Consider the following 121896-nt stretch of genomic DNA (forward strand, 5'->3'; position numbering starts at 1 on the left):
AACATTGTGATAATAACCTCTGTATAGTTGCACTTTCCTGTTCCCTATTGCTACTGCCTGCAAAGTTAAAGCACAGGTGAAACTTAGTTTCCTAACCAACATGGGTACGTAGAGAGATCTTTGTTCATCACTTGCTGTTTTTCCAGCTTGGGCTTCAAACATCTCTCCTATGGGTATTGCAGTGCTTGGTCTGGTGAAACACTAGTTCCTCACTAATTTATTTTGCTTCCACCACATTCTCCAGCTTTACCTTTTTATAACGGCTGCAGCTTGAACTCTCTCGTGGTTGCTGAGAAAAGGGCATGCCAAAAAGTTCTCCATTACAGAGCTGTGATTATGGAGTTTGTCCATATTCTCTTCCAGTGTTCAGGTATTCTTTTGAATAAATTCTGTACCCAGTTTCACAACTACTGTCGTACACTTTGGATGTAACATTCAGAAAGTATCTTCCCTGTTTGTAACAAGAACTGGGCAAAGTGAATGTGTTTGGCAAGAAGTAGTAAACTAATTAGAAATCACTAGTTAATTAACAAGCAACATTAATTATAACATATGTTTATTAACTTAGTGAAGGATGATTTCCTTTGTTGCTAGTGCTGCAAAACTAGCCTGGTACGCCATGTACTGATTTCACCTTTCTCAGAACAGCAAGAGCTGCAAAGTTATATTTGTCTTTTTGAAGATATTTTTATGAAAAACAAAAAAGAGCACACAGCCGAATGCATTGAGGTGTTTCTTCTGGACCCAGGGCAGGCTTCAGGGTGCAAGGAAGAAGCAAGAATGAAGAAAGCCTATATCAAAGCAGATGTGGCAGATGAGATGGAATAATAGCTAGAACAGATACTAGCTGTGAGCTTTGAAAATGTAGGCAAGCAGAAGGGCAGAGGAGAGGTACTGTGCATGAAAATGAGTGCTATTGCTATAAGAAATGCAGGTTTCAACTAGGACACTGGTTGACGTAATATGCACAGATTTAGCTTTGTATGGAACAGTGAACCAGAAAAATGTGTTTACAGAGATTCTTATTTGGCTCTTAGATTTCTGTGCTGTTCTGTGATCTTTCTGCTCATTTAAGGAAACACATTTTTAGTAACTGATAAGTCCTCTCATTAAGCTTTCTCTGATAATTACAGAATGACTGAAGATTTAACAGACAATGGACCGAATGTATCCTGATGGCATTTTGTGCATGGAGACATGTTGCTTGCTATGGCATCTGAGACTGAAAAGGCCCATGCTCTTCTCCAGTCATTCAGCACAGCTTCTGTAATTTCAAGCCTAGGTTTGGGGTTTTTCTGCTTTGTAGCAGATAGACTTCTGCAGTTTTCTGTCATTCAGCAGAATGACTGGCTGCGAGCACTCTCTGATAACACTGTGCATGGTGTTGTGGGATTTTGGTCTTGGGCAATAGTGATAGGACTCAAGAAGAAAAGTGACTTTACAGAAGTCATATTAGCTGGCTTTCTTTCATCTGTCATTGATGTGGATCACTTTGTTCTAGCTGGATCTCTTTCATTACAGGTAAGCAAAACCACAGTTTAATTACCTGGATTTTTTAAAAAAACCATATATGCATGATTTGAACCAAAACCATTGGAAGTACCGGTATTTTTAATGTTAATTTCATGTTAAAATTTTCCATTTGATTACTTGGTTGTGCTCAGGTTTGAAGGGCAGACTTTAGTGCAAGCCATCCTGATGTGCCATCCCTCTTCTCTTATATGTTTGGGATTTGATGGGGGTGGGAGTTGGATAGCTTTTTATGCTGATTAGTGCCCAGAGCTAGGAGATACTTTGCATTTAATTTTAGGGCGAAACTGTTGGCGGTAAGGAAAAATAGTATAAAGGGAGAATTCCTTGGATGCCAAGGTCCAGGTTTGGTTAAAATACTCTTTGGTGAGATAACCCTATCAGAGATTTAAAATATGCATTAAAGTAAAGCATGGAAATAATAGGCTGTTAGACCTTTAAGATTTGACCTTCTAAACTCCTTCCCCCAGCATAGAGAAAGACCACACATTTAGTAAGTTAAAAATTGTTTACTTAAAAACTCTCCAAATGTCAGGTTCAGGGGCTTTTCTGTACAGCATTCAGAAAAAGTTGCACAGGCTGTAAAACTTGGGCTTAGTGGTGAAAGTTCCTAAACTGCTTTGCCACAGTGACATGGATTCACTATGCAGGTGTAAATTATCCACCAGGATAAAGAGGTTTGGTTGTGATTCTAGCTTTGTCCAACTAGTGTAACTGTAATTTGGAACTGCTTCAGATCAGAAATATTAAGCATAACATTTTAGTGTGCCAGTTTAATATTTATAGAATACATTGGAGGACCACATTGAAATTGCTTTTCTATACCTTTTCCCAGTAGGTGGCACACTTCACAAGAAGTTCATGTGCCATGTGCATGTAGGATTCTTATTTTCAAACTTTTTATTTTGCTTCCCTCCCCAACTGGCATTTGTCTTAACTAATATGGTAGAATTGTTCTATTTTTAATTGGTTTTCACTCTTATTGTTTATTTAAAGCATTTTTCTCCTGCTCTTCAGCAGAAAAACACTCCCAGTATGGCTTACAAATGTCTGATAACATTTACTTTTACTGTATTATGACATTTACCTTTACTATAATATGCCATGTATATTAGTTCCATGCACTAAGTGCTTGAGCATCCTCAAGACCGTATCTGAATGTTTTTGTTTGGTTTGGATGAATTAATCAAATGACTGAAAAGTAAAATGTAGCATAAAAAGTAAACTATTCTCATACATTTTCAAACAGTTTTATCATTTATATTCCATTTTTCCGACTCTCATATGAGTTGCCCAAGGCAGCTTACAACTGCCATCAATTAAGAACGCAATAGTTTTTAAAAGATAATAAGCAACATAGCGTCATTAGTTCCTTTAACCTTAAGAACTGCTTTGCTGAACAGAGGCAGATATCCACATAGTTTAGACTCCAGTCTCTATTGGTGGTCGGAAAACATTCCATGGCTTACAGTGAGAAGGCAACAAACGGAATGGAATATATTACACCAACACATAGAATAACAGGACACACAAAGCATGAAATATACATTATCTGATCATGGAGTCCTTTCTGGGCTATGTGTTGATTTCTCTCAAAATGGAGATAAATTAAGAAGATTCTAGCTGTCAAGAGTCACATACTGTTCCTTGTAATTCTGGCTGCCACTGTACACTGTGCTTTTCTTTCCCATAGGCTGCCCTGACTCTCCCACGAAGACCATTCCTCCACTGTTCTACTGTGATCCCTCTTGTGTGTTTGACATTAAAGTTTATTATGCACCTTTTCAAGCTGAAGGATTCCTGGTGCTTTCTTCCCTGGATGCTGTTTATCTCTTGGACTTCGCATCATGTTCGAGATGGAATTCGTCATGGCCTGTGGATCTGCCCATTTGGAAAGACTGCGCCCTTGCCTTACTGGCTTTATGTGGCAATCACGGCATCGTTACCTCATCTCTGTTCTTTTATTATGTATTTAACAGGAACAAGAGAACTGATGGCAACCAAACATGGGATGCGCATTGATGTCTAATGATAGTCTAGAATGGTAGTGTTTGCATCACTGAAGTAATTGCCTCATGTTTTCTGAGTTAGGTCTAATGTTGATTCTCTGAAACCGCTGCTGCACAAGGTAATGAACATGCCCAAGCAATCTCATTAGCATCTCCTGCACATTTTTTTATTCCAAAATCAATTAAGTATTTTGTAAAGTATCAGTAATAGCAGCTATTCACTTCCATGTCCCTCTCTTTGCCAGTCTCACATTTTGGGGGGATATATTGCTTAAAGAAATCTTATCTGTGTACATTTTTTAGGTGTTCACTTAAAAATGGTAATGTGTGAGTTGGCCAGCAAAAGTGTAAGCAGGGCAATTGTGTTGAACAGACAGGTTTGTGGGGAATGTTGTGTTTTCCTGAGTCTGCCAGCAAATTCCTTTATGCCTTAATGTGAACAGCATGCCATAATATATATTTTTTGTGGGGGGAGTATGGTTTTGCATGCAGCTTTTTTGGTTAGTGCTCCCCTGAAAGAAACAAAATGCTGCTAAGGCACAGTTTGTATATATTTTATATCACCACAATCCATTTGGGTGAGTTAAATCATAGCCTCTTCAAGTCTAATTTTATATGTGTTTTATAAACATAGGACACCAAATGTTATCAGTTGAAATCCTCTACCTTAAAATGGTCTGGGCTCTTGTCCTTCCTAGCTAGGTTCCAGGATAAGTTCAACTTTAGCTAGATTCCCGAAGGTCAGTGTTTCTGAAATGCTTTAATTTGTTGTCTTATTTTATTATATTTATTTTAGTGAATGACAGCAGCTCTTTGCTTTGTTAATTTGTACTGTAATAGCATTGTGTTTTGTTTACTACATACCCGTTCATTGTAAGTTAAGAGACTTTAAGCAGCTGGCTTAGGTTGCAATCCTAGGCCTGGAGAGAGACTAAGTGGGACTCACTACTAAGCAGAAATTCATAGGATTGCACTGAAGTAGCCCTTGTGGGGGCCTTTTTCTTAATGAGTTTAGGGACTACTGTACTGGTAAATGTGTAGTGTAGAACACTCTTGCAAACTTTGCATGTATGAAAATGCAGGTTTGATTTCAAAGAAGTTCTCCATATTAATAGCACCACAAATAAAACTGAGCAGTGTACAAAACAAAATAAACATTGAATTGAGAGTCCAGGAAAACTTGGGTAAACATACAAATTTGCAAGAGACGTTTTTAAGTGGGTGGATGTTATCACCAAGTAACAATCAGTGCAACCAGCAGGTTTTGCTCGGAAGATCATAAATCATGACTTGGTCTGTACTGGGGCAGGGAGTACTTTTTGTTTTAGATCTTTAAACGTCAACAACAGAAACTTGGAACTCGTTAACACACTTTTGGTTCATTGCAAAACATCTTACACCTGGTGTGAACAAATGTATTTAGCAGTAGGACAAATAAACACAGATAAGAATTGTTAAGATTTTCTTATCCTTTGGGAATCTCTTCTATAGATTTTTAAAAACTCCATATACAAACTTATACCGGGGACCAGACTTGCCAATTAACCATCATTCTAAAATTTCATGGTTTCTTACAAGTTCTTGAAGAAAGGTCCAGGTTATTGAAATTTAACAAATACTCAGCAATTAGCTCCTCTTATGACTGATATATCAGCCATGGTTTCAGGGGTACTCCCTGCAAATGTTTTCCTGGCGGTCATTTTCTTACCACTGTTCCACTTCCCAGTTATTTGGAGCAAGCTCTGTACTGGTGCACTGTGACTTAAACGGACTGCTATATCACTTGCCTCTGTGATCTCTACAATCATCTACGCAGACAATCAAGCCTGGGTTAGTACTTTGATTCCCTGCATTGGTCAGAGAATCATATTATAGGGTAAAATTTAACACAGTTTTAATCAGAGTAGACCCATTGAAATTACTAAACATGACTAAGGTTCTTTAATTTCATTAGGTCTGCTGTGAGTATAATTTAGTTGGAATACTGCACACAGATAATAGTGCAGACAATGCAAGGGAACTTACTCTAATGCTTTAAGCCATTTTTTTTCTGTGTTGAGCAAGAGCCTTATTTGAAGTTGTTTAGCACAGTGCCAAAAATCCTAGTTCAATATTTTTGTTTTAATAAAGAGGTATATATATATATTTCCTAAATGAAGTATTTTGGGAATGTGCTGCTTTTCCCAGTAAGGTTAATTGTCGCTGTGTCAAATAGAACAGTGTTCAATTTAGTGACTGAGGTTTTAGAAAGCAATTAGCCACAAAACACTAATTACATGAAAATTATTATATTTCTCTGATGGCCTTAATAAGAAAATAATCAGCAACCCCACACAAAAATCATACTGTTTTTGTGAGTGTCTTTTTTTAAAAAAAAATGCAGTTGTTCTAAAGATGGATACAATTTTCACATATAAATAAATTACTATCTACTCATGTTTGGGTGCCTTAAGGGTTTTTAGTGCACGTCACACAACTTACTGGCAAGCATTTTGTTCAAGCTTTAGAGCTAAATTGCTATAGGGTTCGGTCCTGCAAACAGTGGCACACAATTCTAGGAAGATTTATCTGTTGATAAATTGTGTGATTGCAAGCTTATGGGGAACTTGTGTGTGTGTGTGTGTGTGTGTGTGTGTGTGTGTGTGTGTGTGTGTTTACGTCTGTGGTTGGCTTCCTGCCTTTGGGATACATCTTTGGTTTTTACAGTTTTTGGCATGTTTTTCTGGATGGGAGCACATGGGTTCAATTGCATCAGCCCATGTTTTGTTTTTGCTGTGCATCATTTTTAGACATTGTGTATTGCTATGCAGTGGTTGTGTTATGGAAGCACAGGCATTCATCTTCATAGAAGAAATATATCTGTTTTATAGAATTGAGGAGTTGGAAGGGGCCACCAGGGTCATCTAGTCCAATCCCCAGCAATATGGGAATCTTTTTGCCCAATGTGGAGCTCAGACCCACAGCCCTGAGATTATGAGTCTCATGTTCTACTGGCTGAGCTCTCTGGGACACCACCTCCTCATCCCCCCACTATCTATAGTGGGGTTAGGCAAGCCATTTCAATTTTATGGAAGGGGAAGGAAGATGCTGTACACAACTATGGGGAGAAAATTAACAAAAGCAAAACTATATGGAAAGACTTTCCCAGATATAATCGTTGTGATAAGGGAAATTCTCACCTATGTGACTTCTGTTTCAAATTATGCAGTAACCATGTAAGTTGCAGATAAAAGAATAAAATCCATGCGGATTTGTAGAGAAAATTAGCCTTGTAGAACTCAGCTTGCTATGAATGATTCTTCTCTCCCCTGAAGAGGCATGTCTTAAGGGAGCTGGTGAGTAAAGCAGTGTAAAAATGTACAATGTAACATTTTAATTGCTTTTGTTTTGAAGTAAGAGTGAGACTGCAAAAAAGTGGCCAATTTTAGGCCAATACAGTAGTTACGTGATTAATGGAAAAAAGTCGACCGGTATGGTTATCCCACAGCACAGTTTATCTACATTCCTTGCTTGCATTAGCATTTTTACAAAACTGTAATAGTACTATCTGCATTTTATGTTAAAATAACCTGCTTTTCAACCAAACTTAACTTCCAAAAGCAGCTTACAACAATTAAAACCAGTCACAAAGTATGACCTGAAGCATAAGGATCCATTGGGTGTGTATCGCAGTCTCTGTGGGGCCAAGTAGAAGAACTAAGTTGGCTAGTTATGCAAGAAGCACTATAAGGATATCACTTTCTGGTCGCTTAGGGACCAGGCTTATCATTTGCAAGACAGATAGAAAATATTCACTTGAAAATTGCCACTTAACTTGCTTTTATGACCCGTGCAATATATCAACGGCTCGTATCATATTAATGAAGGACCATTCCATGGAATGAGTCTAGCAAGCATGTCACACAATAACCCTGTGAAGCAGTTACTTGAATTTCCCCTAAGTATCTAAAAGTTCAGCTGCTTAAATGGAATACTACTATGAACTTGGTATGTTCTAAAGGCCAAATTTGGAACTCTAAATCCAGTGATTGTGTTCAAAACTTGTATTAAGAACAACAGGTGTCCTAAAAAGCTTTACCTGACTGGGTATGTGTTTGTTTTTTAACGTGGTACACAATCCTTTTCACTCCAACTTCTTGTCACCCATAGAATTATTACCTAGCTGATTTTCATTCCTTAAAGCTGAAGGGGGGAGGGGGCTAGAGTGATGTGTTTCCTTTTAATACACTGGTATTGTGTTATCTTCAAAGTATTTTGTGTTGTTTCTGGACCACAACTGTGACTACTACTGTCTGACTGTATCGTTTTCCTAGTTAACACTACTGTGGCATTAAAAACATTTGACAAAAGGATTCCCATTGCAATTTTTTATCATAACTTATTTTTATTTGTTAAATGCTTGCATAAGTAAACACCGGGAAGTGATACTTCCCTCCACAACGGGCATTGGCATGTTCATACAATTTAGCTTGCCAGATGCTTTACTAGATTTGCATAATTTAAAGTCATGTTTTATCAAAATACCGGTGGCTGTGAAGCATGTGTTAAGAATATATGACTCACTTTGATGGGTTACACCAAACTTCCATCTGTTCCCAAAATTAACAAGCCCGTTGCCATAAGTAACGCTCGCTTAAGTGAGACATGGTGGAGATAGTGGCGCTGTGGTCTAAACCACTGAGCCTAGGGCTTGCCGATCAGAAGGTCAGTGGTTGAATCCCCGCAACAGGGTGAGCTCCTGTTGCTCAATCCCAGCTCCTGCCAACCTAGCAGTTTGAAAGTGCGTCAAAGTGCAAGTAGATAAATAGGTAAACGGGAAGGTAAACGTTTCCGTGCGCTGCTCTGGTTTCACCAGAAGCGGCTTAATCATGCTGGCCACATGACCCAGAAAAACTGTCTGCGGACAAACATCTGCTCCCTTGGCCAGTAAAGCGAGATGAGCGCCGCAACCCCAGAGTCGTTCACGACTGGACTTAACTGTCAGGGGTCCTTTAACTTTTTTACTATTTTTTTACAAGAGAATGTTTAAAATGGGTGGGCAACTGCAGGCCAAATCTGGCATGCTGCGAGACTCAATTTGGTCCAGAAGGCCATTTCCCCCCCCAAACCACACCTCATCAAGCCACTGGGTGTAGGGGTAGGTAGAGATATTGCTGAATTTGCTTTGGGGCAGTTGCCTATGGGTAACTTGATCACACAGCCAATCCCTGCAGGAAGGCTGGCTGTTGGCTGCTGTCTGCCAGCCTGCTGATCAGATGCGCTTTGAAGCACCATTCAGGACTCTCTGCAAGCCCTGTGTGGTGCTTTGAAGTCCTGACAATCCTCACTGTGATGCCCTACAAGGGTCAAGGAGACAAGAAACTGACCCATCCACTGCGCACGCGCACACACATCATTTTAAATAGCAGCACATCTTGTAAATTGCACGTTTGGAGATTGAGAGTGCACTCCTATATTCACCTGGATCCTTATCAGTAGAACTGTGCAGGGTTGCACATGTCACCTGCAAAAGCAAAAATGAGTACATAGAAGGTAGACTGCTTTGTTAATGCCTCTTTTTGTTATAATCCAAAAGTTAGCAAAAATACTTACTAGTCCTCAAGGTTGCAGAGATGTTTGCAAGTGTGTTTGGGAAGAGCTTGCTAAAGCACTTGGGAAAGAAAAAGTGGTGGGGGAGCCCTCTTTTCACAGACGGGATAACAGTAGCAAACTTGTGTTTAAGTTGTGTGCTTAATTGAAACAACTGTTCAATGGCCACAGGGCTAGATAAACTTTTTCAGGCTTGAGGGGCACATTCCCTTCTGAGGGTCTTGAGCCAGTTTTGGGCAGGGATGGAGGCAAAAGTAGGAGGAGCAACAAATATGAATTTGTACATACAGGAAAGAGAGAAGCATTGTCAGACTTCAAGGAGGGTGCTGAGCAGGGCCAGTAAGTAGCGAGTGGGTGGGAAATAAGGGATGGCTGAGGTTCCCTATCCCTGACTTGCCTGTTTTGACACCAACTCCCTTGCCTGAAAAAAAATAAGCTAATTGCATGGACTGTTAATATGCCCACTTGGCACAACTTTCTTGCACACAGTGAATTTCTCAAATGGCCTTTGGCACCTGACACAATCTAATTGATGTTTGCCTCTGTTCTAAGTGTTTAATCACCCTCAACCTTAGAACACTTGGAAGCTTAAAAGAATTTAGTGCTACCTGCACTGCAGCGCATACACCATATCACCTATTTGTGTTTTGCTTTGTGAACTTTGGCTTCACTTTCCTGTCAGATGTCAAATGACTTGAGCAATGATAAAATCCAAGAACCTGCTACTTGTCATTCGTTTATGGCAGGTGCAGGTGTATCAGTCAGTGAAATGCTGCATAAATTTGCATACGAAAGCAATATCCCTTACATGACTTAATATCTTTTTAATTGAGAGGAGAGAGCCTGGCCTAGGTTTGGGAGAATCTTGTGGGCTGCATGGAGAGGCCAAAGAGGCCACATTTGGCCCATAGCAACTGGTTCTCAGAGGCAAACTGCCTCTAACAGCAAACATAGAGCATAGCCATTGCAATGAGTAGCTAAGCCCTCCCATTTTTGTTTCCATGAAGCTATCTGCCCTTAACCTTTCTTATTTTGTAGATTGGGGTGGGGAGTTATTGGCCCTCCAGATGTTGCTGAACTGCAACTCCCATCATCTCTGGCCATTGCTCATGCTAATGGGAGTTGTCAGCAACTTTTGGTGAGCCAAAGGTTCTTCCTCACACCTGCTGTTTAGAATTTTAAAATATATTCATATGAGCTAATTATTTTTTTCATATAGGTGTAAAGGTTTAAATTGTTTTATATGTGCATACATTTTATAAATGGTTTTATTGCATATTGAATTTAGGAAGTGATTCATAAATAACTTTGATGATGATAATTACTAATGATAATGGCTGATGATGGGCTCCCACTTCTTCATCCTAACTGCCTGTAACAGTGCATCCTCCCATAGTACCATTGCCAGCAATGATGGTAAACAGGATAAGGAACAGCCCTGATTGGTTCACCTGTGCAGTTCTGTTGGTTCTAAATGCATTTCAGTGGTGCAAATTAGTGCTTGTGATGGTGAGTATAATTGACAGCTGCTCTGTGCTCCCAATGGGAAGAAGTGCAAGATAATAAAAGAAGGAGATAAATAAGCTGCAGGTAAGGAGGGCACCTCCAGAGCATCAGTATTTGGGGGGAAGGGTTCAAGTGCACAGCAGGAAAATTCAGGTTTGCACTTCGTCACCCTAATACAGTACTACAAATGCACGTAAAAAAAGAAACAGGCTTCTTGCAGTTAGGAAAGTGATGGGGAAATGCATGGAAAACTTTGGGAGGAATAAATAACAGGAAGACAAAGAAATGCTCTGCAAGCAAAGCAGGACAATAAATAAGTCATTTGGGCAGCCTGTGATTTTTTTATCGGGTCCTTCTTTCTTTTTTTTACTTTCTCCCAAGCCATTTTCTTTCTTCCTCTTTCAGTTTAAGCCTGAGGAAGAATTCTGGAGAACTCAACATTTTGCTCTCTAACTTTGTGGCACTTCAGTTGGTCCTAATACAAATATTGCTTGACTGTAGGTTTTGGATCTCCCCCCCCCCCAAATGGATGAACATGAGCTTACAGTTTTTGTTGCATCACTGTTTATGCTTCAGGACCATTCAAGCACAACCCAAGAGCTCTACTGTGTAAATACTGTGTTGAAAGGTTGGTTTAAGACAATTTCTTCCTGATAATTTCTCTAGGGCCAAAATGGCTGATGGACCCAGAGAGGACCTAGTCTGGATTATCTGGCAGATCCAGTTCTACTAGTTTAGCAGCTACCCTGCTTGTCAAATACTTCACACTTCATTGATGATCATTTATTTAGGCTGCCAGCTGCTTTATAACCATCAACGCTGCCTCCTGTTGACATTTTGTTCCCTCTGAGGATGAACACCAAGTCAAAGGGTTTGTTTGTTTTTTAAAGTAGCATTTCTTTTTTTGCAGGCTGAAATGTACAGAGGCTGTTTTCTGGGAAGTGTGGTCTTGAAATAAAACAGGCTAATCTGGAGGACACTAGTTCATGCCCAAATCCCATTGAACTGAATAGGAATTGAATGCCCAAGTTATCAAGGGACTATCAAATAAACTTCACAGTAGATGGCTGGAGCTCCCACCCAAAACTGCAGCCGAGTCCAACAAACTCTAGAAGGGACCAGATTGTCTCCATCATACAAAAGGTGTGATGTCATCACACACTGAGATTTCTGCACCCCACAAGTGCTAGCCAATGGGTGGGGAAACTAATTGATCTAATTTTGCCAACGAAATGGCAAAGAATGTAGCATTTTCTAAACAATGAAATAAGCATGTATATTGCCATTGAATTTATAGTTAATAATGTTTATGCTTATCTACTATAAATTTTGGAAACATGTTCGCTATGCAATTGGACACCTGGTAACCAAATTTTGCACAAGGGCTCCGGAGTTAAAGGAAGCAAGTTTTTGCACTCCAGATATAATTGGGTTTCTTAGAATTCTTGAGGAATGCTGAGTATAAGGCTGTTAGTTGATTACATTTGTAAAACAAAATAGAAAAAAAAGAAATGGCAAAGTGATCCAAGTCACTGCTTCAATATTATTTTGTGCAATTTCAGTTAGTGAGAATATGGCTTGTTTTTTTACATGCCAGCCGTGGGGCAAATAAGTTGAACAAGAAAGGGGGAGAGTTAGTTATTTCCCCTGCTGTGGTCCTGTTTCCTCATTCTGGATGCTGCTGGCATTTGTTTGCCTGTACTAAGTACAGTATTTTGAAATAGCTGGTTGCTGGGATCTTTAGGTGGCTTCCTCCTGCCGTTTTGGAGGACAGGTTACAACAAATGGCTGGAATGACTTTAGTTCCTGCATTTCAATCTCAATAAGTGAGCCAGTCCACTGAAAGCTTTGTTTTATGTATGACCCTTTAGGGATCCCCCCCCCCCCCAAATGAAGCCAGAAACACATTCACATATCCATCTTGAAGGCTAAGAAGCCAGTTAGAGCAAAGGGACCAACTCAGAGACTGCAGATCTCCCTTCTCTGGTTCATTGATTCTTCCGTTGATCTTGAACCAGGCAGTCCCTCTTGCAAAGGACTGTTTCCCCCATTCCAGAGCTGATTGCATAGGACCTGCACGCCAAGAGTCTGGGCCAGATCCAAATCCTTCAGATTTCCCTGTTTCCTCAGAAAACCAATAATAATTACAGGTAGGAAGAGCCAGAGGTCTGGTAAAAAGGCACCAGGTTTAAGGTAAAAAAGGTAAAGGACCCCGGATGGTTAAGTCCAGTGAAAGGCGACTATGGGGTTGTGGTGCTCATCTCACTTTCAGGCCAAGGGAGCCGGCATTTGTCCACAGACTTTCTGGGTCATGTGGCCAGCAGGACTAAGCCGTTTCTGGCGCAATGGAACACCGTGACGGAAACCAAAGAACACAGAAACACCGTTTACCTTCCCGCCACAGTGGTACCTATTTATCTACTTGCACTGGTGTGCTTTCGAACTGCTAGGTTGGCAGGAGCTGGGACAGCAACGGGAGATCACCCTGTTGCAGGGATTCGAACCGCTGACCTTCTGATCGGCAAGCCCAAGAGGCTCAGTGGTTTAGACCACAGCGGCACCCGCGTCCCTACCATGCCAAGCTTAAAGAAATCGTCTGCCTAGTATGTTAATGCAATCATCACTGTGTCAACAACGGGGACCTGTGACATACCTCCACATCCTCCCACAACGAAGCTCTTTGTGAGGTACAAACATTGATTTTGATCTTTGGATTTCAGCATAGCAAAGGTTGCCATAGTTGTCATCTACCAAATGTTGGCTCATCTCTGAGTGTGTGTGTGTCCCTGTCCCCAAGTTTCTTCCCTATGTTGCAACCATACGTATCATAATACAGGCTTTTGTAAGAGGGGGGAGGCGTTGGTCAAAAGTGCACACCACTTGCAACATTTTCATCTTTAGGCAAATAGAAGGTTCCTCCCGCTGCTGGAAATGTCATGCATTATGTCACCGAGTGCTACTGCTTTAAACGAGGCTGTCAGGAAAGCCCTTTGTCACAAACACTATGCAATACAGTGGTACCTCAGGTTAAGTACTTAATTCGTTCCGGAGGTCCGTACTTAACCTGAAACTGCTCTTCACCTGAAGCACCACTTTAGCTAATGGGGCCTCCTGCTGCTGCCGCACCGCCAGAGCACGATTTCTGTTCTCGTCTTGAAGCAAAGTTCTTAACCTGAAGCACTATTTCTGGGTTAGCGGAGTCTGTAACCTGAAGCGTATGTAACCTGAAGCGTATGTAACCCGAGGTACCACTGTAGAAGGCAAGATAATTATTCCTCCCCATTGCTCTCTCTGCCTCCCCTCCCCCCTCTTCTCCCCACTCCAACTGCACAATGTGTATGGCAATAGGGTCTCATTCTGAATGTAAACAAACTGTGAAAAAGAAAGTGGAGGTGCTATATGTACTTTCCCTTCTTTATTTGCAACACAGGAAAATCTTCAATAAAAACTAATTTTTTAAAAAATGCATAGCGCAGCTAGGGAGGTGTTAAACGAGACTTGTCGACCTTTTTGGTCCTGTGGGTACATTGTGTATTTGCAAGCTGAAGAAACTGCTGTGGGCAACACACACACACACACACACACACACTGCTTCTTTTAAGCCTAGTAGGAAAATGGTTTTTCCGTGCATGCTGGCTCCCTTGGCCAGTAAAGCAAGATGAGTGCCGCAACCCCAGAGTTGTCCGCGACTGGATTTAACGGTCAGGGGTCCCTTTACCTTTACCCTTTACCTAGGGAGATGAGAACTTGTGGGTGCTGTGATGGCAGCCCCTGGATTCAGAATATGAGCTGGTAATCCCCCATTTCATTTAAAATATTACTATTTTATTTATTAAATTTGTATACCACCCTTCATCCGTAGATCTCACGGCTGTTCACAGTATAAAAATACAAGCTCAAAATACATAATAAAAAGTATAACAAAAACAAAGAACAATCACTCTCCTCTGCCACAAACACATTTACAAGGATATAGGATGTTAGCAGGGGCGCATATATATATATATATCTGTATTGGATGTGAAATTGTTTTTATATGTGGCATTGCTTTGTTTCATATATGTCTTTATTGTCTGGTGTTTTTATTTTTATTGTTAAGTAGCTTTGAGAGGTTTCTGAGGAACCCATTCAGAAAGGCAAATAAATTTATTTATCACAGGGCTCCGTGGGGGTCCCTGGAAGGGTAATTTAATGTGGAAAGGAGGAATCTTTCTCTGACAACCCATCCACTGCCTGCTGATTTCTTTCTAGTTGGGATTTGAAACCAGAAGCTGGGGGAAAGCTATTTCCATGGGAAAGGAGAGGCAGAGAAAGGAGTCCACACCTTTTCCCCATCCGTCATGCAGTCCCGCCCACATTCTAACACACAGGTGTGCCTCCATCACATCTGGTTAGTACCTTTGGCAACTCGCTATTCCCCATCTTCTCATCTGCACACAGGAATAATAATAATAGCGACAATAATAATAGATGGGTGTATCAAAGAAAGTTATTGTAAAAATGACTGAGATAATATATGGCAAGCAATTTCAACCCTTGAAACCTTGCGTGCATGCATTTGTGGGTGTTTGTGTGTATGGATTATATTAGATCCTTAAGATGATATATGTGTATGTGCATATGTGTGTGTGTGTATACACACCCCCTAAAATATCCTTATAAACCTGCAGATTCCATCTCATCAGATGTGGTTTGTGCAATGTAAAAATTGGGCCTTAAGTGTGGAGATGCCTACTCTTTTTTACAATTTTTTTTTTACAATTTTCATTTATGTACATTACAACAATTATTCAACCATAATTTTAACATTTCCAACTTTGACTCCCTTCCCCCTCTTTCTGTGGTTCTTTACATTTATTTTCATCCTTTCATGCATACTCCAAATTAACTTACTCTTATATTCATCTATTCTCATATATATATTTCATATATTTTTGAAACTGCAGGTTTTTACAACAATCCTGCCAATGTCTTGATCCATTTACAGTTTATTTGTAAATACTCAATGAACCATTTCTATTCCTTTCTTAAAAGTTTGATATCTTGATTTCTTATTCTTCCGGTAAGTTTCGCCATTTCTGCATACTCCATTAGTTTCTGTAACCATTCTTCTCTCGTCAGGACCAATTCATCCTTCCACTTTGGGGCAAATAACATTCTTGATGCTGTGGTCGCATACATAAATAAATTTCTATACTGTTTAGGTAGTTCTGATCCCATAATTCCCAAGTGAAATGCTGCTTCTTCTTCTTTACGAATGTTATCTTAAACATCTTTTTCAAGTAATTATATATCTTTTCCAGTAGGCTTTAACCTTATTGCAAGACCAATACATATGGGAAAAGGTACCTTAGATTCCCAACACTTATTCAATTTTGATTTACAGTGGTACCTCAGGTTACATACGCTTCAGGTTACACAATCCGCTAACCCAGAAATAGTGCTTCAGGTTAAGAACTTTGCTTCAGGATAAGAACAGAAATCGGGCTCCGGCGGCGCGGCGGCAGCAGGAGGCCCCATTAGCTAAAGTGGTGCTTCAGGTTAAGAACAGTTTCAGGTTAAGAACGGACCTCCGGAACGAATTAAGTACTTAACCCGAGGTACCACTGTATACATTTTTGCCAATCTACTAGGTGTTAGGTACCGTCTATATAACATTTTCATATAATTTTCTCTTAAACCATAACATGCTGTAAATTTTAAATCTGTGTTCCATAATCGTTCCCATGCTTCCATTTCTATGTTATGACTAATATCTGTTTCCCAATGTGGTACCTACACTTTGGAACTGCTTCCTGTTAAGAATCAGCTAAGCACTGTCTACTCCCTTTTCAGTGCCTCTTGAAAATCTTCCCTTTTTAACAAGTCACTAAGTGGAGGGTTGCTTTTTAAATAATAATAATCTCAATCAGTATTTGTACTGGGTGTAAATCGCTTTAATTATTTTTCTCTATGTAATTGCTTTATACATGCTTTATTGTTCTTGCTCATTTGACCCTATTCTTTATTGTGAAATCACTTCAAGATGTTTCATAGGGAGGAATTCATAATGAGCAAATATCCTTGAGGTGCTGTAAAACGCCTTGCAGTTTCAGCTGGGTTTGACATGGGCAGGTGTAACTCCTGAGATAGGTGAGTCAGATTTCCCTCCAGCTTTGTTACAATGGTGAAGCTTAAAATGGTTCCTGAGTTCTTTCTTTCTTATATATTTTATCTCACTTCCAGGCAGTTATTGAGTTGTGTCCGATGTTGGTTCTGCTCAGAGAAGACCCACTGAAATTAATGGACATTATTTATTTATTACATTCATATACCATCTTTCTCCATGGCTACTGTAGGTCCATTAATTCCAGCTGGCTTACTCTGAGTAGAAGTTTGTTGATTGTAACTCAGTGCCTCCCAAAATGGCTCACATCAATTAACGAGAGAGAGAGAGAGAGAGAGAGAGAGAGAGAGAGAGAGAGAGAGAGAGAGAGAGAGATGGGCCTTGCCGTCAGCCTTACAAAGACAACATACACAAGGGAAGAGAAAGGGAGAAGACAGAGGCCAGAATGAAGCGGCAAACTTTACACTTGTTTACATTTTCCATTCACTTTCCATTCTCCCAATTTGGAGAGGTCTTGTTGGAGCTCTTTACAATCCTTTTTAACAACCCTGAGCAATTTAGTATCATCAGGAGCAGCATACATTCATATCCTACATTTGTCCTTTTATATTGGTCTTCTTTTTTCTCTCAGTACACCTATTGGCGATTTTATCTTAGCTAGGCAATTGAATTAAAATAATAATAACGGGCACGTGTGCTTCCTCCAAAAGAGGCCCAGAGGGTGACAACATGAGAACAGGCCTTTTCCGCGGTGGCTCCTCGTTTGCGAAATGGTCTCCCCTCCGAGGCTCGCCTGGTACCTTCATTACAGATCTTTAGGCATCAGACGAAAACCTTTCTCAATAACCAGGCTTTAGGCAAATTAAGCATTACCGTATTTTTTGCACCATAACACTCACTTTTTTCTTCCTAGAAAGTAAGGGGAAATGTCTGTGCGTGTTATGGAGCGAATGCCTGCGCGTGGGGGGGGGATCTGCTGCAGTCGTGAGCAGAGGATCCATGGTTCCCCTTCCTTCCCTCCTCCGTGGTTGCAAAGCATGGATCCACATGGATCCTCAGGATTTTTGCATTGGGCTACTCCAAACTCACTGTCAGATCACATGTCTGTGGCCACAGCATGAACCACAAAAATCATATCTCCACTATTTCGTTTAGAATATTTTTTTCTTGTTTTCCTCCTCTAAAAACTATGTGCGTGTTATGGTCTGGTGCGTGTTATAGAGCGAAAAATACGGTATATGGCCCTTTAAATGTGTTTGTGGGAGAGGGTGAATTACTGGTTTGTTTCGCTTTTCATTTTATTGTGTATTCTGTGTTCTTCTTTTGTATGTTTGTGTTTTGAACCACCCTGTGACCTTTGGATGAAGGGTGGTATGCAATTATTATTTTTTAATCACCTAACTTCTCACCCCTAACTCTAGAATGTTAAAAAATGCAGGTCCCTGAGGGGCTCCACTTTTGGCATTTCTCCATTCAGAGATCTGTCCATTGATTCCTACTCTCTGCTTCCTGCTCCTTAACCAATTCCTGAACCACAAGAAGACCTGTCCACTTATTCCATGACTCCTAAGGTTACTTTGGGGGGTCTTTGGTGAGGGATGTTGTTGAAAGCAGCAAAATATAAAGACAGGCTAAGCTGATCATCCATTGCTGGTGCTTCTGTTTGAACGACAGTTGTTCACTCGTGTTTCTTTGGCCTACAGTTGGCGACAAAGTGTCCTTTCCCTTTGGTTCTGCTGCGCCAGGGCAACTTGCAGGGAGACTAGGAAGTTCTTTCTAGCAGGCAAGGACATAGGAAACTCCCTGCACCGGCTCATTGGCAGCTGGTGGGGAGAAATTTGATTCGATTCACATTTAAAGGTGAACTTACATGATTCATACTTTCCAAAACAATATGAGAATACAAGACGCGGCCAGCCTTTGAAATTGGCAGTTCTCTGAATTTTGCAATGCCAGGATAAAATGTGCACATAAATATTTTCATGAGCGTTTTTAAAAGTAACAATACAGTAACTGCAAACTGATGTGGAAAGTGTCAGAAACTGTGCTTAAGATTATTTGATTATTTATTTATGTAATAAAATTGCTGTACCAGCTGATTGTGAGAAAACCATTAACATTATTGATAAAAAGTAATGGACGGGTATTTAAAAATATCCCAAAAGTGATTAAAATCGACAGTGGCTAAAGAAGAAGAAGAAGAGGAGTTTGGATTTGATATCCCGCCTTTCACTCCCCTTCAGGAGTCTCAAAGCGGCTAATAATCTCCTTTCCCTTCCTCCCCCACAACAAACACTCTGTGAGGTGAGTGGGGCTGAGAGACTTCACAGAAGTGTGACTGGCCCAAGGTCACCCAGCAGCTGCATGTGGAGGAGCGGAGACGCGAACCCGGTTACCCAGATTACGTGACTAGCGCTCTTAACCACTACACCACACGTGTAGCTTCTTCATGTCTGGGTAGGCTTTCCTAAGCAAAAATGTGTGTGTTACCTCTTGTCTGTCCCTTCTCCTCTGTGGCTGCTTAATGCATTTTGTGGAGCTGGTTTTATCGTAGGACTATTTTGTTATTTTATCCAGCTTTGCGTTTCTGTCTGAGGAGGAAAATGGCACATCAGTTTTTAAATAAATGAATTAATAATTCCTTCCCCCTCCTGCCACCACCATTTCAGATTCTTCTCTCTTCTCTTCGAGGTTTGTTTCCTCCCTAAAGAGCTAAACCTTAACCCATATTGCCTTTAGGTCCAGGTCCCTGGCTTGCCATCTCGAAGGAATTCACTTATCTCAAATCTTTTGTCAAACCTTTAATCATCTGAAAACTGTCTGCATTCCAGCAAGAACTGGAAAATGATCTTCCACAGCCATCCATTCTAGACAGTCGTTAGAAGTGGGTACCCACAATGCAACAGTACAACACGTTAAGGTTGTACACTTGGGAGCAAACAAGCATTTTGACATTGACTTGGGCCTCCAGAGCAGAAAAACAGAAGACGAAGAAAGCTATTCCAAGATGTTGGTTGGCACCCAAGATGATTGTGACTACTTCTAGATAGGAATGGGGCAGGGGTGATAATAGGATGGGGCAGGGATGGCCCAATACATTTTCGCACCTGAGGTGAACCACAAAATAGCATTCCCCACCACCACCACCACCAGGGAAGAAGGTGTGAGCAGAGATCTACATCACAGACAAGGTTGGACTAAAGAGCTACATTGGGATCTGCTGCCCCTATGAATCCTGCTGCCTGAGGCGGTTGCCACTCATTGCCTCATGGGTGGGCTGGCCCCAGGATGGGTCATAGAAGTACCACTAGCTGAGATGTGTGATTGTGCCATTAGATGTGACTCGCGGAATTCACTGCTCAAGTCTTTTTGATGGACACTGGCTTTAATGGCTTTAAAAGAAGCGTAAGTAGATTCACGGAGCACAGGTTTACCAATGGTTGTTAATCACGACAGCTAAACTCTGATGGGAGCTCCTGTCAATGTTCCTTGAGCATTCATCTTGATTTATTGTTGTTTATATAACTTCCCATTTGTTCACCCCACACTTTTTAGTGCGTCTCCCCTTCACTTTCCCAACTGCCAAAAAAAGCCTATTAAAAGAGTGGGTATGTTGCACAATGGCGGCACGGCACTTTAATCCACTCTGATTGTGCAAACCTACATTTCCAGTACGCATTTGAATCCCTCCCACAAAATGGTGAAAGTCTAGAGGCAACCTGAGTTCAGAGGCAGTACGCCACTGAATGTTAACAAGGAAGAAGCTAATCATTACCTGCTTGCGGACGTGCAGAGGGATGCTGTTATCTACTGAGCTGAATCCTAGAACAATAGGATCAAGAATACAGCAGTCTGATTGGTCCACAGGAGCCACCCAATCCAGCTCCAGGTGGAAGTGAATCAGCAACCTGATTGGCCTGCAGGAGCAGCCAATCAGGCTTCTGGAGGAAGTGAATCCACAACCTGATTGGCCTATAGGAGTAGCCCAGAATTAGCCAATCACATGGGGCCCATTGTGTAAACAATGTATATATAGCTAGACGTTTTGGGGAAAGTTTCATTCATTGCTACTACGAGCTGAATAAAGAGCATGAAATTCACACTCAACCCCGAGTATATTTCAGATGTCATTGGCTGTGGGGCAAAATAGGATGGATGCCGCTCTAGGCTGACCTCAGTTCTGGTCCACGGGACTCTTCTTATATTCGCAAGGAAATAAGAACAAAGGCTCATTGTCACATAATCTCCCTGCAAACAAATCGGAACAAATGCTCAGCAAAGACTGGACAGAGTCTAACCTCCACATAAACTTTGTGCAAGGCAATAAAGGTGAATACTCAAGAAGCCTTTGGTGTGTATACTCTTGTGTGCTAAAATAAATTGCTCATCCAATTCCAAATGCTGTGTCAAAATCAGCTGAATTCTGCAGCATCCAAATCTTACATGTTCACAAATGTGCATGATTCCTATTATACTGAGGCATTTATTCGGCATTTTTATTTTTTGCTAGTTTGCACAGTCTCTTCTGGCTTTGTTGCAAACAACAAGGACAATCTTTGTTTCAACCACTGGATATTTTGTTCAGCGTCTCTAGCGTCTGAGATTTCAGCAGGCCTTCTTCACACACATTCATAAGCTTCACTTCATAGCCATGAAGCTAGAAATTTGAGGTGGCTTGTTTTTTATTTAAATGAAAGCTGGGATTCTCTGGAAGTTTAATCCCATTTCATTGTACATCACAATGTACAATCAGCTCTCTCTGTAGCACTTGCTTGCATAAGAAGCCACAGTGGTAGTCTATCGTGTGAACAGGCAAAACTAGAAAATCTGAATTTGGTACAAAATCCTACACCTAATGTAGTTTGCAAACTCAGCTCATGAAGGACTCCAGACTTTAGCAGATCTTGGTGCTAGGAAACAAACGTCCTTTGTAATAGTTTGCTGGCTAGCACACATAAGTGTCTACCAATATGTTAAAAACCTTCATTGAAGCTCAAGTTAAAGAGGGATTGTTCTTTGATCCTTCCTCCTCTTTAGAAACACGCACTGACTTCAATGTCCTTCAGTTTGCTTTTAGAGCTTTGGCGATACGTGGACAAGAGTAGACCAGGCATGAGATGTATTATATATAAAAAAACAAGGCTTGTGACTGTGGTTGTCTTTATAACATTGTTAAGCTGTTTTGTGGGTGCTCTTGGATGGAACGACAGGGTAAAAACACAAGAGCTCTCCTGGATCAGGCCAAAGGCCCATCTAGTCCAAGGGTATAACTATATTAAATACAAGGAATAAACCAGACTTGAATCGGGTTGTGTTTTAGCAAGATTACAGCAGATGCGGAAAACCTTTGATCCTCCAGAGGTTGGTGAACTACAAGTCCCATTAACCCTTGCCATTGGATGCCAAGTTGATGAGCCACAAAACAGAGAAGATCCAGAACTGCGAAGATCCATTTGGGGACACCAAACTTTGGCCTCACACAGGGCACCATATTACGCCAAAGACCGCCCCTGGCTGAGGCAGAGGAACTTCAGCTGGGCTCCCCTGCCATCAGAATGTGGCAGTCAGCCACAAAGACCTGAAAATAGGTTACCAGTGCTTAACTTAATTTAAGAGACCCTCCCCAAGCCAGAATCCCTTATGCTCCACTTTCACAGTGACTGTGTTTGTTGTCCACAACTTTGGGCTGCAGGTTGCTTATTGCCATCAAGTGATCAAAGCCATCTATCTGGCAGTTCCCTCACTGCGAGAGGCCAAGTTACAGGGAACCAGGCAGAGGTCCTTCTCGGTAGTGGCACCTGCCCTGTGGAATGCCCTCCCACCAGATGTCAAAGAGAAAAATAACTACCAGACTTTTAGAAGACATCTGAAGGCAGCCCTGTTTAGGGAAGCTTTTAATGTTTAATAGACTATAGTATTTTAATATTCAGTTGGAAGCCGCCCAAAGTGGCTGGGGAAACCCAGCCAGATGGGCGGGGTATAAATAAATTATTATTATTATTATTATTATTATTATTATTATTATTATTATTATTATTATTATTTCCAGGATTTGAAGATGTGGACTTGTAATTCTTGGGTGGGTTTGAGACCAGCTGCCTTTGCTTTTACAACATAAGCACAGGGCCCTTCCAGGTATGGTATTTTTTATGAATTGTGCTCACGATGGCAGTTATTCGAAATGTGTCTTTCAATACTCTTCGAACCTGCAAAAGTTTCATGGCAGATATACTGCTTCATATTCGATCTGCATATGCCTCAATCTCCTGCAGAAAACCTGTAACTTTTTATACCACAAATGTTCCAGTTTATATTATTATTATTCCTGCTTCTGTTGCTCTACAGTGCAAGAGTGCTTCTCCAGACAGTAAACATGAGAATATTGGGGAACAACTAATAAAGCAGAATGTTGTGTGGACGGCCCAGTATAAATCCATCACCAATGTATTATCATTTTGTCAATGTTGCAGAATACACAGGGTAAGAAAAGGCCACTCAGGAGGGCCTCCGAGTATAAAGCAAAGGTCTGTACTCCTGTTCTAGAGTAAGAGAGAGATTCTTATCCTACAGGAGAGGTGAGTACTGAGAGTCCACAAATCCTTAATGGGTCTTGTGTTTGCACTTTGCTAGGGGTGGGGCTCTGAACTTCTTTTGTCCCTCTACAGCCAAGAGGTGGCAATAGCCTTGTCAGCCAGATCCCTATCACTTTCAGTCTGTGCTCAAGCCTCCAGCACAGAGGAAGCATGAATCTGGAAGCATGAACCTGCCCATCGTCCTTGCCACATTTGGAATTGTGATAGTTCACCCTATATCAGAGGGTAAGTCATGTCTAACCTTAATGCGTACTTCTTGCACGTGAGGAAGGGAGCTAATTCAGAGCAGCCTGCTCTGCTCTTGTTGCACAGTGTGAAAACCAAGGAATCTTGGTTTTGCTTTGCTTTGGTGGAGAGATCCTTTTGCACAAACAGGCTGCGAGACAGCCACACTGAGAAAACCTCCGCATTTTAGAGGTGGAGGGCAAAGTGGAAAATGGACTGTTTCAACAAGGAAATATGATCTGGGCAAAGGTCATTTCTGTAAGTGATCTGTATCATTTTTTTTAAAAATCCGGTAAATATGCCTTTTCCGATTATCCTTTGGCATGCAAGCCTTGGGTGAGCTGGCCTTGTGAAGGAGAGCTTGGGGTCACAGTGTGCAACTTTAGGAAAAAAGAAAGCAACCGTCAACAGTTGCAAAATGGGGGAGGACATCTGCTTTGCATGTAGAAAGTTCAATCCCAGGCACAACCCAGATAGGGCAGGAAGAGAGGAAGAGAGTTCTACCTGAAACCCTGGAGAGCAGCTGCCTATCAGTTCAGTGTAGAGAATACTGAGCTAGAGGGACCATTGGTCTGACTCAATATAAGGCTGTTTCCTATGTTTCCGAGTTGTCTCAGAGGAGGTGCAGAAGGCAAGGATGGAGGAGTTTCCATTTAAAGAACAACCTTCCTAATTCACACTTTCAGAAACACTACACTAACCGAGGCACAGCTATCCTGCAAAATCTGTGCTTCTCTGAATTCACAATGCAGTTCTCCCGTCAAGAAAACTGTACAAGAGTGCGGCTACTTGGGGAAAGTGTGCATAAAAATGCATATATCAGCAAAAAGTAACATACAAAATTTGCAGGGAGGGGATCGCTTTGCAAAAAATGTGTATATGTGGCAAGGCTGCATTAAAGCGTCCATATGATGAGAAATTTGCACTAAAATGCTAATGGATCTTCATGATTTACCAAAAAAACCCACAACCCACCTCAAAGTGATGGTGGAAGACTGAACGTGACCTGGGGAAAATGAGAATTAGAGAGAAAATGAAATTGACAGGTTTGTCCATCTCCATCAAAGGGGTGGGTGGGTTGACCTTTCTCCTATGGAGCAGTTTTCCCAGCCCAGCCCACCTAACCAGGATCTTCAGTCTCTTCCTTCCACCTGTTCTTCGTTTCCATCATCATCATCATCACCACCACCACCAAGTTATTTTAAACCTTGGATCTTGTAAGCAGAGTGTGTTTGCAGGGGTGGGATGGAAGCAGCATTGCCTGAATTATGTATTTTGTTTTTGATACTTTAACCACAGATCTAAGTCTGGCAGTGCTGCTGTGTCAAACAAAACTAGTTTTACTTCTCATCGTCAAAAGTAGGCACGGCTCAGGGTACATCCCAAATGCTTGGATTACAGTGTTTCCTTCTGCAAACGCCAGTCCATTAGTACTCCTTATGTACCCCTTTAGTAGCCAGGCCATATTGAAGCTTTCAATATGTGCGGCCATACGGGTCAAGACGGCTTACAGGAACAGCTTTTAGGTCTTAGCTCATTCGTAAACATTAGACCCCCCCCCAGACTCCCTTTTATTGCCTTTATTCATTATGTTTTGCGCTCAAGTTGCAATGTGGGTGGTCATTTGGGACCCCACTTTCAATGCTATTTGTTCCTGTGTAAGTGTTGGGGTTGCGGGGTCGCGGGTGGCGCTGTGGTGTAAACCACTGAGCCTTGGGCTTGCCGATCAGAAGGTCGGCGGTTCAAACGGGGTGAGCTCCCGTTGTTCGGTCCCAGCTCCTGCCAACCTAGCAGTTCGAAAGCACACCACTGCAAGTAGATAAATAGGTACCGCTCCGGCGGGAAAGTAAATGGCGTTTCCGTGCGCTGCTCTGGTTTTGCCAGAAGCAGCTTAGTCATGCTGTCCACATGATGCAGAAAAACTAACTGCAGACAAATGTCAGCTCCCTCAGCCAGTAAAGCGAGATGAGCACCGCAACCCCATAGTCGTTTGCGACTGGACTGAACTGCCAGGGGTCCTTTATCTCTACCTTTTAAAAGTTTTGGGGTGGTCATAGTGTTCTACAGTGGTACCTTGGGTTACATACACTTCAGGTTACATACGCTTCAGGTTACAGACTCCGCTAACCCAGAAATAGTACCTCGGGTTAAGAACTTTGCTTCAGGATGAGAACAGAAATCGTGCGGCCGCAGCGGGAGGCCCCATTAGCTAAAGTGGTGCTTCAGGTTAAGAACAGTTTCAGGTTAAGCACGGACCTCCAGAACGAATTAAGTACTTAACCCGAGGTACCACTGTATATCCAATCAGCGCATAGCTTCCTGCTGAAACCCCCTAACTTTTCATACTGCATATATTTTGGGGTTAGGGTTAGGGGGGGGGGTTGTCTTGCTTTTGTTGCACTGTAGTCCATCCGGAAGGGGTAGCACTGGGGATGCATAGCAGAACATGGCTACTGGCCATGATGGCTATCCACGGTCAAAGGCACAATGGGGCTTCCTCTCCTCTAGCATTTTCCTCCAACTCTCTGGAGCAGATTTTGAGGGCGCCTTCAAGAAGGTGGCTGAGGATGTCAGCCCTTGAAATGCACCAGCAGAGCTGCACACATTTCTGGATGTAAATATGAACAGGATTGCTGATCAACAATATACAGAGTTTAAAGAACACAGAGGGTAAAGTAATTCTGGGCTGCATCAATAGGAGTATAGCATCTAGATCAAGGGAAGTAATAGTGCCACTGTATTCTGCTCTGGTCAGACCTCACCTGGAGTACTGTGTCCAGTTCTGGGCACCACAGTTCAAGAAGGACACTGACAAACTGGAATGTGTCCAGAGGAGGGCAACCAAAATGGTCAAAGGCCTGGAAACGATGCCTTATGAGGAACAGCTAAGGGAGCTGGGCATGTTTAGCCTGGAGAAGAGGAGGTTAAGGGGTGATATGATAGCCATGTTCAAATATATAAAAGGATGCCACATAGAGGAGGGAGAAAGGTTGTTTTCTGCTGCTCCAGAGAAGCGGACACGGAGCAATGGTTCCAAACTACAAGAAAGAAGATTCCACCTAAACATTAGGAAGAACTTCCTGACAGTAAGAGCTGTTCGACAGTGGAATTTGCTGCCAAGGAGTGTGGTGGAGTCTCCTACTTTGGAGGTCTTTAAGCAGAGGCTTGACAACCATATGTCAGGAGTGCTCTGATGGTGTTTCCTGCTTGGCAGGGGGTTGGACTCAATGGTCTTTGTGGTCTATTCCAACTCTATGATTCTATGAAAAAGTCTTTGAGCACTGTAGAGTATTACCTTCAAGTGAGCTTCTATAATAGTAGGATAAGGATATAGAGCACTTAGTATGCAAATCTTGTGGTTTCTCTTCCAGGAAATCTTTTGTTCCTTCCCACAAGGAAGCTCAGTGAAGCATGCAAGACCTCCTGGGTGCATAAACATACTTCCCTGAGGTTTGCAGTTCTGAATGTTCAAACTTGGGAGCAAGCCTCCTTGAACACAGTGTGGCTTATTTTCTGAATAAACATGCATAGGTTCTGCTTGAAATTTGTCATTAATAGGAAGAGTTCTAACAAAGCTCAACAAGGAAATTCAGATCTAATCTGCTGAACGGATTGTCAAGGTGGATTCACATTTCATCCCGATTCAGAATAAAGGAACACAGAAAACTATTATGAACAACCCAATTCTATGTATGTTTTAAACTGAATGCAAGTTTCAGTGCAACATATACCTCAGCCCCTCAGCCATGATGCTCAAATCCACACTCAGCCTTTATGCTCACTGGGTGACCTTGGGCCAGGCATTATCTCTCAGCCTAACCTGCCTCACAGGGTTGTTGTGAGCATAAAATGGGCAAGGGAGAACAACGCACACCACCTTGAGATCCTTGGAGGAAAAAGGAGGTATAAATATAAATGTAATATATAAATAACTAAATCCGAGAAAGGCCAGAGCTGCCTCTGCAGTTGGCCTTCAGTCGACTTCTGAAGGGAGCTCTTTCAACAGTCCGCCACATTGATTAGCTGTAAGGCACTGCTGCAGGGTTTGTAAAGATCAACTAATCCTTTGTGGGAAGTGTTCACTTCCCTGTTTTCATAGACATGGGTGCAGGAAGGATGAAACATTTCTTTCCGAAACACAGATATGTGTTCATAGAGCAATACTCTGCAGAGATGTGTGCATGGGCTTGGTGGCTTGAACAATGCTGGAAGTGGCTATTATTTAGCATATTCAAAGTGTGTCCAACAATCCTGCAAAGTAGGTCAGTGTCATTATCTTCATATTGCATGGGGAGGATGATGAGGCAGTGACAGATGAGTTGCATAACGCCACCTGGTGAATTCAAGGTGGAACCAGGAACGTCTTGATTTGCGGCTCAGCCTCTTCTTAGCCGTTACGTGTTGTTCTGATTTCACTCTCTCAGAAACCCAAATGTGTCCTTGGTATGGTTTTATTGAGCGCCCCATAGCAGTGGTGGGGAGAAGAGGACAATGTAGGAAGCAGCCTTCTACCAGAAGAGGCTGGGCAGGGTGGTCCTGCCAGAGAAGGAGAGACACTTGACCACTTGGATGACAAAGGCATGGTGGGTGGCACATTTAGAGGGGGTTCAAAGCAAGGATGGAGGAGCAGCAGTGTTATGTACTAACCTTGGATCCTAGAACAATAGGCAAGTAGGATCCTAGAATGCAACAACTGATTGGCTTGCAGGAGAAGACCAATCAGTCTCCAGGAAGAAGTTAATCAGCCTATTAGGTTGGTAGGATTGTAGAATGCAACAACTGATTGGCCTGCAGGAAAAGACCAATCAGGCTCCAGGAGGAAAGCAGAATCAGCCAATCAGATGGGACTCATTGTATAAATAATGTATATAAAAACCTGAGGTTTGGGGGCAATCCAATCACTGTTTTACAAGCTGCAATAAAGAGCATGAAATCACTACAGGACTCTGAGTAAATTTCAAGCAGAAAAAGAGGAAAGTGTTGGGTGATGCTCAAGCCTTGCCACAGCCATTTAGAGCGCAGCGTGGGAGGAAGGAAAAGGCAGCAACACTGGGGCTAGCCACCCCAGTGGCAAGTCAAGGAGGGAGAGGCTTAACTGACAGGAGCAGCTCCTTATGCACCTGAGGACAGAGAGATGGACAGGGAAGTGAGGCTGCATCAATAACAGAAGAAGAGGAGCCCTGTAGATGAGAAGGGTTCTAAATGCAGCTGCATGAAGAATTCACCAGGAGCTTTCTGGGGCTCTGATCCATAGTTGGGACAATGAAAGTTCCCACATGGGGCTACGTGGAGGTGCTGGGGTTTGAATTTGGGACCTTCTGCATGGAAAACAGGTGCTCTCCTTCTGAGCTTTGGCCCTTTCCTGAAAATATAATGTGTAGTTTTCCATAATACCTGCACTTTCAGGTAGGTAGGCCAAAAGTAGGTCAGCGATATGAAGAGGCAAGATCTGAAGGGAAAGAAACGCTCCTTATGAAGAACTTGCTTCTCAGTGCAGAGGTCAACGGTCACAGATAAAAATGAATTTTAGTTCCTGTTTCTCTTCTTTTCTTTCCTAGAGGCTGTAACCGATACAGGGGCCAAAAGCTCAAAGAAGGACATGTTTCACCCTTACCATTTAAGCCTACCCCTTGACCCTTCTTTCTAAATGTCTCCTGCCTTAAACCAGTCCCTCACCTTGAAACAGTGGCCCAGATGGAGGGCTTTGGTAGTAAAGGACAAGTGAGGCTGACAAGTGAGTCAGTCCCCTGTTCCACAAAAAACCCGCTTGAATTTTTATTTATTGGTAAAAAGGAAATGGCACTCACTTCTGAACACTGGAAATAGAAGGAATGGAGTGCGGCTTCTACCTCCTATGCAAAGCCAGCGCAACAGCACAAGCAAGCCTAGTGGTCATCAAAGTGAGAGGTGCACCCTGGGAACGCCTACAAGGTAGCAGAGGGTGTTAGGGCACAACTGTTTGCGCTGGGGTGTGCTAACCCAAGAACTGAACTCTGGCACCGTCTTTGCTGTTGCAAGAGATTCTGGGTGATCTCTCAGTGCTACAATACAGCCATCTTGATGGGATCACCAAAATGGTTTAGCCCAGCCTTGTTCATTTCATCGAATCACAAACTTATAGAGTGGGAAAGTACTCAGAAGGGTCATTTAGTCCGGCCCCCTGCAGTGCATCACACCTAGGGATTGTCCTGCATGTTATTTTATAACCCGATCAGAAAATTAGAGTAAACTCTTAGGCATCAGCAACCGAAGTTAGCCCTCAATGCTGTATTCTAGCATACATAACAGCAAGGGAGAGAAAGTTGTTTAATAAGGACTTCAGATTGTAATAACTCTGGGAACTTTCTATTAAGCAGTGAATGGGGAGAGGACAATGAGGGGCAATTTCTTTTTAGTGTTAGGACACTGGGTGGAGGAGCTAAGGCAGAGGCAGGCAACCTAAGGCCCGTGGGCCGGATGCGGCCCAATCGCCTTCTCAATCCAGTCCAGGAATTGGTGTGTTTTTACATGAATAGAATGTGTGCTTTTATTTAAAATGCTTTTCTGGGTTATTTGTGGTGCATAGGAATTCGTTCATTCTCCCCCCCCCAAAAAAAAATATAGTCCGGCCCACCACATGGTCTGAGGGATGGTGGATTGGCCCACGGCTGAAAAAGGTTGCTGACCCATGAGCTAAGGCATGCATAACTTGGTGCAAAAGTGGAAGGATTCTTACTATTTCTCTGTTCCTACAGAATTCTGCTTAGGTGCAAAAATGTGTCAGATTCCCCCTCATTATATGGTAGGGCATAAGTAGCTTCCTTATACTGATTCAGACCTTCTAGCTCAGGGATAGCTAATTCAATGACCTCCAGATGTTGCTGAACTACAACTCCCATCATCCCTGACCTTTGGGCATGCTGGCTGAGGATGATGGGAGCTGCAGTCCATAAAATCTAGAGGGCACTGTGTTGACTACCCCTGCTCCGTGCAGTGGTCTAGTTTCCAAATCAACTGCAAATCTATATAGTTCTAGGCATCCTGGAAGTTTGAGTACAGTGCTACGTGCCAGTTCAGAAGTAAGTCTCATTAAATTCCATGTGGTTTATTTACTCCTATCTAAGTGGATACACACTAGGACTGCTGCCTAAAAGCTATTTTCTTTCTGTTTCTTTCAGCTGTGTTTCCTGTATTTTTTGACTGCTGCACAGAAGTAGCCCATCATATTCCCAGAAGATGGCTAAGAACAGTGGCAACGTTTGACATTCAGAATGGTGGCGATTTATGCAAAATATCCGCTGTGATGTAAGCGGTGGGAAAGAAAAAAGTGTGTGTGTGTGTGTGTGTGTGTGTGTGTTGTCTGTGTGCAACTTTGGAATGGTGAGAATGATCTGTAGATGATAAAGACAGTTTTATTTTAATTGGAATTCAAGGAGGAAGGTTAAGCTAGCAAGGAGCTGGAGTTCAAGGCTGAATGCCTGTTCCAAGAAACTTGGCATAAGCTCTTCTGAACTGAGTGGGAGTCACTTTTGAGTAAACACAATCAGGATTGTGCTATGAGGCTGCGATCCAGCAATGTTATGTGTGTACGCTAGCACACACAACTGATGATATCGTATTTGCTTGATTAATCACCTGTTTTAAATCAGATTAATTGAAATCCATTTGCACATTGCAAATCCTTCCATTTAGAAGCTTTTTATTTTGATGTTGTAGGCAGTGTGTGGCTGTAATCATAAGCATACTTTCCTGTGAGCAAGCACCACTGGACATTGCATGATTTAATTCTGAGTAAACATGGATAGGATTTCCTGGGTGTTAGCTGTGTTAAATCTCTTGCAGCAGAAGCAACGAAGAGTCTTGCAGCCTCTCAGAAACCAAAAATAATAATAATCATGCCATAAGCTTTCATGGGACATGGAAAATTGGAGGGGGGCTGCAATATCACTTTTTTCTGAGTAGGAAAGGAAACACATTTATTTCCAGGGAGTTAAAGGTAAAGGGACCCCTGACCATTAGGTCCAGTCACGGATAACTCTGGGGTTGTGGCGCTCATCTCGCTTTACTGGCCAAGGGAGCCGGCGTACAGCTTCCGGGTCATGTGGCCAGCATGACTTCTGGCGAAACCAGAGCAGTGCACAGAAACACTGTTTACCTTCCTGCCGGAGCAGTACCTATTTATCTACTTGTACTTTGACATGCTTTCGAACTGCTAGGTTGGCAGGAGCAGGGACCGAGCAACAGGCGCTCACCCCGTTGCGGGGATTCAAACTGCTGACCTTCTGATCGGCAAGCCCTAGGCTCTGTTACTTCTCAAGAAACCATATTAAACCTAAGATTGAAGAACACCCTATCACAACACTCAGAAGCCTCTATCTGAGGCCCCTGTGTCCCTCTCCGGTATGGTAGGGATGAACTCAAAAATGCTTAAATTTGGCTGGATTAAGTCTTCTGTTCATACATACTGGTTGCTTCAAAGTATAAGCTTTTAAGGTTACTTTTTCTAACAACAACAACAATAAAACTGGTCTTTATTTTCTTATCCCAATAGCATTCACGCAAAGCACAAAAAGCTGTGTGTGAGCCCAGAGAACAGACATGTGAAGAGGTGGATGAAGCAGGCGGCCAAGGGTCGCTGGAGAACTGGCCATCACCCCAGGAAGAGAAAGAAAGCCAAAAGGAGAAGGAAAAGTGGGAGCAAAGAGCCCTGTCTCAGCTGCTGAAGCAACCATAGGGATGCAACCATCTTTACTGCAGACTTTGTCACCTTGCTGCCCTCCAGATGTTTTGGACTACAGTTCCCATCAACCAAAGGCCACATGGAGAAACATCTGGAGGGCATCAGGTTGACGAAGGCTGTTGCCCTGTGGAATAAATTCAGGAAGCATCTTGTGACGATCTGTGCTGATGTTCAGAAAACACCCAACCACAATTTGGGTTTTCCAAACCTTTCGAATTTCCCCTTCCTTCTAAAGCCAGAGATGGGGAAACCTGTGGCCTCTCCAGTTGCTATTGGACTACAACTCTCATCATGCTGGCAGGGCCTGATGGGAACTGTAGTGCCAGCAAGCGCTGAAAATCACAAACAGAGGTAAGCTTTGAGCTGGTACTGGATTGGAAATTGCAAAATAAAAATCATGAAAGCCCTAAAACTTGGTTGAAGATATTTCTCAAGGTCCTCTAGTCTCATTATTTTGTTGTTTTACATGTTTTGGTTCTGCTTTTATTTTGCAACCTGCTATTCTTTGGTCTTCTGTGGTAAGCACCTGCCCAGTTGCCATGAAATATCCCTGCTTCCAGAAGGAATTCTGCTACTTGTTGTGGCCTCCGTTACTCCACCTCTTGGTTCTCTTTGGCTTAGTCTGGAGATGACACACACCATCACTAAGCACGAACAAGCAAACATGAGGAATCGAGGGGACTGAGCCCAGTTTGGCTTAGTGTGTCATCTGAACCCGGTCTCGTGGTTTAGCTTCTTGTGAGCAAACTGCAAGCCATAAACTGCAGGATGAAGATTGGTTACATGTCATGGTAAGTCTAGAGCCAAACCATGAACCCATGACAAACCATGGTTTAGTTTATCACAGAACATCATCAAAATGACCAGCAAGGAAGTGGATGTACCGTACTCGCTCCTCCAGGAGGTTGCATGTTTGTGCTAAATCATGGATTGACTTAGCATGACATTGTGCAAAAGATTTATTTCTCCCTCCTGTTGCTTCATTGCTTAATTCAGTTTCTCCTAGCATTACTTCATATCTTAATCCATGTTGCTGCAAATCATATTTGTAATCAATATCTATGAGTGTTCTTTGATGTTTACACCCACTTGCTCACCCTTCTCTATCCTTCATCCGGGCAACCAAGAGACGCTAGCAGAGTTCAAGGACAAATTCCAGCCAGGGAAAACACATTCAGGGTGAGAAGTAGAGGCAATGAGGAATGTAGCCTAGGGAGCATTTTGAAGGCTGCATTTGATCCTCAAACCTGAAGACCCCACTTGGTCACTTAGAAAGGAAGCACCACAGAGATTTTGTACCATGTTCTAGTAAGTTTGAGTTGGACTGTAGTGGGATGGCCATCTGTCATGGATGCTCTAGCTGGGATTCCTGCACCACAAGGGGTTGGGCCTTGCGGTTCCTTCCAACTCTACAATTCTATGATTCCACAAGGAGAAGACATTCAAATTAATGAACAAGAAAAGAAGGACAATGAAGATGGATTATGAGTGCAGTCCCCAGGAAAATGGATTAAGATGTGAGACAAATCTGAGGAAAATAAAAACTATAAATATAAATAAATAAAAACCCGACGTAATACAAATGTAATAAATCTAAACAACAAATCTTAATTTCACATATACAGTGGTACCTCGGGTTAAGAACTTAATTCGTTCTGGAGGTCCGTTCTTAACCTGAAACCGTTTTTTTTTTTATAAGATATTTATTAAAGGTTTTAAACAATTCAAAGAATGCAACAAACTTAAATCAAAAAGGAAAAACAAGAAGAAAGCATAAAAAACATACAAAAAGACAAGTAAAAAGTACATAAAAAAGTACAAAAAAGAAAATAATTCATTTTCATAAGTATCATTTCCATAACCCTCTTTCATGACTCCCTCACGCCTCCCTTTTCTGTGTTCCTGATTAGAAAATCATATTCCGCAATACTTCACCTTCTTTCAAAAGTTGTTTTAAGTTATATATTTCACCAATTATGTCTCCAATTTTGCCTCTTGTTATTAAATATTTAAATATTTAAGCTTGACATAATATTATTCAAATTTCATCTTTGTTCTTATAATTCAATTATTTTCATATTCCTTTCCACTAGTTTACTAATGCCGTATTATTTTTATATCCTGCATCATTTTAACATTCATACAGTTTACAATGCTTCTGCAAATAGTCCTTGAATTTTTTCCAGTCCTCTTCCACTGTCTCTTCTCCCAGGTCTCGGATTCTGCCAGTCATTTCTGCCAATTCCATATAGTCTATCAGTTGCATCTGCCATTCTTCCAGAGTGGGCAAATCTTGAGTCTTCCAATACTTTGCGATAAGTATTCTTGCTGCTGTTGTCGCATCTTAACCTGAAACCGTTCTTAACCTGAAGCACCACTTTAGCTAATAGGGCCTCCCGCTGCGGCCGCACGATTTCTGTTCCCATCCTGAAGCAAAGTTCTTAACCCGAGGTACTATTTCTGGGTTAGCGGAGTCTGTAACCTGAAGCATCTGTAACCTGAAGCGTCTGTAACCCGAGGTACCACTGTACAGATGTGGAGTCTGAACTGGCAATGACTGACCAGGAATGAGGCTGTTGTGGATCTGTAGCACTTCAGCAAGATATCTGCTCATCCCTGATGAGCAGCAATGTAAATATAGGTAGCCTGGCCTTGCCTGAATTCTTAGAATGGAGTCTGATGGATTGGGGTGGGGTCAGGAGAGCCTTCTTATGACTTGTGTGTGTGGAGGAGGAGGGGTGGCTTTGCCTGCCATTGGCTCTGGCGCTACCTACTGTTGATCGCCCGGCCTTCCACCCTACCAGTCCTCAAGTGGAAACCGTCACCACTGAGACCCCACTGAGGTGATGAGCAGGAGCATTCCTGCTGCACCCTATCCTGGTGGTCAGAATTCTGCACCTTGGTTGTGAAAATGTCATGTGGCTGTAAGGCAGGCTTCCTCAAACTCGGCCCTCCAGATGTTTTTGGCCTACAGCTCCCATGATCCCTAGCGAGCAGGACCAGTGGTCAGGTGTAGTGAAGTTAGGAAATTTCAATAGACAAAACTTTGGTCAAGTAAGAAGCAATGCATTGTGGGAAGACCAAAAGGGCCAAAGGATTTATGAGGAATGCGTTCTTGTTGCTTTAAGTGGAGACTTGCTGTCTATGGCAGTGTTTCCCAACCGGTGTTCCGCGGCACACTAGTGTGCCGCGAGACGTTGCCTGGTGTGCCGTGGGAGGGAGGCGGGCGAGTCGGGCGGCGAGAGGCGGGGCGGCGGCGGCGAGGAGAGGCCGCCCAGCACGGGGCTCTCGCCGTCTGCCTGCCTGGCTGCCTGCGTGGCGCTGACGTCACGGGGCTGTAACATGCCCCACATAGGCACACGCGGGGCGGCGAGCGAGCTCCCTCCCACATCCCATCGCCGCTCGCTTCGGCCGGCCTACTGGGCTGTCACAGGCGGAAGGCCTGCGCATGCGCGAGGTTTTTGCGCCTTCGGGATTCCCTTCACGCCTTCCTCCTCCCGGGTCCTTGAGAGCGCAGGAAGCGGCAGCGCGAGACCGGCGTTGAGCCTGGTAGGTATTGCGCTTGCCAAGGCAGTCATTTGGGAAATGAAAACTTGCAAAGCAAGCAACCAGTTCAATCTGAAGTACGTGTATGCTTAATATCCTGTATCTGAAACCTGTTCTGCCCCCTCCCCCACACTTGGTGCCATTTTCATCTACACATGCAGCAGAGTAAGTTGACCCAGAATAGTACCAATTCAGATGGCAGATGGGAGAATGACAGTGCTGAATGCTTTCCCATGTAGAACAGTCCCTGCAAATAAAAACCTAGCATATTTGGAAGAGGGATGCTAGCCTAACCATTACCTTCTATGCTGTTACTATTTTTTTTTTTTTTTTTTACATAAGTAAAAAGTGACCTTTCCCCATCTGGCATGGTGGTGTGCCTCGAGATTTTTTTCATGAAACAAGTGTGCCTTTGCCCAAAAAAGGTTGGGAAACACTGGTCTATGGGAGTGATAATCCTTATCGCAGGCATCTGAAAAAAGAAACTCTCCAAGTGATTAGTGGGATTCTAGCACCTGGTACTTAACAAAGCTATCTGGGTGTGAATGAGTTATCTACCCTAATCACTCTTGAGGATGTGGATCTGGTGAGTCTCTGAAACTAAGGAGGAACTCTTTGATCCAAGTTCCTGAAAATTAACAAGCTCAGCTGTCCCAAGTTAAATTATTAGTCAACTAACTGATCATTGGTGAATTTAAACATAATCAAGAATTTTGATTGGATCTGAGTTCCGTTTCCACGTGAGTTTTAGAAATAAAGATCCTGAGAAAGTAGCCATGGGCGCACTCTGCAATCCGCCCATCTGTCAGCTTACCACCTTGCTGATAGTCGTCCTGTTTGTGGGTCTTTGTAATGAAGATCTTTTCTGTCTTTGAGATGCAGATTTCATTGAGGACTTTGAAACCATACTAACTTTGCCTTTGTTCTCATTTGTAAGTATGTTAGCTAGCTATACTATACCATGTTCTTGTTTTCTGTGTGAAATGTGTTAAGTTGTGGGCGAACATATCAGACGACACAGCGATTCTTCCAAAGCAGCTCTTTATTTGTAAGCTGGAACAGAACTGAACTGAGGAGCTCAGTCAGCCTGCTTATATAGAGCTCCAGTAGAATGCAACAGTAACCATTTTCTGTAACTAGCCAATCACTGAACGTCACTTTTGATCCTTCATTTGCATACAAACTATCCAATCACTGAACGTCACATTCGATCCTTCATTTGCATAACTATCTACAGTATCCCCCTGCTGGCCCAGGGTGAGAACTTCAGTACATAACAAAATGTATAAGAGAGGTGCCTACTTTTTAAAGTTTGTTTAACCCTGTTTTTTAAATAAATTTTAAAAACAGAACTTTTCTTGTCCTGTGTGCCATTCTGGGGGGGGGGGGAGTCTGAGTCCAGAAGCCTGACCAATCAGTTACGCACTACCTGTTGAATTTCTGCCTGCACTTTTGTGAAAGTAACTTGCAGGACAGGGCAGCTGGTAATTAGGAAGCATAACTTTCTCCCTTGAGTTACGTTTCCTGGTGCCCTGGTACAGGGGAGTGGTGGCAGTAACTACCCTTTTGATGCATTTTGTCCTGTCAAAAGTATATGCCTCCTGCCGCTGTTCCTTGAAACCTGATCCAGCTGGATGGTAGGACAGGTGAGGGGGGGGCGAGTGATCGGAGCATTATTACATCAGGGATGATGGGAATTGTAGTCTCAAAACATCTGGAGGGCCGAGTTTGAGGAAGCCTGCTCTAAAGAGAGGGGAAAGGAACAACATAGATGTAAGCAATGTGCAGAAACACAGGATGAGGAGAGCCCATCAAACACAGCACTATGGGATTGCCTAGCTACTTTACCTCCAGTTACAGAATTGGAAGTGCTTGTCCCCTCTCAAGTTTGGCCACCTTATAGCAGGGTAGGTGTATCTGTGGATTCAGCTACATGAGTAAAGAAACAGCATTTTGAATGTGCTCTAAAAATGCAGCGCCAGACAGCACAATTTTTTTATACACATTTTTCCATAGGGTTTTTAAATTATTTTGTTAAAATGATCTAATTTCTGACTTATTTATAGCGTTTCCCCCCCTGTGTGTAGATCCACCATGTGTCTACCAAAAATGTCCCAAGGCATGATCAATCCTCTGTTGCCTAATTAAAACTTGTATACTGAATATGTGTGTATATATATATATATATGCTTTCGTAGATTTTCACGGGTACAGGAATGCAGGTTTTGGTGTCTTCGGGTGTCTTCCCGTGTAAGAGTTGGGGTGTCTAGGCGACGTTTCGACGAGGTCTCACTCGTCATCTTCAGGCTGGTGCTTTCGGCTTCTTGTTACTAGAACAGGGCAGGATCTCAGTGTTTGAGTTCCTATAAATACTGTTGAGGGGGTGTGGTGTATAGCCTCCAACGTTCTGGGCAGAGAGGAAGTTCCCAGGTTAGTGTGCCTTTTCTTCTTTTGTTCATTAATTACTTGAGGGATATCTTGAGTGATTTCTTGAGTGATATTCTGAGTACCACTTAGGAGGGTCATTAGGTGTGGATTAGTTGCTAAAGCTTTCGTGTCTTGACCTCTTGAGCTTGTGAAGAGTTTTTCTGAGAAGATGGCTGTACTGCACTTAGTTGTGCTCTGGCTTGGCTTCGTGTATAGGGGCGAGCTGTGGTTTTGTGCCCTGTGCCAGCCAGATCTGTGTAGGGATTGCAGGGGGGTGCAGCATCCGGAGGTGCCACTATGGTTTGGCTACTGGATGGTGTCTGTAATTTATCTGTGGAGAGGGTCTGGGTTTGGGTCTGGTGTGGTTGATTGGAGATGGCGTTCTGTGTGCCTCTGGTTCTGGTGTCGGTTTTTGTGGGGAGGGCTAATTTCCAGATGTCTGGCAGGCGGGACGTGTCGTCACGCTTGTTCATGTTGTGAGGGTGTTTCTCTATCTCGATGGCTTCCATGATTATTCTCTTGTGGTGATGTTCCATGTTAAAGAGCAATTTGGAATCTGCAAAATTAATTTCGTGTCCTGTTTCTTTCATGTGTTGGTAAAGAGAGGAAGTTTTTTCTTCTTTTTTGACGGCATTCTTGTGTTCTGCGATACGTGCATTTATTCGTCTGTTTGTTTGTCCAATGTACGTGGCTGGGCAGACTTTGCAGGGTATTTCATAGACCCCTTGGTTTTCTAACTGGATTTTATCTTTTGGGTTTCTGAGGATATTGGCTATTTTTTGGTTGGTGCAAAAGGCTGTTTTGATATTGTGTTTATGGAGGATTTTGCTAATTTTATCTGTAGTGCCCTTGATATAAGGAAGGAGGGCCATGCCATTGTTTTCTTCTGTGTCTTGGTTTTTGGGGGGTGTTTCTTTTTGGATTAGCTTCGTAACCCTGTTTTGTTGGTATCCGTTGGCGATTAACACATTTGAGAGATTCTGTAACTCAGTTGTCAAGTGGTCTTTGTCAGCCAGGCGTTTGGTTCTGGAGATGAGAGTCTTGGCTACGGAGTTTATTTGTGCAGGGTGGTGGTGTGATTGTGCATGTAAGTAGCGGTTGGTGTGTGTTTTTTTCCGGTAGATAGTGTGTCCTAGGGAGCCATCAGGTTTTTTGTAGATTAGGACGTCAAGGAAGGGAAGTTGGTTGTTGGCTTCTATTTCCATAGTGAATTGTATTTTGGGGTGTAGGCTGTTGAGATGTGTGAGGAAGCTATCTAGTTTTTCCTTCCCGTGTGGCCAAATTACAAAGGTGTCGTCAACATATCTGAGCCAAAGTTTGGGTTTGTGTTCTGACTTGTCTAAAGCATTGGTTTCAAAGTGTTCCATGTACAGATTTGCGATGACCGGTGAGAGGGGTGATCCCATAGGTGCTCCTTCTATCTGTTTGTATCTTTGTCCATTGTGGATGAAGTACGTGTTGGTTAGGCAGTGGTTGGTCAGGTCCAGGATGTATTCGGGGGGATTGTATTTGTTTTGAATGGCTGTCAAGGCTTCATTAATGGGCACTTGTGTGAAGAGAGATACAACATCGAAGCTCACAAGTAGGTCATCGGGATGTAGGTTTTGCTTCTTTATTGTTTCTATGAACTGGAAGGAGTTTGTAACGTGTGAAGCGATAGATTCTGCATAGGGCTGAAGTTGCTTAGCGAGAAATTTAGCGAGATTTTGTAGAGGTGAGCCTATGGAGCTGACTATTGGTCTGAGTGGTGTTCCTTCTTTGTGTATCTTGGGGAGACCGTAGAGTTTGGGGCATCTGGATGATTTTTCTCTGGGGATGATTCTTAGCTGGATTTCTTCACTGATAGGAGAGGCTTTTATTTTGGATTTGGTGGTTTTTTCCAGATAGGTGGTGGGATCTGTTTTTATAGGTTGGTAGGTAGGGTCTTGGAGTAGATTTGATAGTTTTGCTTGGTAGTCCGATGTGTTCATCACAACAGTGGCATTACCTTTGTCTGCTGGGAGAATGATTATGTTGTTGTCTTTCTTCAGGTTGGTGAGTGCTTTCTGTTCTTCTTTGTGTAAATTGCTTCTGGGTGGTTTGCTGGAGCAGAGGATGTTGGTGACTTCAAGTCTGATTTTATTGGCTTCATCTGGGTTGATTTTGGTTAGGCTAGCTTCGACTCCGCATATGATGTTTTCCGTGGGGATGCGTCTCGGGGCGACTGCAAAGTTGAAACCTTTGGAGAGTACTTTGGTTTCAGTTGAGGTGAGGATCCTGTCTGATATGTTATGTACTGTTTGTTTCATGGGTTGTTGTGGAGGGTGGCTAGGCTTCTGGCGTTTCTCTAGTTTGTGGAGTTTGTTGGTGTGTGTGTCTGTCTTATGTGAGGAATCTGTTTCAGCTCTCCAAACGGCTAGTTGTTTGCATTTGTCCCAGAGTGCAGGGTGGATTTTGTTACAGAGTTTGAGGTGAAGAGTGAGCAGATCTTTGTTGGTTTGGTTTAGTAGGTATCTTTTCTTATGTAGTTCGTTTCTGATTAGGGATAGTTCAGTTCGTTTCAGGATCCTTTCGGTAGCTGGGGTTTTAGAGTGGAATTTAAGTTGGAAGCATGTGGGGATTAAGTTGTTGTCTCGGCAGTTGCGTAGGAACAAGAGATCACATAAGATGGTGGCTCTTCGGATTTCTAGTTTCTCGTAGGTTCTTGTCAGCTGGAAGGTTTCCTCCCCGTAGAGGTGAGATATTTGCTTTCGTAGATTTTCACGGGTACAGGAATGCAGGTTTTGGTGTCTTCGGGTGTCTTCCCGTGTAAGAGTTGGGGTGTCTAGGCGACGTTTCGACGAGGTCTCACTCGTCATCTTCAGGCTGGTGCTTTCGGCTTCTTGTTACTAGAACAGGGCAGGATCTCAGTGTTTGAGTTCCTATAAATACTGTTGAGGGGGTGTGGTGTATAGCCTCCAACGTTCTGGGCAGAGAGGAAGTTCCCAGGTTAGTGTGCCTTTTCTTCTTTTGTTCATTAATTACTTGAGGGATATCTTGAGTGATTTCTTGAGTGATATTCTGAGTACCACTTAGGAGGGTCATTAGGTGTGGATTAGTTGCTAAAGCTTTCGTGTCTTGACCTCTTGAGCTTGTGAAGAGTTTTTCTGAGAAGATGGCTGTACTGCACTTAGTTGTGCTCTGGCTTGGCTTCGTGTATAGGGGCGAGCTGTGGTTTTGTGCCCTGTGCCAGCCAGATCTGTGTAGGGATTGCAGGGGGGTGCAGCATCCGGAGGTGCCACTATGGTTTGGCTACTGGATGGTGTCTGTAATTTATCTGTGGAGAGGGTCTGGGTTTGGGTCTGGTGTGGTTGATTGGAGATGGCGTTCTGTGTGCCTCTGGTTCTGGTGTCGGTTTTTGTGGGGAGGGCTAATTTCCAGATGTCTGGCAGGCGGGACGTGTCGTCACGCTTGTTCATGTTGTGAGGGTGTTTCTCTATCTCGATGGCTTCCATGATTATTCTCTTGTGGTGATGTTCCATGTTAAAGAGCAATTTGGAATCTGCAAAATTAATTTCGTGTCCTGTTTCTTTCATGTGTTGGTAAAGAGAGGAAGTTTTTTCTTCTTTTTTGACGGCATTCTTGTGTTCTGCGATACGTGCATTTATTCGTCTGTTTGTTTGTCCAATGTACGTGGCTGGGCAGACTTTGCAGGGTATTTCATAGACCCCTTGGTTTTCTAACTGGATTTTATCTTTTGGGTTTCTGAGGATATTGGCTATTTTTTGGTTGGTGCAAAAGGCTGTTTTGATATTGTGTTTATGGAGGATTTTGCTAATTTTATCTGTAGTGCCCTTGATATAAGGAAGGAGGGCCATGCCATTGTTTTCTTCTGTGTCTTGGTTTTTGGGGGGTGTTTCTTTTTGGATTAGCTTCGTAACCCTGTTTTGTTGGTATCCGTTGGCGATTAACACATTTGAGAGATTCTGTAACTCAGTTGTCAAGTGGTCTTTGTCAGCCAGGCGTTTGGTTCTGGAGATGAGAGTCTTGGCTACGGAGTTTATTTGTGCAGGGTGGTGGTGTGATTGTGCATGTAAGTAGCGGTTGGTGTGTGTTTTTTTCCGGTAGATAGTGTGTCCTAGTGTATCTCCCCAAGATACACAAAGAAGGAACACCACTCAGACCAATAGTCAGCTCCATAGGCTCACCTCTACAAAATCTCGCTAAATTTCTCGCTAAGCAACTTCAGCCCTATGCAGAATCTATCGCTTCACACGTTACAAACTCCTTCCAGTTCATAGAAACAATAAAGAAGCAAACCTACATCCCGATGACCTACTTGTGAGCTTCGATGTTGTATCTCTCTTCACACAAGTGCCCATTAATGAAGCCTTGACAGCCATTCAAAACAAATACAATCCCCCCGAATACATCCTGGACCTGACCAACCACTGCCTAACCAACACGTACTTCATCCACAATGGACAAAGATACAAACAGATAGAAGGAGCACCTATGGATCACCCCTCTCACCGGTCATCGCAAATCTGTACATGGAACACTTTGAAACCAATGCTTTAGACAAGTCAGAACACAAACCCAAACTTTGGCTCAGATATGTTGACGACACCTTTGTAATTTGGCCACACGGGAAGGAAAAACTAGATAGCTTCCTCACACATCTCAACAGCCTACACCCCAAAATACAATTCACTATGGAAATAGAAGCCAACAACCAACTTCCCTTCCTTGACGTCCTAATCTACAAAAAACCTGATGGCTCCCTAGGACACACTATCTACCGGAAAAAAACACACACCAACCGCTACTTACATGCACAATCACACCACCACCCTGCACAAATAAACTCCGTAGCCAAGACTCTCATCTCCAGAACCAAACGCCTGGCTGACAAAGACCACTTGACAACTGAGTTACAGAATCTCTCAAATGTGTTAATCGCCAACGGATACCAACAAAACAGGGTTACGAAGCTAATCCAAAAAGAAACACCCCCCAAAAACCAAGACACAGAAGAAAACAATGGCATGGCCCTCCTTCCTTATATCAAGGGCACTACAGATAAAATTAGCAAAATCCTCCATAAACACAATATCAAAACAGCCTTTTGCACCAACCAAAAAATAGCCAATATCCTCAGAAACCCAAAAGATAAAATCCAGTTAGAAAACCAAGGGGTCTATGAAATACCCTGCAAAGTCTGCCCAGCCACGTACATTGGACAAACAAACAGACGAATAAATGCACGTATCGCAGAACACAAGAATGCCGTCAAAAAAGAAGAAAAAACTTCCTCTCTTTACCAACACATGAAAGAAACAGGACACGAAATTAATTTTGCAGATTCCAAATTGCTCTTTAACATGGAACATCACCACAAGAGAATAATCATGGAAGCCATCGAGATAGAGAAACACCCTCACAACATGAACAAGCGTGACGACACGTCCCGCCTGCCAGACATCTGGAAATTAGCCCTCCCCACAAAAACCGACACCAGAACCAGAGGCACACAGAACGCCATCTCCAATCAACCACACCAGACCCAAACCCAGACCCTCTCCACAGATAAATTACAGACACCATCCAGTAGCCAAACCATAGTGGCACCTCCGGATGCTGCACCCCCCTGCAATCCCTACACAGATCTGGCTGGCACAGGGCACAAAACCACAGCTCGCCCCTATACACGAAGCCAAGCCAGAGCACAACTAAGTGCAGTACAGCCATCTTCTCAGAAAAACTCTTCACAAGCTCAAGAGGTCAAGACACGAAAGCTTTAGCAACTAATCCACACCTAATGACCCTCCTAAGTGGTACTCAGAATATCACTCAAGAAATCACTCAAGATATCCCTCAAGTAATTAATGAACAAAAGAAGAAAAGGCACACTAACCTGGGAACTTCCTCTCTGCCCAGAACGTTGGAGGCTATACACCACACCCCCTCAACAGTATTTATAGGAACTCAAACACTGAGATCCTGCCCTGTTCTAGTAACAAGAAGCCGAAAGCACCAGCCTGAAGATGACGAGTGAGACCTCGTCGAAACGTCGCCTAGACACCCCAACTCTTACACGGGAAGACACCCGAAGACACCAAAACCTGCATTCCTGTACCCGTGAAAATCTACGAAAGCAAATATCTCACCTCTACGGGGAGGAAACCTTCCAGCTGACAAGAACCTACGAGAAACTAGAAATCCGAAGAGCCACCATCTTATGTGATCTCTTGTTCCTACGCAACTGCCGAGACAACAACTTAATCCCCACATGCTTCCAACTTAAATTCCACTCTAAAACCCCAGCTACCGAAAGGATCCTGAAACGAACTGAACTATCCCTAATCAGAAACGAACTACATAAGAAAAGATACCTACTAAACCAAACCAACAAAGATCTGCTCACTCTTCACCTCAAACTCTGTAACAAAATCCACCCTGCACTCTGGGACAAATGCAAACAACTAGCCGTTTGGAGAGCTGAAACAGATTCCTCACATAAGACAGACACACACACCAACAAACTCCACAAACTAGAGAAACGCCAGAAGCCTAGCCACCCTCCACAACAACCCATGAAACAAACAGTACATAACATATCAGACAGGATCCTCACCTCAACTGAAACCAAAGTACTCTCCAAAGGTTTCAACTTTGCAGTCGCCCCGAGACGCATCCCCACGGAAAACATCATATGCGGAGTCGAAGCTAGCCTAACCAAAATCAACCCAGATGAAGCCAATAAAATCAGACTTGAAGTCACCAACATCCTCTGCTCCAGCAAACCACCCAGAAGCAATTTACACAAAGAAGAACAGAAAGCACTCACCAACCTGAAGAAAGACAACAACATAATCATTCTCCCAGCAGACAAAGGTAATGCCACTGTTGTGATGAACACATCGGACTACCAAGCAAAACTATCAAATCTACTCCAAGACCCTACCTACCAACCTATAAAAACAGATCCCACCACCTATCTGGAAAAAACCACCAAATCCAAAATAAAAGCCTCTCCTATCAGTGAAGAAATCCAGCTAAGAATCATCCCCAGAGAAAAATCATCCAGATGCCCCAAACTCTACGGTCTCCCCAAGATACACAAAGAAGGAACACCACTCAGACCAATAGTCAGCTCCATAGGCTCACCTCTACAAAATCTCGCTAAATTTCTCGCTAAGCAACTTCAGCCCTATGCAGAATCTATCGCTTCACACGTTACAAACTCCTTCCAGTTCATAGAAACAATAAAGAAGCAAAACCTACATCCCGATGACCTACTTGTGAGCTTCGATGTTGTATCTCTCTTCACACAAGTGCCCATTAATGAAGCCTTGACAGCCATTCAAAACAAATACAATCCCCCCGAATACATCCTGGACCTGACCAACCACTGCCTAACCAACACGTACTTCATCCACAATGGACAAAGATACAAACAGATAGAAGGAGCACCTATGGGATCACCCCTCTCACCGGTCATCGCAAATCTGTACATGGAACACTTTGAAACCAATGCTTTAGACAAGTCAGAACACAAACCCAAACTTTGGCTCAGATATGTTGACGACACCTTTGTAATTTGGCCACACGGGAAGGAAAAACTAGATAGCTTCCTCACACATCTCAACAGCCTACACCCCAAAATACAATTCACTATGGAAATAGAAGCCAACAACCAACTTCCCTTCCTTGACGTCCTAATCTACAAAAAACCTGATGGCTCCCTAGGACACACTATCTACCGGAAAAAAACACACACCAACCGCTACTTACATGCACAATCACACCACCACCCTGCACAAATAAACTCCGTAGCCAAGACTCTCATCTCCAGAACCAAACGCCTGGCTGACAAAGACCACTTGACAACTGAGTTACAGAATCTCTCAAATGTGTTAATCGCCAACGGATACCAACAAAACAGGGTTACGAAGCTAATCCAAAAAGAAACACCCCCCAAAAACCAAGACACAGAAGAAAACAATGGCATGGCCCTCCTTCCTTATATCAAGGGCACTACAGATAAAATTAGCAAAATCCTCCATAAACACAATATCAAAACAGCCTTTTGCACCAACCAAAAAATAGCCAATATCCTCAGAAACCCAAAAGATAAAATCCAGTTAGAAAACCAAGGGGTCTATGAAATACCCTGCAAAGTCTGCCCAGCCACGTACATTGGACAAACAAACAGACGAATAAATGCACGTATCGCAGAACACAAGAATGCCGTCAAAAAAGAAGAAAAAACTTCCTCTCTTTACCAACACATGAAAGAAACAGGACACGAAATTAATTTTGCAGATTCCAAATTGCTCTTTAACATGGAACATCACCACAAGAGAATAATCATGGAAGCCATCGAGATAGAGAAACACCCTCACAACATGAACAAGCGTGACGACACGTCCCGCCTGCCAGACATCTGGAAATTAGCCCTCCCCACAAAAACCGACACCAGAACCAGAGGCACACAGAACGCCATCTCCAATCAACCACACCAGACCCAAACCCAGACCCTCTCCACAGATAAATTACAGACACCATCCAGTAGCCAAACCATAGTGGCACCTCCGGATGCTGCACCCCCCTGCAATCCCTACACAGATCTGGCTGGCACAGGGCACAAAACCACAGCTCGCCCCTATACACGAAGCCAAGCCAGAGCACAACTAAGTGCAGTACAGCCATCTTCTCAGAAAAACTCTTCACAAGCTCAAGAGGTCAAGACACGAAAGCTTTAGCAACTAATCCACACCTAATGACCCTCCTAAGTGTACTCAGAATATCACTCAAGAAATCACTCAAGATATCCCTCAAGTAATTAATGAACAAAAGAAGAAAAGGCACACTAACCTGGGAACTTCCTCTCTGCCCAGAACGTTGGAGGCTATACACCACACCCCCTCAACAGTATTTATAGGAACTCAAACACTGAGATCCTGCCCTGTTCTAGTAACAAGAAGCCGAAAGCACCAGCCTGAAGATGACGAGTGAGACCTCGTCGAAACGTCGCCTAGACACCCCAACTCTTACACGGGAAGACACCCGAAGACACCAAAACCTGCATATATATATATATATATATATATATATATATATATATATATATATTCTTAAACTACCAGGGTAGAACAAAAGAAATAAGCAACTAGACTAAAGGAGCTCTATGAAAAGTGTTTGCAATCCATTAGTTACAAGTTTAAAGCCACAGGAACATGTAACGATCCATTTATTGAGAATAATTGCTTCATTATAAAAGCATTTATAACTTGGCAAATTTCCAGCAGGAGTAGTTAAGAAAAGACAACAACAATGTGAAGCTTCTTAAGAGTTTAATTTTATTCGAAGCCTGGGGGAAAGCATGGTGTCTCTTAAAGCAGAATGTGACAGGAAATAGCCAGAAATGAGGCCTTTTTATGTATCACTTTGCATTATAGAATCATAACAATGGTTGATTTCCTCACCTCTGGATTTTGGATTTTTTATTTTTAAGCTTACACAGGTCTGTCTCCTCCTTTAGGTGAAAAACACTGGTTCCTTGATGGGTATAAAATGGGGGGGGGGGAGAGAAATTATATAGCCTCCCCAAAGCAGAAGTTTTCTGGTTGACTCACAGATATATAGATATGTGTATATATTTTTAAATACAGCAAAAAAAAAAAGCAACAAGCAATTAATTTGTTAAAAGCTGAAACACAGTGCAAAATCCAATCTCGGACAAACACCTCAATACATGAGAATACAGGAACAAATTCACATTTGTACAAATATGTTACAGTGCATTAGAAGAGCTCTGCTGGATCAAATCAATAACTTTATCAATTATTTTAGTATTTATTATAATATAATAATGTTACCAAATACACTATTAAAATATTGTAATAAATATTACAATAACTATTACTGGGTTTTTAAAAATATTTCTCCCCTGACCTTCACCATGAGGTGAGTTAGAACAATTTACCCATAAAATATTCAAATTGGTTAAAACAAGCCATAGTGAAGAGGTGGGTCCTAAAATACAATATATCTCTCAGTTGTCAGAGGCCATGATAAAGAGGTACAGTATGTCTTCATAAAACTGCATAATGGAGGGACCAGTTGCACCTCTGTGGAGATAGAATTCTACAACTTGCAGACTACTACAGAGAATGACTTCTACTAAGCCACCACACCCTGAACCTCTGAGGATGGAGGAACTACCAAAGTTCTAACACCCAAGAGGGAAGGAGGCAAGTCTTCTGAATATTTGAGGCCTTAGACTATTAAATAGTAGTCTAAAAACATTTGGAGGGACACAGGTTTCCCATCTCAGATCTAGAGCTTTCCACAAAGAATCACTTCTGATGAACTGATGGGTGTTTTGTGTGCTTTGAGGTCTCTTGAAGTCAATTAAGTTTGCTTTTCTATCAGTGTATTTAGGACACCGGCCAAAGTCTGTCCAAATCCCAGCTGTTCCCTCTCCACCCTCAATATCTAATGACTTTTCCCTTTGAAATCACTGGCTCGGAATCGGATTTTGATGTAATACGTACAGAAACAACAGCATGCAACTTCTTGACGTAAATTCCTAGAAGAAGCAAGCACAGGGGGAACGCTCTGTGATGAACTAAGTTAACCTTGGGCAATCCAACCTGGCTAAACCATCAGTTAATCAGTTTTCCAGAGCAAAGAGCAGGTTTCCCTTTTCTCCCCAAATGCATTGCACAAAGTGACTAAGTATTAGAGCGGTTATATTCATCCCTTTTTCACCCACTGTCTTTGGGTTGTATCAATGCTCCATGAATGGAACTATGCTCACACAACAGAACTTCCTCTTCCTCTCCTCCCCCGTTCCTGTGCACCCCATAATCTGATCTGGAAGATCCCCACAAAGAGAACAGGGGAATATATATATAATTTTCCATTTAGTAATATGCAATCATTTATTAACCACTTTACTTCTCTGGCTCTTTAGAGCCCATTGACTTCCTTCCCTCCCACCTCATGGCTTTCAAAATTAAACTTTATATCATTGCATTTTTTGCATTTTCCAATTCTAATTACATTCCTTACAAAACGCCTTAAAATTTAAATAAATATAGAAAGGGAGAAAATTTATCATTACAAGTCTTCAGACAACCCTGCTAGTGATGTTAATTGCTTATAGTAATCTTTCAAATATCGTATAAATTTACTCCAGCCCTTTTTCAATACTTGATCACTCTGGCTTCAGATTTTTCCTGTCAGTTTCACCAATTCCGCAAAGTCCATCATTTTCATCTGTCACTCTTCTTTCGTTGGCACTTCTTGTTGTTTCCATTTTTGGGGAAGTTCCAGTTTAGCAAGGAGATGTTTCTTCAGCTAGTGGAACGAGAATGTTGGCTACTGCTCCCTTGAGTCAACTAAATTGGTCATTCAGAAGGAAATACAATTATCTCTCTGCTGTATAAAATAAAAACGCATGACTGTAGTCACACATCCCTCTTTCGAGGATCTGGAGTGGCACTTCTCAGTCCTGGATTTGCATGAAGCCAGGGTGGGGTAGGGAAGCAAAAGAGATGGCAGCTTGCACAACACTGAGAAGGGGAAAGTGGTAGTTCAAAACAATGGCAGAAGTTTGAGTAAAGAAAGGATGGAGGAAACTGAGAGGGAAATGGCTGCTTCCAAGAGCAGCAATGGAAGGACACAGAAAGGTTGTTTTTAAAACAAACAAACCTAGATACCTCACATTGCTGGTGGGGCTGTGCATCTCCTCTCCTACCCCCTATCCCACTGTAATTAAATTCAAGAATCAATCTGCTAAGTGGCAAAGTTATAAATCATTTAAAAATGTAAAGCTTAGAAAAAAACAGGGGGAGAGTGCTATGCCAGTGTTATCATAAAGAAATTGGAGTTCTTGTTGAAACTGCACTGAAAAGGATATATCAATAACTCTGGCCAAAAGTTTCAATATAAGGAATAATTCCTACTCAAGAGTTGAAGTGAAAAACGTGTGTATTCTGCTAAGAATAACAGTTTGAAGCTAGTAGTAAATTTAAACACAACGTGTAAGTACGATAGTTTTAAAGTAATGGTAAGTTTGGATACAACGTTTAAGTACAGAAATAATGTAGTTTCAAATATACAGTGATATAGTACAAAGGTACATGAAATACCAGTGCACAACAATAGTTTTATACAAGTCTCAATAGCATTCAAAAAGAGTCCATATTATATAAAATCAGAATAAAGAATAAAGGATCAAATAGGGCCAAAAAGGAGTATCCGGAGTGTGAATCAGATGTACGACTCAGTAGTGGTGACCAGGACAGGGCCCTGTTTCGCAGTACATGCCTTCTTCAGCTGGTAATATCAAAAAATATGTCAAGATAGATCAAGGTGCCTCAATCCATAGATCATAAATATAATAAATTATATACATTCTAAAGTATGTTAACACATATCATGATATTTGGTTCCATACCTTGGTTTTTTGACGACTATAAATCTGTTGGAAGTCTGTATCATTTAATTCTTTTATGTTTCTTTTTCGACATACGTCTAGAAATAAGGATTTCCAAGAGTTATTATTTCCAGTCAAATTATTTGTGAAAAACGAACATCAGTTCAGTGTTTTCTCACCTTAGATAATTGCATCCAAGTTTTCTTGCGTTTCTCTGTGCGTTTTCTATTAGGGAGTGAAATCATTGTCTTATATGTGTGTCTGTGGGGGAGGAGGATAGGCTCTCCCTTCTTAAAGGTGTAAGCAGAGAAGGGATTTAAAGTCCAAGGTCATCTATGGTGGTTTATTAGAGAAAAGAACTGTAGTCTTGATGTTCATTCAAGCCCTTGGGAGACATAGTTTCAAACAAATGAATATATTGTGCTTCCTGTTGTAATAATAGTCTATCAATATTTCTCCTGGTATATAAATCTACTTTTGGTTTCCAAATAATAAAGAAGACAAAATCCTCTTCCGTGTGTTTTTGTTGTATATAATGTTCCACCATTGGGGCTTCTCGTATTCTGTTACGGATCCGTGATCGATGTTCATTTATGCGTAGTTTAATTGGTCTGGTGCTTTTGCCTATATATATCTTTTGGCATGGGCACATCCATGCATACATGCTATTCTTCGTGTTACAGTTACTAAAATGTTCAATCTGAAACTTGAAGCCAGTCCGTATGTTGGTGAACTCCTTTACTTTTCAGTGTTATCATAAAGCCTGCAATTTTCTTCCCCCTTGCTGGGAAGTAAGGCCCCACTGAACTCCTTGGAAGTTAAGTAAAGGTAAAGGGACCCCTGACCATTAGGTCCAGTCATGGATGACTCTGGGGTTGCGGCGCTCATCTTGCTTTATTAGCCGAGGGAGCCGGCGTACAGCTTCCGGGTCATGTGGCCAGCATGACTAAGCCGCTTCTGGCGAACCAGAGAAGCGCACGGAAACGCCGTTTACCTTCCCACTGGAGCGGTACCTATTTATCTACTTGCACTTTGACATGATTTCGAACTGCTAGACTGGCAGCAGCAGGGACCGAGCAACGGGAGCTCACCCCGTTGTGGGGATTCGAACCGCCTACCTTCTGATCGGCAAGCCCTAGGCTTAGTGGTTTAGACCACAGTGCCACCCGCATCCCTAAGTATCCCTAAGCATCCCTAAGGATATTTAAGTATCCTTGTCCTAATCCATAGGAACAAAGGAAGCTGCCTTATACTGGGTCAGACTACTGGCCCATCTGACTCAATGTTGTCTATGGTGACTGGCATTGACACTCGAGGATTTCAGACAGTGGTCTCCCTCAGTCCTACCAGGAGATGCCCTGGCCTTCTGCACGCAGGGCAGATTCGTGGTCCTCCTCCAAAGTAAGAGCCAATGTTGCTGAATGGGTTTTCAGAGCCAAGGCCAATTCCAGGTTTGAGGGACACAGCGTACTCTGGCAGTGCCCCCCTTCTGTCAATGGGCCCTTGTGGGCTTAGTTGGTGGCAGTGCACTGCACTGTGGGCAGCAGCATCCAATATTCTAAGCATTGTCAGATGACCAGATCTAGTTATAATTTCCCACAATGCCCTGGGAAATAATGCTATGCTGAGGGCATTTCATGGAAAAATTTAAATGCCTAAACCATGGGTAGGCAAACTAAGGCCCGGGGGCTGGATCCGGCCCAATCGCCTTCTAAATCTGGCCCACGGACAGTCCGGGAATCAGCGTGTTTTTACATGAGTAGAATGTGTGATTTTATTTTAAATGCATCTCTGGGTTATTTGTGGGGCATAGTTCGGCCCCCCACAAGGTCTGAGGGACAGTGGACTGGCCCCCTGCTGAAAAAGTTTGCTGACCCCTGGGCTAAACCCATCTTAAAGCACGGGGGCAGGGGTTTATTTTAATTTGTTAAGGGAGTGCCTGTCTAGCCCCCCACATTCAAGACACAGAACTTTGACTTGGCTTGAGTATTCCCAAAGGCTTCCTTCCAAAAGTCAGCAGATGGTTTAAACATAGATCGAGATACAGGTTACAAAGTCAACATTTCAGAAGCAGGACTGACATGCCCCTTTGGATCTCCTGTTGAAGAGCAGGTTGAGCACAATCGTTTGCACAGTTCTCATCACACACAATGGGATGGAGTAAGCAAATGGCAGAGGAGGATTTAGGTAGGACAGCACAATTGGTTCCACTGGGCACAGATTTACACATTTATCCCACCCTTTCCCAAAGTGCTCAGGACAGCAGTGGGGGCTGGAGAACCTCTCAGTGGATCAGAATGCAAACTGCAGGAGGAGGCAGAAAGCAAATTGTTATGTACTGAGTTGAATAGGATCCAAACTGCAGCAGTCTGATTGGTCCTAGAACAATAGGATCCAAAATCCAGCAGTCTGATTGGTCCTAGAACAATAGGATTCAGAATGCAGCAGTCTGATTGGTCCTAGAACAATGCAGCAGTATGATTGGTTGGCAGGAACCACCCAATCCTGCTCCAGATAGAAGTGAATCCACAACCTGCTTGGCTTACAGTAGAATTCCAGAATTAGCCAATCATGTGCAGCCCATTGTGTAAATAATGTCTATAAAGCAGATACTGTGAGGGGACTTTCATTCATTCCTCCTTACCACTATGAGCTGAATAAAGAGCATGAAATCGCTTTGCGACTCTGAGTATATTTCACAAATGGAGAGGGAATGGAGGATGCAATGGCCCATCCTGAAAGAGGAATGTTGCTGGTTGGCTGGAATCCTGAAGAGGAGAACTCCATGCTGCAGCGCTGTCCTTTCCATAAGTTTTTGTTATTACGTTCAATTTGTGACTGGCACCTGCAGCACTTTCTCCATTTTCGAAATGTGCCTCCTTATCCAACCATTTACGTTCTAACCAACATCTAGCAGCAAATCATATAAATAAGCACGCCAGCCAAGGAAACCAACACAGTGATGCAACAATCAGACTAATAACACAGAGCGTACCCTGTCATTAGACAAATTGGCCTTCCATCTTTCATTAGATTTGTGCCCACAGATACATTGCACCACCAGTATTGAATGAGGACTTTTATAACCCCTTTGTGGGAGGCAAATTCATAGCGTCTGAACTGCGGAGCACATTTCTAATGGGAAGAAGAGAACACCCAGGGAGGTTTTATGGATGATTTATCACTATCAAATCTACGAAATAAAGCAGAGACTGCACAGAAAGGCGGAATCCAGCTCTGCAGCCATCTAGGATTCGGAGATCCTTTATTTCTGAAGCTGGCCACTTGGTACTAGGAATTCTTTGGTGTTTATGGAGAATGCCAGAGCAGCTATTTTGTTTACCCTTAAAAGTCCAGCTGTGGAATATGATGTGAGGAGCGGAGAAGTAACAGCCACAGCTCCAGTGACTTGCCAGTTAGAGACAACTACATATTGTGGAGAAGCATTTATATTGGGACCAATGCTATTGAACTTGTTCATAACTTATCAGTATTTGAGGAGAGCAGCGAAAGAGTTAAGTTTGAAGATGATCAGGATGGTAAACTCCCAAACAGACTGCAAAGAGCTCCAAAGGAGATCTCTTCAAATTGGGTGAATGGGCAACAAAATGGAAAAATTAGATTCATTGTTCTCAATTTTTTTTATTATTTATTAAATTTATATACCGCCCTTGATATATCTGAATATCTTAGGGCGGTTCACAGTATAAAAATACAGGATGAAAGCGCAAAATAAAAAAACAATTAAACAAAAACCAAACAAACACATATAAAATGCCATAGATATTATTATTATTATTTATTAAATTTATTGTAACTAAGCGAAAAATTGATGCACAGTGGGGTAAAAAATGTAAATAAATAAATATGCTCTTGCATATGCACTGATATGGTTTAAGTTTACGGAAACTTATCCAGAAAGCGATCGTGGGGTGGGGTGGATAGCTCAAAGCAAATGCTAAAACAAGAATGAGCCAGCTATGAAAAGGAGCCGCTTGTTCTCTATAAACCATTAGCTGAAGCAATTAACTCCAACTGTAACTTTGCCAAATGGCACAGTGGTAATAAATATAAATTAGACACCTACTCCACAAATGCTTTCATCCTGCAGCTTGTAAAGTTACCAGGCTTACTGGTCTTTTATCATACTGGAAAGGGCCTAGCCCATTAATGTTCAGTGTTGATCACAGGCAAGTATGAAGCAAACTTGGAGAAAACCTGAAGTTTCCAGTGTGCTCCCACCACTGGTTTGAGAAGTGGTGTACACACACAACGTAGGCCGCGATCCAAATTTATCTTGTATTTTCTTATGAAATACTGCATTTTGATGCATTTTCTTCTAAACTGGCTTCAACTTGAATTGAGAAAAAAGGATGGCCTAGTGGGATTTCAAGGTGGTAAGGTGAATACTAACTAAAAGAGGCATAAATGAAGACTTAGAGAAATGTCCAAGAGAAGGTGGCCAATGGCCCTGTCTCAACAAAACCTCTATCAAGTTCAATATGAGATGGACTTATCTCTACGGAACATGGGCCATGGGCAAATCTCTTGCCTGTGCAGGAGTTTTATACATGTCCACGATATTTAAATGCACTTACAACATGAGCAGGCCTATTTGGGTGCAATGTTTGCATGTCAATGGTATATCCCATCCTATTCCAGTACTAGAGGTAAGTGTGTTTAAACACTTACACTAGTAAGGGCTTCACTAAGGACCAGTCCTGTATAAATTAGTCATAATGGTAACAGAAATTCCTACCCCAGGTCTGCGAAGACTATGGGCCCTTACACACTTCTGTTTTCTCCATTGCTTTCCCCCTGGGGAAGCCTGCTCTTTGCTTCTGAATTGGAAAAAAGAGCAACTGGGTTTTCCACATATTGCTGTTGGTTCCGATTCAATGGTAAAGAGCAGGTTTTCCAGGGGGCAAACGAGAAACTGCTCAGACCCGTGCTTCCTAGGCACAGCACAAGTGGAATTGTGGATTAGCCCTATTTGTGTGTGTGTGTGTGTGTGTGTGTGTGTGTGTGTGAAAGGACCTTAAAATGGGCTCCTTTTTTTGTCTGCTTCAAAGCGGGAATTTTTAGATGAGCCTTGGGTATGTTATTAGGCTGCTGCAGTTCATATGGTTTTTTTATGATACCGCTTTACAGGTGAGCCAATCATGTCAACTTTAAATACATGCATATGTAATCTCCTTCTTTCCAGGTGAATGATCAGCCTGCACCCCACGACTGGCCACACACAGAGGGCACAGAAGAGGGAGGATGACAGCAAAGGCAGGGGAGATGGAGGACGTTGGCAGTGAGGGCAAGGATCGCCCAGAAGTGGCTCACTCAGGGGAACATGACAGCGAGGGTGAAGAGCATCCTATGCTGAGTTGTCAGGATGACCCGGAAGAGAAGAAGAAGAAGAGTTTGGATTTGATATCCCGCTTTATCACTACCCGAAGGAGTCTCAAAGCGGCTAACAATCTCCTTTTCCCTTCCTCCCCCACAACAAACACTCTGTGAGGCTGAGAGACTTCAGAGAAGTGTGACTAGCCCAAGGTCACCCAGCAGCTGCATGTGGAGGAGCAGGGAATCAAACCCGGTTCACCAGATTACGAGTCCACTGCTCTTAACCACTACACCACGCTGGCTCTCAGGGGAGTGAGCATGGAATAAGTGGAAGAATTGCCAGTGGGGCCTGATCAAAGCAAGAAGGGAGCCCAAGCACCCCGCTTCCCACTGCCACTGTCACCTTGAAGCCCGTAGGCGGGCAAGGAGAGAAGAACAACATTGTTTGCCCAGGAGTGCACATTGTCATGGACCTGGAGGGAATGACAGCTACGCTCACAGCTGTGCCTCACCAGGCTAAGATGGGGCTGGGACCACAGAGCATATGATCCCTGCACCTGTAGCTGACTCAGATTGGAACCAGTCCTAATTAAGGAGAGAAGAGTCAAGCTGCAAGCGTTGGCACAACTACCCAAGGCAGGGGTGAGGAGGAGGAGGAGGAATATTGTGAAGACCAAGAGGGTGATGTTGGAGCGCAGAGGGTAGAATGATATTTTCTGGGCAAAGGTACAGCAGAGACAGCAGGAGCAAGGTGTGCTGAGGGACCATCGCACACTGAGAGGAAGCAACGGCAAAGAGGAAGAAAGTACCACTAAGAGCAGCCAGATCCAGGACAGGTTGGAACTTTATTGGACTTGGTGCTAGACCACTGCCATCTCAACCCTGCACCAAACACAACAGGGAAGGTATTGATGAATGGTTTTTTGATGTGCCCCACTCCAGTGATATGACTCATAGAAAGGCAAGGTATGAACGCCATAAAATAAAGAAGTTAATGAATACAGCATGCTACAACATAAAAAGAGAAAGGAAACAAACAGAGGACAGAGGTAAATAATTAGTGTATGGCAAAAAATCCACCATTTCTAAAATATCTTACATATCCATAAAAAGGCACTAACTGAGAAAAAACAGAGGTAAGCAAAGGTCTCAATGTATGTATTTACTTGACTTCGTCTTACATATGTTATGGATTCTTGTACTGACCAGTCTGAAAGGTCTTTTGTCTACATCTATCCCATCTCTTGACCGCTAAGGTAGGTTTAGTATTTATGGTGCCACAAGGCTGTTTTCTTCTCCTACATGAACAGTTAATCTCCAATTTTTTGGTAGATGGATGGTAGCACTGTCATTCTCTACACTGACTGAGCACTGCTCATTTATCATATTGGAAATAATAATAATAATAATAATAATAATAATAATAATAATAATAATAATAATAATAATTATTATTATTATTATTATTTATTTGTACTCCGCCCATCTGGCTGGGTCTCCTAGCCACCCTAGGCGGCCTCCAACAAAGATTAAAAATACATTAAAATGTCACACATTAAAAACTTCCCTGAACAGGGCTGCCTTCAGATGTCTTCTAAATGTAAGGTAGTTGTTTATCTCCTTGACATCTGATGGGAGGGTGTTCCACAGGGCGGGCACCACTACCGAGAAGGCAGGAATGAGCATGAATATGGGTACCCACACTTGCAATGCGCTGCATAACTACCTACTAGTAACAGAAACAGGTCAGAGTTGTTTGCTCCTAGAAATATTGGATAATCTGGTGGCAGGCAGCCTCTTGAACCCAACAGGCCTTGTTGTGGAACTCAACAAAAGTCTCTGGCTGCAAGCTGAATCACTCACGCCACATATTCCAGGGGCCAGAATGAGCACCATAGTTTGGGGCAGTTATGACTACTTTCCTAACCAGTCACGCACACTGTCTACCTGATATTGGGGTCTCACGTTCACATGTGTCTGCAATGTGCTTCCTGGTGCTTTTTTGATGTCACATAGGCACTGTATGTATGGCATTGACAAAGCTGTGCCTATGTCATTCTGTGTCAACAACTTCAATTGACGACTTAATTATGAGTCTCATGCTCTACTGACTGAGCTAGATGTTGTTGGATTCCAAATCTCGTCAGACCCAGAAGCCATGGCCAATATAAGGGCGGAGGGGGGGGGGAATCATAGTCTAGCAATGTCTGAAGGGCACTATGTTGGCTATCCGTAGACTAGATTATAAAATGAACTAACATGTTCATTACCGAGGCGGAGAGAAAAGGACACATTTTCACAATGTCAAGGAAAATGTGACATTACTTGTTGACAGGATTGATTACTGAAAGGCGAGTTTAAGTTGTGTATGAGGAACTAGATTTAAATACCACCTGCATCCTGCTGTTCTTGTTCTGATGTGTCAGTTTTCATCATTGGTGTGACTGAATATTGATTAAGAAACACAACATTTTCAAATGACAACATACAAACTTTGCAAGCACTGAGCTGCTAAATAAAAGTAGAACTTTCACCTTCTCTATAGGTTAAGGTAAGTGAGAGAAGGTTTGCCAGGGCTGAACTGCCAGGTCAAATTGCAGATCCCCTCTAGGAAGTTGGGTCTTTTGCTTTCAGATAACGCAAAGCCTCCAGTAAGTTGAGGTTTGAATTTAAAAAGCAGAAGAGAATTAAGAAAAGCAGCAGCAGCAACAAAAGACTCTTAAAACTTATTTACTGTATTTTCCCATCTATAAGACGCCCCCTATTTTGGGGGACTCTGATTTAAGAAAATGGGTGGGGAGAGATCTATCCATGTATAAGACACCCCCAAATTTTGTACATTATTTTTTAGGAAAAAAACCTAGTCTTATAGATGGAAAAATATGGTATTTATTTATTAAGTTTATATACCACCCTTCATCAAAAGATCTCAGGGCAGTTTGCAGAATAAAATACAAGAAAACGTACCTGGAGCTTTCCCTGGGAAAACTCTGTTTTTCTGCTGAATTGGAGCAAACAGTGATTCACAGAAAAACCCAATTGCCATTTGCTCTGATTCAGTGATAATACGGCTTTTCAGGGAAAGCACTGGGGGGGGGGGGACAAACCCACTTGGACATGGACCTGGGAAGCCTTAACCTGTGCCAAGAAACGCAGCACAAAAGGAAGTGTAGATGAGTCCAAATTGAAACAATTTTCTTCCAGTTAAAAATACTTCTTTGCCCGGTCTCCTTACCGGTGCTTTTTTTCAGGGGTTCTCAATAGGACAAAGTACTGGCACCTCTTTTTTGATGTTAAAAAGTGTGGCACTTACTGTGACAACTTCCTGGTAGGTACTGACACCTACCTATTTATCTAGGAAAAAAGCACTTATTATTACTCATCTCTGGCAGACACACAAGAAATTACTATTAAATAAGGGGATAGTAACACTGATCTACTTTACAGAGCTATTGGCATAATTACTGAGAATAGGTATGCAAAGGATTTTGATCACTCTAAACCTCACTATGTACATGCCAAATATTGTTACTTCCTAGTTGGAAACTTAGGTTAAAAATATATAGGAGACCCACTTGATCTAACCAAGGATCATCTAGTCTAGGTGAATGGAGGGCATTTTTGTTGTTGTTGTTGTTGCTGCTGCTGCTGGCACTGATTGTTCATCCAGACTTCCGTTTGTACTGTTGCTTTCCCCAATGGAAAACCTGCTCTTTACTGTTGAATCGGAGCAAATTGTCAAGTGGATTTTCTGCCAACTGCTCTAATTAGCGCTGTTGTAGAAAAAATTGGGGGTTGGCTTTTGCTGCCCAACTCCCCAAGGGACTCTGAGTCCCCTAAGTCCATGACTGGTCAAAGAAGAATGGATGGAGGCAGGATCCAGTGAAAGCAAGGCTGATTTTTATTTTTCTGTTGCAACAGAGCCCCGCCCCCACCACAAGGAAGTGAGAGAGACCAAAAGCACAAAGTGTGCAGGAACCTTTAAAGACTTTAGACATTGCCCAACCCCTTAGCCAAAGACCACCCTAAAATCATCATACATACATCACAGAGGTAGTCTCCCAAATAAATTTGAGTGTGTGGCTTCTCTCCTGTCTGCCAGGATATCTGATGTTTTACTGGTTGCATTACCTGGGCAGTGTAGTCATTCTTTTGAGATGGCAAATACTTTAGTTCTTGAATCCAGGTCACAGCCCCACCCTATTCATACACAAAATATGACCTTAAGCAAGGATTTGTAAGTGAAAAGAACTAGGGTACTGGGAAAGGTTTCTCCAAGATATCTCCTTCCGTAGAGGAAATATTTTGAGTAATTAGGAGAGCCAAGATGGCTTTTAGGGGGATTGTTCTGTGTGCTAAAATAATGTGTAATTTTCTCAGGGAATAGTTCATAAATTTTGTAGGGTGGAGGATTGGTTTTCTGTGGAGTGTGTGTCTGATATGTGTGTGTACCATAATATATTATAATATTTTATAACAGCCCTAAAGAGCAGCTTTTCCAGGGGAAAGCAGTAGGGCAGATAGGGAAGAGCATTCCACAAGCAGAAAGCCACCACAGAAAAAGTCTTTTCTCATGTTACCGCCCTCCAGACCTCTCACGGAAGTGGCCACAAGAAGAAGGGCCTCAGATGATGATCGCAGGTTTATAAAGAAAAAGACATAAAGAAAAACATTAAAAGAAACTTGTACAAAACAGGCAATATTAGCAGCATTACAAGCCATAACGGCAAATCAGAAGCCTCATTTAACCAATGACAGCACCATACAACATTGTATTTGGATAGCATTTGTAATCCGTGTGTGTTGTTAAATAAAGTATGAAAAAACCACCAGACTCTTTCCCTGAGAAGCTGGAGCTGGTGGGCCATTTTCCTTGATAGTTCATAATATAATATTGTTCATAATATATTATGCAGTTCATGATAAAACAGTTCATAATATAATATGCAGGAGCCTCCTTCCAGCCTATATGAAGTTCGTATATAGTTTTCAGCTCCCTGCCTAACTGCCACTCCTCGCTGTACTGCATCCAGCGCAGACACCAGGGCCCTCCTTCGCTCCCTTCCTCGGGTAACACGATGCTGCCTCGCTGAGATGCGCGCCTTCCTCCCGTTGCTAAGCGACCGTCTCCTCTTTCTCACCAGAGGACCTGCAGCAGCGACTGCCCTCACCTCGCAGTCGGCAGCAGGGCTCCCATTGGCCGCCGGGCACCCGCGTCACGCGCTTCATTCGCCGGTCCGGGCCTCAGCGGCGCGCCCATTGGGCGCCCTCCCTCTGGCCACGCGGCGTCATTTTCTCACACCACTCCTCTCGCCCTCCCCTCGCCTCCGTTCCCCGCCTTGCCTCGCTCATTGGCCAGGAACGGGAAGAGGGGCAGGCTCCGGCGCGCTGGCCTCCGATTGGGCAGGGAAAGCTGCCGCTCACCGGTTTCAAGCGGTAGCTTGGGCGGCGGGGCTGGTTTAAAGGCGCATCTCCAGCCGCGGCTGCGTCCCATTCAGGACGAGGAGCTGAGAGACAGTGCGCGGACCCTGCAGAGAACGAGACATCGCCGCACACAGGTGGGTGGGGTCTTATTTCCGTCCGGTGCATAGGGAGCACCTGCCTGGTTTTGGTGTTAAATTGAAGCTCTCCCGCCCCGCCTCCTCCAGGACCAGGTGTGCCAACCCAGAAATCGCATCTGTGTCTACTCAGAAGTAAGCCCCGCAGAAGTCACCAGGTAAATTGTGCTTAGGGTTCAGGCGAAGGCTGGAACCCTGCGCGAGCTTAGCTGGGTGTAAGCCCCATTGCGTTCAGAGGATCTTACTTCTGAGTAGACCTGAATAGCATTGCCACCTAAACTAGGTCCTTGATTTTTCCAAAGGCCATTAGGTTTTTTAAGGTGGTCAGATCAAAGTTTAGGGGTACTTGCAATTCTAGAGCTGACTGTTTTCTGGGATGGTGGTGATAGTAATATGTGCCCCCCCCTTACATTTAAAAGGAATATAATTGTTCTGGGGCAAGGGTGGGGAACGTTTAGCTTTCCAGATATTGGTGAACTATAACTCTGAGCAGCTGTGGCAGCTGGGCAGGGATGATGGGAGTTGCAGATCAGCAACACCTGGAGAGCCAAAGGTCCCCCACACCTGTTCTCCAGTACTAAATAGGACCCAGGATGTCATCATGCCCAGTGCTTCTGCTAAAGAGAATCATTTTCTACTCAGCAGGCTTGTTTGGGCGGGGAGGCTTGGGAACATGCCTCTGGTGGGACCTCCTTATCATGCCACTGTTCCTCAAGAGAAAGAGCAGTTAAGTTGCCAGGGGTGGCGGTGGTGGTAGAATTGAGCAAGTGGTGATTGCAAGGAGCAGCTACCTCTGATTCCTCACCTGCCCATTCCCTTAAGGAGGCTCTTCTATCAGGTAAGAGACTGCTTACCTGGATTTAACCCAGCAAGGTTGCCCAGAGAGAGGCAGTAAGCAAGAGAGAGCAGCTCTGCCAGTTTGAACGCCTTATCGTCACTTTAGGTGGGGCAGTGGCTGCCCTGCTGGGAGCAGCTGCTTCTGGCTTGCTCACCCACTCTCTCTGGGTGGCCTCTCTCTACTGAACCCTGTCCACCCTGCCTAATGGGAGAGCATAGGTGTGGAAGCCTCTTGCTAGGGTTCTTTGGGGCTGTCCCTCAGATCTCTCTGTGTTTATGGGGTGGGGCTGAGCCAATTTTTTTCCACTGCTCCACCCAGAGAGAAAGGGGGTGAGCAAAAGGGAACAGGAGTCTCTCCCTCCCTCACTTGCATCCTTCCTCTGAAGCAGTGCAGATATGGCACCTTATGGCACCTAGACAGGGAGGCTGTACTGGCGGAAAAAAACGACTGAATGTATTTATTGCGCTTAACTCTCCCTCTCCCCTACTGTGTTGCCCAGAGAGAGGGAGGTAAGGTGGCAGAGGCAGAAGAAGCCACTCTCTGCTCTTCATCTGGATGCTATGACAAATCCAAGCCCTGATCCAGAGGGAGGGGGCAGGCAGGTACTCCGCAAAACCTGTTGTTCAGTTTGCCCATTTTTGTAGACAAACCAGTGGCAGCTGGGTGGGAAGATGGGGCATTGGTGTTGCATGTGGCACAGAGCAAGGAAGCAAGTCTCCCAGGGGGCGCTCTACTGAAAATGGTGGCTGTTGCACTTCAACAGCTGTGGTGGGTGGGGGTCTGTACTAATGTGAGAGCGAGGCTTGGGCCAGTTCCCCCTCCTATACTAGCCGAAAGTGATTCAGTACGACAGCACACCCCCAAAGTACAGAAGTCAGTAAGACATGGCAAGTCAAAGAATTGCTTGCTGTTGAACAGTGCAGCCCTATGGAACATATTTACCCAGTTATTTTTATTTTCACTAAGTTCAGTGGGGTTTGCCTCCCCAAAAGTGGGTATCTGGGAATGGCAGCTGCAGTTGACTTCTGCAAGGAAGCCATGGGGAAACCCCAAAAATTGCGGCGAAACCCTTTTCCTGAACCAGATCGGCTGCCTTGTTAGATCTGGAGATCTTCTGAGAAGTAGCGTTTGGGTTTTTTTGCTATAAACTGAGCACCAGTTCATCTCCCAGCCCTCCAGCCACCAATGTCTTTGTTGGGTGGTGGGAAACTTGTGTCTCACTAGAGTTTGTGAGCTCTGGAATAAAAACCAGAACCTCTCAGCTTTTTAAAATCCGTGTTTGGAAGCTTATAATGTCCCACCCAACCAGAATTATTTCTACTTTAGGAACCCTGCTTTCTTTCATTACAAGCCAGCTGCAGCCTCTGATCAACCAGACATTTAAAACCAGAGTAATTTTAATTGTAAAATATAAATTTGCCCAGCTGACTTGTTAATTACTGTAGAGTACATCTACCAAGTGAGATTTAGTGATCGGCTTTCATTCTAGGATAGACAGGAGAACTCTAAAGCTGATAGATCTTGCTGTCTTAAGAAGTAAATGGTTTCTGTGAACCTAGTGGGCATTTCTTGTGTCTGGTCAGACATATAACCCTAGAGCAATTAAGGGCTCATCCACACTTAATTTTTGACTCACACTCTCTGGGCACAGGTTTCTGGTTCCCTGGGTTGTGCTAAATCATTTTCTTTTTTGCCTGAAGCTTTCTCCAAGAAAACCCAATCTTTACCACTGAATTGGAGCAAGATTTCTATTTGCTCTGATTCAGCAGTAAAGCGCAGGTTTCTGTGGGGAAAGGGGAAGGGGGGGGGGAAACCAACCCACTTGAACCAGACCTGGAAAGCCCAGACCTTTTCATAGAAATGTGGAGCAAAGGTGGATGAGCTCTCTGTTGCTAGAGCTTTGTGGTGACATTGAAATCTACCTTGGCAACCCTACTCTGGGGGTGTAGCTTCGGGACTAGCAGTTCCATAGGGAAGTCCCTGAACTCTAGCAGAGAGAGAAGTGCAGTTTTAGTGGCTGGATCAGGTCCTTCTACAGTACTGGTCATAAACATTGTACTTCCCACAAGCTTTGGACTCCAACTCCAGCTGAGCCATCATGACATCATCATCAGGGATTATGGGAATTGTTCATAGATCTGGCAGGTGCCACACTGAATGCCTCTCTTTTAGAGCATTAAAAATGGCTACGTGTGCTTTCTTCAATGTGCATATTGACCAAGGACCAGAACTGGATTAGGAGTTGGCAGGTATGCCTGCTGGTGTTAAATTGCCCACTTCTGTCTGCAGTTATCTTCCCTAGGATTTTTGTTTTAAAAAAATCCCTGCATATGGTGTGGGGAGGAATTGATCTTGCGGAAAATACTTCTAGCAGAGAGTCCTCTTTCAGATATGTCAGGGTTTTGTTTTTTTGTTTGTTTCTAGGAGTGTTCCATATCACAAGTTGCTGCCTGCAAGTCTAAAGTGGTATAGTCAGACACAGAATACCCCCTCTACTGTTTGTAAGGACTAAGTATAAGGCTAAAATCCTCTACACACAACCCAAAAAGTAAGTCCCATTGAACTTGCTGGGCTTTAAACTAAAAGAGCTTGTTTAATGATTTCACGGTCCATCTTAACAGATCTTTCCGAGAGATCTCCATGGAGACTGGTGCGCAAGGATATGCAAATTTGTGAAGTGTTCCACTTTTGTGTTGGATTGTGACCTCCTGTTTCCACAGAATGCCATAGGGAGGCCAATATGATGCCTGTTGTTAAATTTCTAGGATCACTGTTATGCTGAGTTTTAAAATAAGGGCAGAGCATTTATCAGGTGTGGCTTGTCGTTTTTTTTTTAAATTGATTGGCTTCATCTAGTTACAGCAAAGTCTCTGATCACAGTGGAAAGAGTTCTATCGTTACCAATTAAATCCGTGGGACTGCGTAGTTGTGGTTGCGCCATGCACCCTGTTGCTCTTCTTCCTTGGACACGGATCTTTACTAGACAGAGTAGGTGATGTCCCTGTCATTTCTTTAATGGATTTTGTGCTCAGTGTACCTCCAGTTTTCAGGAGGTACCTGCCCATTTAATCTTTCTGTACCATGTAGTCTGTTTTTCAACTGATCATATAGCATACCTTAGTATTTCATCGTGATTTCATTGTATTGTTTGGTTTTGAAAGGCCGAGGCATTCTTGTATCAGCCTCTGAAGTACATTGGGACAGCAAGTGCCTCTTGAGATTTTCCCCCTGAGGGTAGCCTGTCTGTAGGACAAGAAGGAAAATGGATGCTGTGTTGTGCCTAGTAGATTTATTCTGGCATAAACCTGAAACTTCAAGAGGCTTTCTAGCTTTGAGGATGATGCTTTTTTTTGTCTTTCCATGTAATTTTTTTCTTGCTAAAATTTGTGTTTTGCTGCAGCTGGCAGCTCAGAAATTGGAAGTTTCTCTTCTGAAAACTCTTCTTTTATATTAATCTTAATGTGTCCTCATTCTCCTCTTCTCCCCGCCCCCTTTCCCTGAGATGACTAGAGAAATTGGACTGCATACAGTTCTTCCTTGTTTGGCTCAGAAGTATTCTGCTGCTGCCTAAAAACGTGAGCTGCAAGTAGATGAAAATGCCTCTCTGAATTGTTTCAGGTCTGGCAGCAGGGAGGTTTTGTAAGAGCCTCACTTTCATAGAGTTGGATTTCCCCGTGTGGGCTCCTGGCGCCTCTGGGTGAAGAAGTGGGGGAAACCAGTAAAAAATAAGCTGCAGGACATGTCCACTCGCCTGAGGCTGCCATTGCTGCAGTAAGCCAGGCCCAAACGATGAGCAATGTAGTCTGACAACATAGCAATGCAGGTTGTGGACAGTGACTACCCCAGGCTGGGGTGGAGCATTCCCGACTCTCATGAATAAAAGGAAACGAGGGCTGCTTAGGCTTTCAGATTCTATGTCTGGGGGAGAGGTCTTGCCAGGTTTGCTCGTAGATATATAGTGACCCTTGTAGTTGTGAGCCAGTGACGCCTTGTGGCTGTTTTTAGTGCTAGATTCTGAGATGTACAAAATCTTTGAACACCGAGTACTTCTGGAGCAGCAAAACGTACAGTAAGTTAGCAAATGATGACTAATGGCCCTTCGCAGTTATTATGATTTTTATGGTTATGTGAACAGAAGTGGACTTGTCTGCTCTATCTTGTCCAGGCCTTTAGCATACCTGAAAGATGCATGTGAGCATTTTCTGGGCACTTGGTAGCTATGTCAACAGCTTGTGCATACTGTTTACCAACTTGTGGCAATCTCAAGTCATGTGCTGGTTTTGCTTTAGCCCGATTATTCTATTTCCATTCCTTTTATTTATTTTAAACATTTCATAGAATCATAGACTTGGAATAGACCACAAGGGCCATCGAGTCCAACCCCCTGCCAAGCAGGAAACACCATCAGAGCACTCCTGACATATGGTTGTCAAGCCTCTGCTTAAAGACCTCCAAAGTAGGAGACTCCACCACACTCCTTGGCAGCAAATTCCACTGTCGAACAGCTCTTACTGTCAGGAAGTTCTTCCTAATGTTTAGGTGGAATCTTCTTTCTTGTAGTTTGGATCCATTGCTCCATGTCCGCTTCTCTGGAGCAGCAAAAAACAACCTTTCTCCCTCCTCTATATGACATCCTTTTATATATTTGAACATGGCTATCATATCACCCCTTAACCTCCTCTTCTCCAGGCTAAACATGCCCAGCTCCCTTAGCTGTTCCTCATAAGGCATCGTTTCCAGGCCTTTGACCATTTTGGTTGCCCTCCTCTGGACACGTTCCAGTTTGTCAGTGTCCTTCTTGAACTGTGGTGCCCAGAACTGGACACAGTTCCTTTCTTAACTATGTTCCCTGGTGTAACTGATGCTTGAAGGGGCTCTACAATGCATTCTAAGCATTTTTATGGGATAAGTAGAAAAGCAAAACCCTGCATGCGACAGTGGAGGGACGGGGCAGGACGCTACAGCTTGGGAGCAAACTTCCTTAGGCTTTCCCATGTGTCTGATGGATATATGAATTGGGTATCATTAAAACCAAGCCTGTAGAAGAAATTCCTGGCGGATGAGGGGCGGGGGGAGAGATGCAAGCTGGGAGTTGGAGACAAAATAAATATTGACAGCTCAGAGCTCAACCTACCCCTGTTGTGTTGGCTGGGATTGATGGGTTGTAGTCCAAAGCATATATGGAACGCACCAGGCTGGGGAAGGATAAACTTTAGCCACTCGCTAAAAGTTCTTCCATAGTATCTTGGTGAGGATGTGGCTAGGGCACTGCTTCCTATCGCAGTGGATTCACTGCCTGAGCCACACTCGACCTTTTTAATACAAGTTGCTGTGATTGGAAGACAAAGTGAATACAAGGGTGGTGTGGCCCATAGCCCCAAACCTTTTTGTGGAAAAGACGCGTGCCTGAACATGGTGTTTTAAAATTGCTGTAACATGCCCTGGGACCATACGATTAAAGGCAAGTAATAATAAAATTTATCAATTAAATTATTAACAGGATTACTATGCTTACTGAGTCATCAAAAACCTCTAAGCTATTTACATGAAACAGTGCATTAAGCTTCTACAACAATGTTTAGTTCTTGCCAAAGATGGGAAGGGGAAAATGCATAATTCTTTTACACATACATATCCCTTTCCTTAAAACCCCAACCACAGAATATGTACTAGATGTTCTGATTGGCATAGTATAAGTAGATTAAGTCAATTGCTTAATGATTTCCTGGAAAGGAAATTTGCACAATTCAGGCTGTTGCTGATATATCAGTTTTAATCTTCTAATTGCTCATGGTAATACATTTTTTTAAAGGTGTTCTAAAGTGACCCTTCTACAAGTAGGATCTTTCACAGTCATCTCGCCTTATTACTGCAAAGCAGCAAGCTTACAAAACAAAGCTCTGCACATCGGTCACCTCTATTGAAATACATCCCTCTTTAGCCAGCTATGTAGCTTGAAAGAATCCCCATTTATTTCATAAAGTGACCTCTCAGGAATTATAATTTCAGCCACAGCTCAAGTAATAAATCTGTAGGTCTGCCAAACGGAAATCAGATTTTAAAAAATATTTTAATATTTTCCATGTAATTTTACAGGGAGAAATCTGTGCCCCTGCCTCAAGTAGGACTTCCAACTCCCAACATCCATGGCTCATGGATGATGGAAATGGCAATAGTCCTGTTGCAACCCCCCCTGGGGCCTTTTGACGAAAGGCCAGTAAGACATATTCTAGATAAATAACTGGAGTCGCGGGTTCCCCATCCCTGCTCTGATGCCATGCTCCTACTTAATACTGAGGTCAAGAAACTTCAGCGGCAGGGGTCTGTTTGCGATACGTCTGAATATGGCAAACATAGTGGCGGGGTTGTGTGCGTGCTTGTTTCTTTGAATACACCGTAGTTCTAGCTCAGCTCATGGCAAAGTAACTAAAGGCGGCTGTCCTTCACAAAACACCATTTCTTTATGTACAGTACAGTACACGCGGAGGAGGCGTTGCCTACATTTTGAGGTGCCGATCCGGGTTTGCCCTGCGTCACGTGTGAAAGGTCCCCGTGCGTGACCTCGGAGGCCGGGACTTCCCCTCCCTCCTTCCCAAGCGTTCCCTGTGTGCTGGTTTCGTATCGTCCTCGGCAGCAGCCGCCGCCCGCCTACACATCCGTGCGCCGCTTCTCAGAAGCGAACGCGTAGTAGTAGCCCCAGGAAAAGGCGGCGGCGGTGGCTCGGGCTCCTCCGTTGCCTTCGCTCGGCGGAGAGAGGGGGCGCGCGAGCGCAGAACGCCCTCGAGCCAGGCAGGGGCGTGGCTCGCTCTGCCGCGTCAGAATAAAGGGGGAAGTGGGCGCGGCCGAGGGAGGCAGCGAGCGGGCGGCCGCGCGCCGCGTTTTCAAGGTGACAGCGGCGGGCTGGAGCCAGAGGGCCCGCCATGAGGAGCGCATGCGCGCTGGGCCGACCCGGTGCCGTCCGGAGCTGGTGATGGGGTTTCACTGCGTGTGAGTGAAGCGCGGCTGGGGAGGAAGGGGCGGGGGCGGGCCTTGACCTCGGTGAGGACGCGGAAGCTTCTGCCCCGGTGTTTCCTGAGGGAATTGGTGGTGGGGACTTTCATCTGGGTGGCTTATATATGAGGGAAGGACGTGGGGCCGCCCTGCCTGACAGGGAAACTGAGGCAAAGGCCTCAGTTGCGAATGGAAGCCATTATCTGGCTACTTGAGGCCTAGGGGTGAGGTGGAGTGGGGGGGGGGTCATAAGGCAAATGGGACCTGCCACCGCCCCTTCAGTTATATGGGTGGGAGGGTGCTCTGACTGCCTGACAGGGAAACTAGGCAAAGGGTCCCTTACCACGGAAGAGGAGTTACAGAGCTCTCTTGAGATAATTAGGTGTGCTTATTTTCTTCCCAATGCCCCTTTCTCTTCTACTTTCCCTCACAAGAGCGAAGGGAGCTGCCTTGTCTAGTTGGGCCATTGATCCGTCCAGCTCAGTGTTTTCTTGCACCGACTGGCAACAGCGCTCTAGGGGTTCAGCTGGGTGCAGAGGGTTGGACTAGATGATCCTTGCGATCTCTTCCAACTCTGCACCAGGAACCTTAAGCATGTGACATGCTGCCAAGCTATTTGCTCCCCCACCCCACAAAAAAGAAAGAAAAGCCTCATGGCGTGCTTGTGTGTGTGTGTGTGTGTGTGTGTTTACTTGGAAGCAATCCCCACTGTGTTCATGTTTTCTTTGTGCCTGTTACCTGCCCTTCTCTGGTTTTAGCAGCCAACTGACTCGTAAGACATTTGACCGAAGGAGGTTTCCTTAGCAGTGGAAGAAGGGTTCACTGGTTGTATTTCTGTCAGGTATCCTTCCAGTAACATAGATAGCCACATTTTTCTTTTTTAAACATAAGTGGCAAATGATTGCCACACTTCTGTGCTTTCTGCCAGAATTGTGGAGTTGCCAGGGCTTGTTATATCTGGATATGAAACTTGATGATCCAGGCAGGCTTCTGGTATTTAGGGCTATGATTGGTGTGCAGAACATTAGTCCAGTTGTGGATAGTTGAATGATCTGCTGCTTGTGTGGGCTTTACATTTTATTTTTATATTTGTTTCGTAACAAAATATTATCTGAAGTGACTCAGGATAGTAGAGATAATTGATATAAACAGTTGTTTTCCAATTAGATTTTCGGTTTGTGAAGGGATTTGTTTCGTCTTTTGCCAACATAGCTCCAATGCAGTTGTTTGCCCCCTAAGAGACCCAAACCATTGATAAAGGGATTCTTGTGTATACATATTGAAGCAGGCAGTGAGTGCGACTCATTGTTTTTTCCTGCAGGACACACCGGTGAAGCAGATTTGCTGTGACACTACCAGGCTGAAACTCACACTTTTTCAGTGACTATATAGCACTGAGGAACATGTAGTGTTAACTTCGGCAGTGTGATATTTGGCAGTTGCCCATTGTCAATCCTCGTTCCTGGAGAGGCTGTCAAACTGTTGTTTTGCGTCCTTAGTCAGCAAAGCATTGTATAAACTTTCTAAGAGTGAGTAGATAAATTGTTTTGTCTGATAGTTGCTATTTTCTGTGGGTTGGAGGTAAGCAGCACAAAAAGAATGGAGAGCTGGTAAGATTAAGGCCATGTCAAACCAAGACAAGCACAAATCAGTTAAATTTAAGTAGGCATCATTCTGCCTTTTGCCCAATGGAGACTCGCTTGGGAGGAGCATACACCTCCCTAGCAAGGGCTGTATTTAAAAGCCATCACCAATCTTCTCAGAGATTGGTGCCAATGGAGGGCTGTAGCAAAGGGCTGTCTTGGAGTACTGATGGTTGTAGGTGAGCAACTGATTGGATGGCTGAGATGGTTTCTGTGTTGTGTTTTTGTTCTGCAGGATGTTGGGCATTCTCAAATTACTAGTTTTTAGTTAAAGAATGCATGAGTCAGGAAGGGTTTCAATCTTCTTTTCAGATGGAGAAAGAAACCAGGTTTTACTGCATTATTGGGCATTTTTATTACTGGTGGGGTGATTTGATGACATTAATTTCAACCATTCTACAATGGTACATTTTCATAATGGATATGAGGAATGGTTTGGCAAACTACCGGCCAAGAAGAAGCTGATAGTGCAGGCAAATGACTGCTGTCTATATGGATGTTCAGAGTCATGACTCCATATTACTTTGTTTTCTTCTTAAGTTGTCATTGATTATGAAGGTTGTTTTTTCAACAACTCCGTTTTCCACAACTGGGGCTTGACTTAACTCAGCTGGTTAGAGTGTGGTGCTGACGTGTAGGTAGCAGGCCCTGCCCTGCTCTTGTTTCCCAGCAATTAATTTTCAGAGAGATACTGCCTTTGAATCTTGAGGTTCCACTTAGCTTTGTCAGTTGATCTGTTAAACTCATTTTCTAAAAACTATTGAACACAAAAATTCAAACAGCTAGGCTGAGCTTCATTGTAGCATAAGTGGTCCCTAGCACACTGGACCCAGTGCAATGAAATTTTGTATAAACTATTGGGCTGTGAATGCAAACATAGAAACCTTGTATGTGGTATGTTTATCCCCATGATCCATCAGCAAGTAACAAGCTGTTTGGGCCAATAATCATTGATTAGACTGACCTCTGTAAAATTTGTCTAATCTCTGAATTTAAAATCAAAATCATAGAATTGTAGAGTTGGAAGGGATCCTGGGAATCATCTAGTCCAGCCCCCTGCAATGCAGGAATATGCAGGTGGCCTGTATGGGGATCGAACCCACAACCTTGGCATTATCAGCACCATGCTCTAACCATGATTCTTTTTTAGAAGACTCATGGCCATATCTTGTTGCAGCAAATTCTGTAAGTTATGTACTGTGTGGATCAGTTCTTCCTTCTGCCAGTCTTGAATTAACAGTAGGAATTAACAGTTATTAAGTTCCAGATAGTATTTAAAAAATTGTAATGACAAAAAAGTTATTACCCTAATATTCAATATTTTAAAAAACATACTTAAAAATGTGAAAACTAGTCAAAACAACAATATAATACAAGACTATTAAATCTGCAAGAATTAATTAAATAACACAGATTTTTCCTTCTGGCCTTCCTATTCCCAAGTCTCCATACTTCATTTGCACAGTGGTGTGAGCTGTGTGTGGTGGTCCCATACAACTAAGGAGCACATCTGAATGTTCCAAGCATGCGCTACAAATTTCTGTGCCATTGTATGCATGTTGGATGAGGCAGATGGGCACTGGGACAGAGTTGGTGTTCCTCTTGTGGGTTCCAGTCTGCAGAATGATCAATGTCCACAGAAGGGGAGCCCCAGAAGTCATGCAGGGTAAAGAGTTCTACCCATCACTTTCAGCTGCCTACCTGCCTCTTCGCTTTATCTTTGTTAGGATTTCTATTGCCCTAAGGCAGTATGATCTACCCACTTGAAATGAGGAGAAATAAAGTTCTCTTCATTCCAGTACCTTTTGTCTCCTATCCATCTGGCAGTTCTTTGAAGTTTGCATGTCATACAGGATGTTCCATGTCAGTAGATAAAGATCATGTCTGGATTTGCCATTCAAAATAATTACGCAAGACTACAGGTACATGTTGCTTTACTCCTTCAGAATCTCTTTGGTGTCCAGCAAAAAGAGCTGCACATGCTGAATGTCCCCAATTCACCCCCAGTCTGTTAATGAATGACTTTCTTCAGTGGTTGGACTGGGGGTGGGGGTAGGGAAACCCTGTATGAGACCTTGGAAAGCCTCTGTCAGTTGGAGTGGTCCAGGGATAGGGAAGCTCTGGTTCACTAACTGAAGTTGGATTACAACTCCCATGGATCATAGAATCATAGAATCATAGAGTTGGAAGAGACCACAAGGGCCATCGAGTCCAACCCCCTGCCAAGCAGGATGGTCATGGGTTCCCTACCCCTGGAGTATACTTTTCTAGGTAAATGGAACAGTGCTCTGACTCAGTTTAGGGCAACTTCATATGGAATATTCTTGGCATTTTCCCTCTGCCTCCAAGCTTTGCAGTTGGGAAAGAACGAAATACATGCTCATGCAGATACCATATGATTTTCAGTTGCTGTTCAAATCTGAAAGGCTGCTCCACAGTTCATTACAAAGGGATGGGTTTATATTACTTTTAGGGAGCAGCTGCAAGCCTTTATTCTCCTCCCCTTTCTGCAACAGTCAGATTGTTGTCTTTTCTTCATTTGGGGGGGTTAACTGCCAGTAGATGGTATAATGAGGTTAACCAAGATTCTATTCTATGTAACACAGAGACAAGAGGACCCTGGTGGTGCAGTGTTTTTTAAAATGCTGACTAGAAAGGCACGGCCTCTTTGCTGCAGGTTGGAATGTCTATGGTTATGGGGCTGTACACAGTGTTGTTCCCCTCTAGAAGACTACCTACTTGTCTAAATTGGTTTGGGAGTGTCTGACGTAAGAGATATTCTCAATCTGAATAGTACAGTTGCAAGTACAGACTTGTAGTGTGAGCTAATAATGGCCTATATATCAGCTGGACAGCAGAGGTTGGGATAAAATAGCTCTGCTCCAGTTCTACATACATGGCAATTTCTTAAAATGTGCTTGGGATAGCAGCTGTAGCCCTGGTCTCTTTAAAATCAGTGATTAGTGTGGGCAGAATTACAGCTGTGCAGACTATAGTGTAACTGTCAGATTCCTCTCCTGCTCCCAAGTAGCTTTTCCTACTTTGAACACTCTGCCAGGTGTCTTTCCTGCTTTGAGGGGTTGGGCTAGATGACCTTTGGATTCACTTCTAATTCTGTTATTCTGTGTACCTGCTTTTATGATCATTGCCCTATTAGTTGTTGGACTGCTTGTGAGTCAAAATATTTTATCAAAACTTTTAATCTCCAGCCCTTGTGCTTTCAGTAAGCCTCACTGAATGCATTGGTACTTGAATCTAAGTAAGCATGCACAGGATCAAGCTTTGCTCACTCTATTCAAATAAGCACTATTAACTTCTTTTCTTTCAGCTGCACCACCATGCCTGGATCTCTTCCTGTGAATGCTGAAGCCTGCTGGCCAAAAGATGTGGGAATAGTTGCTTTGGAGATCTACTTCCCTTCCCAATATGTTGACCAGGCAGAGTTAGAGAAGTTTGATGGCGTGGATGCAGGGAAATACACCATTGGCTTGGGTCAGTCCAAGATGGGCTTCTGCTCGGATAGGGAGGATATCAATTCGCTTTGCCTCACCGCAGTCCAGAAGCTTATGGAAAGGAACAGTCTCTCCTACAACTGCATTGGGAGACTTGAAGTTGGAACGGAGACTATCATCGACAAGTCCAAATCGGTAAAGACTGTCCTGATGCAGCTTTTTGAAGAATCTGGCAACACAGACGTGGAAGGCATTGACACAACCAATGCATGCTATGGTGGCACTGCTGCACTCTTCAATGCCATAAACTGGGTTGAATCCAGTTCCTGGGATGGTACGTTTGACATCTCAAGCAAGCAGTATTTCTTAGAATTTGCCAAAAAAAGAAAAGAAAAGAAAAAGAAAGACAAGGCATACAGAGATATGGAATTTAAATGTTATTAAATGTAATCCTGTAAATAATAGTCACTTCAGGACTATGAAGTCCTGGCTGTGATGTTCTTGTGATTTCAGGAGGGCTTGATAAAAGCTAATTCCTAGTCCATTGTGCTCATTCATGCTTAGTGGATATTACAAGAGGAAACTATGTTAGTGTTCAGAAGTAAAAAAAAGGCAGAGGGCAGTGATCCTTTGCAAATACCAAGCAGGGAGTAAGATTTTGCAGGAATACAATTGGCCTGTGAAGATGAGCTCATATCCCACTAAACCTGTTAATAGTTTCTTGTGCTGAGCCAGCACTTCACTCATCTGTACTGATCATACTATTGGTTGCAATGCAAACTAGCTGGTGGAATCAGGTTGGATAACATACTTTGAATCGGTGACTGTAGCATTCAATGCTTATGCTAATTGAAACCTTTCCCCCCCCCTCTTTCCAAACTTTCTGGTGACTCCTAAGCTGCCCATCTGCAATTGCCCTCAATTTTGTTCCTTGGTCAAAAATTATCTGTTTAACAGGATGTTTGTATGACAAATAGAATTGTGTGAGAAGAACTTTGTACGCATTAAGTATTGTGCATGTTAATTGGTGGCTGTGGGAGTTTAAGATTGACTTCTTGTAATCTTTTCCCCAGTGACCACGTAGCCCAATTCTCTGCATATTTACTTTGAATTCTGTAGGGCCTACTGTTAAGGGATTTGCTTCCAAGTACATGTGTATATAGCATTGCAGTCAATGTAGTCAGCAGTTGCCTCAGCTAAAAATGACTTTTATGCAGCTTTTTTACAGCATTTGTTTGTGTTTTTCAGGGCGTTATGCACTTGTTGTTGCTGGAGACATAGCAGTGTATGCGACTGGAAATGCTAGGCCAACTGGAGGAGCCGGTGCTGTTGCTATGCTTGTGGGACCAAATGCACCTCTTATTTTTGAGAGAGGTTAGTTTTCTCTTGCAGGCTAAATATTATTCATAGAGCAGATTCCAGCAGTATTTTAGTTCAAATGAACAGCTTGTGCAAGCATCCTTCACTTGTGAAATGCCACGAGAGCAAGCTAGTGCTAGATTGCCTTTTCCTAGATTGCAAACTATGCTGGTTTGTCCTTATGAGGAAAATTAAGCAGTTTTCCAGTTCACAGAATGAAAGCCATAAACCTGCATGTGTCCACTCCTCTACTACTCACATAAGCAGTCTACTCATATGAGCTGCAATCTCTGCAAGTGAGCTGCCTGGAACATCAGCCTGTTAAAATATTAACAAATAGCTAACTGTAGTGCTCGGCATTTAGTATTCTAGTATTCTTTTTCCTGATCACATTGGGAAGTGGAATAACTTTTCTGTTCACCACCACCTCCTACATCCACCAGATTAATCTTTGGTTGTACAAAGTGTATCTTATTTTTATTATTATTATGATTTATTGAATTTATATACTGCCCTATGCCCGGAGGTGTCAGGGCGGTTCACAGAATAAAATCAAAATATAAAACCACAACCTAATAAAAAAAAAACCAACAACAACCCAATATACCCCCCCAACCCCCCCCCCCCACATTTTAAAAGGGCATAGGATGTCAGTCATGTTTTGAGGTAAGAAGAGTACCTTATTAATGGACTTCACTGCAGCATTTCTTTCAAGTCTGGCTTCTTTTCCCTAGGATTGCGAGGGACCCACATGCAGCATGCCTATGATTTCTATAAGCCTGATATGGTATCTGAGTATCCTGTGGTTGATGGGAAACTGTCCATACAATGCTACCTCAGTGCATTAGATCGCTGCTACACTGTCTATCGCAAGAAAATCCATGCTCAGTGGCAGAAAGGTATGTCTTGCTAGAAAGTACCATTGCAGAATCAAGGTGTTTCTTTTTTCCCCATCTTCTCGGATCCTGTCCTCTTCCACAGAATTTGGAAAACTGTCACAGACTTAAAAACCATTCTGCCAGTTATGGCAAACGACTGCACAGAATTCTGCTGCTGGTTCAGGAGAGCAGTGTATCTTGTGTTTGAATGCCTACCACAAGCACACTATAGCCCGTTGTTCACACAGCTGCCCCTGCAGCGTGGGGTTACTGCTGAACATGCCCTGTATTAGATTTCATTTTGAAAAGTATTTTTACCCTGTTCTTCAGCTGCAAAAGGGTTCTGGGGTGGCCTGTGGTGATCAGTAATAAGATGGTCCCTGCTCTAGGCTTACAATCTAAAATAGAGAAGACAAAAAGAAAAGAGATTGGCTTCAAGGAGGAGGAAAAAAGTAAACCTAGGCAGGCATTCATTGCTATAATATTTCTAGCAGGGAAGCTCCTTGTTTGGTTGAGCCACAGTGGTCTCTTCCCCTTTGTCATGATATTCTTAAGGCAGGGGAGCAGCCTTTTCTGGATGGGGTGGATTTTTAAAGGAATTGACAATGAATGGTGAGAATGGGGTAGATGAGTAGTGCCGTAGTGGAGCAATAGATAAGAAACAGTTAGGTTGATTAGGAGGAAATCTTTTTGTTTCAAGAGTGGGGTGTGGGCAGGAAGATCTAGGCTCAGGCTATCAATGGTTACTAACCACAGTGACTTCCATTTTACCTTCACTGTTGGAGGCAGCATGCTGCTGAGTAGTAGTTGCTGGGACTCACATATGGGGACAGTACTTGGGTTGTGCTTGCAGGCTTCCCACGGGCATCTAATGGGCCTCTGTGAGAGCACAGGATGCTAGGCTTGGTGGGTTGTAGTCTGATACACCAGGGCTCTTCTGAGGCCAGGTTGACGGACACAAGAGTTGGTTCCAAGCATATCCAACAGCATGGGAGTAGGAAGTAGACAAGTATGCCATAAGCAAATGAGTTGTGTCACACAGTAGAAATGTGAAGGTAAGGTGTGAGAAGGGTGAGAAGTTGTTGGAGCAGAGGATTAAAATGTACTTAATCTCCAATACCAGAATGGGAAACCTGTTCAACTGCAACTCACATCAGCCCCACCCAGCATAGCCACTGGTCAGGAATGATGGAACGTGTAGTCCAAGTTTTGGAGAGCCATAAATTCCCCATCCCTGCTCTAAGCAAAGATCTGAGCCGATCCCAAATTTACCGTATTTTTCGCCCTATAGGACGCACCGGCCCATAGGACGCACCTAGTTTTCAGGGGGGGGGGGGAATCAAGGTAAAAAATATGATTTCCCCCCAGCAGCTCTGGGAGCAGAGGACAGGCTGCACGCAGCCTGTTCGCTACTCCAAGACCTTCTCCCTGCTTTTGCGGGAGGTGGGGGAATTCCCCCATCTCCCGCAAAAGCCCACAGGAGGGAGAAGGGACGGACTCGGCCAGACAGTCCCTTCTCCCTCCTTGGGGAAAAGCCCCCAAGAGCGACGCACTCTTTAAAGGCTGCACGGCTCCTGCGGGCTTTTCTAGAAAAGCCAGCAGAAGCCGCGGAGCCCCTTTAAAGAGCGCATGGCTTTTGCCTGCTTTTGTGGGAGGTGGGGGAATTCCCCCACCTCGTAGAAAAGCCCGTCCTCTGGGGCTGGCGATGGGGGAAGCACTGCTTTCCCCACTGCCAGCCTCAAAGCCGGGTTGGAGAGTAGCGGGAAGGCGTCGCGCGCCTCCCCGCTGCCCCCCATCCTCTGGGGCTGGCGATGGGGGAAGCGCTGTTTTCCCCCACCGCCAGCCTCAAAGCCAGGTTGGAGAGTAGCGGGAAGGCGTCGCGCACCTCTCCGCTGCCCCCCATCCTCTGGGGCTGGCGATGGGGGAAGCACTGCTTTCCCCCACCACCAGCCTCAAAGAGCAGACTCTCCTTAAGAGAGGAGCAGACAGCCTCAAAGAGCGCAGGCTCCGGAGGCTTCGCATTGCTTCTGCTGAAGCCAAGGAGCCTGCATTCGCCCCATAGGATGCACACACATTTCCCCTTCATTTTTGGAGGGGAAAAAGTGCGTCTTATAGGGCGAAAAATACATACGGTAGTTGGGATTTTAAATAAAAGGTAGTATAAAACGAATTTCATATTGCAGAAGTAAGAATACACAAATGTTAAAACTTGTAGCCTGATCTTTTGCTTGTTTACTTGGAAATAAGCTTTGCTGCGTTCAGTTCTTTCTCCCAAGTAAGTGTACATAGGACTTAGGCAGAATAGCATCCATGTCCTGTTTCTTTTTTTTATTTCAGAGGGAGTTGACAAAGACTTCACCCTGAATGACTTTGGTTTCATGATCTTTCACTCTCCATACTGCAAACTTGTACAGAAATCTGTAGCTCGTCTGTTGCTGAATGACTTTCTGAATGATCAGACACCCACAAAAGAAAATGGCATCTATAGTGGCCTGGAAGCTTTTAGGTAAATAAGAAAATTCTTCAGTACAAGAGAGACATTACGAAACATCCATAAACTTGTATCTGGAAGGAGTTCTATAGCTGACATTGATCTATTTTATGTTTGATCTTTTTTATACAGCTCTTAAAATTTAAGGGAGTGGATCTGGAATGCCCTTTCATAGCTGCCTGAAACTTTGTCTTGATAAGGTTCATCCTATGCAAAGATTTCTTGGAAAAAATTAGGTAGAAAAGAACGTATCACTAGGTTGATTTTTTAACAATAGTCGACAAACTGGGAGCAGTTAGCTTGATTTTAATATGTGAAGATAGCCTGGGGAACCCAAAGAGGATAAGGTTATTCTACGGTGTAGCTTAATCCTAATCACCATTACTTGGAAGTAAGTCCATGTGTGGAATTTACTTCTTAGTAAGTGACTCTCTTTTGCTATCTTATTCTGTTGCAGCAAATGCACCATCAAGGCTAACACATTTCTTGGTCTTGTTTGGATGATTGTATAATAAGCTGATAGGCGAATGAGGCTTTCATTTACACACACAACTATTTCTCTCCCCCCTTCTCCATATGACTGAATGCATTGTGGAAAGTCTGCAAAACCAGTGTTTCCATTTTGGACCAAACATGGGGAATCCCTGGAAGACAAGCTAGCATTTTAAAAACATGGTTTAAAGTTTAAGATCCCAGCTTCTTCTCAAAGGATATTGAAGAGCTAGAAAAGGTGTTAGAAAGGGTCAACCAAACTGAAGAAGGGACTGAAACATCTCTTCTGTGAAGAAAAGTTGCAACCTTTGAAGCTTCTTAGTTTAGGGAAAAGGTCAGTAAGGGTGGGGCAAACATGAAAGAGGTGTGTAGAGTTATGTATGGTATGGAGAAAGCAAGTACTGCTTTCATAACACACAATGATCTTGAAGTTTGTAAGATACAAGGCAAGCAGAAGGAAGAACTCTTCACATAGCACATAGTTAAATTATAGAAGATTTAGTGATGGCTCCCAACTTGGAAGTCTTTAAAGGGGATTAGACAAACTGATGATAGGACAAGGCTGTCAGCGGCTATGTTACCTTCAGGATCTGAAGCAATATGCCTCTGAACACCAGTTGCTGGGGATTGTGAACAGAAGAGGGCTATTGCACTCATGCCCTGTTTTGTAGGCTTCCCACAGGCATCTGGCGGGCCATTTGAGAACAGAATACGGGATCAGATGGGCCATCAGCCTGATCCAGTAGGTGTCTCTTAATGTTCAAAGGTTGTAACCAAAGTTTCTGGTTTAGAAAAAAAATGGAAACAATGGTTTTATAGACTTTTACATTGCACTGAGGCACATTGAGAACAGAAGGAGAGGAGCAGCTCCTTCACTATTGCCTGAACACGGCCAATGTGAAAGTTAGTACTGGAACTAAATATTGCAGTGTGTGACATCAAGTTAAAATTGTGCATGTTCTTCAGTATAATAAATTGGCTATATCAAATTGAAATAGGCATGACTGAAGGAAAAGTGATGTCTTGTGTAGCAAAATCTGGGTGCCTTAAAAAAAACAACCAACCTGGGATAACTTTAGAAATCAAATAGAGCAGATGAGGCATGTTTATAGCTTTCATAGCCTTCTGCTCTAGTAGTCTTTCAAGTTATTAGTTTTTCTTCTAAATGCTCCCCTTGCTATCTTCAGAGATGTAAAACTAGAAGACACCTACTTTGACCGTGATGTGGAAAAAGCTTTTATGAAGGCCAGTGCTGAGATTTTCAATCAGAAAACCAAAGCTTCCTTGCTTGTATCCAATCAGAATGGAAATATGTACACGCCTTCTGTCTATGGCTGCCTTGCTTCTATCCTAGCACAGTAAGTATGAAGGAAGGATCTGAAGCTGGGTTTGAGGTGTTTGTATAATTATCTGACTGACGTTGGGTATCAGATTCCTAAAGGACAGGCTTGCTTTAGGTAATGGCTCAGCCCCACATTCTTCTTGTGAATTAGTAAAAAGCAGAGTGCCTTTGAGCATGCACAGGGTGCCTTCCCTTCTTCACTGAGCGACCAACTTGTAACACCACACTTCAGAAGGAAATAATTCCCAGATATGAGTGCAACTACCAAGCAGTGCTGAACCTTGCTGCTTCTTGCCTTTTGAAACTAATTAAACACCATCTAAAGGTGATGTACAAAGTTGTTGAAAAGTCTGTGACAATTGTAACCGTATAGTTGAGCTGAATGACAAAATTTAAAGCATGAAGGTGACTTAATTGTAGATTAAAACTTCTCCAACAATATAGGTGGCAACTACCTATATTGGGCAGACAGCAGTAGGAACTGTGCTCCACAGGAACACACTCCACGCTGCTGTTTCTGCTTCAAACAAACCAAGACTAGCACACCTGTTTTATCAACATCTGTGTATCTTTGTAGCCAGATTCTGCATTTCCTTAGTATTCACATGTAGCATAAGTTATTTGGCATAACTCACTTGTGCAAGTCCAGACTTGGCAGCTGAAGAAAGAGGGAAGAGTCTGAACACTGGTAATCTTTGACTTGTGGCAGAACCAATAGCCTTCAGCTAAACTCCTACATGTTTGAAGATAATTACATGGCCAGTGGTTTCACTTTAGCAGAAAGAGAGGAAATGATTTGAAGGCAGTACAGGATGGAGACAGCTTATTACCTAGAGCTGCTGGCACTGAGATTGGGGATGAAGGTGGAAGGAAGCGTTCTATGTGCCCCAGGTTTCATTAATCTAGGAACAAGCCAACTAAATCTTTTAAGACAAATAATCACAAAATATTTGTGTATTAATCTTCTCTAATGTGCTTTTCACTAACACCTTGTTCTCTGGCGTGCAGGTATTCTCCTCAGCAACTGGCAGGACAGAGGATTGGAGTCTTCTCTTACGGCTCTGGGTTTGCTGCTACCCTCTACTCCATCAAAGTTAGCCAAGATGCAACCCCTGGTGAGTAAAATCACCAAGGTTTCCTATACACAACCACTTCTAAAGTTATTGTGTCACTGACAGTATCCAGCCAGTATTTTAATTCTTGTAGGGAGTTCATACAAGCAACATGCTGAAGAACCCATTAGCAGTAATTTATGACAAGAATGGCTTGTTGTACACAATTAAGAGTGTGCAACGAAAAGCACTGAGTCTATCTAGCTTTGGGTTATGACTGCTATAGCACAGTGGGGATGATTTATATGCTCAGTGATGATTGCAGAAATACTGTTATAAGGGAATGCTATAATACATATTATTTTATACTTCTTGAATTATCTCTGGTATTAATCTACATAGATAGATGATCCAGTTTAGGAAATGCTAGCTTTAACAGGTTTGGTTTTTTTTTGGTACAATTTTGTGTTTTTATTGTTATAAATCACTTCTGGATATAGCAGTATATAAATATTTTTCATAAATAAATAAATCTCCATTTCTGGGCAGTTTTTAAGAATAGAGGAAGTTGCCACTAAATAGCTGGGTTAAGAAAGGTGCCTTGCTATGTAACATCTTGCATAAATTTGAATGCATTGCTTATGGTAATAATGGTGAAACTTATTGCAGTGCTAAGGTGTAGCCTTGTGCAGTGTGATGTTGGCAGGCTGGTTTTGGGCAGGCTCTAGCTTGTGAGCCATTTTGGCAGGAACCTAACTCCTATTTCTGAACAGAGTCTAGCTCAGGGTTGTGGAACCTGTAGCCTCTTCCAGCAGGCTCTTCTTAAGTTCTTAGCCCTCCATAGGTTATTGGGTGTCAGTGGTTAGGGATTTGCTGCCCAGGTGTTGCTGGGTTACAACAGATCTGGCCTCATCTCTGGCCTCTTATGAGGTTTTGAGAACTTAGGAAAGGGCGTGCTATGTCTTGATATAACAATTAATGAACTTTTACTACAGTGTTACTATAGCTAGCTATATTCCAAGAGGGTTATGTTGGAAAAATAGCCCCCGCTCTTTCATAGTATAATAAGAAATCAAGATGCTGCTGTTTTTAACTTGTATTCTTTAACTTGTATTCTTGTAACTTGTATTCATTGTCAAATCATGGAATTGTCGAGTTGGAAGGGACTAATAATTCTTTCTAGAAAACGTAAGTTACTGCTTTCTACTGCAGGCTCTTCTCTGGATAAAATAACAGCAAGCCTCTCTGATCTGAAAGCAAGGCTCGATTCAAGGAAATGCATCTCGCCAGAGGTGTTTGCAGAAAACATGATGCTTAGACAAGATACTCATCACTTAGGTAAGTGATGGTGGGATTAAGTTCGGCAAATGTCTGCCATAAATTCAGTGATAGCCTCTATTAGGCAACCGTTGATGATAAAGCAGACCCCAAAAGCTTATTTCCCTTTTTAAAATAATAAAGTTGGCTTCCAAGCCTTCTGGTTGTTGTAAGAGATGTATAACAACATGATGGTTACAGCTTTGACTTGAAATATTTAGGTAACTCTGTCCATATTGAACTGGCAAAAGGCTTTTCTTTTCATGCCAAAAATGGGCTTGTAAATTAACCATGAATTAAAACCGCAGTCAAGAGGACAGCAGGACCTGGTTCTCAACTTCTCATGTCTTCAGATTAACAACTTCATGGTGGATCTGAAAATCTTATTGTGCTGTAAGCACTGAAGTAGTTGACAAAAGTGTCTTGTGTGCCCCATTTCCACAGCTCCACCAGAGTGTGATGATGATGATGATGATGATGATAATAATAATAATAATAATAATAATTAATAATATATTATTCATACCCCGCCCATCTGGCTGGGTTTCCCCAGCCACTCTGGGCGGCTTCCAAAAGAATATTAAAATACTGTGATACATCAAACATTAAAAGCATCCCTAAACAGGGCTGCCTTCAGATGTCTTCTAAAAGTCTGGTGGTAGTTGTTCTCTTTGACATCTGGTGGGAAGGCATTCCACAGGGAGGGCGCCACTACCGAGAAGGCCCTCTGCCTGGTTCCCTGTAACTTGGCTTCTCGCAGTGAGGGAACCGCCAGAAGGCCCTCGGCGCTGGACCTCAGTGTCCGGGTAGAACGATGGAGGTGGAGACGCTCCTTCAGGTATACTGGGCCGAGGCCGTTTAGGGCTTTAAAGGTCAGCACCAACACTTTGAATTGTGCTCGGAAACGTACTGGGAGCCAGTGTAGGTCTTTCAAGACCGGTGTTATATGGTCTCGGCAGCCGCTCCCAGTCACCAGTCGGGCTGCTGCATTCTGGATTAGTTGTAGTTTCCGGGTCACCTTCAAAGGTAGCCCCACGTAGAGCGCATTGCAGTAGTCCAAGCGGGAGAGAACCAGAGCCTGCACCACTCTGGCGAGACAGTTCGCGGGCAGATAGGGTCTCAGCCTACATACCAGATGGAGCTGGTACACAGCTGCCCTGGACACGGATTTAACCTGTGCCTCCATGGACAGCTGTGAGTCCAAAATGACTCCCAGGCTGCGCACCTGGTCCTTCAGGGGCAGTTACCCCATTCAGGACCAGGGAATCCTCCACACCTGCCCGCCTCCTGTCCCCCAGAAACAGTACTTCTGTCTTGTCAGGATTCAATCTCAATCTGTTTGCCGCCATCCATCCTCCAACCGCCTCCAGACACTCACACAGGACCGTCACCGCCTTCACTGGTTCTGATTTGAAAGCGAGGTAGAGCTGGGTATCATCCGCATACTGATGAACACCCAGCCCAAACCCCCTGATGATCTCTCCCAGCGGCTGCATGTAGATGTTGAAAAGCATGGGGAGAGGACAGAACCCTGAGGCACCCCACAAGTGAGAGCCTAGGGGTCTGAACACTCATCCCCCACCACCACTTTCTGAGCACGGCCCAGGAGGAAGGAGCGGAACCACTGTATGACAGTACCCCCAGCTCCCAGCCTCTCAAGACGGTCCAGAAGGATGTTATGGTCGATGGTATCAAACGCCGCTGAGAGATCCAGCAGAACTAGGAAACAGCTCTCACCTTTGTCCCTAGCCCGCCGGAGATCATCAACCAGTGCAACCAAGGCAGTTTCAGTCCCATGATGAGGCCTGAATCCCGACTGGAAGGGATCCAAATGGATGGGTGGAGGCATTTCATATTCTTCTTTGGGAGCGTTGCAAGCCTCCTGTGCATCTTCTTATAGAGAAGACAGCGAAGGCGCTTGCCTTCCCAATACCCTTGAAGCATCTGAAGATGAAGCACAACTTGCTTCAGTTCTCTGCACTTCCATGTGACATAGCACTAATCCCTTCATGTTGTGTGTCTCTTGCACAAGATGAAAGAAACCAGAACTTTTCCAGCATGACTCTGTATGTAGTGAGGTCAAAGATTAAGCTAACACCAGGAGTAAGCTCTATTCTGTCTTTTTATAGCCAATTATATTCCACAATGTTCAGTGGATGATCTGTATGAGGGAACATGGTACTTGGTGCGAGTGGATGAAAAACACAGAAGAACCTATGCTCGTCGCCCCGTGCTGGGTGATGGGCCCTTGGAAGCAGGAGTGGAAGTTGTTCATATGGGCCTTGCTCATGAGGTAAGTGTAAAAAGTCTCTTTAATTTATCCTTTTAAAACATCCAAGGGTTAGTGCACTCCTAAAGAAGCAGACCACAGAATTGAACACTACCCCCACCCCAATCTGCCTTTAATGTGATTCATAGATATCTTGGCACTGATATGAACAGTTGTTTAGGCTTACCAGTTTCCTTGCTTGAGTGGAAGTGATAATAGTACCCCAGCCACTGTGGGCAGCTTCCAACAGATATAAAAGTATAATAAAACATCAAGCATTAAAAACTTGCCCATGCAGGGCTGCCTTCAGATGTATAGTTATATATCACATTGACATCTGATGGGAAGGCGTTCCACAGGGCGGACGCCACTACCTGGAAGGCCCTCTGCCTGTTTCCCTGCCTGCCCTCTTCAGTTTCTGGTTAAGCAGGGAAACCAGTAACCCTTAACTATTGTTTAAAGTTGGTACTGGCATACCTATGAACTGAAGCTAAGGTGCACATGGGCCTGGGAAAGAGGAGGGGAACATGCTTTCCAGGAAGGAATGTTCAAAGATGTGGTCTGCTTTCAATCTCTTTAAAAATGATTCCCTGCTCCATTATGGGTGGAGCAGCCACAGCAAAGGGTGGCTCTTTGCTAACCTTTCCTTTTTTTATTTCTCTTTGTTACCAAAACTAAATTACAGATAATTAAGCACATGTAGCGGATGTGTAACTGCTCTTCCAGTAAGTTACAATCTTCAGTAATCTATAAACCCTGTCAGATCACACATCCCCTCCCTTTCCCTGCTCTTATGTTATTTGGTTCTTCTCCCACTTACCTCCGCAGTTTGTCAGTCTCTTTCTCTCTCTCCCCCCACCCCTTGTGCACTCTGCCCAACTTCCATTGTCGGGCATACAAAATATTTTGCTGTCATTGATAAAATAACACTAACATATTTTATCAGCTCCAGCAAGATATTTTTTAAATCCTTTCTTAAGCCTGTAATATGAAATTTCACAAGTAATCTCAGCAGTCCTGTCCCAATATCTAGAAACTTTAGGGAAACCACACCAAAATGCAAAAAGAAAAATACTTGGCACTAAGCAAGACACAATTCCTCTGCTTATAGTATTTACCTTGTGAATTCTGTCTTAGTTTTTGTGGCCTCATATCCCATCTCTCTTTGTAGATTGGGTTTTCATTACATTTAGACATGGATAATGGCAGAATTTTTCCCTGTTATAAAACATGCCCAACTATTTCATGATACTGCTGTTGAAAGTTACCAAAATCATTGCAATAATTGATGGATACGCTATAAATCTGGGATATGATATTCTTTGGATTTTCTTCTGTCAGTGATTCCTCCATTTCAGATACTTGTCCATTTTGTTGTAATCAACCCCATTACAGAATACCAAATTCGATAATATTGATGCAAATCTTCAACCCAGCGTTCTCCAACTCATGCCTTCCAGCTGTTGGAGAAGGCTGCTGTGTAACCTGACATTCTTTGAACAACTTCTAAGACAGGAACGTTGCTGTTCTCAAATTAGTTCTAGAAATCTAAATATAATCTATGTTGTGTCCAACTCTGAAAACTTAATGTGCAGGATAGATTCCAATGGAGAATTGTCTGGACAAAGTATTTGGAACTAAGTTACTGTTGCCTAATACCGGGGCTTTCTCAATGAGTCTTGAAACAAAATTAAAGTAAGATAATTGGCAGCTGTGCTTTTAAATAATGTGTTCTAATCTGTGGCTTTCCCCCCTCCCCCCCTTCCAGCATATCCCTAGCCCTGCCAAGAAAGTACCAAGAATTCCTGCAAAAACAGACTCAGAAGCCGTTGCTGTTTCCCTTTCCAATGGGGAGCATTAAGAGACCTCTGTGAGGTGGGAGTTGGAAAAGTTGGGGAGGGCTGGGGATGTATACGGGAGTAACTGTTAATACCCATGTTTTGCTGTACAGTACTGCTTAGTTGGGAGCATGAAAAACTGTTAATCTTGAGGCTCTGTCTTTTGATGCAGTTTGTTGATACGTAGTTAAATAACACTAAAAAAAGTTTGCTGGCTCCTTGGAACAGAAATGACCAAGGGCTCTTTCTAAGAAACAACTGTTTTAAAACAACAGCAAATGGTTCAAGAATAGGTACTTAAATTTACAGAGGGGTAGCCATGTTAGTTTGTTGCAGCAAAAAAGACAGCAGAGCCTTTTGGCATCTTAAGTTTAGGTCTACAGTTGCTTATGCTGTAAAAATATATCACTTAATCTTTAAGGTGCCACAAGAATATTTGTGTTTAGTTTAAGCTTGGGAAGACTTCAGTTGTGCTTGCCCTACTCTATTTTAATGAATTAATATCCAGAGTGGAGGTGAGACTTTTTAAAGCCATTATGGAGAAAAATTAATGTGACCTAAAGCTACTTGTGAGTCATTTTATCTTAAATGTTAGGGTCCTATGTGCCTTAACAGTATAAGCACCCGGTCTCTTAAATACAAGCCTTGTTCCATCCCCTCAAAACATGCTATGCATTTGAAAGGGGATAATTGGCTTGTTTTTCAAGGTGCTATTAATTGGAGAAAGTCCCCCCCCCTTGACATATTGGTTCAAACCCATCTTGAAAGTTGGAGGTCTGTGACATGGTTTCCAGTTGTATGCTTATAATATTAAAAGCTCCTCTCACCTCCCAGAAATCATTTTGCAAAGCTAAGAAGTGCATGCATTTGGGGAGAGAACACTCTCTCTTGCCCCAAAGTGCTCTTGGTGGCTACTTAGAAATAGTTGGAAAGTTAATTCCTTTTGAACCTCTTGTATGTAATCTTTTATAAAGGTTGCTTAAGAGCAGGCTTTGCCATACTCTGCTTCTACAAAAATGCAAAAGCTCAGCCCAAGAGCCATGATTTGATCCTGAACTTTTTGCTCCTCACGATTGTTTTAGCTGTGTGGTGTGGGGTTCTGCAAGCTGTAGCTCTGAGGTCATGTATAAATAGCTTCATATCTCAAACATATTTAAAACTCCATTTCACTTCTGCAAGGAATACTCAAAAGGCTGCAATCCTCAAAGCACTTACCTTAGAATAGGCTTGAACAACTTGTGACCCATTGAGTTGAACACTGCTCACCAGCTATGTATGATGGCTTGCCGGGTGCTTGCTAAAACTGACCTGTGTTGGCTGCCTGCCAGAGACTTGGGAAAAAATGGTATGTGTTGAGAACCTGGCTGGGCATATACAGGGCTTGTGAGGTGTGCCTTTGGCCTGCAAGTTGTTCTGCTCTGGAACGGTCCTGTTTATTAACATACACTTGCTGTAGTGTAAGTGCTTTGGCCATTGCAAGTATATTGGGTGGGCCTGGATGAACTGGAAGCAAAGGGAAAGACAGCTCCTGGCTTGTAAAATACATTGTGTTTACACTAAACTTACACAATTTGTCCTGTTTTTATTTTGCTTTGAAATACTTCTTAATTAATGCATACTGTGCTAAGTTACAAGATGTGGTGTTTGGGGGTTCTGTAGTTTGTTTGTTTTTTGAAGCAAATTACTTAGGTTTGATATGGCTTGTTGGGGGAAAACGGTTTGATTTACACCACTTTTTTGTCCATTTGTGCCAAGTGCTGTGGCTAGATAAAACAAAGGAGAGGATCCCAAGCTTGGTTTTTGTTCACAGGCTGGTGATGTATCAAGTCCATTGCAGGCAATGGACAGGCTAAAAACAGCAGCACCAAATCTAACATTTATAAACCTCAAAAGCAATGAAGCAGATGCCTTGCAAAATAAACACTGAGCTATCTGAACTGCCCATGTTGGTGTAGTTATGCTTTGTATCCAAACCAAGGAGGATGAACTGTGGCTGCCCAGAGGGCTGATCTGATCAAGCAGATGAGTTGTCAGTGGCCTCCACATTCAAGACTTACCCTGCTGGAATTAGAAGGGAACAGGGTGAACCTCAATATTTCCTGAACAGCAGTGGGGAGGGGGGCTGGACTTAGATGACCCTTGCAGTCCCTTCCAACTTTATAATTGTACAATTTCTCTTTAGGAAAATCACAGATCACAATGTTACAGACATGGGAGGAGGAGAAAAACTGGGTAAAATACTGGGTGCTATTCATTAGGTGCCTGCAGATGTGTATTTTCAGGACCTGCCCTCTTCCTGTGACAGAAAATTGCTTTAACTGTTTTTAATGCTGAAACTTAAATAGTTGTAACTTATCCTGGGACCTACTAGTGAAGGGCAGGTAATAAATTTAATAATAGTGTTAACTATTATCATTACTTATAATGCAAACATAACCAGGAAGACCACCTAAAGGATTCCCACACTACCCAGTGCATGTGAGGCAAGAGTTCACCTATATTAACGGACCTTAACATGCTGTCTAAACTCACCCAAGTGAAATGCACCGTGTTAGTTCCAGACAGCAGCCTGAGCCAAAATTCTAATCATGTTTACTCTGAAGTCCTACTGGGACTTGCTGCATGATAACTATACTTAAAATTGTTCATCTACTTGGGAGTGGGACTAAACCCCCACTAAACACAGTGTGACTTTAAACATATAATGGAATTGTACTGCACATTTATCATTTATCCTGATTTTACAGGCCAATTCCTTGCAGCAGAACTTAAAAACTCAACAGCCCTCAAATAATACACTTTACTAGTCTACTCTTGAATGTGCATCTTACATGAGGAATTTTAAGGCATCTTTTTTTTTTAATTCAAAATTACAAAAATGCTAAGAACAAGAGCTGACTGGTAGCAGACAAAGAGGTCTCGGCAAACACCAAGACAGCTGCATTTTTTATAAAATCAAACAGAGCTTAGATGAGTGTTTGAGGCCGCGATAGGTAGACTGCTCTTTCTTTGACTCTTGCTCCCTGAATTCCGGTTGGCTGATTATATGAACCGCTTCCACGGCCCTTTTCTTTTGCACCCTGTGCAAAATAATTCGGTAGATCCCAGTTACTGAGCTGTGGGAAGCTCTCCCGCGGTTGTTCTGAATGTGCTCCTCTGTGATCCCCAAATTGTTCAAGATTTTTTTCACTTCGGCGTCTTCCTCTCCGAGTGTTCCACTCCCTGACAAGTACTTTGGATCCAGTTTGAAAGGTTCCAGGGGCTTTGGATACTCCACTCCTTTCATCCATTCGCTGTTCATAATGTACTCAATGGAATAGCGTTCCGATGGTACTGGCTGCAGGATTCCCCGAATCAGCTTCTGGCAAGATTCCGAGAGGAACGGCGGCAGGACATACATCCCCTCGAGAATAGTCTTCTTCAGTTTTCCCACTGTGTCTGCTCGAAAGGGCATCATCCCGGTCGTCATAAAATACAGAAGAATTCCGAGTGCCCAGATATCCACATATGCCCCAACGTAGCTTTCGTCCCTGAAGAGCTCTGGGGCAGCGTAAGGAGGGGAGCCGCAAAAAGTGCTCAGTGTTTCCTCCTTCTTACTTATTGTGCTGAATCCAAAATCCCCCACTTTCACACAGGTGTTACTGGTATAAAATACGTTTTCAGCTTTCAGGTCCCGGTGAATTATGTTGCTCTCATGCTGCAGAACAAAGAATAAAAATTAATGTTTGGCTTTCAGAAATGTTTTCCACTGTGCTGCAAATGAAAAAGTGGAAGTGTTTTAAAATAAGAATGATTAGTCTTTTAATCATGTTTCCTGCTTGGTGTTTCCTGCTTGGCAGGGGGTTGGACTCGATGGCCCTTGTGGCCTCTTCCAACTCTATGATTCTATGAAAAGAAAAGTATATTTTAGCTAGTCGTTTGTACAAAAGCACCAGCAGGGCTGTAGCCGCAGAACAGGATAAGGAAGGTATGGACCACTGAAAGCTATTCCAATCCAAGCCCCTACCTGAACGTTTAGCTTTCATTTAACCATTCTTCCCCTGCCTCCCACATCCCAATAATTTTATAGCCATTTTGTTTGTGGAGACATGCAGAAAAGGACAAAGGCAGCATTCTGCCCAGTTGCCCTCTAAATATTAATACAATTAAGCAGTTATGAGCTCTTTATCAAGCTACCTGTATGTTCTTCCTATTCTGTAATGAATCCCCACCCACATAGGATCCTCATCACAACATTTCTGGCTATAGGCCTGAAAAATCAGAGCTGTTAAATAGCCTCTGAACACATTACAGCAGAGCTTACACAGACACACAAACTGCTTGCACTCCCATGGTGGTCACGTGTTTCCAGCAAAAGATATTCCACACAAAATGTACCTCAAGCTGCAGAAAAGCACCCAAAGCAAATGTTTGTTCATACGCAGGCACACTAAGCTGGAGCCACTTGCCATGTGGACATAATATTCTTTTATTGCTCCTAACAGACTGATGGATATCACAAACTAATCCTGCTTCTCTTTAAAGTGGGACACACACAGGGAAATGCAGAGCTGCTGAAGGGACCAAAATAATGAACTTACCATGTGCTTAAGAGCAGACACAATCTGGGAGAAGATGTGTTTACTCTCCACTTCCAATAATTTCCCCTCTGTCGTGATTTTCGCAAATAGCTCCCCTCCACTGGCATATTCCATCACCAGGTGCAGCTTGGAGAGTGTCTCCATGACCTCATAAAGCCTGATGATGTTTGGGTGGTGCAGCTTCTCCATGCTGGAAATCTCACGGGAGAGTAATCTCTGCGTCTTCTGGTCTAATTTTGTCTTGTCCAAAATCTTAATGGCTACCTTTTCTGGAATGACAGTGGTTTGATTGCATAGGGTTAGTAAGGGCAGCTGATACCATGCTTAAGAAAGGAAGAAAAGTCATATGAACAGCCTTGATCCAGTAAGCTCAAGACTATCTGTTGCAACTTGCGGGAGATAGTCAGAGCCTCAGGCAGATGGCCTTCCCATCGAGGCTACCTAAGATCCTTTTACAGTGGTACCTCTAGTTACATACGCTTCAGGTTACCGACCCCGCTAACCCAGAAATAGTGCTTCAGGTTAAGAACTTTGCTTCAGGATGAGAACAGAAATCGTGCTCCGGCGGCATGGCAGCAGCAGGAGGCCCCATTAGCTAAAGTGGTGCTTCAGGTTAAGAACAGTTTCAGGTTAAGAACAGACCATAGGAATGAATTAAGTACTTAACATGAGGTACCACTGTAACTGGAAATAGCACAAGCTAAATCTGGGACTTGAGGTGGAAGGTTCTGCTCTGCCACTGAGCTATGTCCCCTCCCTCTGCTTTCCTCTGCTACATCTTGTATAATTACATCTTAATACAAAATTCTCCTAACAGTTGGCATGGATGTAATGTACTCACCTACTAAAAGAGGAGGAACATAGGCAGCTGTTTTGTTATTGCACAGCACCCTGGGTTCTGTTTGGATGAAGTGTGCTTTAGAAATGTTTATAATAAATATAAGTATACTGGGTCAGCACAGTTGTCTATCTAGCCCCGTAAATTAACTGGCAGCAGGTCTTCAGTGCCCAAGGGGATGTTCACATTACCACATGACAATGCAGTGAAGTGGTTTGTGCTGGCAGATAAGTAGGTTTCTTCCATGCTCAGTTCAGGGGCTCGTCCCCACTTCCACTTGTCCTTTTTGACTTGCCCTTTCCCCCTTGCCCCACTCCTTTCCCCCAAGAAAACCCACTCTTTAGCTCTAAATCTGAGCAAATGTTAATCTGGAGAAAACCTGAATTACCGTTTGCTACGATTGAGCACTAAAGAGCAGTTTCCCCCAGGAGTTGTGAGGACTCATGTGAGAAATTTACACATACTAACCAGGCTTTGAAACTGAAACTGAAACTTTGCTCAATATGGCAAGAACCATGCAGAGCAGCCATCAAATCCTCTAGCAGGCCTTGGCCTCCACATATGCACAACTGTAAGGGACCCTAAGCAGCCTCTCTGCGTCACAGGCCAAAACGGATCTGCATTCCACTTCGTTTTATTTTTTGCTTTGATGAGGCAGCTGTATTTAAACATGACTTAATACAATAATAAAAGAACTTGAACGGAATATAGAATCCACATTATTTGTAACAGAACTGAGCTGTGTTGTGTTGTTTTTCTGATACACAGCAATCAGACTACCATTCCTATCTGTGCAATTATGCTGGCTGCAGCTGAAGGCTGTTACAGCCCCAAATATCTGGAGGGTGCTAGGTTGGTGAAGGCTGTATTCAACTCTATTGTTGCTGCAACCCAACACACACTTACTGGCGAGCAAGACCCACTGAACACAGTGGTGCTCACTTTCAAGTAAATATGTATAGGATTGCATTGCAAACCAGGTTTCCACTGCAGCAAACATGATCCCTGTTGCAAATGAAACAGACTACAGCCCGTTTCCGAGAGATCATGAATATCTTCACCCCACAAAAGAGACTGAGCCACACCCCACCTTTCCCAAGAAGCTCCGGGTAGCACATATGGAGGTTATTCCCCTCCAATAAACAATAAAACAGCAACACAAAATTATTAAATATCCCCAAAGTTCAATTGCTGTTAAGAAAGCTTCAAAGGCACTGCAAGATGTTTCTTGTGTTTTGTAAATTTAAAACACTATTCTCACCACAAGGGAAAAAACAAAGGCCAAGCAACACAGTGGGAAACAAAAGGCCTTTTCTCATTCAGGGTTCTTTTCAAGCACACCATTTACAGAAAAAAGGTAGGGTGGGTGGGGGGGAATGTTCCAAGGCTAGGCAAGACCAAAAGAAATAACAAATCAGATTTTGCACTTCATCCATAGCCCAATTTCCCCTCACCACATTTTGCTTCTTGCAGCCTTGGTTCTGCACTTTAAGAAGTTTAGGGAGGAGAGATCAGGTCATCCTGAGAATCCAGCTAGCCAGACACTTTTAGAAGGAAAGGTTGCTATAACCTTGTCTGTGCCATCAGTGACAGGAGTCCCTCTAATCCTAGCTGCTGATGCAACCGTTTGAAACACAGCTTGCAATTGGCACGCCAGGTATCATCTGGAAAAGGAGCCAAATACTAGGATGTTCTTTTGTTGCACATGCAGGGACACAGAATTCAGGCAGGCACATGAGTGGAGCTTCAGTTATTGATACAGTTTTTTAGCAGAGAGATACAGGATTCCCTCTTATTACTATTTTTTGTTAAATTAGCATGCCACTTTTCATCCAAAGATCACAGGGCAGTTTACTACATAAAAACACAAACGAGAACAAAAGCAAACCAATAACCCCTTCCCTCCCATAAACATTTAAAAAGCCATAGAATGTTAATCAGCCAAAGCCTTAGTTACAGAGAAACGTTTTTGCCTGGCGCCTAAAGATATGTAACAAAAAGCGTCAGGCAAGCCTCCCCGGGGAGAGCGTTCCACAAATGGGGAGCCACTGCAGAAAAGGCCTGTTCTCATGTTGCCACCCTCCAAAACACTCCTGGAGGAGCCACACAAAGAAGGGCCTCAGGTGATAATTGCAGGTTCTGGGTCAGTTTATATGGGGAGAGGTGGTCTTTGAGGTACAGTGGTACCTCGGATTAAGTACTTAATTCGTTCCGGAGGTCTGTTCTTAACCTGAAACTGTTCTTAACCTGAAGCACCACTTTAGCTAATGGGGCCTCCCTGCTGCTGCCGCGCCGCCGGAACACAATTTCTGTTCTTATCCTGAAGCAAAGTTCTTAACCTGAAGCACTATTTCTGGGTTAGCGGAGTGTGTAACCTGAAGCGGATATAACCTGAAGTGTATGTAACCCGAGTTACCACTGTACTGCAGTCCTGAGATTTATAGATCAAAACCAGCACTTTGAACTGGGCCCAGAAACTTATTGGCAGCCAGTGTAATACCTTCAAACCAACCACACCAGCTGAAGTTTCCGAACTATCTTCAGAAGCAGCCCTACATATAACACATTGCAGTAATCTAACACAGAGGTTACTAGAACACAGACAACGTAAGTTAGTGTATCCCTGCCCAGACAGGGGCACAGATGGGCCACCAGCCGAAACTGATGGAAGGCACTCCTTGCCACTGAGGCCACCCGACCCTCAATCAACAGCAAAAGATTCAGAAGTACCCCAAGCTGCATACCTGCTCCTTCAGAAGGAGTGTAACCCCATCCAGATCAGGCAACCTCCCATCCATATGGGTCTAGGGAACCATTCACTAACAGAGTCTCAGTCTAATCTGGATTGAGCTTCAGTTTGTTGGCTCTCAGTCCATTACCAAGGCAAGACAACGGTCCAGCACATCCACTGCTACACCCTCAGATGTAAAGAAGAAGCAGAGCTGTGCGTCATCAGCATATTACTGACAACATACTCCAAAGCTCTGGATGACCCCACTTGGTGGTTTCATGCACCATAATTATCTTGGAAGGATAACGAGTCATCTGAAACCCCAAGAAACCAGATCTGAAAGTATCTGGAGTAGCCCGCTGGAAGTCATTAACTGCATGACTTACAGGACAGAAGTCTTGGATCTTGAATGCCCTGGAACTTGGATGTTTTGGCTCCCAAACTCCACAAACCCGGAAGTGATTGTTCCAGTTTGCAAATGTTCTTTTGGAACCAGAGCGTCCAACAGGGCTTCTGTAGCTTCTGATTGGCTGCAGGAGCTTCCAGAACAGATTCCGTTCGACTTCCAAAGTACGGCTGTACCAGCAAATTATTTATCATATTTCCAACAGGACAACAGGCTGCAAACCTCAGCGTTCCTTTCACCAGGTAAATTTCCCCTGTATATCCTACTGCTGTAACTGCTAACACTGCAAAGTTAGTACACACACACCCCCCCCCCCGCTCTGCTCCTAAGAAATAACACTGCAATAATTACAAGTTCGTTTAATTATAATTCAGCAATTGAGCTGGAATTTCCATCACTACATTCTTCTGCTGGCAACACCTCAGCTCCCATTTTCAAATGCTCAAGTGCTCTCTTTAATCCTTGCTGTATAAAGCACACCCGCACTCTTCCTTTTGTTGCCATTGCCCTATGAATCCAGTTCCCAGGAGGTGAAGGTCTGGGTTCACAGGATGGGATGGGGGAGGGGGGGTTTCAATTAATCTGATGTGAGCAAGGAGAGACTTTCTAACCGCTACAGACACACAAACATGGTATCAGCAGGAATTGCAAATACAGAGAAAGTGACACACACACACGGGCAAAAATATAAACGCTAAAGAGCTTCAGTGTGACTTAAACTCAGCACGGGAGATAACACATACAGCAGAGTCAGAAGACCCCAGAGGCACGTTTGGGATAAAGAACAACTGATAATAGTGCTCACATCCAAATTCTAGGAGGATGAAGGCACTTCTGCAGATAAAAATCATATAAATCATAGAGCTGGAAGGGACATGTGGCCTTCCAGACGTTGTTGTTGGACTCTGGCTCCCATCACCCCCAGTCACCATGGCCGGTGGTCAGGGAATGATGGGAGTTGTAGTCCAACAACAGAATCTGAAAGGCCACAGGTTTCCCACCCAGATTTATAGTACCATCAGCAGATGGTACTCATTTCTATAATGCTTGGCCTGTGATCTAGAAATGGAAAGAAAGGTTAGTGGGAGCAGTGGGGATGGGATTTGTGTATGCGGGAGAGAATGAATGCATGATGAAGAGGAAGGAGAGGGGGGCAGGAGGGCTGTTCCGACCCACTTCTGGCTTCAGCCTAGCTCACTTTGGGCTCTGCCCTTGTCCACCACCAGCTTAAAGCTCCTAATTTCTCCCACCCACCCAGCTAGTAAAATTGCCATAAACTTCTGAAGGGGCTGCCCAGTCCTGTTCTAATATAACCAACGCTCCTTGGTATCATCATGAATACTGAATGGAATAGTCATTCCTGACAAAAACAACATGTCCTGGAAAACAGGTAGAGGAGGAGGGGAAGTCTCCCATCTTAGCTGTTCTCTGTCCCAAGAGGATGTTCAGAAGCATGCTCAAAAGCGCAGCGAACTCACTTTTAACTCTCTGGTCTTGGCATGCGAGGCAGACGGTACATGAGCCTGCTCAGGACATTGCCTTCAATACTTACTCAAGGGATGGCATATTACATTGTGCATCCACCCACTGCCCCACTTAGTTATCTATTCTATGGGTGCTTCCAGACAGGAGCTGAATTTGCAAACCGATCAATGAGATGTTGCAAACAAGTTACTTATTTATTTATTTATTTATTTACTGGATTTTCCTCGGGAAAGGATAAATCTGGGTGAAATTGGAAGGGAGAGGGAGATATATAGCCTGGCATTTGGATGCCAATGACACGTGGATGCTGTAGGAATGCCCTCCCCCCAAAAAAACCTTACATGTGTCTGATGCACCCATCGGGAAACACCTTGTATATACAACCCCACACAACCGCTTGTTCCACACACCGCAGAGCCTACCTTTGGTCAGAGCATGGATTCCAAGCTTCACTTGGGAGAAGTTCCCACTCCCTATTTCCCCTCTGATGCGGTAAAACCCAATCCTCTTCCCTAGAGTTAACTCTTTAACCACCTTTTCATCCTGGGACATATCCAGAGTCAGTTTCTCCAAAGGCGTCAACCGGCGTTGCCTGCCCTGCTCATCCTCTGCGTAGACCTCGCTCTTTGTATAGTCCTCTGCACTGTCTTCCCGATTCCATCTAACATACCGGTGGCTCCCTAGACCGCCATTCGCATAGCCTGTGGTCATAGTCCAGGGGGCGATCACGGATCCATCGGCTTTAGTGAGCTGCTCTGCGGGAAGACCTCGGCGACACGGATACAGACATGACAAAGCCCGTGACCATTTAAAACAGAAAGCTAGAGAGAGCTCTAAGACATCGGGCTCAGCACTAAGTTTTATTCGTGGCGTTATCTTCCAGCAAATGCATCACTCCGTTTCTTCCAAATAAAACTTAGGAAGCGAAGACCCAACTTGTATCCACATTTAAGCAGCCACTTCAACAAGGGTCGCAATCTGCAGGCTTAATGGAAGATTTGCAATTAAAGGTGTAAACTCTACATCACAAAAGCAAGGAGGGCTGTGCAAAATACAAGGGCATCCTTTTCTCACACTCTCTCTCCAGGCATACAAACAAAGTGCTTGACTCAGCTGCTGCTGCTGCTTTGAATATGTCCAGGTCCCTTTGAACAGCTGACCTCATCAGGCAGGAGATGATCAGATCCTCCCTCCTTGATTCAGGTCCCAGTTCAAGAGCCGAAAGCTGCGATTCTTTCATCGCTATGTTCTTTAGCCGGCAACACTCCTGCTGCGGCTTTGAAGTGTCGGGGTGCTTCCTCGGATCCCTGCCGCAAATAACACACCTGTGCTCTTTGGCGCTGCCATTGTTGGTAGAAGGCTGGCACCGGCGGGTGAAGGCAAAGGCTGGATGCTGACAGAAGAGGAAGACGAGCGATGAAAACACCACCCTTTCTTCAGCAGCACGGAAGTCGCAGCGAAGGATTAACGAACTGCAGTTACTTCACCCCTCCTTGAGCCTTCTCACAGATGTAATGTGTTCCTAAGAGGAGGGAGGTGCAAAAGAATAAAAATCAGTTAAAGCCTTTGCTTAATGGTTCCAAGCGTTCCCACTGAGCAGTCGCTTTTTCTCCCTCTGCTGTTTTAGAAATCATCACCAGTTGCATTCTGCACTTTAGCACTACTCCAAGTAATCAGGGAACTTGCTCACTCTCTCCTGTTTCCTCCTCTTAACAAGGCATCGAGAGGTTGCAAGGCTATCTGTGGGTCACCAGCATCCCTCAGCCCATATCAGCAAGCATCTGCTGGAGGAACACAGCTGCTGTGCTCTCTTCCCTTTCACAAGGGCAGGGAAATAGCTTTACATAACCTATTAAATAATCCTTTCAGCAGCTCAGTCGCTTCTTCGTGAGAACCAGAGGTGTACAGAGCCTGGCCCTGGAAACCTTTCAGCTGTGCTTGTTTAACTTCTTAACTATCTCAGTATTCCTATTTTCCCGACACTTACCTACCGAGTTACAATCTCTGTGGCCTTGCACCACAGCATCTTTCAAGCCTCGTTTCCAAAATACGCTCCTATTCCAGGGGTGGCTATGATCTGTGTCCCTCCAGTTGTTGTTGACCACAACACCCATCAGCCACAGGCAGCATGGCCATGGATGATTAGAGTTGGAGACCAGCAACATCTAGGGACATGGGTGGCGCTGTGAGTTAAACCACAGAGCCTAGGACTTGCCGATCAGAAGGTCGGCGGTTCAAATCCCCGCGACGGGGTGAGCTCCTATTGCTTGGTCCCTGCTCCTGCCAACCTAGCAGTTCGAAAGCACGTCAAAGTGCAAGTAGATAAATAGGTACCGCTCCAGCAGGAAGGTAAACGGCGTTTCCGTGCGCTGCTCTGGTTCGCCAGAAGCGGCTTAGTCATGCTGGCCACATGACCCGGAAGCTGTATGCCTGCTCCCTCGGCTAATAAAGCGAAATGAGCGTGCAACCCCAGAGTCGGTCATGACTGGACCTAATGGTCAGGGGTCCCTTTACCTTTACCAGGAACATCTGGAGGACCACAGATCATAAACAGTTCCTGCACTAGACCCAGGGTGAGGAATCTTTGGCCTGCCAGATGTTCCTGAACATCAACTCCCAGCAGCCCCAGGAAGCCACAATGGCTAAGGGGGATGGGACTTGGGAGTTCAGCAACATCTGGATAGCCACAGGTCCCCTCTCCCCACTCTTGAGCATGACCTTCGCTCCTCCAGACCAACTGCTCATTTTTACTTGTTTGTTTTGTCTGTGAATGAGACCAAACCCTCTGCTTACTTGAAGAACTTCAACCACTCTCCCTGCCAACTGTCAGGTCTAGAATGTGTTCCCAGAACAGTTATGGGGTTCCACCCATCTATTTCCCTCCCTCTCTTCTTTCCAGCCTCTCCTTTTTTAGTGGGGCTTTAGTTTGGGGTTTATTTGTAAAAATGTGTCAGCCTTAGGCATGGGCAACCCTTAGCAGTTTAACCCTTAGCCATGTATGCTAATGTAGCCTACTTAGCTGATTTGGTGGGTTTTTCTGAGCAAAGCTAATATATATTTGACTACAGTAAATAGCACACCAGGAGACAATGTTATGAGCCCAGAGCAATCCTACACAAACAGTTAGCAAAGGTAACAGCAATGCAAAGATCTAAACAAAGCATCTTAAAGATTCCACTGCAAAGACCAAGCAGCTCATCTAATGTTACCAAGAAGCTCAGATGAACTGCAATTCTGCATGGGGAAAGGGCCGTAGCTCAGGGGCAGAGCGTCTTGCTTTTGCATGCACAAGCCCCCAGGATCAATCCCTGGCATCTCCAGGCAAAGCTGGGCAGCTCCCCTGCCTAAAACCCTGGAGAGCAGCTGCCAGTCAGCGTGGATAATGCTGAGCTAGACAGCGCTGACTTCATAGAAGGCAGCTTCCACATTTCCCAAGGTGAATGAAGTATTTATGTTGGCTTTGTTCTGAGCAATGAGAGTGGTTCCACTGCAAGAAACTGGGAGAAAGCCACAGTGGGTCAAACAAAGCATCTCTTCAACAGTGGAAGCTCCTGTGATTCTTGTTAAATATCCTCTCTACAGTAGCTGTTTTACTGGGAATCGTCCTGCTGCTCAAGAACCGATTTACAGAATGAACCTTGGGATTACCCTAAGTGCAAAGAGTTAAATTAACTCCACAGAAGCCTTACCCTACCAAATGCAAGCAGAGGTCCTTAGTTAAATCTGGGAGAGTAAGAAATGAGGTATTTTCTAGAAAGTTTCTCCCACTGATAACTGGAATGCCTCCACCTTGCTTCACAAGACACCTCAGCCACCAGCCTGAGAGTTTGGATTGGAAGACCCCTCCCAATCCCCCCGTTACTCTTTGGTGTATCCAACACTTGTACTGTGACTTGGGTCTCCAGGCAACCTGTTTATTCACCATTCATCCTGAATGGTTCACACAAAGTTTACACAGTGGTTCAAATAGATCCAGTCTCCACTGAGCATTCGTTCTTAAATGTGTACAGGGCAGTCGTATGACCAATGAGCAGGCGTCTTCATTTGCTTTCGGGTGCTTGCATGCCTTCCGGTTAATATTTTTATCTACCCACACTTTTCAGTGCACCTCCTTGTCACCTTCCTAACCACAAAAGGTGGGGGGGGGGTTAAGAGGATTTGTTGCACTAGGGCAACAGAGCGCTTTAATCCACTTTCATCGTGCATGGATCTCTCTCACAAAAATAATGGCAAGTCTGGAAGGCTCCTCGTCTCCTGCATAGGAAGCAATACTTCTTCTGTGAACACACATGGAAGGTTCATGTATATAGCTGTGTACAGATCATAGGAGCCAATTCCTAGGGGCCAAGGCCCTCCCATAAAATATTTGGGCACTGCCAGTCAAATGGTATGGGGTGAGCCCCATCATGTGATTGACTATGCAGGACAGGGCTTACCTGCCCTCCCCAATATTTTATGCAAGTTTGCACCCCTGGTACGGATGCACAAGTGGATCTGGAAACACTAGCAGATTTACCCCTGTGGAGTTTTGCACACAGACACATTCTCTCTCTCTCTCTCTTCAAATTAGGAACCATTTTCAGAACAGCAGCATCCAGACAGAAAATCCCCTGACTCAATCTCAACAGAATAGTCACTGCATGCGGACAAATGCAATCAGCCTAAGTAAGGGCTTTATGATCGATCTGCTTCTCCCCTCCATCCCTGCTCCACCCCCCTGGCTATGTAAGGCCTGCTATGGCAGCATCATGTGTCCTGCCAATCCTATTATTGCTGCCTTTTATTTATGAAATTTGCCACATCACTGTTAAGACTCTGAAACGGTCGGGACTCTAAGGTTTCTGACAAAGCAAAACCAGACACACAGCACCGGCTTTTCTATATATGTGGCGAAGGGGACAGAAATAGCAGAACCAGCTTAAAGGCAGTGCAGCTTAGGACAACGGTGGCAGATGGATATAGCAGAGGAGGAGACGGTTCTGCCCTCCGGCACATTCATTATTCAGATTCTATTTTTGTGTTTCTGCTTCACCACTGATGTTAATCCCGCTGCACACGCCATGTACAATTGTGAAAAGGGCGCATCATGGGCAGGGCAGCATTCGTTCTCACCGTTACATAACCCAAACACACGCCTGAGCTCCTAACAAAAGATGGTGCAGCAGTTTATTTGACAATGACAACTTCTAAAACTGCAGGCCATGCTGTGCGACTGAGATTTCAGACACAGCTCGCCTCCTAGGGCTTTGTCTGCTGCATTGGTTTAAGATCTGAAGCAGGGAGACATGGGAAGCAGCCTCATATACAGCTCAGGACAAGGGCCTTGCCCAGCTGTGCCTGGAAGGGATTGAGCCCGAGATGTTTTGCAAAAGCTCTGCCACTGAGCTACGAGTAAATCCCTAAGCTGACTGCACACAAGCTTGGCACATTATTCATGCCCTTTGACTTGTAGGGCTCCTGTTGTAGGTTGCTGCTACTGTGCTGCCAAACTCATAGGCACTGAAGTTGTGGGGTAAAAAAAGGTAAAGGTAAAGGACCCCTGGACGGTTAAGTCCAGTCAAGGGCGACTATGGGTTTGTGATGCTCGTCTCACTTTCAGGCCGAGGGAGCCAGCGTTTGTCCACAGGCAGCTTTCTGGGTCATGTGGCCAGCATGACTAAACCGCTTCTGGTGCAACGGAACACCGTGACGGAAAGCAGAGTGCACGGAAACGCTGTTTACCTTCCCGCCGCAGCAGTACCTATTTATCTACTTGCACTGGCGTGCTTTCGAACTGCCAGGTTGGCAGGAGCTGGGATAGAGCAACGGGAGCCCACCCCGTCGTGTGGATTCGTGCTGATCGGCAAGCCCAAGAGGTCCAGTGGTTTAGACCACAGCACGTGTCCCTTCTTCATGCAGCACAAAGCTAAACTATGGAAATCACTCTCCGCATGAGGCAGTGATGGCTATCAACATGGATGATTCTCAAACAGATTAGAGAATTTCACAGAGGATAAGAGCATCAATCAGGTCCATGTAGAGCTTGATGAATGGGGTGGGAGTCTTGTCCATGAGATGCACCACCAAATCCAGGGGTCAGCAAACTTTTTCAGCAGGGGACCAGTCCACTGTCACTCAGACCTTGTGGGCGGCCGGACTATATTTTGGGGGGAAAATTGAACAAATTCCTATGCCCCACAAATAACCCAGAGGTGCATTTTAAATAAAAGAGCACATTCTACTCATGTAAAAACATGCTGATTCCCGGACCATCTGTGGGTTGGATTTAGAAGGCGATTGGGCTGGATCCGGGCCTTAGTTTGCCTACCCATGACCTGACGCGACACACTAGTAAGCAGGAAAGCAGGTCCAGATTTTACTATTGCAGCCTTGCAGTATATATGGACAAACATCGCAGTTTCACACATTACGTACCCAGTCCACTGAGAGGTGCAGGGTGTTCTTGACATGGTAGTATATCCGGCAAGCCCCTGCCAGCTCCCTCAGCCTGTTTAGCCCTCTGAGGCCTGGGGCAAGTTTACCCAGCTGCCCCTACCTCTGCATGGGCCTCCCATCAATGGCTGCATGCTAGACATAATGGTTATGCTCTGGCTCTGTCAAAGGCAGTAATGCTTTGGAGCCAGTAATGGGAGCCAGTGTGGTGTAGTGGTTAAGAGCGGTGGACTCGTAATCTGGTGAACCGGGTTCACTTCCCCGCTCCTCCACATGCAGCTGCTGGGTGACCTTGGGCCAGTCACACTTCTCTGAAGTCTCTCAGCCTCACTCACCTCACAGAGTGTTTGTTGTGGGGGTGGAAGGAAAAGGAGAATGTTAGCTGCTTTGAGACTCCTTAGGGTAGTGATAAAGCGGGATATCAGATCCAAACTCTACTCTTCTAAATGCCCGTTGCTGGAAACTGCAGGAGGGGGGAGCGCACTTGAGTTCAGGTTCCTCACAGGCATCTGGCTGACCACTGTGAGAACAGGACGCTCGACAAGATGGGCCTTTGGCCTGATCCAGCAGGCTTGTCTTCATGTTCTTTTTACATCCCTAAATGTGCTACAACAAAACTTGTTTCATTTAAGCCAATTTCTCTGGATAACTCAGAAGTTCCACCATCATTAGAAAAAACACCCTTCTCTTCACGCCGTGCGCAAAACTCTTTCCTGTTCCCACTTTTCATAATTGTTCTAACCAAACAGTCACAAAAGCCTCTCTCTGTCATAAGGAAGTTGCTCTTGCCCTTGTTCATTTTTGCTTGAGATTTACAGAGTTCTCTTTTCTAGAAGTGGGTGATATTTTAGTTCAGAATATGAACCTCCACAACTTTTAATGCTCTCCTTCAATCCAAAAAGAGTATTGACGCTCTACAATATCTTCTCCAGCTTGAAATGCAATCTTCCCCATCTGCTTCCTTCCCAGCTTCTGACCCATGGGTAGGCAAACTAAGGCCGGGGGCCGAATCCAGCCCAATCACCTTCTAAATCTGGCCTGCGGAAGGTCCAGGAATCAGCGTGTTTTCACATGAGTAGAATGTGTGCTTTTATTTAAAATGCATCTCTGGGTTATTTGTGGGGCATATGAATTCGTTCATTCCCCCCCCCCCCAAGATATAGTCCAGCCTCCCACAAGGTCTGGGGGACAGTGGACCACCCGCCCCTGCTGAAAAAGTTTGCTGACCCCTCTTCTAACCGTTCTCACTAGAAGCATCTCTCCGTTCTGGTGACTGCTGCAATTTAGTGTGCCAGGAAGCCTGGGTATGTGATTTTTTTTAGGGTGCCCAAGTCCCCAATAGGGGCATTAGGCATCATGGAAATCACATTTCCCAGGCAGTGGTTGTAGCAATATTCCAGCAGTTATCAGGCAGGCTTCCAACAACTTCTCTGCCACTGCTTCCAAACCAGATAGAGGAAAGATGTCAACAGGCCAGAGGATCTCATGGGTGCAGACTAGGGAAGTTTTCAGAACCCGTCACACTTCTGGAAACATTGGGATCCCAATGAGGTTTGAACTGGGCTCACAATAATTCCCGCCATTTATTTCCATATTTAGAAAACAGCTTAAATTGAGCCGGTTTTCTAAATGAATAAATATACACGGAAAATTATTCCGAGCCCAGAATTGGTCCATCACTGCATACAGCTAATGCAGACTACCTCAAGAAAACTGAGCTTGCCTCTCATTCATTTTTAAACTCACCCAACGATGAAAGCACCGCCAAAGAAAAATAGCTAGCAGTGGGGCAATCCGCACACCAATTACCAAAGCACCAGCGACAACCCTTTGACAGGCTCTTAAATCTCTGAATGCAGTTGGCAAGATTGGTTTTTAAACAGCCTGCTACAGTAATCCCAGCTTTCACTGCTTTCAACTCAAGAAGATGCAACTGTGTGTGTTTTAATGCAAAGTGAAACTGTAATTACTAGGAGTGTTTTTCTTCCTCTGCTGAAGAGGTATTAAGTTCAGAGCAGCCTTTGAAGTAGCCTTCCATGCAGTCAACAATGGCTGCAGTACAAAATGTGGAAGAGAGTGAGGCACTAGGTTGGGGAAGACAGGTTTGGAGGACCAGTAGCTCTGTTTGGAAGAGAACTCAGCCAAGTCGGATCCCTGAAGCAACCCTGCTTCCCCAGCTTTTTGAGGTCAGGGATGATGGGAGACGTTCCAAGAGAATTTGGAAGTCACTCCACTGGCTATCCCTGCTCTAACCATACCAGCTCTAACCTACCCTAGGCTAACTTTACCCTAAATGGCAGTGTGTTGCTAAATCAATGATCCAAGCAAAATTTCCATTCATACAAAGTCCACAAAGAATATAGTTTTTTGTTTTGTTGTTGTTGTTGTTTAGTCGTTTAGTCGTGTCTGACTCTTCGTGACCCCATGGACCAGAGCACGCCAGGCACTTCTGTCCTCCACTGCCTCCCGCAGTTTGATCAAACTCATGCTGGTAGCTTCAAGAACACCATCTAACCATCTCATCCTCTGTCGTCCCCTTCTCCTTGTGCCCTCCATCTTTCCCAACATCAGGGTCTTTTCCAGGGAGTCTTCTCTTCTCATGAGGTGGGCAAAGTATTGGAGCCTCAGCTTTTTTAAAAAAAAAGGTTAAATCCTAAACTAGCTTTAAAAAAGGGGGAGAATTTTATTTAATTTTCAATGCCTACAACCCAGAAAGTCTGCAAAACTATGACCTCCTTTCGTCTAAATATCTTAGCTACTCTACATATAAAAAACAACCAGGTGCGACCTACCTAGCATTTGAGCCTCTCATGACTGCATCTCATTACTTTTCCAGATTTCTGGTTTATCAAAGCCTTTGATGAGATTTATTTGATTCCTTTGAAATGCAGAGTTCACGCCCACATCAGTGTGGGTTCTAATAAAACAGAACACATCTTAAAATTGCCTCCCCTTCAGATCGCCTTTAGTCTTTCGAAATTACTTTTGCTAATCATCCTCATGAAATATTGCAAATGTAATTTTTCGCTCCTTGTGCTTGCCAGCCTTCCTCAGTAGTGAGAAAGCCCAGCTCTGTACAGTGGACCTCTGGATACGAATTAAATTCGTTCCGGGGGTCCATACTTAACCTGAAAAGTCCGTAACTGGAAGTGCTGCTTCTGCGCACAAATGTGGCACAATAGAGTGCTTCTGTGCATGTGTGCGGCACACAGAGCGCTTCTGCGCATGGCAAAACCCAAAAGTATACACTGCCGGGTTTGCCACGTTTGCAACCCAAAAGGTACGTATCCAGAGCGGTATGTAACTCGAGGGTCCACTGTTTTTACAAGTTACAGATAGGTAGCCGTGTTGGTCTGCCATAGTCAAAATAAAAAAATTCCTTCCAGTAGCACCTTAAAGACCAACTAAGTTAGTTCTTGGTATGAGCTTTCGTGTGCATGCACACTTCTTCAGATACACTGAAACAGAAGTTGCCAGATCCTTCTATATAGTGAGAAGGTGGGGAGGGGTATTACTCAGAAGGGTGGTGGGAATGGGAGATTGGCAGATAGCTGAGATGAGCCTATTGACGACTCTTAACGACTGTAATAGGTCTTACAGGAAAAGGCAAGGGGTGAGAAGGTGAGAAATGGCTTAGTCATGTATAATGAGATAAGAATCCAATGTCTTTGTTCAGACCAGGTCTCTCCATGGTTTTAAGTTTGGTAATGAGTTGCAATTCTGGCGTTTTTACAAGTTTTTACAAGGTTCATTTAGCAGAGGGAGTACTGGAGGGTTTGGCCCCATCTTCACTATGCATTTAAAGCAGTATTGCGCCACTTTAGACAGTCATGGCTTCCCCCAAATTATCCTGGGATATCCTGCAAAAACTCTCAAAGTAATACGTGGACTTCTCTGCCAAGCAAGTAGTATGATGAACCATTAATATATTTATATTATTTTCACTTGCATTTCCATGGTTATGTCTTCTTATAAACTATGGCTGAAACGAATGAAAACACATCCCTCTTCTGCAGAATTATTTAGGTTTGAAACCTAGTTGAGACATAGGTTGCATAGGACTGAGCTAACATGCAGGAAAGAAGCTCTCCATAGCTGCTTTGTTCCTCCCTGGTCCTTCTCTTGCAGTGCTCTGCTGAGCTGAGCTAAGCCAAGCCAAGCCTTGGTTTAGCATGTTATCTGAACTGGGTCTCACAGTTAAGCTCTTGCTGTGCTAACCACAAGATGCAGCCAACAGCCTGTGTGTTTGTGCCATCTTGGTAAGTCATAGTTTGGCTTACCACATTGCATGAATAATTGAGCTGTAGAGTTGGAAGCTGTAGAGTTGGGACGCGGGTGGCGCTGTGGGTTAAACCACAGAGCCTAGGACTTGCTGATCAGAAGGTCGGAGGTTCAAATCCCCACAATGGGGTGAGCTCCCGTTGCTCAGTCCCTGCTCCTGCCAACCTAGCAGTTCGAAAGCACGTCAAAGTGCAAGTAGATTAATAGTTACCGCTCCTGTGGGGAGGTAAACAGCGTTTCCATGTGCTGCTCTGGTTCGCCAGAAGCGGCTTAGTCATGCTGGCCACATGACTCAGAACTGTACGCCGGCTCCCTTGGCCAGTAAAGCAAGATGAGCGCTGCAACCCCAGAGTCGGTCACGACTGGACCTAATGGTCAGGGGTCCCCTTTACCTAGAGTTGGAAGGGACCACAAGGGTGATCTAGTCCAACCCCCTGCAATGTAGGAGTCTTGTGCCCAACATGGGGCTCAAACCCACGATCCTGAGATTAAGAGTCTCATGTTCTACCGACTGAGCTAGTTCTTCAACAATAACACTCTCTGAAGTAGTTCGCTACCTTCCTTCTTTGCTCGTGCTCTTGCAAATGCAACCATTAAACCTGTCAAAATGCTTTTTCAGAGATTTCAGCCCTGCTGGCGCCTATGGTCTGTTGATGTGTCACTGTCACTCTATGTGGCTCCCATCAACTCATCTGCTCTGATGTCATGCCAGTGTCATAATAGGGAGCCTAATAAGCCCTGGACAACCCAGATGATGATGATGATTTTATTTACACCCCGCCATCTGACTGGGTTGCCCCAGCCATTCTGGGTGGCTGGAGATACCTGGAGGCGAGGCACTGGGAAACCTCAGCACTTCAAAGTCTATGAGATGTTTAGTTCAGCCAAAGATCACAGGAGAAAGCAGCTGGGCAATACTAAGAAGCTCCCAACAGGTCAGAAGAAACTTTCCTGGCTGCTTACTGGTGGAAGAAATGAAAAGAAAACAGCAGCCTTTTTGATCAGCAATTCCCTCCATGGCCAGGGACGAGACAAATATGACTTCCTCCCCTTACAATCTGCTGGGTTATTTGCCATATGTAGAGGGGCATCTTTCTTCTCCATTTACCATAATATAAAAAATATACCCCAGGTGATTTAATGCAAAAGTAGAACGGGCAAGACAATACCTTTTCTATGAACCAAGTAAGAAGATGAAAGCTTGCAAATTGCACTGAACTTTTCATACAGTTGGGTGTTCAAGCCAAAAGGAGGATGGGAAAGAGGGGGAAAAATAGCTGACTGAGCTAATGCATGGCATTACGTCGATCTTACCCAAGGTCAGAAGGCTCCCCAGCAACACCACTTGGTCCTTGTATGGGAGTGAGCTGTCAACCATAGCATTTATTTGTTGAGTATCCTATAGTCCTCAGTCTCAAATGGGATCATCTGAGTGGCTAACAAATCAAAATAAAACCAACCCAACACTAGAGCAAGTGTATGTGGGGGTGCACACAGGTGGTGTAGTGACAATAAAGGTTTATTACTTCTTCTTCTTCTTCTTCTTCTTCTTATTATTATTATTATTATTATTATTATTATTAAGATCCAAAGAAAAAACTGAGAAAATAGCCAGCAGCAGCAACAAAAATGAAGAGCAATTAAGAGACCAAATCCAAGAGCAAGCAGATCCACAAGCCTCCCATAAAAAGACTGGTGAACCATGATCTTCTGAACCTGGTGCCTAAATACACTCAATGGGATAATGGACAAAGGTGAAAAGATCCCGTCTCCCGGTCCCATACTGTTCCACATGATGCAATGGGTGGGACTTCTCCCCCAAAATGCAGCACGTGGGCATTTGAAACATAGCCTAAAATAAGCTACTATTGCGAAAGCCAAGAATGCACTACACTGGCAAATTTGGACCTCCAAGTCCTAAAAAAGGATGGGTTGGATCTCTTTCTGGGTGTCCAATTGCAATCTCAAATGGAAGAAAGAGATAAAAGCCACTGAGGTTCTCCTGTGAAATTAAGCAGGTTTTTAATCCAACGCAAACAGTGCTTGTCACTATTTTGCTGGAGACATTAAAGTGCACACCAGAACTTTAGGTTTGTACATCGTAATGCAACAAAGCCACTTATTAAAAAACAGAGCTTTTGCGGTTTGGAATGTGGTGATGAAATGTACCAAAAACTGTGGAATGGATGAATGATTAATGGGAAGCAGGCAAATTAGGATGCATGCTCATTGTTGCATAACCACTCTGAAAACAAATCTGAATGCATGCTCACTAAAAACCAGATATAATTTAACCTCCATGTGAGATTTGCGAAAGCAAACCAGGATGAGTGCTCAAGAAACAGGTTATCCTGAGCGGACCCTAATCCTATCATGATTTAATAACATCATTAAAAAATGTCAACGCTCATTATTTAGCGTCTGAGAAATGCGCCACTTTTCTTTCTGCTTCCGTTCCCTCACATCCACTGCACACACAGAAATTAAGGAGATAAAAACCTCTGAAGTTAATTGCATCTGTGAAATTAAACAAGCTTTTGATCTAACGTAATTAAACGTACTTGTTAATGGCACTAAAACATTCACTATTAAGGTATGAGAAATTAATAGCTTCTCTGTTCATCGAATCCACTGAACACACAGGAACATACCCAAACTCTGCCCTAATCCACACCAGCTACAGCTCACCATTCCCATTCCATTTACCTGTCAATGTCAGCCAATCTGCATCCTGAGTGAAGCACTCACTGTATTTCTCTGTACCCAGAAACAGTTCTGATCCAAAATGAAAAATGTTTGGAGCCTCTGTAAAAAGCAAGTCAGAATCCTTTGCCCCCCAGAGTTCCAAATTATCAGAGTGACAGGCAGCCTCTAATGTGGAATGGAGCCTGCAAGCTAATACAGAGCAACCGAAGCTCTGAAATAGCCAAAGCTATTTTTACATCCATGTTAATACAGTACTTCTGGCATTTCATTCACTGACTAATCCACCCTGGATTTGCTTAATGCTGTTCCCATATCAGCCTGCCACAAGTAATGACACCTGTTTGGTAGCCTCCAAATATTATAGGGAAGCAGCAGGAGGGCTGGATATACCAGGAGGCAGGCTAAGCAGCTGTCTAGTGGCCTCTGATATTTAGGGACCTCAAAACCTCAGAGGGGAAAACCTTGTGCGAAAACTCGGTGAAGACAATCCCGTTTAGTCAACGCATTTATTCAATTCTAATAATAAACTGCTTCCCCACTCAGCGTCTCCTAAAACATAGAAACGAACCACCCCTAGCTGACTGCTGCATTACAGGAGTTTGAACTAGATGACACTTAGGGTTCCTTCCATCTCCACAATTCCGTTTCCGTGATTTTGTGGGAAAACATTGCAGCACACTTTAAATATAAGCTGAGCAGCGGGTACCACCCCTTCCTTCCCTTACAGAATGCCCAAATTGCACCCCTGCTCCCCTTACAGACATCTCAAAACATGGCGTGGGTGAGCTGCAGAGGAACATGAAGAACAGAGTAGGACCGCTCTCCAGCAACCTTCCTGCTTTGTTGTGGCTTCCCTCCTTGGCCTCCGACACTGCTGAGGCCAAAACAGCAGCGTTGGTGTGAGGTAGGCAGTGGTAGTAGAATAGGCCCATTGCTGGGGAGTTGCCCCAGCCTGCCCTGCCTATTCCTCTGCAGCTCACCTGGTCCACGCTGTGTCATTTGCTCCGCCTGCTTACCTGCCCAGGCTGCCTATCAGCAGCAAGACAAACTGCAGCGTGACCACGTCCTTACCATTTGTTTATATAGCTTTTTAAAAACTCAGCAGAACATCTCGAATAACAAGCCGACAAAAAAAAATCATTAATGGAAATGTAGCTTATATTTATCATAGAGTACAAGAGAGCCCTTGCTGACAGGTACATTTCATTGCTTTTAATAAAGACAACCTTATACTACCCTGGAAGGTACTTTGTACATACCTCTTTAAGGAAGGGGAAGGAAAACTGAGTGTGAGACAGAATGGGAATCAGTAGGAAGAATGAAGTAAAATATACAAGTTGGAAAGGAGCTCCAAACAAAATCAAAATCCTGGCTTTCTGCTACTAGCTCTCTGCTTCCTCTTCTTTAACCAGTTACCGTATTTTTCGCACCATAGGACGCACCGGACAATAGGATGCACTTTGTTTTAGAGGGGGGAGAACAAGAAAAAAAAATTCTCCCCCTCTCTGCCCAGCGCTCCTTCAGTGAAGCGGCAGGAGGCGCTGCACAGAGAGGGGGAGAACTTTCCCCCTCTTGTTTTCCTGCTCTAAAACAAGGTGCCGTTCAGGCGGCTACCTTGAAAGCCTGGAGAGCGAGAGGGGTCGGTGTGCACTGACCCCTCTCACTTTCCAGGCTTCAGGTTCCTTTCGACCTGCTCAGTGGGGCTGGCGGGGGGGGGGAGCCCACCACCAGCCCCAAAGAGCAGGTCAGGGAGCAGCGGAAAGGCGCAGCGGAGAGGCTCCTGCCATAGCCGCGCGTCACCGCTCCAGCCGGGAGAGGGTCACGGGGGGCTGCTTTAGCCCCCCCCCCCCGCGCGCTCTCCTGGCTGGAGAGGTGACACGGGGCTGTAGAGGTTCCTGCCATAGCCACGCGTCACCTCTCCAGCCAGGAGAGGGTCGCAGGGCTATGGCGTCTTCGCTCCATAGGACGCACACACATTTCCCCTTCATTTTTGAAGGGGAAAAAGTGTGTCCTATAGAGCGAAAAATACGGCACTAATCTGCCTACTCCTTGACTGCTAAATTTACTCAGGCCTGGATTAAAACAATGGAAGGCCCTCGACTAGGAGACCTGGGGAGGTCCAAATTTAATAGCATTTGATCATGAAAACAAAGCCTCGTTCTTCTTTACCGTTACTAAGCAACTAGGCCCAGATAGTAAAATCTACGTGTGTGTGTGTGTGTGTGTGTGTATGTATATATATATACATACAGTTAGAAAACCAAGGGGTCTATGAAATACCCTGCAAAGTCTGCCCAGCCACGTACATTGGACAAACAAACAGACGAATAAATGCACGTATCACAGAACACAAGAATGCCGTCAAAAAAGAAGAAAAAACTTCCTCTCTTTACCAACACATGAAAGAAACAGGACACGAAATTAATTTTGCAGATTCCAAATTGCTCTTTAACATGGAACATCACCACAAGAGAATAATCATGGAAGCCATCGAGATAGAGAAACACCCTCACAACATGAACAAGCGTGACGACACGTCCCGCCTGCCAGACATCTGGAAATTAGCCCTCCCCACAAAAACCGACACCAGAACCAGAGGCACACAGAACGCCATCTCCAATCAACCACACCAGACCCAAACCCAGACCCTCTCCACAGATAAATTACAGACACCATCCAGTAGCCAAACCATAGTGGCACCTCCGGATGCTGCACCCCCCTGCAATCCCTACACAGATCTGGCTGGCACAGGGCACAAAACCACAGCTCGCCCCTATACACGAAGCCAAGCCAGAGCACAACTAAGTGCAGTACAGCCATCTTCTCAGAAAAACTCTTCACAAGGTCAAGAGGTCAAGACACGAAAGCTTTAGCAACTAATCCACACCTAATGACCCTCCTAAGTGGTACTCAGAATATCACTCAAGTAATCACTCAAGATATCCCTCAAGTAATTAATGAACAAAAGAAGAAAAGGCACATTAACCTAGGAACTTCCTATCTGCCCAGAACGTTGGAGGCTATACACCACACCCCCTCAACAGTATTTATAGGAACTCAAACACTGAGATCCTGCTCTGTTCTAGTAACAAGAAGCCGAAAGCACCAGCCTGAAGATGACGAGTGAGACCTCGTCGAAACGTCGCCTAGACACCCCAACTCTTACACGGGAAGACACCCGAAGACACCAAAACCTGCATATATATATATATATATATATATATATATATATATATATATATATATATATATTGGCAGGAGGCCATGGGCTGCAGCCCACTCAGCCCATATGTAAATCCAGCACTGACTGGACCATTCCTACCCATGTGCTTGTCAACACACCCCAAGAACAGTTAAGGCTGAGGAGGCAGGACTTTCTTTTGCAAAAGGCCCGCCGATTCCTCTGCAGAGCAAGGCTTGTTCTTCAGTGCGCTGCATTTGGTGTTGCTTTTAATAAATGATCCCACCAATTCACCCAGAACAGATGTTTAACAAACTGGCTTGTGTTTTCCGGGATCCTCCCTGCAATACTTTTTAAAAAATAATAAAATAAAGTTTATACACATAGTGCTGTTAATTACCTTTAAAGCCCTAAACAGCTTGGGGCCAAGATACTGAACAACCATCTTCCCCCATGTGAACCGGCCTATCTTTCAATATCAGCTTTTTGAGGTGTGTTTGGCAGCAACATGCAAAGAGTGCCTTTATTGAACTAAGCTTCCTATTACATTCATGGAACTTATTTGCCCCCGAGAGATTAGATTATCTCCCTCTCTTTCCTTGTGTTCTGGCAGCATTGAAAAACCATGCTTTCTCATTAAACCCTTTGAGATCTTACTGCTGTTCAAGTTACTTTGTTCTGGCTCTTGTTATTTTTAAATCCTGTCTTTAGAGTCAAGATGTATTGCTACTCTACCTTACCCATTTTTAAAATCATCACGTAGTATTCATACTCCAAAGTTCAACGTTCGTTAAGATTCGTAAATGCGAGATTTAGAATCGGGGCCATTTTCTTCTTCTTCACCTGCCTGCAGACATAATCAAGACTCTTACTTCTGGCACAGCCTTTAAAGCACATGGCTTATCATCAATCCACAGGAACATTTAGAGAACCAGTATTTTCCCACTTGGGCAATATGCCAGAACATCTATCCTTGCTGGTTACCTCTGCTGTCAAAGCCATGATGTCTTTTGTCCCACAATGTTCTACAAGACGAGAAACCCAAACAAAAAGTTTTAAAGTTAAGAGTTGTTGCAGTGAGCTGGTGCTGATAGCAACTTTTTGGGAGTTATTGCCCAAAACACCTGGAGCACAAAAACCGCTGGAGAAGGCTGCTGTGCCAAACTATTACTACAAAGACGCAACCCTTGTGGATATTTATGTTTTTTATAAAACCATCTTAACTTCTTCTTAGTGATATTGCACTGTATTTGAGAAGCTGACAGTTCTGCATGTCGCTCCATCCTCCACTGACTTGGATTTTAAATCCATGCACTTTCAATATCAGGCAAGCCATATTTCAAAGGGTATTATTTACTCTTACAAAGGGCATTCATTAATTAGAGGGATGCGGGTGGCGCTGCGGTCTAAACCACTGAGCCTCCTGGGCTTGCCGATCGAAAGGTCGGCAGTTCGAAATAGCATGATGGGGTGAGCTCCCCATTGCTTTGTCCCAGCTCCTGCAAACCTACCAGTTCGAAAGCACACCAATGCTAGTAGATAGTGGCAGGAAGGTAAACGGCATTTTCATGCACTCTGGCTTCCGTCATGGCATTTTGTTGCACCAGAAGCAGTTTAGTCATGGTGGCCACATGACCCGGAAAGCTGTCTGTGGACAAACACCAGCTCTCTCGGCCTGAAAGCGAGATGAGCGCCGCAACCCCATAGCCGGTATAGCGCAGCGTACGAGGGACTCACTGAGCTGGCAGCTCGGTTTGGGGGGGCGGCTCGTGGGCTGGTAAAACTGTCTTCGTGGGCTGCATCCAGCCCATGGGCCGCACACTGCCGACCCCTGATCTAAAACATAGCAGAGGGAAAATTTGAAAAGTGGCAAATGGGGACTGCTAGGCCCATTGTGCCACACACCAGTCTTACCTGAAGACCAGGAGAATTCTTTCATCACCCAATATTTCAAAAAGTCTCAGGAACCTGAATAAAGCTTACAGATGACATGATCAATCAAGCCATATTTGGGCATGGTAGAAATTCCACGCAGAAATTCCACGCAGAAAAGGAGGGGTTGTTGTGGGGCTGAGTGTGCTAAATCCAGCCCCCTTCCTCCTCCACACCCTCCTCCTCAAGTTGGAGGGCCACTGTCTGAAGCAGAGACCCTTCTGAACTCATGGTGGTTGCAGATGCAAAGTAGAAGCTGCGGAAAATTAGGGTCCCTACATCATGCAAGAAGCCCAAGCAAGAAGAAGTTGGCTGCCCAATTCACATGCTCACTATTCTTCAACCCAAGGCTAGCACACTTTCCCCATAAACTATTCTTCCCCTGCCTCCTTGTGTATGGAATTTCCCCGTTTCTATAACCCTTGAATATGGCTCCAGAACTGAGACTAGATACAGAGGAGGGAACTGGATAAGAGAACCCCAGGCGCTCCCACAGGACATGTTTAACATGCCACTTGGCAGCAGCTGCGCCATCCGGTGCAGCGGAGGGAGTGATGGGAAGCAGGGGTGGCCTAAAATAGGGCACATTTCATCAAACCGCGCCAGTTGCCTTGTGGCACTGCCGCAAAACAAAGCACGCCAGCTACGTATGTTCAAACTACCCCCTTGGAATCGCACGTTGCTTTGTGACATTTCTGAAGCTAAGCAGGATTGGGTACAGCAGCATCAGTTCCCGAAATGAAAGGGTGCTTGGAAACCTCCAGTACAGTGTCCTGAGTTCCAGAGAGAGGAGGAGCAAGAAACAGAGAAGAGGAGGAGGAGGAGGAGCAGTTGTTTGTAAGCAGCTTCTGAATCCACACTGTGTGAGAGAGAGAAAAGAGGGTTGGGCTCTCACTGGCCTTATAGCCCCTTATTAGATTCTGCCCCATTGATCTGGAGTGCATTGCAGGGTGGCCGTGAAGGAGAAGGAGGCAACAACTTCAAGTATAATACTACAGGCATGCACCAAGCCTATTAAGATGCAAATTGCCTGCCCCTCTCCTCCGTGAGATTACAAGCAAAGGGTCCTCGGTTTGAAAGAGCTGCTTTAAAAAGTTCCCATAACCCTTAGAGAATTCCCACAACCCAGCGCTGTTTTTTCACATGTGCGCACAGCAGCAAAAGGCAAGCTCGAAGGCACAGTTCTGAGAGCAATTACTTAATGCTCCAGAGATTAGCTGTCTGCCTCATCCTGAGTCCATATTATTCAAGAGAGAACAAAGGGGAACGAGACACATTAATCCATCAGCCCTATAGCACTAACTTTCCCGTCATAGGCATTTATGAGCCTATACAACTCCATGTTCCTCCTAGGGGCAGGGGGGAGTTTATTCGTAGTCTGCTGAAGTAAAGACTATGCGAAGAAAGAAGTTGCCTCGCTGCCCCAAACTGGGAGGCTGCTTCAGATGCAGCAAAGTTACAAGCAGGGTCTTCCTGTGCAACTGCATCCTGCACTCAGCAAAAGGGACAAAGCTAAGAACATAAGAATATTCTACTGAATCAGGCTGAAGTCCCATCTAGCCCAGCATTCTGTTCTCACAGTAGTCAACCAGATCCTCATGGGAAGCTTGCAAGCAGAACCTGAGCACCACAGTGCCCCCTACAGCATATACACATACAGTGGTACCTCGGGTTACATACACTTCAGGTTACATACGCTTCAGGTTACAGACTCCGCTAACCCAGAAATAGTGCTTCAGGTTACGAACTTTGCTTCAGGATGAGAACAGAAATCGCGCGGCGGCAACAGGAGGCCCCATTAGCTAAAGTGGTTAAGAACAGTTTCAGGTTAAGGACAGACCTCCGGAACGAATTAAGTACTTAACCCGAGGTACCACTGTACTTGTGATTCCCAGCAAGCAGTACCCAGAGGCATATTGCCTCTGACAGGAGAAGCCGACTGACCAAAGCTACCCAACTCCACTGTGCTTGAGAGGCAAAGAAACCTCTGTTTTTTGCTGCCGTTCCCACAAACTGAGAAATTTTAGGTAGCTACAGAATGAGATTCCTTGTGTTTGGTGTGTGTGTGTGCATGTGCTTACACACACACACACACACACACACACACACACACACAGGGAGGGCAGACTGAAGGTGCAAATATGTGAATAAATCATATTTCTTAAAGCTATGATGGTCTCTGCCACATCTTCGATCTTTTATTATTATTAAATATTTTTTATTGATTTTACAATTTTAACTTCACCAAGTATTCTCCATAGAGATAATACAATTCGGGGGAGAGGGGGAATAAATGGAAAATAAAGCAAAAAATAAAACAGAGAATATAAATAACCTTAATCATGACACATTTTCAGTATATATAAACATATTTTGGAGGTTCTCTTTAACTTCCTGACTTCCCTCCTTCTCCTTTTCTGGTTCATTAAATAAGTATGTTTTCTTATTTTTCTTAATAAGTATGGTTTCTTATATAAAACCTCTTTTTCTTGTTTTTCTTATATTATCAATATTTAACAAACTACCATTATACATTAATCTTAAAATTGCCTATGTTGGACTCATTATTTAACACTTGCAAATGTTTAATCAAAGCCTGCCAATGTTTCTATTTGTATACCATATTTTTGTACATATACAATAAATGTTTCCCAATCTTTTTAAAATTTCTCACTGCCATTGTCTCTGAGCTTCTCTGTAAGCTTTGCCACCTTGTCTTCAATTCTCCAAAGAAGCAGAGCCCCTGGGCGAGTGCCTGGAGTCTCAGCAGAGAGTGGTGGTGACACCCAACTTTTGTAACATTATGTTTTTTTATCCTATTTTAATGTTTCATTGTGTAGGCTGCTCTGGGATTATGATGATTTAAAAAAGAGTGGTGTATCAAACAAACAAAGTACACAAATACTGACACACACACCCCCGCCCCCTGATAAGACTGAAAGGAATCCTATTAATACCCAAAACACAGTTTGAGGACACTGAAAGTCCACTGCTAATACTTCCCTGGATTACAGAGTGTAATAGCCCTATATGAGCGTGTTACTCATTTTAATTAATCCCATGGCATCGATCCCAGATGTTTCCCCCGCTGCGGCTTGATACTGATGAGCTAATCCTGAAATTAGATTAACCTGCGTGGATGAACAAACGGGGATGTGGAGTCATGGTTGTCAGGACAACAAATAGAAATTGCATCCTATTAATCCTCTCGGAAGAAATCTGCTTCCAGCACAGCAACAACACCCAGGACATGTTTCCAGCAAAGTCAATCCAATGAAATTTATTATTGTTCGTTTCTTTCTTTCACTGGGTACATGTGTAACAAAGGGAGGCCAGGTTCATTAAGCTGTAAAAACACATGCTGTAAAACTGTAGCCATTAAAAATAATAACGAGAAGTTTTCCCATGATGGTAAACTGTAGAAGGGAGAGAGAGATATGTTTGAATAAGAACTTAAGAAGAACCTACAGGGTCAGTCCAGTGGCCTATCTAGTGTGAACTCTACTCTCACAGAGGCCAAATGGATGACTATTGAAGTCCTAGAGGAGCAGGTCTGCCAGTGGAATCATAAGTAATAGAGGCAGTACAAAAAAAATTAATACCATAGGTAGGGTATTAAAAGGGTTGTGGGTCTCTTCATCCAACGGGTTCTAATGTGTTTTTTTAAACAACAACAACAACAACATATCCCTAAAAATATGTGTTGATGTGTTTACTTTGAGGTATTTGGAAGTAAAACAAATACACCACACAGATACAGTCCTCAATTCTATGCACAACAGGTTTCCTGCATGCACAACAGTATTGTCCAAAACAATCTTGTGCAGAATGGATGGCATAGATACCCACTCATGTATAAGTAGTGATAGTGAGCTAACCTGATTGAGCCAGGGTTGCAGGATGCATGTCCATAGGCAACCCTTAGCTGGTTCGTAACAACTACTACCCAGAACAGATCACATTTGCCACATTAAGATGCAGAACTAACAAAAGAGATGACATATGCACCAAGGCAAAACTGAGTTTCTGTCTGGGTGACATGGTCCCAGGAACACACTGCATATCCACCACATAATAAAACTACCGTATTTTTCGCTCTATAACACGCACTTGACCATAACACGCACGTAGTTTTTAGAGGAGGAAAACCCGTAGGCATGCCACCCGTAGGCATTCCCTCCATAACACGCACAGACATTTCCCCTTACTTTTTAGGAGGAAAAAAGTGAGTGTTATGGTGCAAAAAATTCGGTATGTCCCTCCTCCATCCACCAGGAGAAAGAACAGCAAGGAGTCCTGTGGCATCCCTAGAGATGGATTACGGCAAAGCTTTTGTAGACTAGAATCCACTTCAGTTGGCAAGTATAGATGTGTACACACAAACACCTAGTTCACCACCTGTTCTTGATCCCAATGATTGCTTCCACAGTTAATTTGCAAGATGCACCACAGCTGCCCAAAGCAACTTAAATAGAACGCATTGTAGGCAGACCACAAAGTCCATTATTTCAAGTGTGCATACAATACCTCCGGGTTCCTAATTTTGGAGCCCTTCGTCCCAAATATTTGCAGGTGTGTAGGACAGAGAGAGGAAGCTGCCTTATGTACCCATTCAGTATTGCATCACAGTGTTATATCCTGCCTTTTACGTCTCCTCCAAGGAGCTCAAGGTGGCGTTTATGATTCCCCCCCCCCGCTCCCCTTGCTCTCCTCCCAACAGCCCTGTGAAGTAGGCGGGACTGAGGTCACCCACGGGCTTCATGGTGGCTGAGTGGGGATTTGAACCCAGGACTCCCAGGACTCAGTGCAGCTCAGAACTGCCCACAGCGGCTGGCAGCTGCTCTCCATCCACAGTTGCAGGCAGGGGACCCCCCCCCGCCCCCCAAGTCCTACCTGGAGACGCCGGGGGTTGAACCCGGGACCTTCCACCCACGGTCCTTCCCGCTCCACTCCATCCCTCAGCATGCCGCCGGCGTCCCCTTCCTTGCAGGTAAGCCCTGCTGAGCTCTGGAGGTTTCGCGCAGCGCCCTGCACGCCTCTTACCTGCCGGGCAGGTGGAACCAGGAGGAGCAGGCGGGCAGCCGTGCGCCGCAGGGTGTTCATTGCAGGCGCCACTCGGGAGCCAATGAAACGCTCTCGCTCCGCCGCCAGGCAAACCAAAGGCGGCGCGCGCGCGCATGGCCGGGAGGTGCAGGCACGAGGGGAAAGGCGGGGCGGCGGCGTGGGAGAGCGTGCAGCACGGAGGGAGCCCCAGGAAGGGGGAGGGAGAACCGCCGGGAGAACCAATCGGCTCGCAGGGAGGGCGTGGCCGGCCGCGCGCCTTGGGCTGGTTTCTGTAGCAGCGCGTGCGCAATGCCGTGGCTGCGAAAAGGATTCACCTGTTGGATATCTGCCTGCCTCGTTACTCATCGTTATTGCTATTATTGCTATTAATAATAATAATAATATTTAGCTTCATTACCACGCCTGTTCACCTCTGAAGGGGCTGGAGGCAGCTTACATATAAAAACAAGAAACGCCACATTGGGGGCGGGGGGGGGGCTATTCATTTAAAAAGCAATTAGTAGTACATGAAATCTATTAAAAACAACAACAACAACAACAACAACAACAACTATAGCATTGTTAAACTGGATGGAGGGAGAGAAGAGGCCAGCTGGAAAACTGGGAGCAGCAATGCCCTCACACACACACCCCGCTCAAGGTGGGGCAATATAGGTACAGAGTCATTAGGTTGTTGTTGTTTAGTCGTTTAGTCGTGTCCTACTCTTCGTGACCCCATGGACCAGAGCACGCCAGGCACTCCTGT

At 43.9% G+C, this 121896-nt stretch overlaps 4 protein-coding genes across 15 annotated transcripts in view; 3 read left to right on the top strand and 1 right to left on the bottom strand.

Annotated features, from left to right (window-relative positions):
- TMEM267 (transmembrane protein 267) overlaps nt 1–7891 on the top strand; it is a 10005-nt gene extending 2114 nt beyond the window's left edge. For 2 of the 6 annotated variants that reach the window (XM_081213233.1, XM_081213232.1), the window contains exons 2-4: nt 245–370; nt 1134–1521; nt 3224–7891. In XM_081213233.1, coding sequence (XP_081069359.1) covers nt 1198–1521; nt 3224–3559 — 660 coding nt within the window. In that variant the 5' untranslated portion in view covers nt 245–370; nt 1134–1197 and the 3' untranslated portion in view covers nt 3560–7891. Of the gene's footprint in view, nt 371–1133; nt 1522–3223 lie in introns of all 6 variants that reach the window. The other 4 variants (XM_081213235.1, XM_081213234.1, XM_081213231.1 and 1 more) reach the window with 3 other exon arrangements.
- Nucleotides 7892–23402: 15511 nt separating this feature from the next.
- On the top strand, nt 23403–32703 carry CCL28 (C-C motif chemokine ligand 28). Its single transcript, XM_081213284.1, has 3 exons — nt 23403–23558; nt 30716–30842; nt 32089–32703. Exons 1-3 carry the CDS (start codon nt 23498–23500, stop codon nt 32258–32260), a joined length of 360 nt encoding a protein of 119 aa, XP_081069410.1. The 5' UTR covers nt 23403–23497; the 3' UTR covers nt 32261–32703.
- A 28703-nt stretch (nt 32704–61406) lies between these two features.
- Nucleotides 61407–89457, top strand: HMGCS1 (3-hydroxy-3-methylglutaryl-CoA synthase 1). 4 transcript variants are annotated; one of them, XM_081212964.1, is made up of 11 exons: nt 61434–61554; nt 64817–64940; nt 74354–74811; nt 75726–75851; nt 76571–76735; nt 79052–79220; nt 80885–81055; nt 82048–82154; nt 83304–83429; nt 85538–85701; nt 87446–89085. In XM_081212964.1, exons 3-11 carry the CDS (start codon nt 74364–74366, stop codon nt 87536–87538), a joined length of 1569 nt encoding a protein of 522 aa, XP_081069090.1. In that variant the 5' UTR covers nt 61434–61554; nt 64817–64940; nt 74354–74363; the 3' UTR covers nt 87539–89085. The 4 variants fall into 4 exon arrangements, with proteins under 4 accessions (XP_081069089.1, XP_081069090.1, XP_081069088.1 ...); XM_081212963.1 differs by lacking the exon at nt 64817–64940 and having other exon boundaries at nt 61407–61554; XM_081212962.1 differs by lacking the exons at nt 61434–61554; nt 64817–64940 and adding an exon at nt 69232–69379.
- An 872-nt stretch (nt 89458–90329) lies between these two features.
- Nucleotides 90330–121259, bottom strand: NIM1K (NIM1 serine/threonine protein kinase). 4 transcript variants are annotated; one of them, XM_081213051.1, is made up of 5 exons: nt 108826–108902; nt 106780–106904; nt 97978–99077; nt 92096–92364; nt 90330–91212 (listed from the first exon to the last, which is right to left on the bottom strand). In XM_081213051.1, exons 3-5 carry the CDS (start codon nt 98264–98266, stop codon nt 90463–90465), a joined length of 1308 nt encoding a protein of 435 aa, XP_081069177.1. In that variant the 5' UTR covers nt 98267–99077; nt 106780–106904; nt 108826–108902; the 3' UTR covers nt 90330–90462. The 4 variants fall into 4 exon arrangements, with proteins under 4 accessions (XP_081069177.1, XP_081069179.1, XP_081069178.1 ...); XM_081213053.1 differs by lacking the exons at nt 106780–106904; nt 108826–108902 and adding an exon at nt 121131–121259; XM_081213052.1 differs by lacking the exons at nt 106780–106904; nt 108826–108902 and adding an exon at nt 120981–121232.
- Nucleotides 121260–121896: the final 637 nt, after the last annotated feature.

The sequence above is a fragment of the Podarcis bocagei genome (genome assembly GCF_964188305.1).
Source record: "Podarcis bocagei genome assembly, chromosome: 11".
Classification (NCBI taxonomy): Eukaryota; Metazoa; Chordata; class Lepidosauria; order Squamata; family Lacertidae; genus Podarcis; species Podarcis bocagei.

Excerpts from the sequence above, each read along its gene's own strand:
- HMGCS1 (XM_081212962.1), top strand. The coding sequence starts at position 69,324 with ATGCGCGCTGGGCCGACCCGGTGCCGTCCGGAGCTGGTGATGGGGTTT. Across the intron at positions 74,812-75,725 it reads TGAATCCAGTTCCTGGGATG|GGCGTTATGCACTTGTTGTT; the intron begins GTACGTTTGACA and ends TGTGTTTTTCAG. Across the intron at positions 79,221-80,884 it reads AGTGGCCTGGAAGCTTTTAG|AGATGTAAAACTAGAAGACA; the intron begins GTAAATAAGAAA and ends TGCTATCTTCAG.
- NIM1K (XM_081213053.1), bottom strand. The coding sequence starts at position 98,266 with ATGACCACAGGCTATGCGAATGGCGGTCTAGGGAGCCACCGGTATGTT. Across the intron at positions 92,365-97,977 it reads AATCCATGCTCTGACCAAAG|AAAAGGTAGCCATTAAGATT; the intron begins GTAGGCTCTGCG and ends CTGTCATTCCAG. Across the intron at positions 91,213-92,095 it reads TGTCTGCTCTTAAGCACATG|CATGAGAGCAACATAATTCA; the intron begins GTAAGTTCATTA and ends TTTGTTCTGCAG.
- CCL28 (XM_081213284.1), top strand. The coding sequence starts at position 23,498 with ATGAACCTGCCCATCGTCCTTGCCACATTTGGAATTGTGATAGTTCAC. Across the intron at positions 23,559-30,715 it reads AGTTCACCCTATATCAGAGG|CTGTGTTTCCTGTATTTTTT; the intron begins GTAAGTCATGTC and ends TGTTTCTTTCAG. Across the intron at positions 30,843-32,088 it reads TGCAAAATATCCGCTGTGAT|CATTCACGCAAAGCACAAAA; the intron begins GTAAGCGGTGGG and ends TTATCCCAATAG.